We start from the raw sequence: 144,179 nt of genomic DNA, 5'->3' as shown, positions 1-144,179 counted from the left end.
TCATGCATGTGTTTTAAAAGGTTCAGGCGTAGAAATTCAAGTAGCGTGTGGTCTTGAGTGTGTACGCTACTTCACAGTCTCCGTGACAACTTAGGGGAAACTTGCACAAAACAACCTGCTGTCTCAGCACAAATTGATGTTCTGCGACTTTATTGTCATTTATCCCCTTATCTTGAATAAATGTGCCTTGTTTTACAACTGCTAGAAGCCGAGGGGAAATCTATTAAAGGACTCTGCCACCTTTCACATTCAAAAGGTCACTTGCATTTTGTAAATACAAGTGGCCGGATCTATCATCCCGTCAGAAAGCTGCTTCACCTGTCAGCCCAGGGCCTCCGTCCAGGGAAATGCGACACCTCCTAAGTGCTCTGGGCTCTTTCGAGCGAGAGAAAGCAGAAGCCGCTGGCACTGGCTGCGAGTGGAATCAGTGAGTAACCCTCGTCAGATCCCAATCCTATCTGCCCCGCCTCAATTTTCTAGAGGAAAAAAAGTCCGCCACATCTGGGAGTCGCTTCAGGTGGTTTTCGTGGATGCGGTTTGTGTGAAAAGAGTCTGTCTGAAATCTGAGGTGGTCTCACTCCTGGAAGTGGAAGGTCTTGTTCGTTAGAGGGCAGCTGTAGGAGGTGGGCCACCCCGGGACAGTGGGGACGGGAGTCCCAGGGACCGCGTCCTTTACGTCAGAGACTCTCAGCCACTAGTGCTGGGAAAATTATATAAATAAACACCAGCCCTGCAGGGAAAGCCGTGTCTTCCGGGTTGCGGCCCCTTGATGCACTGAGGCTGGAGGGCTCCAGGACATGCTTGCCCGGCTGTGTTCTGCTGCTTCTTCGGGGTCCAGCCCAGCCCCAGGCCTCCCGCAGCCACGCTGGGCGCTCTCAGGAGGTCGCGCAGGCCGACTGTCGTCCCGAGGGCCCCAGGGCACCCGCTGGCTGGGGTCACGTAGCCCCAGAGACACAGCGAGTGTCACTTGTTGGCACAGGGCAGTGGATTCAAGTGGCCTTGTCACGTCTCCTGCTGGCAGGTTGACTTCTCTGTCTGAGCCTGGTAGCCCCTCTGTGAACTGTGGCTGTGGCTGTGGCTGTGGCTGCGACGTCGAGCTGCTGAGGGTGAAAGACACAGACTGTACGAAGTCCCGCGAGGATGGGAGAGCGATTAGCTCCTGGGCGTCACTAAGCCCAAAGGAGTGACCAGCGACCTTTCTGTGCCAGGATCCTTTAGTTCAGGTACAGCCTCGTAAGGCTTGCGTCCGGAAGCCAGCCCAGGGGACAGAATGTGATCCTGGTGAGAGGAAAGGGCTCCGAAGGGAAGATCTCGATTCCGGCAGACGTGGAACGAGGAGGGGGGAAGCCACAGCAGGGCGGGGGCTGCCGGATGCCCCCAGCCTGGCCGCCTGCGGGGTGAGTTTCCCCTCCGGCCCGGGCGTGGATGCGGCAGCGAGGGCAGATGCGAGGCGGAGCCGGAGAGGGGCTGGTGAGCCCGGAGCCCTGGAGAAGGGTCGGGAAGACAGGTGGGCTGGGACCTGGGGGAAGAGGACCACGCGGAGCCCCGGGTGACACTCTGACGCCCGTCGCAGAGACCGGGCGTGGCGGGCGGGTCTGAGTCACAGATCTGAGAGGCAGCATCACCCAGAAAAAGAAAGCAGGAATTTAAGCTAAAGAGACCGCGCCCTGAAGGCAGAAATGCTGTGGGACTGGGAAAGGACTGTGTCCCCCGCAGGGGAGAGGAGGGACTGCGCCGGCCGAAGGGCCTTTGGGGAGGGTGGCCAGCCAGGCTGTCGCCTTGCTGTTGCCCTTGCCCAGGGTTGAGACGTGTCCCCAGGAATGGGGCCGGGTCGAGCCTGCGTGCGGGTGGGAGTCGGACGCAGGGAGGCTGTGAGCTGAGCAGGGTGAGCGCTCCCAGGGGCGAGCTTTCTGAACGCGCAGACAGGACAGGCGCGGCTCCCCAGGAGCGGTCTGCAGCGTGGAGGCAAAACCGCTCACGCAGGGATAGAGGCCTGCAGGGACCCGGCTCCCACACCCTTCCCGGGTTCGGCCTTGCCCTCCGGCCCGCCGTGCGTTGCAGCCGCACGAACCACTCCTCATTTCCCCGAAGGGCCCGACGCCCGCTCCCCGCCGGAGGAGCTCCGTCTCTAAGCACCCTGCTTTCCACAGGGAGCAAGCTTACAAGGGAGGCAAATGACAAGAAAATTAAAGCAGTGGAAATGCCACTCATGTTCCAAGTTTGTTCCCCTAATATTAGATCTGTGAGTGCATGTACTTAAAGCCCATTTGGACGTCTTGGCAACATCTTTTCTTGTTGTTGTTGGGATTACTTTATGAAAGTAAATGTGAACCCCAAGTTATGGTAGAATGATGGACTTGGGAGTAGCAAAAAAGGAAACTACATCTTTTCTGTAAGTTGGCACTGAGGCGGTGGGAGGGTAAAGCGCATGCTGAGCACGTACAGGGTTCTGGGTTCAATCCCCAGCACCTCCACGAACAACAACAACAAGAAGTCAGTGAAGAGAAAAAACTCTTAAAAAAATTAGAAGCCATTTGTCCCATGTTAGAGCAATGGGTAAAAGGTCGTGATATATTAACTGGATAAAAACAGAAGTTGGCACTGAGGGCTTGGAGCGTTTGCTGGACAGGGAGGGACGAATTTGGTGACGTCTTAATGCGTCTCCCCTCCTCCGAGCCAGGCGCACGTCCGTGTCCCTCGGGCATCCTCCGCGCGGCCCTGCAGTGCGCTCGTGTCTCTTCTCCGCCGTCTTCGTGGTGACGCTCGTGCTGAGCGGAGCGTCCGACAGCCGGGGCTCCTCAGGCTGCTGGGAAAGCTGTGGGCCTGCCTTCCTGCACGAGTGACTGCGCGTTGAACGTGCACGCACGGGAACCCTTATCCAGTATGCACAGACCACCGACTCCCATGTCTGTGTCATCTCTCGACCGTAAGCTCCGTGAGGCCAGGGCCTGTCATCTTTCTTTCTGTATATCCTGCACCCGGCACCTAGCAGATGCTAAAAAAATATTTTGCTGATTGAATGAATGCATGAGTGGTTGCGGTCGGACACTGCGAATAACAACTCAAGTAAACTTTCGAAAGATAAATGACCTCCGTACGGACCCTGTAGAGATTGTGTTTCAAAACTGTTACTGTCCATTAAAGCAAGCAGTCCCAGAAGATTTTTAGCTGCATAAAAGTTTTCCCATTATTCTTTAATTGGTGCCCGGCAGCTAAAACTCCTGGTGTTTTGTCTATTTCCCTGAACAATAGATATGGATTCTCTCCTAGGTCTCCCTGAAGTGAACAGCGGTCTGTAAACATCCTGTAGCTTCAATATATTGATTGAAAAACTGGATTTTTCACATAACGTTTGCCTTTTTGCTACTCATATTATCTTAAAAGTTGTATTTATCTGCAGGATCTATTTGTAAAAGTTTTAAATAGCGCTATTCTTGGATGGGGATGGGAGAGAAATTTCTTAACCCTCCAGGAATTAACTCCAAAGAAACTGCATTCTAGTGCCATAATTATGCCTGAGTCAATATCTTGACTCTGGGGGAAAAAAATCTTTATGTTGCAAGTTAAAAACATTCTAAACATGAAAATATTGAGAAAAAAACCTCAAAAGGTCGCATTCAGAAAATTTACATGGAATATTTGGAATTTTCTTCTTTCATTAATACATACATTTTTAAATGAAAATTTTTAATGAAAAAGTATTAATGAATTATGTGTCAGGTGCAGGCTATATAGAAAGAAAAAAGACAGCCCCTGGCCTCACCGAGCTCATGGTTAAGAGATGGCAATTATTAAACATCCATATGGAGACTATTTCTCTTCAACTCAAGGGGAAAAAATCCAGCTTTGAGTTAGAAAATCTGTCTTTATGTTGAGGTGCTCTTAGTCATTTTAGAAAATGAAATTTCTTAAACTAGATTTAAAAGTACATTTTTACAAAGGAGACTGATAAGGTAATCAGAACAGTGGAAATTCAAGGACTGTTTTAGGTTTGTTCCCCTAATATTAAACCAGAAAAGGCAAGTACTTTAAATACACTTGAATTTTTAACAGATTTATAGTAAAACAGAATGGTTCCCTTCAAGAGATGGAAAAAATGAAAAGATAAATGAAAGTAAATAGCTTTTTTTTTATCTTGTCTAAAATTTAAAAACCTCTGTATTACAGTGTCATGGTTTTATAAGCATGTTCTTGAGATGTGGATCAAAGAGAGCAAGATTATAGGGTTAATTCATGTATTTTACACTATTTGTACTTTTGTGTCTCAAGAAGCTTAAGTGTCCACCGGAATGCGGGCAGCGACCAGGGGCCGGGTGTCTTGAGCGGGTGGATAACGCTGCTGGTGGGCGTCAGTGACAGATGAGTTTCAGATCAGGGTGGACCAGCCGGAAGCGGCAGGGTGGCCTCTTTGATGGAATCCCAAGGGCAGAGCGGGGAGGGTGGACCCCTCACTCAACGTTTGTGGTGTTGATTGGCCAATAAGGAAACCGCGTAATCCAATACATCTTTGAGAAAACCTCTGAGTAACGTTAGATGTGAATGCAGGCGTTATCTTCATATTGAGGGAGATAAGCGAGGCAAACCACTGCTTATCTGGACGATCATTTCTTATGACACATCTAGTTCGCTGGTCCACGCTTTCCTTTTCAACTTTTCCTCCAGCTCTATTCTGGGTCCCTACAGGGAGAAGAGGAGGAGGAATTAAAATGCTTGCTTCGTGCCTAGAAGATGCCGTGCCGTTGGTTTAACGGTGGCAAGATCAGCTCCTTAACTGCTTGTTTTGTCTGTATCCAAGGACCTCAAAGAGCTGTCTGTCCACAGGTGGCCCACAAAAAAGCCCCAGGGAGGGAGGAGGCTGAGGAATGCCACGTGGTCCTGGCGGTCGCAAAGGCAGGGAGTAGACCGTGTATTCAGGGTGAATTTCCTGGTCTCAGAGGAGAAGCTAACAAGGTGTGGGGTTGCATATTCTGCATTCACTAGGGTGGGGCTGACTCCCTTGACCCTCACTCCCTTCTTTTGTCCCTTTAAATTCCTCTCACTGATATTAATTAAAGAAATTAAAAAGAGATTATTTGCAGACTATTCTATCTCACATATATAAATTCTACACTCAGAAGAGAAATAGGAAAAGGAGAAGGGAAAATATTGGTTGACATGACTCCAGAAAAGTTATCTGATATTTGCCACAATTGTGTCCACTGGTAACTTCAGACAGACAGAAAAATAAGATCTTCAATCCTCATTTTGAATTAAAAAAAAATCTTCAACAACGATTATCAAACACGGCTTCTCCTAACCCTCCTGCACTGCTGGTAGGAATGCAGTTTGGTACAGCCACTGTGGAAAAAAGTATGGAGGTTCCTCAAAAGACTAGGAATAGACTTACCATATGACCCAGGAATCCCGCTCCTGGGCATATATCCAGAAGGAACCCTACTTCAGGATGACACCTGCACCCCAGTGTTCATAGAAGCACTATTTACAACAGCCAAGACATGGAAACAGCCTAAATGTCCATCAACAGCTGACTGGATGAAGAAGCTGTGGTATATTTATGCAATGGAATACTATTCAGCCATAAAACGACAACATAACGCCATTTGCAGCAACATGGATGCTCCTGGAGAATGTCATTCTAAGTGAAGTAAGCCAGAAAGAGAAAGAAAAATACCATATGAGATCACTTAAATGAGGAATCTAAAACAAAACAAACAAAACATAAATACAAAATAGAAACAGACTCATAGACATAGAATACAAACTTGTGGTTGCCAGGGGGGAGGGGGTGGGAAGGGACAGACTGGGATTTCAAAATGTAGAATAGATAAATAAGATTATACTGTATAGCACAGGGAAATATATGCAAGATCTTGTGGTAGCTCACAGCGAAAAAAAGAATGTGACAATGAATATGTATATGTTCATGTATAACTGAAAAATTGTGCTCTACACTGGAATTTGACACAACATTGTAAAATGACTATAACTCAATAAAAAATGTTTAAAAAAGTGGGGGGCTTCTCCTAAATACTGTTTTGGGTCTGGAAGAAAATACTGTTTGTGGAGGCTGGTTTCCAGAATTATCAATCTGTTTTATCACAAATGAGACAGGTGTTTTTGGAAGGTCTCCTTACTCTGGTGTTTACTTTCTTCATTTTCAACATCAGGTGGTGTACTAAATGATTTCCAAGTTCTCTTCAACATCTTGGCAGTCTCTGGATGTAACGACTTCTACCTAAATTGAATCTTCTTCCTTTTCCCTGTTGGCCCCATCCATGTGCAAAGGAAAAGATTTTAGTATCTTCTCGATAGTGAAACAAGACGTCTGAAGACAAAACATCTCACAAAACTGGAAACTCTGGAATAACCGAGACTGTCTACACAGAATTCTTTTCATTGTTTTGAACAACTGGGTCTGTCAATGAGTTAATAGCCTTCTAATTCAGGAGGAGGAGGGGTGGGAGACAAAGCCCCTGCTACGCATCTCAGTTGGTCAGCCACGGTGCGCGGAGGGTGTCTGATGAGACCCCACGGAGCAGGATCTCAGTGAATGCCACGCTCGGTTTTTATTCACACGTCTCTGTCTGGCGGTGGCTCTCTGGGCTGGAAGCCATCAAACACAGTCTCTGCAGGGAGCAGGGAGGAGATTCCCCCCGACGGCATCTCTCTGTGGCTTAACCTCCGCCAGTCAAAGCACCGATCGATGCTCCTGTGACAGATATTTTTCCTACCGTGAGAGCGTCTGTAAATCAAACCCCATCAGGGCACACCAGAAGCCATCACGATCATGACACTCCATCATCCTTTGCAATTCCCCCCGTGTCAAAGAACAATGAGCATTACTTTAAAGGAAAATATTTTCTGAAAATAAATTGAGGCAGTATTTCAAAAAGTTGAATTTCGTTGGGCAAAATATGGTTGGAAATATAGTTCCTGGTTCTTTGCTGGGAGGCAAACCCTCTTCTTTTTCTTCAGGGCTGTTACTGAGAAGGGGAGAGAAGGGAACGGAACCAAGGCCCAGGAGGAAGGCGGAGCGGGAAAGACAAAGCAGGGAAAAGGTGTTTCTCCGCTGCTTCCCCGCTGGCAGGGCCTGGACCTCAATAATCCTCACAGGACACTCGCAGTGGTGTCTGCGGGACCACAGAGGGATGGAGGAGGCGGGGCCGGGCCGGGGAGGGGGACACCCAGGAGGGGCACGGGGTGGGAAGTGCTGCTTGGAAACAGAGTTTAACATAAAAGACTCCTGGAAAGAGCACGAGTGAGCAGGACAGCCTGAGGAAGGAAAGGACGGGAGCCCGGAGTCCACTCGTCTCCCTGGATGTGAGGAGCAGCTGGGAGTTCACTGTGGGGACCTGAACTTAGGGGGCAGGGTATGCGGGCGGCAGGTGCAGCTCAGGGGTGTTGGGCCACTGTTCAGAGGTGACAGATAAAGAATTGGAATCTTAAAAAAAAAAAAAAGAAAAGAAAAAGGAAAAAAGATGCTAATGAACTTTTCTACAAAACAGAAGCAGACTCACAGGCGTAGTCAACAGTCCTGTGGTTACTGGGGGGAAAGGCGGTGGAAGGGATAAATTGGGAGTTTCAGAATTGCTAATATTAACCACTATATATAAAATAGACAAAGAATTTCTTCTGTCTGGCACAGAGAACTGTATTCAATATCTTGTAATAACCTATAATAATCTTTATATTTTCATATAAAGAATATGAAAATGAATATACATATGTATGTGTATGACTGAAACATGATGCTGGACACCAGAAATCGACACATTGTAACTGACTGTACTTCAATTTAAAAAATTTACATTAAAAAATAAAAAAAAGGAGTCATAGTGAGCAGATGTGAGGGGCTTACCCTGAGGTTCTAGCGGGATGGGGCACTTCCCTCGTTCCCTGGCTCTCAGCCACGGCCAGCACTACATAGAATGTGCTGGAGGGCTTTGGTTCTGCAACCTGACTGCCTGGGTTCAAGTCCCAGCTCTACCACTTACTAGTTATGTGACCTGTCGGCAAGTTTCTTAAGGACTCCATGCCTCAGTTTTACCATCTCTAAAATGGGTATAATGACTTGTACCTACCTCCCAAGGCTATCTTGAGGGCTGAGCATGTTAATGCTTACAAAGTTGAGCTTCCAGAATCCCCCCAGCCCCCTGCATCTAACTGTGAGGTCTGCGTTCCGTCCAGTTTTGGGTGTGACTCTCAACTCTGACCTGGCTTCAATTAGCAGCAGCAGAGGAGAGGTGCAGAGAGCAAAATTTGAACTTCGCATTCATATGGGATCTGGGTAAGCGCTCAAAATACTTTGATGTTCATAGAAACACATCTTGCCTGGAGTCACTCCTGCTGTTGGGACAGTGAAGTCTCTAGGGCACAGCCAGGAAAACCCCTTCTGTGGACTGCAGAAGGGCCTGGGTTATTTAAATATCCCCGAAAGTGAGGAAGCACAGAGCCTTACATTAAACAAGAAGAATCAGTTAGAATTTGAAGGAAAGCTGATTCCAGATGGATGCAGAGAAGAGGATGTTAAGGAGATTAAGAGGGCTGTGCCCAAGCCCCCTTTCCCACAGGGACATTCTAAAACCGACGCCGTCCCAATCAGTGGTACCCAAAGGCAACCCTCACCTCCCGGGGTCTCTCCTGCTCGAGAGTGAACGCGGGCTTTGGCCAAAGGTGACAATAAATATTAAAACCTTTATTATCAATGTTTGATAACGGCATGAAACATTTATACTTATGTGTTACTTCATTTGCTGGAGAGATGCAGGTGGCTTTAAAGCTGCTATTGTAGGTCAGTTTTAAAAAGAAGATCTAATTATCTTCCAACCAATTTCCCTTTGTCAGAGCCGAGCAGAGAGCATGAAACAAAGGCAGGCCGGGCTGGAAGCGGGGCTGGGAGAGCGCCTGCTCACAGCGAAATAATCTGTTCTGAGTCAAGGTCGATGGTGTAGCGCTGTTGTGTTTTGCTTCTTTCTTAATTTTCTATTTAACTCCCTTCACAATCTTCCTGTGATTTAGAAACAAATGCGTGCAGACATCTTGGCAATCACAAAAGCCATGTTCAAATGATAGAAAGCATTCACATGAGCCGAGACATTAAGAATTCCTTTGGCGTGGATGTGGCGAGGCCTCGTTCCGTCTGGAGACGTCTTTGTATGACATACAAATGGAGGGGACCCAGAGCCCCCACCTGCCACCCTTGTCTACATGGACATAATTATGCCACTCATTTCACATCTTTTGTTATCATCGACTTTGGACATACATGGATATGTTTTAAAGGTGTACTGCAGTGGGTTTAGGGGAAAAAGTCCTACTTGTATTTGTCATCCTAAATCCCTAACTGGCCGGAAGAGGTGGTCAGACCTTAGAAAGAACGCTGGGTCAGAGGACAGCACGGCTGGATGTGAATCCCCACGCTACTGCTCACCGCCTGGGCGATCCTGGGTGTAACATGCTCCGAGACATGTCCCTGCCTGCAGGACAGAGCTCACGACACCTGCCTATAGGCGAAAGGGCGTCTATAGAGATTCCTCACAGGCCGTCTGGCGTAGAGCAATCTGCTCATTCGGGGGGAGGTGTTTTGCCACTGCTGACAATGCTTCTTTTCCTTCCTGGTTTTAGAGGTGAAAATAATTAATCACATTCTTCTTTTATATGTAGTCATTCTGACAAGTCATTGTTTTCACATTGTATGATCACTTTTATTAACTATAATATGAAATTTTATACAGTTTATTTACAACATTGGCAAAGTAAGCCAACACCTGATTTTGTTGGATTTATCCCTTTTCTTTTTTTTCTTTAAAAAAATTAATTGAAGTGTAGCTGATTTACAACGTTAGTTTCAGGTGTACAGCAAAGTGGTTCAGTTACACATACACATACATATATATTTTTTCTTTTCAGATTCTTTTCCATGATATGTTATTACAAGAAATTGAATATAGTTCCCTGTGCTGTACAGTAGGTCCTCCCTGCCATTTCTCCTTTAGTAACCATAGTTTGTTTTCTATGTCTGTGAGTCTGTTTTGGGTTTGTAAATAGAATTTGCATCATTTTTTTTAAGATTCCATGTATAAGGGATATCAAATGATATTATCAAGTCATTTAAAGGTTGCATTTTTGGTACATTAAAGGGTGTCTAGCTTCTTGAAGGTGTTCAACTATTTCTAAAAAGTGAAGAATTTCCTCCAGCCTCTAAAAAATTCCAGTTTCCTTCTTTTTTAATGGAGGTACTTGGGATTGAAGCCAAGACCTCATGCATGCTAAGCACGTGCTCTACCGCTGAGCTCTACCCCTCCCTCCACTGTTCTTGAAGAGCTACGTGAAGATGCATTATTAGAGTACACTTTGTAGGGGAAGGTGTCGCTCAAGAGGTAGAGCGTGTGCTTAGCATGCGAGGTCCTGGGTTCAATCCCTGGTACCTCCACTAAGAATAAATAAATAAGATAAATAAATTACCTCTCCCCATAAAAACCCAAACAAACAGAGTGTACTTGTGTGTGCATGTGGATGCGTGTGTGTGCATGTGTGTGTGTGTGTGCACCTTCTAACCAACTCTTCTTGTATATGGTTTCATATTTCTATTTTTACCTGAGTATGATTTAGTTGAAGTGACCATGGAAAAATTTTAGATAGCTGTTCCAATCTGCTGAATAAGCTCTCCCACTGGGTGTCTGGGGGGTCTGACACGGTGTAAACCATGCACTTAATGAATAACTAAGTCCACGTCTTTAAAGGAGCTGACAATAGCACCCCGATAACGCCTTCACCAAGTACTAATGGCCGTTCGACCATCCAGTTAAGGCACATGTGAATTAAAACCTGGAAGTCATAACTAACGGAATACGGATTTAGAGTTCATGCCCTGCAGGGCACGCTGTGGACACTGGCAAATCTGCATCGGAGAGGACCCTCCTGCAAGCATTCCAGGGGAGGACCGTGTCTGTAGAAAGCCCTTGCTGAGCTGAATTTGGTTGGTGGTCTTGAGGCTCCAAGCACTTGTCCTGACCAACAGTTCTTATTCTTAGACCTTCCATCTCCACACAGCCTTGGTCTTGTCCTTGTGCGGAGGGCTCAGCCAGGTGGACCCCATGTTCACCCGAGGACCTGGAGGCCAGCCTGAGGATCCACAATGGTTGGGGACCAGATGTCAGCAGAGTGCGATGGTGAATGAAGGCTAACAGTATTTCTGTTGCATGAGGAACTTTGTTATTATGCTCAGTGAAGCAGGAGGAATATAATTTAAATGCTTCAGAACAATTCCTTTTGCCTGTGAAACTAAGATGCATTTGTTGTTTCAAATTTGGAAAGATCAAGAAAAGCATAAAAATTACTCAGAGCCTTATTATCCATAGCAATGTCTGTTAATGTCTGGGTGAACTTCCTTCCAGTCTCCGCCCTCACCCCACCCCGCCTTAGCTAACTATTATTTTAGATCACTTTTAGAGAAGAGAACATGAAAAGGAGAAATGAGAAGGAAATTAATTAATAGAGCCAGATATTGACTGATTCTTATATTCAACAAAATAAACCTAAGGATATGGAAATTAGTATACTGTTCTCTGTTTATTGTGATGCCATTCATCTCAAACCAAACAAATATATCCATGAGTTATTTTTTTGTTTTTTCACATGTGTGAGCAAAGGGTATGTATTATCTGCTTTTTTTTTTTTTTGCAGTGGCAGGTGTTCCAGAAACAGAAATTTTGTCTCATGACTCACACCTCACATTCTGTATTGCTTTCTATATTATTTTTTGGGAGGGAAGGGAGAGAAATTAGACCAGAAAAAAGAGTAACTCCAGCTTTGAAACAATTGAACATTAGGGATGAAATACAGAACAGGGGTTAAACAGCGTCATGAAAGTTCTGCTGCTTTGGATGCCTGGAAGCTTGTCTGTCAGAATTTTGTACAGCTTAATGCCCAGGGGATCTCAGATAAGTGTGTTTATTAATTACTTGTTTGTAAAGGCAGCTCTGCAGCCGAGGAGGAGGGTGTTGAGATGGCATCACACATTTGCTCTCTTCTCTAATTTGTTCTGCTAGATATTGAGTTCAGTGGGAAAAAAGAAAAAGTCCATTCTGATGACTCATATGCTGGCCCAATGGAGGAAAACCGCCTCTTTTATAAAAAAAAAAAAAGCTGTTGTGGGTGAAAATGAAAACTCGGTAGAAGATGGGAGATTAGGTCTCCTGAGTCTTGAGTGAATTTCTTTCAAGATTCAGGTTAATAGGGACTTTCTAGTTGCTCATAACCTGATCTGTTAAATCTGTAACACCCCACATCGGTATGTTCTACAGGCTTACGCAGAATTTAGAACACATCCACCCGTATCTTCTTTTGAAGGAAATAAGCTTTCTCAGCTTAGGTAAACTTCTGGTTAAACCAATCGTTGGAACTCATCAGTTTAATCTGAATCACAAAGGGGAATTCGTTTTCAGAACTGGAATTTTTCCAAACCCTTGACATACAGGAACAAGATGTAGTGCAATTTTCCTACACTGCAATTGTAGTGAAATTTTCTCCTAATTTGAACGAGTTTAATTATAGAATTACTAAATGTCCTATGATAAAAAATGTATAAACAATGCAAGGGAAAAAGAAAATCTCTGGGGTCCATATTACTGTGATCTGCAACCACATCAGTGCTGTAAGATCATAATGAAATAATTACCTCTTGTTGAAAATTTTGATGTGACGCACTGCAATCTAATACGGCACAGCGCAGCATAATATGATATAAATGCAGCTGATATGTGGTTTACTAGTAGGGGTATTTAGACTCTTGTCTAGGTGTGTTTAAAAAGAATCACATTTCTAAATAAATAAACAAGTAATTTTTTAAAAGAAGCACATTTCTGAAATTATCTAATTTTAATTTTGTTGTAGTTATAGGTGCGAGTAGTTAACTCTGTAAGGGATCTTCCTTAATTTTGTCTATTTTATTTTAAACTAACAACTAAATGACAAATATTTGTCAGCTACTTGCTATGTGCAAGGCATTGGGTAAGAACGAGAGAGAACACAAAATAAATAATCTGTCTACTTGGGGAGCCTAGGGACAGAAGATATTCAAATAGGAAACTATTAGAGATTAAGCAGTTTATAGTAAAATATTTATCAAATAAATTTTTAGATAAGAACAATAATTGCAAATCATTGACAGAATATGAAATTTATTTATCTCACTGATAATTTTTTTTATTAAAAATAAATAATTATGACGTAGCTTATTCCTATTGGTAGCAAAACCTTTATATGTGTGTGTATGTGTTGTGTGTGTGCATGCATGTATATGTCCCTGGCATTGGGAAGGGATATGCAAATATATTCATACATGTGTGTACATGTATCTACATCCATGTATAAAATATCAGTAAATAAAAGCAAGAGTGAGTCAGAAGAAAAGAATTTTGTATCCTTTGGTATCTTCACTAAAATTCAATTAGATGTGAACTCTGAAACTATAGCCAAAAACTTTAAGAAAGAAGAAGCTGAAATGAAAGAGCAATTGCATAAAGTATAAAGAAGTTAGGAGAGGAAAAAGCTTGTATGAATCTAAAATCTTTCTTTTTTTAATTGAAGTGTACTCAATTTACAGCGTTGTGTTAGTTTTCTGGTGCACGGCACAGCGATTCAGTTACACACCCATGTATCTACTCCTTTTCAGATTCTCTTTCATTATAGGCTATTACAAAATATTGCCTGTAGTTCCCTGGGCTCTGCAGTAGGACCTTGCTGTTTATTTTATATTTGGGAGTCAGTGTCTACAAATTCTGAACTCCCAATGTATCCCTCCCCACCCTGTTTCCTCACTGGTAACCATGAGTTTATTTTCTATATCTGTGAATCTATTTCCAATTTGTAATTAAGTTCATTTTTTTCTTTTCAGATGCCACATGTGAGTGATATCATATGTTATTTTTCTCTTTCTGTCTCACTGCACTTAGTATGATGACCTCCAGTCCATGCATGTTGCTGTAAATGGCATTGTTTCACTCATTTTACAGCTGAGCAGTGTTCCATTGTGTATGTACACACTCACCACACCTTCATCCAGTCGTCTGTTGGTGGACACCCTGTAGTCTCTTCTGCTTGATCATGAGACAAAATTTGTTTCTGGAACACCTGTTGCTATAAAAAAAAAAGCTCAGCTTAGGAGTGAGTTGCAAAATTTGGACTGATCTTTCCTAAAAGGGCTTTGAAAAACCAAGTACTCCGTGACACACACTTAAGTTGACATCTACAATTTTGTTTTGCATTAATGCCAAAAGTAGAATTGTAGTAATCTTCTGTGAATTATAAATGTTAAAACTGGGGGGTTAACAGGCTTGCTTTTTTATTTATTTATGTATGTATTTATTTATTTTTTAACATTTTTTATTGATTTATGATCATTTTACAATGTTGTGTCAAATTCCAGTGTACAGCACAATTTTTCAGTTATACATGAACATGTATATATTCATTGTCACATATTTTTCTCTGTGAGCTACCATAAGATCTTGTATATATTTCCCTGTGCTATACAGCATAATCTTATCTATTCTACAATTTTGAAATCCCGTCTATCCCTTCCCACCCCCCAACCCCTTGGCAACCATAGATTTGTATTCTATGTCTATGAGTCTGTTTCTGTTTTGTATTTGTGCTTTGTTTTTTTTGTTGTTGTTGTTGTTTTTTTAGATTCCACATATGAGCGATCTCATATGGTATTTTTCTTTCTCTTTCTGGCTTACTTCACTTAGAATGACACTTAGAAGGAGCATCCATGTTGCTGCAAATGGCATTATGTTGTCGGTTTTTATGGCTGAATAGTATTCCATTGCATAAATATACCACAGCTTCTTTATCCAGTCATCTGTTGATGGACATTTAGGCTGACTCCATGTCTTGGCTATTGTAAATAGTGCTGCTATGAACATTGGGGTGCAGGTGTCATCCTGAAGTAGGGTTCCTTCTGGATACATGCCCAGGAGCAGGATTCCTGGGTCATATGGTAAGTCTATTCCTAGTCTTTTGAGGAATCTCCATAGTATTTTCCACAGTGGCTGCACCAAACTGCATTCCCACCAGCAGTGTAGGAGGGTTCCCCTTTCTCCACAGCCTCTCCAGCATTTGTCATTTGTGGATTTTTGAATGATGGCCATTCTGACTGGTGTGAGGTGATACCTCATTGTAGTTTTGATTTGCATTTGTCTGATAATTAGTGATATTGAACATTTTTTCATGTGCCTATTGATCATTTGTATTTCTTCCTTGGAGAATTGCTTGTTTCAGTCTTTTGCCCATTTTTGGATTGGGTTGTTTGGTTGTTTCTTACTAAGTCATATGAGCTGCTTATATATTCTGGAGATCAAGCCTTTGTCAGTTTCATTTGCAAAAATTTTCTCCCATTCCGTAGGTTGTCTTTTTGTCTTACTTATAGTTTCCTTTGCTGTGCAGAAGCTTGTAAGTTTCATTAGGTCCCATTTGTTTATTCTTGCTTTTATTTCTATTGCTTGAGTAGACTGTTCTAGGAGAACATTTTTGAGATGTTTGTCAGATAATGTTTTGTCTATATTTTCTTCTAGGAGGTTTATTGTTTCTTGTCTTATGTTTAAGTCTTTGATCCATTTATAGTTGATTTTTGTGTATGGTGTAAGGGAGTGTTCTAGCTTCATTGCTTTACATGCTGCTGTCTAGTTTTCCCAACACCATTTGCTGAAGAGACTGTCTTTATTCCATTGTATATTCTTGCCTCCTTTGTTGAAGATTAGTTGACCAAAAGTTTGTGGGTTCATTTCTGGGCTCTCTGTTCTGTTCCATTGGTCTATATGTCTGTTTTTGTACCAATACCATGCTGTCTTGATGACTGTAGCTCTATAGTATTGTCTGAATTTTAATGGCAGTAGCGGGCACTGAACCCAGGATCTCGTGCATGCTAAGCACCCACTCTACCACTGAGCTATAGCCTCCCCCACAAATGTTAAAATTTTAATGTGAATTTATTAGATCATTTAAAAAATGTATCCAATGGAATCAAAATAGCTTAGCCCCGCAGTTCTACAATGTGGTCCTTGGGCCCCTGGGAGTTTTGGGGACTCTTTCTGGTCTTTTCATGATGGTGATTAGTAGTTATGAGCCGCTCGTCACCGGGTGGGCATTAATACTGACGATGCAAAAAGCAGTGGATAAACTGCTGGCGCCTGAGTGTGACTCCAGCCAGGCGCACCCAGCAGTGCTTGTGGTCAGTCAGCGTTTCCTCCGCTGCCACACAGTTGTGGCAAAAAGATGCCAGCTGCACTTGAGAATGCCTTTGACTGTATTAAGTCTTTGTATTAAGTCTTGACCCTGAGTTTACATCTTTTCCATACTCCTCAGGACAACCGGGAAGCACACACAGTTATTTCAAGGAAATGCACGTGTACGATGTTGACAACTGAACTGGCTACTTTTTTCCCACGGGACCCGTTTTCACTGAAAGAGCTATTGACAGACAACCTGTGGTTACAGAGACGTGGATGCTTAGTAGACATTAAAAAAAAAAAATGAACCAAGTGAGTCTGTCCTGTCAAGAAAAACAAGTGACAGTGTTTGTTGCCAGTGATACAATTCAAGTTTTTAAGAAAAACATAAATGTTGGAATATTTGTATTTGCCACTAGGAATAGCAGCTTCCCAGGACTTCAAGACTTTTCTGATGAGATTAGGGGTGATGACTGATGCGAAAATGTCTCTTTTATGGGCTTGAACACATGGCCAGAGAAGTATAACCCCCAGTTACCTCTGACATGTCTTCCTTCTACCCACGATGTCACGCTGAGCTGTCCAAGGGCAATGAGGAACTTTTCATCACCTTGAAAACATGAGACACGCACAGCTCGGGAGCAGCCCCCATCTTGATTAACATGGGCTCAGTCCACACGGAGCCTGTCGTGTTGTCCCTCCACGTCACAGAATTTGTACCCGGGGGGCCAGGCACCAGAATAAGATCTGGGGGCCGGGGCATGCCCGGCTTTTGTCAAGAGGGCAAAGGGCAATTGTGCAGGCAAGGCGGGAAAAGAGAACAGGAGTCATCACCTGGACCACGACTTGCTCTGGCGCAGAGCAGTTCAGGGGAGGGTATATGAGTAAGAGGGTCCAAGAACTGAAACGAATTGCTGCATCACTCTTTCTAAATTTTTTTGTTGGTGTTTGTTTTGGAGGGAGGGTAATTAGGTTTACTCATTTACTTATTTATTTTAATTTTTAAGTGTATTTTTATTGAAGCATAGTTGATTTCCAACGCTGTGTTAACTTCAGGTGCGCAGCACAGTGATTCAGCCTTGCGGCATCATGATTTCCTACTCTTTTTCATTATAGGTTATTGCAAGGAATTGAGTACAGTTCCCTGTGTGCCACAGTAGGACCTTGCTGCTTATCTATTTCATATGCAGTGGTTTGTATCTGTAAATCCTGAACTCCCGATTTATCCCTCCACCATCCTCCCCTTTCCCTGGGGATTGAACTCAGGACCCAGTGCACGCTAAGCATGCACTCTACCACCGAGCTATACCCTCCCTCCACCCCATAATTCTTGAGAAGTATCCTATGGAATCCAAATATCAGAGCAATCTGTTACTCATTACCATCCATTTAAAAAATACACAGAAAAGATCTTCTTTTATAGTTGAAATGTATCATTTATTTTCTCACTTAAATTCATATTTTACACTTAAAATATGACGTATCCTTTACACTTAAAAGCTTTTTACTAAACACTCTGCAGTTAAAGTGCCTTCCGCTGCGGATTACCTGGACTCCTGTTTGAGGATCTCTGTCTTAGATGTTCATGGGTGGACAGTGAGCTACCCCTGGTGAGACGCCTGATCCTCTCAACACCTTTCAGGCTCACAGACACTGCAGTGGGGCTCGTTAATTTTGCTTTAGTTTTGGTAGGTCTCTTACTTTAGAATGAAGGCCAACAAAGGACCACTTATCCTGCAAATTCCCTTGACTTTGATTTCTAGTTGAAATATTACAGGCAAAGTTTTTTTTCTCTCTTCCCCAACTTTGAGGAAAAGAGGTAGCTATCGACTGGAGCTCTTTATCGGATCCCAGCGGGGGTCAGAGAAGAGATGGGCAGAGACCATTTTGATCTGAGACTCTTAATCCTAAATGCCTCCTTGTTCAGAGCCTTCGTGTGTACAGTTCTCCCACAAAGGGTGCGTTTCCTGACCAGCAGTCCTGGCGTTGCTTTTCTCAACCCATGAAGTGATAGGGTGAAAGGACCCGGATGGCTGCTTGGGAAAGAAGTGCTGAAGGAAGACAGAAGCTCAGAGAAGAGGTCACTGGAGGGCTGAGTGGTATCCGCTGTATGTACTATCAGCCATAAGAAAGGATTAAATAACGCCATTTGCAGCAACATGGATGGAGCTGGAGGTTGTCATTCTAAGTGAAGTAAGCCTGAAAGAGAAAGAAAAATATTGTATGATGTCACTCATATGTGGAGTCTAAAAAAAAAAAATAAGACACTAATGAACTCATCTACAAAACAGAAACAGACTCACAGACATAATAATCTTATGGTTACTGGGGGGAAAAGGGGTGGGAAGGGATAAATTGGGGAGTTTGAGATTTGCAATCATTAACCACTATATATAAAAACAGATAAAAAACAAATTTCTTCTGTATAGCACAGGGAGCTCTATTCAACATCGTATAATAACTTTTAATAAAAAGAATGTGAAGAGGAATGTATGTACACATACGTATGACTGGAACACTATGCTGTACACCAGAAACTGACACATTGTTACTGACTGGACTCCAATTTAAAAAAAAAAAGAATGGAGGGGATACTGTTTTGGCATCCTGAGACTAATTCCAACATAGTGTGTGTGTGTGTGTGTGTGTGTGTGTGTGTGTGTGTGTGTGAGGGGGCTCCCTGCACAACACCACACACTTTTTAGAGGGTGTCCAAGAATTCAGCTCAATCCTGACACTGTCTCAGCCAAATATAAGGTCAGATTCCACATGCCAAGTGCTCAGTCCTGTAAGACTGCGTCCCCCCTCCCGCCCCCCATTCGGATGCTCGCGCAAGCCCAGGTTGCTATGTGCTTTGACTATAAATCAGAGGCTCCCGTGACCCCCTTCCTGGGTTGCACCATTTGCTAGAGTGGCTCACAGAACTCAGAGAAGCATTTTACTTCCTAGATGACTGGTTTATTGTAAAAGGATAGGACTCAGGAACAGCCAGACGAAAGAGATGCCCAGGGCAAGGTGCAGGGAGAGGGCGCGGGGCCCCATGCCCTCTCCGAGTGCGCCACTCTCCCCAGACCCCCACGTGTTTTACCAATTGGGAAGCGCTCTGAACTCTGCCCTTTAGGGTTTTTATGGAGGTTTCATTACACAGGCACGATTGATCATACTGTTGGCCACTGGCGACTGATTCAACCTCTAGCCCCTCACGTCTCCCTGGAGGTCAGAGAGGTGGGACTAAAAGTTGGTTCCCCTGGCAACCAGTCCCCATCCCTAGATGGGGTCCAAAAGTCACCTTGTTTACATGACAGAAGACACCTTTATGGCTTTCCTCTCTTACAAAATTCCAAGGTGTGAGCCAGGCCTGTGACCAAAGCCCTAGTACATACCAGAATGAGCAAACACACATTTCTTATAAATCACAGCGTCGCAGAGGCCACACACACTTCACGATTTTGCCCGAGACTAACTGTGAAACTATTTATTATAAATGAGAAAGCCTAATGTTAGAGTCCATTTTCTGTCAAGGAGGGCAGTGCAGATGGGAGAGTTTGGATGTGATTTCAAATGGCTGAAAACTGATTTCAGTTAAGCTCTACATCGAGACATTTGAGCAAATTCATATTTTTAATTTCTTGTGTCTTTTAATGAAACCTGTGAAGAGGACTGTGTGGATTGTGTTGAGAGACAAACTCAATTGGACCATTTAAACTGAATTGAAGTTTTCCATCTCCACTGACCTGCCTTCTTTTAGAAGGTAGAAACGTTCAGTGCAGGGCGACAGTGGTTAGTAATGACTTTCCTTGGAAGGGCACATTTTCCTGTGTCCCAATCATTTTTATTGTTTCTATAAAAAAGCAATGCCACATGGCATATGCGCATGCAAGCGCAGTCCTCAGCTGCTAAGCCTTGGCTGGAATTTATTTTATTATTATTATTTTTTAATGAAGGGACTGGGGATTGAACCCATGACGTCATGCTTGCTAAGCATGTGCTCTACCACTGAGCTATTTCCCTCCCCCTGGAATTTATTTTATTTTTATTTTTTCAAAACTGGAATTTACTTTAATTTGTGGTACAGTGAGCAGTGGCCAGAGATTCACACATCTTTAGAGATTCTTTTACGTGAACTGGGTCATGCATAAATTAATTTTTAGCTAGAGTATTAAAATCATAGGATTTTAGAGCTGTAAGGAAAGTTAGATATCTTTTAGCATTATCAGTATTTCTTATTTATATACAATAGAAATAAATATGCAGTTGTAAAATTACATCATCTATTAGCCAAATTAAAACCTGACTATATTATAATGACTATAATTGAATATATACATATATATATATTATATATCTGAAAATATGTATAATTAACACATGATCCAGTGCCTCATGGGCTTTGGAGTCCTGGGTATGAATCCCGACTACACCATGTGCTTTGGACTTTGGACAAGTTATTGAATTTCACTAGGACTCAGTTTCCTTATCTGTAGAGTGGGCATAATGGAAGTACCTCACAGAGACATTGTAAAGGTTAAAGAGCATAAAGCAAATGGATTACACAGCACAGTGTCCGACATATGACGCATTCAGTACACATTAGCTACATTGTTTTTATTTATAAATTTAGAACTTGAAAGAATTGCTTATTTTTTGCAGAAGTGGACACTCCAGTCACGTGGGGGTGGTCATACACAAACGTCTTATCTTTTCAGTTGATGCTCAGGGTAGAAGAACACGTATATATTATATTATGTCTGAATAAATGGGTCAGCAGACACTGGAGGCTTGGTTCTGTTCAGGGGACTGACAATGTGTCACCTGACTGTGACGCTGTAGTGTCTGTGTGGGGACAGGGCCAGAACTCACCGGGACAAAATGAAGTCTTCAGGTACCAGGCTTTCAACTCGTATTATATACAATGAGAAAGCCTTTCTGTCACATTAGCACCTACAATGTTGTTTTTTTTTTTAAATTTAATACAAATCCATTTCCTTCTTTCGGTTTTTAAAACATATGAGTGAGAGCGAGCACTCTAATCGCTCCTCATAGCGCCCTGCACTGTGGAGACTGCCTGTAACGTCCACAGGCGCCCTCGGACGAGAATGAATCTGTCTGAATAAAACCGGTAATCTGAGGCAATTAAAGTAGTTTTGTGAGGGGCGATAAGCAGCCGCTGTTGGGTCTACGGAGCGATCGTTGGTGCTATTGTGCAGAAGATGTCTTTTTAGGCCGTGAGCTGTTTTGAAAAATTTCAGAGACCTCAAGTCTGAAAAACACAAGGACAAGATACAGGCTGGAGACACAATTAATTCTGGAGCCTCCGCCTGGTACAGACCGTTCCAACCGGCAAAGCAAAAGCTGCACAGAGGTTACAGGAGAAGTTAATGCGCAGTCTTCAAAACAACAGAAAAAGCTGGAAGACTAGCTAAGAAATTAGTATAGAATGAGACAGTGCATTTATTTTAATGTGTATGTATTTATTGAAGTAGAGTCAGTTTACTAGGCTGTCAGTTTCTGGTGTACAGCACGGTGCTTCAGTCATACAGGAACACACATATATTCCTTTTCATGTTCTTTTTCACCGTAAGTTACTACAAGATATTGAATATAGTTCCCTGTGCTCTGCAGTATGAACTTCTTGTTTCAGTGTGTTTTAAAGAAAGGGGAAAGGAAGTTAAAATGTTTGTAGAAAATACAAAATAAAATTCATGTTGATGTGTATGGGGAGACAAGACTGCACTTAGGGAAACACTTTTATTTCTTGAGGCAAGATTTCAAAAGCCCGGGAGACATGTCACACACTCTGGACAGAAAATTCTCACCCACCACGTACAGGGGAGAGGAGCCTGGAGAACCTCTGATGATGGTCAGCTTCTATCTGCAAGCAACTTCTATGTTACTGTCAACGCTTTGCAAACTTCTTTCACGAGGACCTACATTTATGAGAATAAACAAGAATAAATGAGACACTTCTGGGTCTGCCTCCTACGATAGAGGCCTCTGAATTCCATACCTGATTTTGGAAATTCAGTTTCAACTTTTAAATATGAAGACCTCGCTAAAAAAAAATACTTCAATGAAAAAACAAAAATAATACTGCAGTTAAACAACAAAAATAAAAATCATACTTCAATTTAAATTTTTTTCAATTAAAAATAAATATGAAACAGCTAGCTTCCCCACTGCGGCCGAGCGCTCAGGCAGGGAGATTTCCGCTGTCTCTGCCTCCTGCCCCTTCCCCACGAAACAGATTCCGTCAGCATTTTAGAAAAAGCTCATTTTTCATCCGTGACCATTTCACGTGGGGTTTTAACCCAGGACAGCGGAGCTGTGGGCCGGCCCGTGACCTGGTGCCGGTTCCGGGCGGCGCTGGAGCCCCGCGCGCAACCTCTCCGAGCCGCGGGGCCGGGAGAGGGGCGGGCGCCTGCGCGCGGAGACCGCAGCCCGCGTCCAAGCTGCGCGGCAGGCGCGCTGGCTCCAGGCAAGCGCTGCCCCTCCTCCCGCCGGCTGTGCCCCGACTTCCAGCCGTGGGGACACCTGCAGGGACTCCCACCTCCGGGCACATCCCTTCCGGCCGCTGCAGAGGCACGTGGTGCCCCCGCTGCTCCTCCGCCGGGCGCAGGGAGGCCCCCGGTGCCTCCAGGACAACCGGGGTGCCTCGTGGGAACCACCCGAGGCTGGAAACACCATCTGCACACGTAATAATCACATTTTTCAAAATGGGTCTCCGGCTCCTCAGTCAAAAGACGTTTTTCATCAGAGCGCTGGTGATTCTGGGCCAAAGCTCTGATGTTCGCATCCGCTCATAAGAGGTTGCCGGACGTGGCAGAAGACAAACCACAACAACGGAACAGGATGCCCAGCTAAACCTGAACACCAGGTAGAGCCTGACTGCCTTGTTTTAAGTGTATGTACCATGTACTAGTAGGGACATAATTATACTAAAATATTCACTGTTTATGGAAAACCCAAATTTAGTCAAGCACCCGTACTCCACCTGGGAGCCGCATCTTGGAACCAGGACGGGTAACGGTGAGGGAAGGCGGTCCCTCTCCCACGCGGAAGACGCGGAGGCCCGGACGGCGTAGGAGTCCGGTGAGTTGGGTGCTCGGGTTTCGCAGTGACGGCACCTTTCAGGAACAGCTGGGAGGCGCTCTGATCCGCCTTGACTTTTCCGCTCTCGGTCTGCCGTACTTATCTCGAAGATACACCTTCAGATATGGTGACGTTATTCTGCCATAGTGGGTGAATGACTGGCTTGCTGGCTTCTTCACGTTTCCCTCATGGAGTGAATCAACGCTGGTGAAATTTCAGGCGCCAATTTGTGATGGGAGAAAAAAAGGTAGGTTGCCATGTGGGTTCCCAAAGTGCTATGAGATGGGCCAGTTTTCAGTGGGGCCTGCACGCTCATCCACTACCCCCATAGCTGATGGCCGCGTGGGACACTCCTGGGCAAACCAAACAAGGTGCAGGGAAGTGACCGGTTTGCCCCTCAGTCCCCCATCTCCACCCGTCTCTCTGGGATGGGAGGCCCAGAGCAGATACTTTACCTCCAATATTGAATTATAAAAAATCTGGAAGACGGCAAAGTTGAAAGAATGATCGCATGATCTCATCTACCTGCAACCCAGAGTCTCGACTGAGCGTTTTGCTGTGTTTACCTTCCCACGTATCTGTTTGTCTTTTCATCCTTCTATCAGTTCATCAACCCACCTTCTCTCTGATGCATGTCAAAGTAGGGTGAACAGCATTAGCACATGTCGCTCCTAAACATTTCAGCAGATATGCAGTGAACCTGAGCTCCTTTATTTACGACTTTTAGGTTCAAATTGTGTATGGTGAAGTGCACAGCTCATAAATGTACCATTTGGCACATTTTGACAAATACATACACCTGTGTCACCCAGAGGTGACACAGATGATACTGGTGTGAGATACAGAGCATTACCATCACTTTAGAATGTCTCCTCGTGGCCCTTTCCAGAGGAGGCAGCTATTGTTCTGATTTTCTTGGTCACATAGGTTAATTAGGTTAAAATAGGTCAAAAGTCGTATGCTTTTGGACAAGGCTTCCTTCACGCAGCATCACGGTTTTCAATTTGTCCCTGCTGTTGGGTGTATCGGCAGATGGTTCCTTTTTATTGCTGATAGCATTTCGTGCCATGAAGAGACCACAGAAGGGTGAGCCGTTCTGCTCTTGGGGAGCACGTGGGATGTCTCCAGGTCCCCACTCTTGTAAATAAGGTTGCCGTAAACGTTCTAGTACACGTCTTATCGTGGACATAGCTTCTGGCCCTCCCCACCCTCTGCCCATCCCCCATCTCTGGAGTCAACACCCAGGAGTGGAAGCGACCAGGTTTGGGAAGCATCTTACTGGCTCATGTCATTTTGGAAAATATTGGTGGTCCTATTGATTACCTTCCAGCTTTGTTCTAGGCTGAGGATCTCGACTGATCTTAATTTTTCTCGTAGTTCTTTCTCACTTTGCTTTTAGAACTCGCAAGGACCCGGATCCTCTCTAAAGGGCTGGGATGACCAGTCCAGGACCCTCCGGATCCCTGAAACTTGCTTAGAATCAATTGGCACTGTATTCGGGATGTGGGTGCCTCTGGCAGCATCTTTCTCAACTTCTGTCATGAGGATGAATGTGTCCTTGGCTGATTTTCCCCTTCTGTGCTGTACCCTGGGGATGTGAAGATGAATGAAGGCTTGGCCCCCTGCTTCAAAGAGTTCATAGGTTTGTGGACGGACGGATGACACAAATGGCACGTCCCTGCCATGTGGTAAGTCCGTGCAGGGTGCTGTGTCCTAGGACCCTGCACATGCACGTGCCCCACAGGAGGGCATGCAGACTGCCTTGTGTTGTGAGGAGCCCAGGAGCAGCTGAACAGCGAGTCCTGGAGGGAAGTGTGTTGTAGGCAGAGGGGCTGCTGTGGGGCGCTGGGCGGGAGGCTGTCAGTAGCTCTGAAACCTAGAGGATCTTTCTCTCGCGGCTAGAGAGATGGGAGGAGGCAGATCATGGCGGGTTTTTAGATTAACTTTGGAGTTATATATTCGGCAAAGCTTCTGCTTACTCATATATCTACACGTGAGGAATAGGTCACAGACCACCAGTTATTTCCGTTCTAATCCTGAAAACTGAAAAGGGCCCCATTTTGGTGCCTTAAGCATGTGTTCCCTTTTCAAAATGGGGTTCACAATAAATATAAGATGTCCAATTGGTGAGGCTGCATGAGATTTTCTTAAAGAAAAAAAGCAAACAAACTCAACAACTTAGTTGTCGGGCCATATTTGAAGGGAAATTTCAGAATCTTGGCTGGAACTGGAAAACTGCTGACCCCAGCATCCTTAAATTAACCTCTCAGGAAATGCAAGATTTATAAGTTGTGGGCTTTTTTTTTTTCTTTCGAAAAAAGGTCTTAATAATTCAAAGAACTTTTTAATGATTTGAAAAGTGCATGTTAAGTACTTGATGGACTGGATCAATTCGGTCTTTGTAGTTGAAGTAGCGCTGCGTTGACATCCTCTCTACATATGGAAATTCGACAGATGTACAGAAATGCTCTGCAGAACGGGATGTTTCTTTATGACATTTCCTTGTGCGTTTCACTGGAGAAAAGAAATGTGTATGTGCCCTTTATAGTTAGTCATTAACTATAAAAACAAGCTTATTCACAAACCTGCTTTGATCTGAATTTCCTGTGATTTATCTTTGGCATCTCAGCATGTGCTGAATTCCTGATTGTTATTAACTCCCCAAATATTTACATCACTCCAGATAATCAATGCTTATCACAGTCAATACAGATGTTACAGGATCTGAGAAGAATGATGGTGTCAGCATAATAACATTTTAATTATTATAGCATGTGTTTTCAACCGTATCCTTTGTTCACAGCATCAGCTAACGCAGCTACTGTAGATCTCTGATTCATAGAAAGTATTAAAATGATGGAACGTGTAAATTGCAGCTTTTTCCCACCGAAGACTGAAGCAACAGTGTGCGACTGCTTGAAGGTGTTAACGTTCCTTTAATTAATTTAAATCATGCTGCTAAGACTGTATTTTCATTTTCTGTTCCCCTGGGCTTGCACTCTCTGCAGGGTTACTCAACTGTTTAGTGAAACAAATTTGCTCGTGGATGTTTTAATGATACAAAATATCTGACTTGAGCTAGCATATCACTTTTGTTAATGAAATCGCAAGGTGGCGAGGAAAAATGAATTTAAATTGTTTGGCAAAATTCTGGTTGATTTGTAAATTTCATTTTTTTTTTTTGAGCATCTTCTACTCCATGTTTGACTCTGCTTAGAGTGAAAGACTGCAGGGTTCTGTGAGGTCTGGGGTCCGTGCTTACCTAAGCCCCCCCACATACCTCACAGCCGCTATTCCTGCAAAGCCGAGAACTGCGTCCCAGGGGATGAAGGAACAGAATCAGGCTGCTCATGCAATCTTGTCTAGTGGTGATATTTGACTTAATACTTCCCTTGTGAATGGCATAGCTCTGCCAAGATACGGCCACATTCACTCTTATTGGAGGAACTATGGTTTTATAGCAAGCTGCTGTGCTAAGGACAACAGCACGAAATTCATGCTGGGCAGAGTGTGCAAGATAGATCAGCCTCGTCCACCTCCATCAGTGCATCTTCACCCGGGAGCTAGAAGGACCAGCCTCGTCCCCTTCCATCAGTGCATCTTCACCCGGGAGCTAGAAGGACCAGTTTCATTCACCCTCATCAGTGCATCTTCACCTGGAAGTCAGGTGCAGATAGAGGGTGAGAACTTGCTGATGGTTGAAAGCTGAAGCTCCGGCTTCTTCCACCTGCTTTCTACAAAGCATGTTTGCTCGGAGCTGCGGGGCTGGACAAACTGCAAACCTCATCTTGTATAAGTACGAGATACCACAGGGACTCAGTATTTTTATGAAACACCAGAGGAAATTTCTGGCAAGATCAACGCTCTAATTTTAATAGGAGGCCTTTGGTGATTGATGATAGCTAAGAATACCCTTTTTTCCTTTGGCATCCCCTGAAATTAGGGCTTATGGGAAGATACCATGGCTGAGTCTGTAAACCTGGGTTCTGCACTCAGTACTGCTTCTGCGGAGGCATCAGGAAGGGGCTGCCTCTGGAAAGGAAGGAACTCGGTCACAGAGACAGATGGTAAGGTGTGTCCTGCTCCCTCGGACTCCATCATCTCCAGGGGCCTAACTGGGTTAGTCTCCCAACCCTCAAGTTCATGGATGACTTTCTTTTTCAAAAAGAGACAGGAGGGGAGGGGGCAGGGGGCAGCCATTAAGAGAATGACACAGCCATTGGCACCAAGCTGGCGGGAGAGTCAACTCCCGGTAGACCCTGAGCTGCAGTATACGCGCGCTGTAATGTGCGAACGTGGTAAGCGGCACTCCTGCAGGTGCCATGACAGCAGAAGGAGTTAATCAAGAAAGGCTTCCTGGAGGAGTGGTGGTTTTGCTGGAGGACAGACAAGGTCAGGAGGGACAGGAGATGAGGGTTCCTTTGTGGACTGGGGCATCTCACAGTGGGTGGGTTTTTCCAATGACATTCATTCATAGTAATTTTTCTAGATATAGAGCTAAAATTTGAATACATTTTAAAGGTTATATACACAGTAGAATGGAAGGAAAAGTTACACTGGCTTGACTCGATTTAATTTCAAGTACGTTAGGAAACTGAAAGATTTTTGGGGGGACCAACGTTCATTTCCCAGAACTACATTACTGAGCACCATTTAAAGTCTCATTTGTTGCCTTTGTTTATGTTAAAAAATAAAAAGTGATTCCTCCATGACTGAAGGAATCCAAAAATCCAAAAAAAAAAAAGTGAATCCAATTATTTATAAATGTCCTGTTTTTCTTTAACGTACATTTTGACCCGAGATGTCAAAACTGACAAGATTTTTATTATTTTGCATTGTGCTAACTTGGAATTAATACTCCATCAGGACTTGAGGTAATTTTTAAAAGATGAATAAATAATAGTGGTTAATAATAAGTTGATTGGAAAGAGTTTATGTACTCATTAAAATAATTACTGTTTCATTTGTGTAAGTTGCGTCCTCCGGGGCGTGGATCCCAAAGATACACTCTAATCTTTCAAATAGTAAATTTGCATTTCTTTGAAATATTTCATAATTTAAACTTTCCTCCAAGTGTCAAGTTTACCTTTCAGTCTATTAGTACTGTATTCCTCTAGGGCAATACTTGAGTGAACTGACTTCTGCACTGCGTGTAGAACAGATGTCGTCTGAGCGCCACAGACCCCAAGGTTTAGAAAAATCAAACACAGGGTTGCGGGCACAATGGCCCCTGAGGCCGTGTGTGGGGCGACTCCGGGGACGCCATTCACGCAAAGACAACCTGAGAGGGACCCCTCCGTGGAGTTGTGCGCAGTGGATGGACAGCACGTCCTAAGCTGACCCCAGCAGGGAAATGGGAGAGAATTCTGAGTAAGGAACAGGGGGAAAGCACTCAAGTTCTCTAAAGTAGAACATGAAAATGGGCAGCGGACTGTTTTATTTTCAAACCTTCTCAGTCCTGTTTCCTTAATGATTCTACTCTGTCCGATAACCATGTACTCACTGGCATCTCTTAAAAGGATAATAATAAATGCTTCTTTTTTTGATTGTGGTAAGAACATGAGAGATCTTCTCTTTTACCAGACTCTTTTTTTCCCCACACGTTTTGCTTTTTTGTTTGTTTTATGAGGAGGAAGCAGTTAGGTTTATTTTTTATATTTGGAGGAGGTGCTGGGGATTGAACCCAGGACCTCGTGCATGCTAAGCACCCGCTCTACCACTTGAGCTATACCCTCCCTGCAGTAAAGGCTTAATAAATGATAGATCCAGTGTGCTGTCATCTAAAATGGAAGCTTTACATTAAGAGATATGTACATATATGTATATACTATGAATCATAATTAATTTGGAGTAATAGAACATCTTTGTAGTACTGAGATCAAAGACCTTTCTCCCTCTCTGCCTGCCTGGTAACAGGGTGGCAGTAAGTATCCTTAGCTATTTAGAAAAAGGACTGGGAAATGATTGAGGAAACATGAGAATTCAGTTGTCAAGCTTCAGTTTGTTAAGTGGGAAAAAAAAGTTGAATCAGTCGGTCACTATGTCACACGGGCCATCCCAGATCAGACCGTGACGGTAGCTCTCGTGGAGAGCCGTCCCAGGCTGGGGGTTAACTACTGCAGCCGCGACTTAAAACTCCGTCTCCTGTCAGATCCTAACTTTCTTTCCTGAGCGGCTCAGAGTTTTGCTTTGAACAGTCAGTACATACTTCAGTCCCCAGATGCTGTGATTTCCTTATGGGAAGAAATAATTATTTTATGACTGCATACTTTCATGATTTTTGTATGCTCAGTCTCTACGGTTAGTTAAGGATAAAACCGTTCATCACTTGAAGTGCTACGTGTATTTAACAGGTTTCCGAATGGTTGTCCTTTGGCAGTGTGAAATGAAATACCCACTTTTTTTTTTTGAAATTACACACCAAACTATTGTAAAGACGAAGTGTTAGAAATCAATTCAAATGTTAAATACAAAGGACAGCCTTGGCTCATCAAGTAAAAATATCTCATTTAATGAGCAGGAGAGCGCTGGTGCACACTGAACCCTGACACAAAGCAAATTATTTAAGTGATAAATTATATTTTATGGGGACTGTAAAAGTTAACAATACTCAGGGGCACGGTAATAAACGCAGAGGTGTAGCCAACGTCATCCATTGCTTTACTCACAAACACGCCATACGCACTTAGTTCCTTGAGATGATCATAAAAAGACCGGCTAGAACGCACACGACGATTCATAAAGGGCCCTCAGCAGGATGCCTGTTCAGCGCCTCCTCTATAGCATATTACTTTAAGAGATCATTTCTCTCTCTTTTTTTTCTTTTTCTGTCATTTGCAACATTCTGCTAGCTTCATTTCTGTTTCCACTTTTGGTCAAGAATTGGACCTTGTGGCCGTTGAAGCTGCAGCTCGCTCCTTATCTCTCGGCAGTCCTCGTGAAGTCAGCCCCGCCTTCCCTCTCTGGTGGCCCACAGGTGACCCCAGACCGCACTCAAGGGGACCAATGTGTCACATGAAGAAATCGGTGGGTGGCTGAGCTGGTGTGAGGGCCCCACCCTGGCTCTTCCCCGAGCAAACATGTCTCAGGTGTGTTGAATAGATCTATAAACAGGTGTGGTCCACGACCTCCATCCAGGCTTTGCTGAGATGCTTGGAGATCTGCTCGCTCCTGTCTCTACCAGACAGGAGAGCAGGGAAGAGCTGGGGCCGCTGTCTGGACAACTGGGGTATGGACTGATGGTGAAGTGGAAAGAAGGAATTGCTCCCCCCCCCCAATTTAAAGGACACTTTTTTTTCCTTCTGCTTTGACTCTGCTGTGGAATGAAATTTGTTCCTTTTTTGCTTGACCTCTGCCTGATTTTAGATTCTGAGAAAATTCTAATGCCGTGGCATTTTGCCCCTATTGAGGCAGATTCTAGATGAAAACGTAGCTCACTGATGCTACAGTAGTGATGGTCTTCCTGGACCGTGGGCCCACCTGGAGGCCAGGTGCTGAGAGGGACATGGAGGATTCCTTAAAGCCAGAGCAAAAGGGACTTCCGGGGGCAGCCCCACCTCTCGTCCCTGAGTGTCCTGTTTCCTATTCCTGGTTGGTCTTCTGTTCAGCAGACTCCAGCTGACGTGGGAAACCCAGCTCAGACCCGGGTTCTTCTGCCTACACTCCTCTCCTCTCTCTTCAGGTTGGTCTAATGGTTCTATGTTACTTTATATTTAAATTGCTGCATTTCCTCCTGGTATTATCTATTTATATTTCCTGCTATGCTATAAGATTCATGTGTGTAGGAACCCTGCCTTGGTCACCACTGCACATCTGACACCTAGACAGACAGTGGTCCATCATGATGGGAGCAAAGATGGAGGATGGAGGACGGAGGGAGGGAGGGAAGAGGGAGGAAGACATCCCTTATCACACCGGCATCCTTGTGCAGAGCTGCTCCAGTGGGAAAGACCCTACCTCCCCCGGGCCGGTGATGCCCCGGCTGGGCGCTGGGTTTGGCTCCTGGAGGAGGGGTGGGATTCAGCTCTTGCTCTTTTCCTCCTGAGACCAAGGAAGAAAGGAAGAAAGAGGGAGGAGGGGGGGATGGAGGGGAGGATGAGAGACAGGGGATATGTCTCTCTGCCCTCAACTGTGGGCTCCCTAAGGGCAAGGGCTGTGTCTCTTGGAGTTCCTAGAGCCAGGCACATAGCCGGGTACTTTGAACATATTTATCAGATTGAGTGGAATTACTGATACTTGAGGTTGCGCTGCCTGCTTTATATGTAGCAGGGACCGGAAAGGGGCGGGATCACAGAGGCGGCCGGGGGGAAACGGAGAAAGTTTAGCGTGGCGCTGGGAGGAGGGACTGGCAGCCAGGAGACCTCGTGGTCAGAACGCGAAGGCTGAGTTCGGTGGCCGAACAGCACTGCACTAAATGCCAAGAATAGCTGTAGTTTATAGAATAAGATCATTAATTTTTTTCAGGTTGTTTTTCTAGAGGTAAGAAATTATTATTTATATATATTTTTTAAATCAAAGAAGACATCTAGAAACAAATGGGAGAACCTATGGCTGAAAAAACCACCCCATGCAAGGAAAAATATGTAAGGTGTGAATTAGGTATCCTAAAACAATGACACTCATTGACTGTGTTCACACTTTGGGGACGTATTAACGGGAACTGGATTTATTATTTAAGCATTTAAAAAGTATCTTTCTCGGCCAGGGTTATAATCATCTTAAAAGCAAATACGCACAGAATTCATTCGGAATAATCTGATCTTTGAAAGTCATGACTAAGCTACCCCTTGGGGTTGCCAGTCCCATTTCTACTGCTTACTGGGCGCGACTTCGGACAGTGCAACTTCCTCAGGACTGGACTGACCGCGCTCTGAGGGGCGTGCTGACCTCAGGCCGTGAGTGGTCGAGGGTCAGGTTGCAGGCTTAGCACAGAGTCTATACCTGTTAGTGGTGTTATTGCCAGAGCTTGGTGACAACATGCGGCGTAAGGAATATGCTTTCACACACGTGTTCGGCTTCGCCCGCACCGTCGGTTTTCCTCTGAAGAACGTCCTCTTCCGGCCTCGCCCGCAGGCTTCCGCGGGCGCCGCACCCGAGCCGGCGGCGGCGGTGGTGCCCGTGCAGGACGCGTCCCCTTCTGCGGGGGCCGCGGCCTGGAGCGGCCCGTGGCCACTGTCTGACTTCACATGGAGAAACTGAGGAGTTTGCGGCAGAACCAAGTGTTTGCAGAAGGAGAACTATTTTTCTGTGCCATGCCTATTCTCCCGGCTCGGAACCTTTTCTTTTTTGATTGAAGTGTGGTCAGTTACGTGGCCCCAGGCCCCAGGCCTCAGCTGCTGGTGCTTCCCATCAGAGGGCCGGCAGGGGCGTGCCCCTCCGCTGGTTTCCCCGGTGACCGCGGGCGCGCCTGACGTCACTTCCGCTGGCGCTGCCCGGCCCCGCCCCCCGCCTCCCCGCCCCCCCCGTACGGCCGGCCCCCCGCACTGCTGCCTCCCGGTCCCGCCCGCAGTCCCCGCACAGGCGGCCAGGCGCTCGGGGACCTTGTGTGAGCTTCCGTCCACTGAACCGCCGGCGTCTCTGTCGCCGACTCCCGGTTCTCTCTTGGGTCTGGAAGCTGGGTGAGTACAGGCCGCGCAGGTCTGGGGGCGCAGCCCGACGATAACGCGCTGGCAATTAGGGGAATTTTTGAAAAATGTTTTAAAAACATACGTGCTTACCAGGCTTCTCCAGGGAAGCCTCTCCAGGGGACAGACTGTATCTGACTGACTTGGGTACATCCGGCCCCAGCGCAGTGCCTGCCACATCCCAGGTGCTAACCGAACAATTGTTTTTTTCTTTTTTCCTTTTTTCTTTGGTTGAAGTATTGTTGGTTTACAGTGTTTCAGGTGTACAGCAAACTGATTCAGTGATTCTGTGCTTTTCCACTGTATGTTATTACAAGATACTGAATATAGTTCCCTGTGCTCTACAGTAGGCTCTTGTTGTTTACTTTATATATGGTAATGTGTGTCTGTTAATCCCAAACTCCTAATTTATTCCCTCCTCCCAATTTCCCCTTGGTAACCATAGTTTGTTTTCTATGTCTGTGAGTCTGTTTCTGGTTTATAAATGTGTTCATTGGTATCATTATTTTTAGGTTCCACATGTAAATGATATCATATTGTATTTGTCTTTGTCTGACTTACTTCACTTGCTATGACAATCTCTCCGTCCATCCATGTTGCTGCAAACGGCATTATTTCATTCTTTTTTATGGCTGAGTAGTATTCATTGTATACACACCACATTTGCTTTATCCAGTCATCTGTTGATGGACACTTGGGTTGCTTCCATCTCTTGTCTATTGTAAATAGTGCTGTATGTTGGGGTGCATGTGTCTTTTAGAATTAGAGTGTTTTGTTTTTCCATTACTGTGTCCCCCATGTCTAGGACAGTGGATGGTATATAATAATGCTCAGTAGTGTGTTGAATGAGGGAATTAAGGGTAGAAATTATGAAAACTACAGAAAGTATAGTACAGAACAAAGAAGATCACTCCTAAGCCTGCTCTTAGAAGTCATATTTTGTTATATTGACTTTTAAAGTTTTTAGATGTATGTTTTTTTACTTAGTTGAAGTAATATAGCATATAGGATTTTTGAGAAAGGTATCATTCTATCTTTTTAGTTGAGAATTAGAATATAAGCAATTCTCAAGTATTGAAACTTTTATTTATTTTTATTTTTACTTATTTTTAAAAAGTTACTTTTTTTTAACTTTATTTTAGCGGGAGGTAATTAAGTATTTATTTATTGTAATGGAGGTACAGGGGATTGAACCCAGGACGTTGTGCGTGCTAGGCACACACTCTACCACTGAGTGACATGCTCCCCCCGAACCTTTTAAATTATTATATTCCCTCGTATGGATACAGCATTTGGTTTACTGCCCATCTCCTGTTGATTGGGATTTAGGTCTTTCTTTTAATTTGAAGTATAGTTGACTTACAATGTTGTGTTAATTTCTGGTGTACAGCATAGTGATTCAGTTATATATATTCTTTTTCATTATGGGTCATTACAAGCTATTGAATAGGTCATTTTTCATTTTGGATTTTGTAACTGACACTGTGAGGGGTGTTTTGCACAAACCTTCCTCTGTGCTTTGTAGTTTTAAAAATAATACATTCACAGAAGTAGGATGACTGCATTTGAGAGAATGGTGCACGTTCCAGGTTCTTTCCCCCAAAGAGACTGTATCCAGGCACCTGCCTACCCATGCTGTGGAAAAATGTTCATTTCACCTCATTCTCATCACCAGTATTTCCAAAGAAAACTAAACTTCAGTTTTGGTAGGGCAAAAGTAGTTGTCTTAATTTGCATTTCTCTGGCATACAAGAAGAGGGGGAGAAACCTGTCCCATCCCGTTTAAACTATGGGAGGAGGATGGCTACCGAGATTGGAGAGTCTAGGGGCCAGACGCGTCTGTCCTGACATTCCCTCACGTTATGTCAGGAGAAAGGAGAGGGTTTGACAGGGCTAGAGGAACTCTGAGGGACTTGAAGAAGAGGCTGCTTTGTAGGACGTCTTAGCACCAAACTGCGGGTGAGCATATCAGAGGAAAAGTGAAGATTAAGCCAAGGGGAAGCTGACTGTCACTCAGCTGCTAAAATGGCTCTGTAGTTAGGGGTGCACGGAGGGCCGCCTCGGCTTGGAACTGAGTTAGTGTCACAGGCAGGTGTCAGGGCCACTGTAGCACCAGCAAGAGTGACTGGATTGTATTTTGTTGTTGCGTTTTAGTATTTGTTTATATATTAATGTCAATCTCTTATCAGATGTATGATTTACAAACATTTTCTCCCTTTCAGTAGGTTGTTTCTTGATATTATCTGTTGATACATAAAATTTTAATCTTGATGAAGTTCAGCTTACCTGTTTTATCTTTTGTTGCCTGTGCTTTTGGTGTCGTATTCATGAAATCATTACCAAATTCAGTGTCACAAAGATTTTCCCATATTCTTTATTTTTGAAGAGCATGTTTTTCTGGATGTAGAATACAAGGTTAATTTTTTTTTAAATCCCAGTACTTTAAATATGTTGTTTCATTTCCCTCTAGCTTGTATTATTTCTGATGATAAAAGTGAGATTATTATTATGTGTTCTCCTGTATTTAATGTCTTTTTTTTCTGTCTCTGCTTTTAAGATATTTTCTAATCACTGGTTTTTAGTAATTTGATTATGTTGTGACTTGGTTTGTTTTTATTTTTGTTTATTATGTTTGGGGTTCTTTGAAATTCTTGGATTTATGGATTTATAGAGTTACTGAAATTTGACAAAAATTATACCATGATTTCATCATTTTTGGGTCCCTCCTCCTGTCTCTGTAATTCCAATTATATGTGTATTAGACCACTTAATGTTATTCCACAGGTTGTTGAGACTTTGGTTTTGTTTTAAGGTCTTTTTTCTTTCTGTGCTTCAGTTGGGATCAGATCTACTGCTGTGTTTTCAAGTTCTAATCTTTTCTTCTGCGATATCTAATTTGCTATTTGGTTTAGCTAGTGTATCTTTCAATTCACATATTGTAGTTTTCAGCATTTTAAGGTCCATTTGGTTCTCTCTTACGCCTTCCACTTCTCTCCTACTTGTGTTCATGTTTTCTTTTAAATCTTCAAGCATATTTATAATAGCCCTCTTAATGTCCTTATCTGCTGATTCCAGCATCTCTGGCATCTTAAGGTCTGTTTTCATTTATTGACTTTTCTCCTGATTATGGATTCCCTCCTCCTGCATTGTTGCCTGTGTAATAGTTTTTTACAGGGTGCAGAATTGTGAATAGTAGTTTATTGAGTATTTGATGTTGTGTCTTCCTTTAAAGAATGCTGAGTGTTGTTTTGGTAGGTTGTTATAGTTCAGCTTGAACTTTTTGCTCTCTGGTTCTGTGCCCCTGAAACCTCAGGCACCTCATCCTCCCTGAACTCCCTTTTCTATCTCTTCAACTCAGCAACTACTATAATCTGCTTGAGATCCCCCTCTCTGCCAGACAGTATGAAAAAAAAAAAAACCCTCTAGAGAGACAGCTGGGACAACTGTAGGCATTACCTTGTCTGTTTTCCTTCTCTCAGAGACACAGTTCTGTGCTTTCCAAGTCCAGTGACTGAAAACAGTTGTTTTGTGTACCCTACCCAGCTGCCTAGTTCCTTACAGCGTGGGAGGGCAAGTCTTGTTCCAATTACTCCATCAAGGCTCGAAGCAGAAATGAGTTCTTCAGTTTTGAAACTATGGATTCCTTGAGAAGATCCTCAAACTGCTGTGGGTGATCTGCATATGTAAGAGATGTTTTGGGCGTGTGAATAATTGCTGTTGTTTTTATTCATCTCGATAGCCACTTACTAGGGATGACGCTGTCTTTACACGAGCATCTGGAATCAGGTGCTCATTCCAAGTCCATATCTTCCTCTATTTCTCCTTATTAGATTTTTTCAGGTTCTGTGTTGATCCTCTTTTTTACCTACAATGAAAGGTCCCCCCTGCACTTGATCAGCATCTGAGTATTATGTAAACCTTATAACCTTTGTTATGAAAGCTTCTTTGCTCCCCAAGTGTCCAGCACCGTTTCTGCACACTAGGTTTGACTGCCCTTAAATTTTTACCTTATGGTATATCTTGTTCTTGGTCAACTGCCTCCGAGGAAAGTATTAGGTCTTGATTTTACCCAGATTAGAAGGCAGGAATTCCAGATTTTTGATATATTATTCTCTTTAGAGGTCTTTAAAGTGTTATGGAAAAAAATTAGAGCCCTGAAGCTAAACAGAAATATATTGAAATGATACGTCATCAAACAGCTGCATGATTTTAGGAAAATTACACTCCAAGCATTCGTTTCCTCTTCTGCTAAGTGGGACTTTGAGACCCGTTCATGGAGCCCCTGTGAGCACGCACTCAGTGTTCAGTTAGTGCTCGTTCTCTCCTGCTCCCACCTAAATTGTTCACCCTGGTTATGCCAACAGCCATGCCTCCGTGGGTCTCACTGGCTGGTAGATTCTTTAATGAGCCTGTCCTCTCAGCCACTTGGATGGGTGACTTTTTTTGTTAAACACCTTTATTGTGGTACGGTTCCTGTACAGTAACCTACACATATTTCAGAAGTACAGTTTGATGAATTTTGATAGATGTACACACCTATGGAATCTTTACGTAAGTTTTACAGTTTCTCTGTAATGCTACTGAGTCAGTCAGTGGACAGGACAATTCACCCACTCAGTAAAGTCTGTTTAATGTTCAAAAAATCCACTAAGTTTTAGGCCCCCATTTAAAAGGTGCGATGACTTAAAAGACCCCCTACAGCAGAGCTGTCCACTGGAACTTTCTGTGAGGATGGGTGTGTTACAGCTGCTCCCTTCAGCACTGTGGCCACCCGCCAGCCACACCTGGCTGAGGACGTGAAATACGGCTCAGGTGACTGAGAAACTGAATTTTTAATGATATCAGTTTAACTAATACACATTTAAATATACACGTGTGGTTCGTGGCTGTCGTATTGGGCAATGTATTTCTATAGCAATCCTATTTTTATTACAGGAAGAACTTGTAAGGGATCAACATAATCACCAGCTGATGGTCCTATCGGTCTTCTATTGTAGATTTGAAAATGCTACATGTAGAAAAGGTATTTTGGATAGGCCAGGTACAGAACAAGAGAAAAACAGTTTGGAAATTTCATGTGATGGCGCCCTTTAAGATATACAGAGGCCCTTGAATTAAGGAAAGGACTCAGATCGTGTTAATTTGACCCATGGGATAATAGGCATCCACATTTTTAAGTAATTCATTTTGCAGCTTTGTTGCTCTGCCTCTGTTACGTACACACACCTCCATCCCGTCCTCCTTTGTCTACCTAAAACTCAGCCTTTTGAGGCTAAATTATCATAAACCACTTAGAAAAAAATGGAGAGAATTTTTGGTATATTAGAAAGCTGTGTTTAGAATATTTCACCTTAAAAAAAAGTCCTTGTCATTGTATTGTCTTTCACAATCAACTTTCAAATAAAAGAATTTCAGTAACGCATGTAAACACGAGGGAGGAATGTTTTTCCATCCCTTTACCCCTGACGTTAGGCCCCCTGGGTCACGTAGAGTGGGTGCTATTTTTGCTTTATTTGATGCAACTCTTGTGGCTTCAGAGAAGTTCAGTGACTTGCCCTTGGTCACCAAGGAGCTGAACCCCAATAATGTTACTCATTGTCTGTCTTTTCTTTTTCCTCCAATATGCTAGTTCTCCTCGTTAATGAAGCCGTTTAACGTTTAAAGTTGAAACTGGGTCTCTTCAAACCATCACGGCTTCAAGCTCGCGTGGCCTTACCTTCCTAATTCCTCCACTTCAAAAGGAAGAGAGCTTTGATTTATGTCAGTCGTTTAAAATTAATGTTCCCCTCATATTTTATTTAATAAATATTAATGGTCGGCTTGGGCAGAGGGCAGGGCGCTATTTTAGACCTTTACTGTAAAGATCATTATCACATCTCCAAATTTGATGTCTAGAGTGCTTATTTATCAATATGTGTTAGACACGCCGGTTGGCTGATGGCTCTCCCCGATTCACCCCGCAGAACCCCTCGCGGGCAGGGCCGCTCCCGCTGAGTGCCGTCCAGAGGGCACTTACTCGGAGCTTTGTCCTTCAGCGAAGACTCGCTGCGTCTGTGAGAGGTAACTCGGTGGTGGTGGTTTCTGTCAGCAGATGATACAACAGAAATCCTCAATCAGTAACACTTTTTATTCCTACACATTTGATGCATAACAGCCTTATTCTCATCGAGGTTTAATGTGTTGTAAATTAATTACCTGGAATGAGCACAGGGCCGATGGACCTTGGTATGACCAGGATGTAACATTAAAGTGTTCCATTTCCTCCTCCGCTTCTCAGCGTCCTCACTCCGTCTGTGGGGCACGTCTGTTGTGCCATCTTCTGTAATAAGCTCCCTTAAGAGTAGTTAATGCCCCTCCAGGGATCGATCGATAGAAAAAAATTTGCTTTCCCATAAATCTGCTGAACTATTTTCTGCCTTCCCGACAAAAACAGGGGCATTTTTATTTGTAACCCAGAGAGTGGCACTTTTTTTTTTAAGACGTTTAATTGAAATTTGAAATTGCCCGAGTGACTATAACAGGTTTTCTCTTAATTTGGAGCGAAAGCTGAAAGATTTGTGCAAATACAGGTGGGTTTTATTATCTGCCACTTCCTACTGGAAATGAGGATAATTGTTTATTCTCCAGAATTCAGTTCAAGAAAAGATAACTCTATCTGCCCCATCATCTAAATGCGCACATGCTGGCCACCCCGTTTCAAATGATATAAAATCAGGCATGGTAAAGCAGATTTTCCATCAGAGGCAGAGCAATTAAAAAGCAGGAATTCACTAAGTTTTAAAGGACTCAATTTTCTATTTTCTTTAAAATAAGAATGAGAGAGGCAAACTCCATTACGGCCCGAGGTAGCTCTGCTATTAGTAGCTATAGAAACAAGGTAACCAGGTCGTGAATGGGAGGGAGGTGGGGGTGAGAGGGAGAGAAACAGGAGGAGCAGGGGCAAGAAAACCACAAGCCGGCTTGCAACGCTGAAATGCTAACCCTGTGATAGAGGAACTAATGGACTGGGAAGTAGGCTGGCCAACATCTTGGCTAGTTTGTCAGTTTGAACACTTGTGCTTAGTGCCTGGTTTCTCTGGGACGCAGGCACACCGCGCAGCACCCAAACGCAACGAATACAGCCCTCTCCAGGGAAGAGGTGGTGGAGACCAGAGCTCTAGACACACGGTGCTGACCTGCAAGAGGATCGCTGGGGTCGGCTCCCTGGTTTTTTGCAGAAGCCTTTTCCCTTCCGTCAGGTGAAGGGATGGCGGGGAGTAGAGGGGAGGGTGGTGCCACCAAATCTGCTTTTGACAATGAGGTCACCACCACGTGTAAATGCGAACTCCCGCCCCTGCAGCTGTAAGTGTCGAAGGTGGGGCTCAGTGGGACACGGAAACCTTCTGAGACGGAGCACATTTTCCAAACTCCGACCTGCTGCATGCCTGGTGGAAGCGCCTCTGGTCGTCGTTTCAGTTCCCCGGAGTATTTTCAGTGTAGACTTTATCCCCACATCTATCCTGGACCATCAGACGGTATTACATGGCTCTTGGTCTTTGGAAGCAAACGCCCTACTGACCAAGCTGAATGTTCTACGTGGGGCAGTCTCTTGAGCCAGCAGGGAGTTTTCTGGCTCCTCAGGCAGCCTGGAGGTCAGGGGATGGCGGACAGAGGATGGAGGTCGGGGGATGGAGGATGGAGGACAGGGGACGGGGGACAGAGGATGGAGAACAGGGGACGGGGGCCAGGGGGCAGAGGGCGGCTCAGGTAGACGGTACAGCCTCTGTGCTTCTCTTTCAGGCAGGCGAGCAGTGGGATGTCTCAGCAGCTCTGTCAAATAGCAGTCACGTCTTCCACCCCTTTTATAAAAGCGATCTGCACATTTTCAGTGCATCTCGGGCTCCTTAACAGAGTAACAAGGAAGTCAGGGCGTGCCAGATAGCAACTAGGGTATGGAAGCTCCAGATCTTTTCAGTTTTCCTGCATGAAATGAAATATACTAAGAGGCAGCACCTGGCAATAATGGGTCGGGGCGGGGTGGGCATTCCAGAGTCACCTAGACCAAATCTGGTCCTCCACCTGCCTGTTTTTGTAAATAAAGTTTTATTGACATTGTCGCCCTGTTTGTTACCGTGGCATCTGTGGCTGCTTTCCCACTGCCGGGGAAGATCTGAAGCGTTGCGAGGGAGGCTGTGTGTCCCGCAGTGCTGGAAATACTTACTGTGGAGCCCTTTATGGGAAGAATTTGCCAGCCTCTGCTTAAGAGCCCCCCGTCTGGATCTGAATTCTGCCTTCAGCATTCACTGGCTGCGCTGCCTGGAACAGGTGTGCTTCACGCTTCAGATCCCGAATCTGAACAACGGCTGCACCTGCAGCGGTTGCCCGGGCCGCTGTGGCGACCGCCCGAGATGGTGGGTGCCAGCTCCCCCGCCTGCCTGGCCGGGGGAGTCAGTCCTGTTCTATGGCTCCCTGTTCTTAGGCCTCCGAGAAAGGTTCCTGATCGCTGCTAAAATCATCTTGCACTGTACCCTGCAGAGGACAGCTTACTTTTTCTGAGAACATTAAGTTTCTAGGCATTGCGACACTCATTTCTTAAAAATGTTCTCATAAGCAGCTTTCTCTTATTAAACGTAAGAGGTTACGGGAACCTCAGTCACCTGTGGGATTTCCGTGCGTCGTTGGCAGCGTCTAGCATTGTGCCGGTTCCGGTCACAGATCTGGCTCACAAGGAAATTGCATCATTTGTTCTCAAAATGCCCCAGTCTGAGTGAGGCAGGCACGTCCGAATCGCGCCCCCTGGCAGAGGCGTAGGGTGAGGCAGACGGAAGAAAGGTGGCGGCTCCTTCTTGAGTCCAGCCTCCTCTCTGGGCTCTTCGCCCACGCCCTTTCAGAGAGCCCAGGAGGCAGCCTCCTCCCGCACTGCAGACCAGAAAATCACAGGGACCGGCTCTGGGCTCCCGGGCTCCCGGCCGGTCGCACTGGAAAATACTGCCGGGTTGGTAAGGTGCGTCTCCTGTGGCCGGACACCCCCTTCTGCTGCCTGGTGCCCCCTCTGCACGCAGTCCTGGGCTGCTCACAGCCCCGTGCCTTACAGCCCTCAGGGCTCACTGCCTCCCACATGCCTCACCTTCCAAATGTCTTTCTCTCCCCACCTCACCTGTCCTTGAGCCAAACTCTCAGTCTGAGATCCATCTGTCTAAGCAGAAATCGAGCTGATCAAAGGAACTTCTTCTCAAGGAATACTTTTTTAATTTTATTTATTTTAGGAGCGGAAGTAATTAGGTTTATTTATCTATTTAGAGAAAGTACTAGGGATTGAACACAATTCTTTACCCATTGATACATAAGATAAGGACGTTAGCATCTGTTTTAGAGATGAACACAAAGTGCCCATATTAAGACTCTCTTTTTTTCCTAAACCAAAGTGATTATCTTTTCAGATATCTATTTTTTTAATTGAAATATAGTTGATGTACAATATTATAAAAATTACAAGTGTACAACAGTGTGCGTCACAATTTCTAAAGATCATAGTCCATTTATAGTTATTATGAAATATCAGTCAGACACTCTTCGGTGTGGAGGTGGGCATCCATTACTCAGACAGTAAGGTGTACACACCAGATTTTTGAAACTGCATCGAAAAGTCAGTTTTCTTTGATGGAGAACGAGTGACAGGGAAGGAGCCGCAGTGGGAGTGGTGAGAGAAGGCGGTGTCTGGAGACCTTTGGGGCTCTTTCCTGACCACAGCCTGCACCATCCACAAAGATCCTCCATTTCAAAGAGAGTTCATTGTAGATCTTTGGGAGAAGTCCCTGACCCTTTGTTTAACGCGTGCTCTTTATCTCACACCCCACTGTGCGCTGTCTCTCAGTGATGCTGGTGAACAAGGTTGCTTCCAGAGTCAGGTCGCTGTGTGGCGGCTTGTTGCTTTGATGTGAATCTGGCTTTTCCACCTACAGCGAATGGAGTGTAACATCTTGCTAGGTCCTCCAGTCCCAACCTGTGGGAGTAGATCCTCTTGGGTACACTTGGCAACTATATAACTACAAAGTGAAAATAAAAATGCTTAAATGGTCCGATTTGCAGCAATATGGATGGACCTAGAGACACACTCAGTGAAGTAACCCAGAAAGAGAAAGACAAATATTATACTTAGATGTGGAATCTAAAAAAATGGCACAAATGAACTTATTTACAAAACAGACAGACTCACAGATGTAGAAAACAGACTTATGGTTACCAGTAAGGAGAGGAGGTGGGGGGATAAATTAGGGGTTTGGGATTAGCAGATACTAACTACTATGTATAAAACAGATAAGCAAGTTCCTATACCGCAGAGCACAGGGAACTGTATTCAATGTCTCGTAATGGCCTGTAACGAAAACGAGTATGAAATGTGTGTGTAACTGAGTCACTGTGCTGTGCTCCAGAAACTAACACAGCATTGTGAATCGGCTGTCCTTCAATTAAAAAAATTTTCAGCAAATGCTTAAAGGGTCCAGAGAGAAGAGAAGAGCGTTTATGGATGGCCCGGATCAGCTCTTTTTGTGTGTTTCCCTTTTTCATTACATGCTAACGTCATCCTTACATTTGAAATGATGACTTGATGATGACACGTGTTACAACAGATCACAAGCAAGTTGTTTCAAATAAACGAGGGATTTAGTAAACGGGGGGTCCACTCTGAGCCAGGAACCAACGGCAGACTCTTGCAGGGTGCGGCTGTTGTAAGCCGGGAAGACGGGGTCTGAGATGGTGAAGAAGAGAACTGTCGACGTTCGATGAAGAACAGCGACTGGCCTCGAGAGGCGCGTGCCTGTGAGACACACACGGCCGTTTGGCTCCCGTTCGCAGGATTTCCCTGCTTTGAGTGCAGTTGGTGGTTTCCCTTGCTCTGACTCCGCACCTGACGGTGACTCAGCCCAGCGGTCCGGACGAGCCAAGCAAGTGGAAGAAGTTACAAATTTAAAACAGTCTGTAAGTGGGATGGCCAACTCTTGAATAACTGAAAGATGATATATTGAACAAAACCCTTGGGGATTTTGGAAAGTACATTTAAAGTAAAATTTCCATAAAAGAGAAAGGGAAGGACTCAGTTTTTCAGAAATGGTATTTTTTAAATATTTCTATGAGTCATATTTTGTGGGTGAAGAAACTGAAAATTTGAGGACTAGGAAGCTTAACTAAGGTCACAGAGCTACCTAGTGGTGGAGCTGGGGTTCAGGAAGGAGTCTGTTTCACTCTGATACCTCTCTTTTTTTATGGTACCTTCAGGAAGTGTAGGGGAGAGGGGACACTTAACATAGAACAGGCTATATTACAGGGTGGGATGGGGCGGAAATAAGGCACTTCAGGGGACCACGGGGAGGTGGGCTTCCGGAGGGCACAAGCCTGAGGTCCTTTGGACTTTTCGCATCTCTTCCCCAGTGCCCGCCTCCCCCGTAAGATTGTAAGTTACTTACAACTGCAGCAGAAATACTTCAGCTATTTAAGGAGAAAACTAATTTTATTTATTTTATTTTTTAACATTTTTTATTGATTTATAATCATTTTACAATGTTGTGTCAAATTCCAGTGTAGAGCACAATTTTTCAGTTATACATGAACATGTATATATTCATTGTCACATTTTTTCTCTGTGAGTTACCACAAGATCTTGTATATATTTCCCTGTGCTATACAGTATAATCTTGATTATCTATTTACATTTTGAAATCCCAGTCTGTCCCTTCCCACCCCCTGCCCCCTTGGCAACCACAAGTTTGTATTCTATGTCTGTGAGTCTGTTTCTGTTTTGTATTTATGCTTTGTTTTGTTTTTTTTTAATATTCCACATATGAGTGATCTTGCATGGTATTTTTCTTTCTCTTTCTGGCTTACTTCACTTAGAATGACATTCTCCGGGAGCATCCATGTTGCTGCAAATGGCATTATGTTGTCAGTTTTTATGGCTGAGTAGTATTCCATTGTATAAATATACCACATCTTCTTTATCCAGTCATCCATTGATGGACACTTAGGCTGTCTCCGTGTCTTGGCTGTTGTAAATAGTGCTGCTGTGAACACTGGGGTGCAGGTGTCATCCTGAAGCAGGGCTCCTTCTGGGTACACGCCCAGAAGCGGGGTTCCTGGGTCACACGGTGAGTCTGTTCAGGAGAAACTAGTTTTAAGAACGCCTGCTGCAGCAGCGCAACCAGCAGTGCTCATTCCCTCTGCTTTGCGCAACGACTCAAGTGGCACGACGACATCACGTGGGACTTTCACACCTCGTTTCCTCTCTCTTTCTGTCCTTCAATTACGTAGTGTCCCAGGATGCAGGGTATTGAACACACCAGCACAACTCCTTCAGGTGCTTTGCGCAGTTGACTTACATCACAGGAAGTAAGGAGCACAGCGTACTCAGCCCTTCGGGTAGCTGGTCTGCGTTTCCTGTCACGTGAGGAGGAAGAATCAGTAATTTCCTTCCTCTGCGCCTTCTCAGATGAAGGAAGTCTAGTGAAAATACGTGTGTGAACTAATGGATTCATACTTGATCACAACTGGCATCACATGGTACATGTAACCGTGAACTGTCTTTTAAAAAAGAATCTGCTTTCCCAGACTCTGTCCTAATACTAATAGTAAATAAAATAATTTTGTAGCTGGGTCTGTGTGTCTTCAGTTTCGTGAACTGTCTCAATAAGTTGGTTTAATGGTTAATACATTTGCGTTCAAATTATCCTATCAGAATACTTCATTAGTCGAGGCAGAAATTTTATTTTACAATATTTTTTCCACGAACCATTCAACATCCAAGTTGTGTCATGAACCATTTAGTATCCAGATCATCATAGAAGAGCAACTGTAAACAAGCGGCAGCTTGGACTTACTTCTGTCTTATCCAGGGATGCCTGAAAACTGGTGACACTGGTAGGTGATGGTTACTGTTTATTGTATTCAGTACCAAAAAGGCAGTCTGCTTGTGCTAGCTCTGGAGGAGAAGTGGTTAAAGGAATAAAGTTGTAGGCAGGCTGAACATCAGAATAGTTTTCAGGAACAGAAAGTACACTGCTTATAAATTATGGGGGATGCTTGATACATAACCTCAGATTGGACTAGAGGAAAGAGGAAAACATAATGTTTTATCAGAGGATAAAGGCCAATTTTCTGTTCTGTTTTCCATTTCTTCCATCATTTTGGTAAATTATGCAGAACCATATTTTGACCCAAACAAATGGATTAAATGTTACTTAATTTACTTTTGGCTCATTATGCACATTTGTTGTCTGGATTTACTCACTGCATGCACATTTCATACAGTGTTTAAAATTTATTTTAGAGAAAACATGTTAGTAATTTGATTTCTCGTGAATGTATACTAGTGAATATTTGTCAATGAAGTAAACCATTTAATTATTAATTTCCGTGAAAAATAGCATTGGGGATGAGTCTGTAGAACTAAGAAACATGATCCTTGTTGTTCTTTGACTTCCAGAGACAAAATCGCTATATTAAAAAGTTGCGACAAATTTCAGAAACAGCACAGTATGGGGGACAGACCACAGACTCCGGGACATCCTGCCTGGGGCTGAACCCCGGCTTTGTTTCTTACTCGTTGTTTAAATGGGCGAGTCGCCGAAACTATGGGAGGTTCATCTTATTGGGAGGAAAAGGGGAGAAAAAGAAAATAAAAATACATACCTCGTGGAGCTGTTAGGAAGGTTGAGTGAGCTAATATATATGAAGTGCTTAAAAAAGGTCCGGACTCTCCTGCACTGCTGGTGGGAATGTAACTTGGTGCAGCCGCTATGGAGGACAGTGTGGAGGTTCCCTAAAAAACTAAAACTAGACTTACCTATGATCCAGCAGTCCGTCTCCTGGGCACACACCCAGAGAAGAGTATAACTCAGAAAGACACATGCACCCCAGTGTTCACAGCAGCACTATTTACAGCAGCCAAGACATGGAAGCAACCTGAGTGTCCACTGACAGATGACTGGATAAAGAAGATGTGGTGTACACACACACACACACGCACACACGCACACACACACACAGACAATGGAATATTGCTCAGCCATAAAAAAGAATGAAATAATACCATTTGCAGCAACATGGATGGACCTAGAGATTATCGTACTAAGTAAGTCAGACAGAGAAAGACAAATACCATATGATACCACTTGTATGTGGAATCTAAAAAATATAATACAAATGAACTTACTTACAAATCAGAAATGGACTCACAGGCATAGAAAACAAACTATAGTTACCAAAGGGGAAAGGGCGGGGAGGGATAAATTAGGGGTTGGGTATTAACAGACACACACTGCTGTATATAAAATAAACATGGACCTACTGTAGAGCACAGGGAACTATATTCAATTTCTTGTAATAACATGTAATGGAAAAGAATCTGAAAAGAAAATATGTATGTACGTATATGTGTAATTGAATCACTTTGCTGTACACCTGAAACTAACATTGTAAATCAGCTACACTTCAATAAAAATTTTTTTAAAAATTAAAAAATAAAAATAAATAAAAGGGGAAAAAAAAAAGACACACACACACAAAAGCTCTGGGTACCCAGTAACACTGGAGGGCAGTTAGCTATGGCTGTGACTGTCTCTCAGCCCCTGGCACGGCAGTCGGCTCCTTGCCGTGGCCCTCGGGTCGCCATGTGCACAGGAGCTGGGCCAGGGCTCCTGGGGCTTGGCAGCAGGAAACCCTAGAATCCGGTCTTCATAACATGACTCAGCAGAAATCATGACTCAGCCTGAAGCGTGTGGTCTTGCCGGACGCTTTGTGAAAGGATGCTCAAGAAATCTCTTTGAATTAGATTTTCGTTTCCAAATATTCTTTGTCCGTATCTATGAGTATGTCTGACTTTCACTGCATGTACCAATTTACCAGTTAAGCTGCTCACATAGCTCTGCTGGACTTAGCATTTTAGCTGCTCTGAGGATCCATTTTTAGAGCGGTTTGCAGCACCACAGCTGGTGCTGATCATTTGCCTTTTATCAGCTTTCTGAATCCCAAAGCACAGGTTAAATTCCAGGACACAGAAATTTGCGGCTGAATGCTTTTTCCTCTGCGCTGGGTGGGTAGTGCCGCATATTTGTTTAATAAAAAAGGCTGCCTTCTGGCTCTGGAACCTCTCCTGGCCTCTCTGACCCGCGCCCGTCAGGTGCTCTCTGCCTTTTCCATCGTTTGGATGGCGCACCTTTGAGCCAGGCTGGCGTGTCCCTGAGCGCCGACTGGCCGCGTGGCTCCCGCCCTCCGCGGGGGCTCTCGGGCTAAACGGACTTGTTTTCTCCACGCGTCCCTCCTGGGAAGGGCTGGGGTTAAAACAGAAAGAAAGGGCGCTGAGCGTTCAGAAAGAGCCCAGAAATGGAAAGGCGCTGAACATCGTGTTCCTCAAATGTAGAACTGCCTGCCTCCGGTGTTTCTCTTCTGACAGACACGTCGAGGTGTTTAAATGATAATTTACGTATTTTCTAGAATCCCCGTTGAGCTGTATCTGCTGGTGTTTTTTTTTTGTTGTTGTTGTTGTTAAACTGAAGTAGAGTTGATTTACGTTTTGCTAGTTTCTGGGGTACAGTATTTTGATTGTTACACATACGTATTTTTTTCGTATTCTTTACTAAGTGAAGTAAGTCAGACAGAGACAAATACCGTATGATATCATTTATACGTGGAATCTAAAAAAATGGCACAATGAACTTAACAAAGCAGAAACAGACTCTCGGACGTAGAGAACAAACCGACGGCCACCAAAGGGGAAAGGGGTGTGGGAGGGTAAAGTAGGGGCCCGGGGTCAGCGGTGCCCGCACCTGCTATCTTACGCGTCCTGCTGAATAGTGATACGCTTGTGGCGGATCGAAGCCCTTGAAAGCCTTTCAGGCTGTACCCTGAATTGCAGTCACGCTCCACCCATGAGATACGCGTCGATTCTGAGGCCCAGATTAAGGAAGCAACGCTCAAAGCTGGTGTTACCAGGCACTCGTTCCTTGGGTCAGTTAGAACAATCATTGAAGCACCCACTACTCAAACAGTTTTCTGCTGGTAGATTATTTTAAAAGATGGCTGAGGAACCAGCTGGAAAAGACCTTCACTAGCTGGAGCGGGGGCACCGCCTGGCCTTCAGTTGCTTTTAGCCACAGCCGGGAGGAAGCTCAGCTGTGTTAGCGTTTCCACAAGGCACCTGCAAGACTCAGGAACATTGTGGGAGGGAGGCCCGAGGGGGACCTGGTTCCAGAGGCCGGAGGATGCTCAGAGCGGTTGATTGCCCCAGAGCAGGGGAAGAAGGAGCCGGTGGTGTCGTTTCACGGGGCACATGTTTGTCTTGCATGTGCGTCGGAAGGAGGGGAGCAGGTGTTGGCTCCCGGCCACCAGAGGCAGCCAGTGGTTCTGCCGTGGCCACGCGCCACCTTCGATGTTGTGAGTGAATGATGACCCCAGACTGCGAGAACATTGCTGTCTGTTCTCTTCCACTGTGTACTGCTGTTTTCAAAGTCCACGGGGTGCAGATCTCCTGAGCACCTGGAGGGGCTGATCTCGGTCTTGTCAGACAAAGACGAACAGCCCAATAAACTAGAATTTGTGCCCCACTGTAGGATTAACACAAGGAAAACGGCCAAGTTCACCTCAGATCTCCTTCGGAGAAAAAGATATGCACCTCTCCACCATTTTTTTTTCAAAGAGTAAGAATATGAATTTGTCAATAATAAATTAGTAACCGTCATGTTAGAATTGTCAGTGGGAGAGACTCTATTTCCTGTGTCCGGTAGTAAAGCTGCCTATTATTTTGGTAAGAAATGCCTAAATTGAAATTCCAAAGGGTATTATGAAATTGAATTAAAAAGGTAATGGATTTTTTAATAAGTTCTGGGTCAAGATGTAGTATCCAACTCTTTTCCATAGGGCATAGAATATATCGTCTATCCTTTTAATAATACCAGCCCTGGCCGTCCTTCCAGCGGCCAGCTGAGGCTGCTTGTCTGCCTCGGCCTCGCCCACCGTCCCTAACAATGAGCAGATAACTAGGCGGCCCCTGAAACGTTCTAAATAGAACCGTCTCCCAGAGAGACTGTTACTGGCAGAGACAGGTTCGATCCGGATCTGGATTACCTGCTTTGGGAAAGAGCAGATCAGTAGTGCTGGGGCGTAAGCAGCAGAGGGAGGTACTACGTTGAATTAAGTAAATCGTAAAACAGATGATCCACGCGCTGACACGCAGCCCGAGTCTGCCCGACGGCTCTGATCAGGGCCAGGCGGGGGATGATGCTGTGTGCTCACAAATTCAGAGGGCTTTCAGAGAAATAGTTTTCATTATTCAAACCATTTAAGAGTAATGAAAATTCTACGTCGGAAAATCCTTTTAAGGCGTCAAGGAGCTTAAGCAAGCACTTGAAAAGTGGTCTGCATGCATAGTTTAAGTTGTAGATGAGATTTCTTTCTTTCTGTCCTTCTTTCTTTCTTTCTGTCTCTCTCCCTTCCCTTCCCTTCCCTTCCTTCCTTCCTTCCTTCCCTCCTTCCCTCCTTCCCTCCTTCCTTCCTTCCCTCTCTTATTATGGTTTGGGTCCAAAGCCAAAGTTACGTCTTTAAGCTGTTCTTTCTGATGCTCCTGTCTGACTCTGTTCTGCTTTGTCACCCGCCTCTTCTGTGTGCCCTGTTAGGTAACTTGCTTTGCGGGTGTCCCAGAGCCTCTCCCACATCTCTGCTGGGGACAAAGAGATTTATACATGGAGCAATGGGGGGAAAGAGGGGCGGAAACCTTAATGATTACGAGAGAGGGGAACTCACCAGAGTTAGTGGTTCTTACATTCTCAGTGAGAAAGTCAGTTATTAGGAGCTAATAAAGAGGAAAAAACCGCTTCTTTCATATGTAGAGACTCTGCCGTCAGGGGGAACTGAATACTGTATCTTCGTGGCCACGTTCGTTTTAGGTCATCTGAGGTTCGCGGACTTGTAATTTAATATCGGAAGCATTAAATTCATTGTTACAGATCGTCTTCTGTTTTCTGTATCTTCTCTAAAACAAAGCTCTCAGTGAGATAAAAGAGCACCTGCCTCTTTCATCACGGACACGTGTAGAGAGGGAGTGGGTCTGGAAAACGAATTTATACTTTTTCTGGAAATGAGAGCGCTCATAAAACACTCAGTGAGCCCAAGGTCCCTTGCTGTCACCCTGCGTCCTGGTCGCAGGGGCTGCGGGCAACCCAGAGGTCGTCAGGGTAGGGGCACGTTATTGGATGAATCTGCTTGAAATTAAAAGAATTTATACAAACTCTGAATGACAGACAAAGAGACATTTTCCCCTTTAAAAGGGGGCAAGACGAATATTCAGCCGTCACAAGATGTAATTGAAGAGAAAAATGAGACAAGCTGTTCACGCAGGCGCTGGGGGTTGGTCTACGATCACCGCAGAGCTGCGGGTCTGTGGCAGAACGTTCTGATCTTGCTCGGGGCGTGAAGGCCTCCCGGTCTCCTCGCAGGTGGCCCCCGTGGCCGTTCTTGTGCATGTTGTGAACTTGTTTACCAGCTGTGTTCAGATGCCTCCCTCTGGGCACCTGTGTGTTCTGCGTGCCCTCGTTAGTTCTGGGAAGAATTTAAAGAGCGCTTGAATTACACTTCCAATTAGTAACTGTTACTTATTTTTTTTAAGGTGTTGAAGAGCAAAGCTCATTGAAGCAACCCCCAGATGGTTGAATTTTATTCTAAAAACAGTCCTCGGAAGAAAAAGGCTAACTGATGTCTAGAGGTCTTGTTTTTCTGAATTTTTATTTTTTTGTTTGGGGAGGTGTCCTTATTTTATTATTATTACTATTTTTAATTTTTAATGGAGGAGCTGGGGATTGAACCCAGGACCTTGTGCACGCTGAGCACGCGCTCTCCCTCTGAGCTCTGCCCTCCCCATTAGTGGTCCTGTCGAACCTTCCAATCCAGTTAGCACTTGGTTCCTGCTGCCTCCCGCCTAGTTCCGGTCCCAGTTTCTAAGTCCTGCTCGAATTCATCTGTAAACTTCAGACCTTGGGCGAACGCACTGGCCTCGCTCTCTGTAAGAGGTCGTCCGCTTGCGTTTTGTTACAGCAGAAGCCTGGCTGATTTGCCGTGACGTTCCCGCACCGATGCCCCCAGCCCCACGCCGTGAAGTCCGTGGTGGTGGTGCGAGGTGGGGTGGGGAGGCTCTGCGGTTCGGAGGCTGCGTATCAGGCGTTACTGAGAAGGGAGGATGGAAAAGCCCAGGTGTAACAAAGGGCTGGTTACTAGTGATCTGTAGGTCCGGAAGCCTTCCTGGAATTTCGTGGGGAAGTGTGAGCTGGGGTTTCCTGATCCACGTGGGCAGTGAAGGAGAGAAAAACTTTACCTCCATCACTTACAGATCAACACAGAACTTAGCGTGGAGCCAACCTCTCGGTTTTTCCTTGAGAGAACTTCATAGTGCATCACATATCTCCTTTTTCTCTCCTGAAATCCCACAAAAGTCCTTTGGTTAAAATGCAGGTCTTGCTCTAGAAGGAAGTTTACAGGGATGTTAAATGCTGGGACAACCAGGATTCCCACATGTGGGATATCAGGGCATTCAGTCCACTCTGGTTAAGCCTTTGGGATCGAAAAGTCCTGGCTGATTGAATGTGTAACCTTATAACTTTAAATGCCCTTTACTCTGAAGGTCTACAGTTCTCCTTTTTAAAAATATTTCTTAAAGATTAAGAATTCTCTGAGTTTCTCGACCCTGGGTAAAGTCCACGGGGCAGTCCGAGTTCTAGCCTCTGCTCTGTGAATGTTAAACTTACAACAGCTTTATGTCGTGGGTGAGTCTCTGAATGATACAGTCTGGGGATTCTGAATTTATGAATGAACAGGCCGCTTTGAATTCCTCATGGGAGCAGGTGCCCTGTGCCGTTCAAAGGTAACTCCCCTTAGGTTTGCATCTTGTGTGTCTGTCTCGGGCCCCTGATGCTGAGTGCTGCGTCAGGCCTTGAAAGGAAAAGGCACAGCAAAAGGAGAGAGTCCAGGAAAGGGGTGTAACGCCAGCAGACAGTCGCTTCCTCGGAGTCCGGGGAGAGTCCGGGCTCTCTTGTGCTCCATGATTCTCCTTATTTTAAGTGTCTGATTTTGTGAAGCTAAATTCATAAGAAATAAGGTTGCTGAACAGTTTTGAAAAAAAAAATCGGGAATGAAAATTATTACGTATAATGATAAGAAGAGACCAAGCCAGGCTAGGTTTAAAAGACGTCCAGTCAGGTGTCCTCAGACATGGTGGATCTGAGGTAGAAAGATGAACAGGTTGTGGCTGCGGAGGGGAGGGGCAAGCAGGGGGGTACGTGCCGGAGCTGAGCTCAGGGGGTGACCTTTTGTCCTTCCCTTTGGTCTCAGGACAGTTCTCACCCCATCCAGGCAGTGAGGGGTTTGAAGTTCAAAAGCTTGAGGGCAGCTTTCCGTAAACTCAAACTCAAAAGTGTTTGTGAAAGTGAGCCAGAACATTAACGGGGGAGGCTAGGGTTAGTGGCCAGTCGAGCAAGTTAGGGTTAGGGTCAGTGACGCGTGGAGCAAGTCCCCCGATCCGGCTGCGGCAGAACAAAAGCAACCCCAACCCCAGTTCCTCCAGAAAGCACGCAGCCAAGTTCCCGCGTCTTCAGCCGGCTCTGCGCCCGGCCCGGCCCGGCCCGGCCTTAATGAATGTGAAACCACAGGCCCTGCAAGATCAGTCACAGGAAAGCAGGAGACAGGCGCAAGTAAGTCTTTGCAGGAAGGAGGAGGAAAGGGGTAAGAGGGGAGAGAGGGTCCGATCCCGAGGACAAACTGGGATGTTCCGAACGGCCATCAGTCTCCCGTTTGACTAATGTGAGTGCGTCTCAGGCTAGGGGCTTAAAAATAACTTACACGGAGAAAACTCTTGGAGTCAAAGAGAGACTTGTTTTTCAGCAAATATTGGAAGCTGCTTAAAATTCACTATTTCATTCAATTAAATAATTTCACAACTTTTAAAATCATTTAGAGAAAGAATTGCTCTTTAAAAAGGAAAGTTAAAAAAAGGTAGTTTCTTTAATGTTTTTCCTACGTTGCAGAAGTCATCACCTGTAAACTGCTGGTAGACCAGAACTCTGCTGGACCGTGTGGCGTACACTAGTTGCTTCCCTGATGCAAATTGGCTTTGACATCCTTTATGTGTTACATCACTCGCTTGTAATTTCTTAAAAGGAACTACATGATATAGGTTCTAATGGGGGCCGCCTTTAAATGTGAGCATTTAACTGCATGACTTCAGCATGGCGTTCGGGGCTTCTTGTACAGACTGTATACACCGTTCCGTGATAACTCGCTCCAGCGATAGCACAGCCACGATTTATTAGCATTTTCATGCTGCACATGCTTCATCTTGTTTTTTCCTCTCTACATCCTATTTTTTCAATTGAGAAGAAGCAGATGTTCGGGAACGTTAAGCAGTTTGCCCAGGCTTTGAAGTCAGTTTTGTCTGATAAAAACCCCTCAACTGGGTTGTTTTCAACTCTGCCTTGACACATTTAAGCAAACCCTTGAAAGTCCGTGTATCTGTCCTACATATATTCAAGAATGTGTTACTTAGAAAACCCTAAGTATACAAGTAAATTTGAAAAGCTTTATTAAATTATCATTCAAGTTTTTTCATCATTGAATGGAGGTGACACACTGCAGTTATTAGCTCAAATATGTATTTAGTTTGCAAGGGTCACCAAGAAGCAATTACAATTGGATAAAAAAGAAACATTTACTTCAGATCATTTAGTGAGTAATAGGATTTCATACCTGTTTAAGTTAACAATTAGGGGTGCTGAAGTATGTAGATGTATAATATACATACCCAAAGATGTAAGTCTGGTGACATATTTTGTGTCTGAGAAATACAAATCGATGAAATGCTAGTTGAATGTTTCCTTCTAGACAGACAGGTTTCTAGTGCTTTACCATCTGCCTCTCATCGCCCAGGAAGGGACATCTGACGCTCCTGTTGTGACAACCTGGAGAGTAAGTTAGGAAGGTGTTCTTCTGCTCAAGTTACTGGCTTTGCCCTGGGATGTCTTTCCAGCCTGACCCGCCTAGGAAACGCCTTTCAAGAATCTGATGCTGGTAACTTACAAATCTTCATCTCAAGCCCAAACCCGTCCTCAGCTCCTGTTCCAGGTCTTACACTGCTCGCTAGTCCCTCTACTCGGATTCTTCTGGGTCGTCTCAACCCCCCACGAGACCCTTTCCCGTGGCCTCCTCTCTGTGACCCCATACGGGGAGTGGGTTATTCTCTTTTTGGCACCTCTGCTGTACATTGTACCAGCTTCTGAGATAGCGTCTGAAATGCTTTATTCGAGGTCTGAAAATAGTTGACCCACAGTTCACCATCTTTTTCATTTATGGACCCTGATGATTACAATAACAGCTATCATCATTGCTAACATATGCTGAGTTCATATGAACGTGGTAGGCACTTGATGCCAAGAGAGTAGAAGTGATTGGCCAGATAAAACCCCTTTGCCATTTCTGCAAATAAATTTTTTTATTCGTCCTTACAGACATGCTAGTTCCTGATGGCACTTGTAGGCAGATTAACAAGTCAGCGAGTGAATAGGTGTATGAATGTTATATGCGTGAGTAGACAAGTCACTCTCTTCTTTGATGGGGTTTTGGTGGAACAGTCACTTGAGGGAACTCAGAGTGTGTCTTCGTGGACAGTCTGCTCCGTGGGAGAGGGCGTGTCTGATGACGGCCGTCGAGCAGTCCAGCTGCTGCTTGAGCAGTGAGTCATGTTAACCCACCGAAGTTTAAAAACAAGAAGCTTCTCTTCTGTGAGTTGAGGGAAAAGCGCCACAGCAACTACCTGTGACAAGTATGCAATATTCATCGTGCAGCTAATTCATTTTTAATATGTGCCTGTTTAATTAGCAACCAAAGAGGGCCGGCTGCCTCACACAGCCAAAGCACGTATCTCATGCCGGTGTGAAAGCGTAGACCAGGACCCGGCTTGCAACTTCACATGCACTTCAAGATTTATGACCCCTCCATGACACTTAAAAAGTCCTCTCGAGCCAAATTATAATTATTAAGTAGTTAGAATGTTAATTACACGATGCGTTTCCTCTTTATGGAGAGAGATGTTATCCGAGAGAGCTTTGACTGCAGGAGGCTTGTGGGATCGGGGCCTTGGTGGAATTTTGTTTTTCCGTGGACTAGAAGCATATTAAAAAATTATGTCTCTAAAAGAGAAAAAAAAAATAATTCATCACGAATCAGTGAATTGCTTTGGTCTCCATACCCAGAGAACAGTCTCGGTTCTATCCTGGGAAGTCCTGAGTTCATTTTATTTATTTGTCTAAATGTTTCAGAACGATGGAGTCGGTCACTCCTCTGTCTCTCTTGTTTCCTGTTTCCTACGGGATGCGGCCTCTATATCATTCTGCAGAGTCAGGTGGAAGGAAGAGGAAGCCCTGCGAAATGGATTTTAGAAAAACAGGAGAAAATGACTCTTACTCTTAAATGTTTAAAAGAGGAATCAGCGAACAGACTTCAGACTTAGAACTTTGTGCAGCATTTTTGTAATTACGCCCTTAGAATATATGATGTGTTTTTATTTTCATAATTAACGGGAAATACATGTTATGTATTAGACGTGACACCAGAGAGATGAATTATGCAGTCAGCTCAGTGTGTGCCGATGAGCACAAAGCCCAAGGCACGCTCAGCCCAGTTCCCGGGAAGGCCTGTAATGAGTCTCAAGTACACAGCTTCCTGACAGAGGGGAAAGAAACATCCATCAATGCAAATTTCTGCACATCTTTTCAGCTTTTATGAATACTTTACAACTTCTAAAAACAACGAATTTCCAAAGTGCAACTCGAGCAGATTCTGTGAGCAATTTTGTATCAGGCCGTTTAGGCTCAGTGGGATCCTCAAAGCTACGCCAGGCCCTGCGCCCGTGTGCGCCGGCTCTGCCCGGAGTGTGCGGGGCACCAGTGCCCAGGCCCACCCGGGCCGGTGCTGTGCAGCTGAGCACCTGGTTAGTGTCCAGCCTGTGGTGTCAGTGCGTCGGCAGACAGATTCTCCCGTGGACCACAGAGCAAACGTGTTTGCAGATGAAACAGGCTTCTTAAGTTTACTTTCATATACGTACACAGAGTGAACATGCGTATTTTATTCATTTCATTCTTTTGAAGAGTGGAGCTTGCTGGGAATATCTGAAGATACATGTTGGATTGAACTTTCATTTTCTATTAGAGCAGCATGTAAACATACGCTAATGAGGAGTGAAGGAAAACGCTGGTGGAGCAAAATTGTGTCGAACATTAAATAAACATTAAAAGTTACAGGACGCCGAGGTCCTTAGAGATTCTTTATAGAATAACGTATAGTTATTGTGTAAGGAAGTCCGATAAGCAACAGCCTCCTAATTGGTTCCTAACACGTCTTCCCTCCCCCTCCTCCCAGTCTGTTTTCCACAATAAAGAGTTGTCCTGAAAAGCTGGTTTGGTCGCGGGGCTTCCCTGCTGAAAGTGTGAGGGCTGATCGCCCCGTCCTGACCCCAGCTGGTCCCGCCAGCACCCCCCAACCTCGGTCCCTGAACTGCAGGTGTAGGGCGCGGGGCGGGGGTGGGGGAGGGTCTCCCCAGATGTCCCCCGAGCAGTGCTTCTCCCCTGGAGTCCACTGCCCTCTTTTTTATACCCAAATCACAGGCAGTATGTCACGCCCTGTTTTTACACTGCTTCTTCATCTTGCCTGTTCTCTGTTCTCTGACAGAGATGTTACAGAGCAACAGCCAGCGCCTCTCCCAACACCGTATGAAATGTACAGAGAAGCTATCACCTGGCTCCCCTCCCTGGGTGTACGTCATGTTGTGCGTGTGGAAAGGGACGGGTGCCCTTCCCGCCATCTCACAGAGAGCGGACACGTGGCCAGCCTCGATCCGCTGAGTCAGGATGGCCCCGTCCCGAGCACACGCCCAGCTCCCCGCACGGAGTGGTCCCTGAGTGTTCAGTGGATGCTTGTTAACAAAGGGAACTTGCCTGATTGATGCGTCTTAGGAGTTAGCAGGTGGAAGGAAGTGGAATCATTTTAACGATACTGTACGTCAACTTATTTTAAATACCATGTAACTTTTCTTTTTCTGCAAGTACATCAACACCTGCTGCAATAAAGACTCTTACTCTTGGTCTCAGCAAAAAAAAGAACACAGAATGAGTGCCCGGTGATCATGAAGAACTGCAGCTTCCTGAGAACCGGGTGTGCAGGTGGTTTTTATTTTCTTCTCACTTCCGTGCGGCTCTGAGAGTTGGCATTAGGACTCTCGTTTTTCTCACTGGAGGACGGAACCACGCAGCCCCGAGCGCTCTGGTGGCCAATGGTGGCGTGGGGACTTGAGGCAGATTTGTTTGATCCAAAGGAAACCATCTTCCCACTGTGCCACTCGGGCTATTTCCACAGACCACAGGCTTAAAAGGTTCCTCTCAGCCCAGGAAGTCACTGCTCTGAGGCTCCTTACCAAGAACGCATTCTTCTCCATTCCCCAAAGCTGAACAGGGGGGCCAGCGTGTCAGTCGTGACGAAGGCGAGAGGGGGACAGAAGATCTCCTGCGTAACCTGAGCCCCTTCCTTCTCCATCTTCATGGATTCAGATTCAGGAATGAGAATAACATTCCTGATCTCTTATGCTATTTTCTGATTCTTGTGGGAAGAGGGAGTATCACAAAAATGCGCTCAGAATTGGGTGACACACGGATGGACTCATGGACAGACCGGGTGCCCGTCTCACTTTCACTGTCTACGCAAGGAATAGCACTTCAGCAACTACGAAGCCCAAACCGTGGCAGAGCATGGAAGAGCCTGGAGGCCACACAGTCCGTCGGAGGTTCTGTTACGCTAACTGGCTGAAGAGCTTGTCAGTGTCTCCTGGGTACGAACGCCTCCTCTGTGATCACCCGAAAAGGTTTCCAGCACTGTAGCTGGTCCTAATTCACGAAGAACGGTGATCTCCTTTCTCCACTGGGTTTCACACGTCAGGCAATAAGCCACACTTAAGGCGTACTAATGCTGTCCTGTTCGAGTCCCAGTGTCTCCCCGCATACACGACCGATGATGACCGGATGTCCTGTTTCAATGGTGTCTTTCAAGAGAAAGTTTGACACTCCTTGTCTCAGTGTCCGCAGGGTTCCTGTGGTCACTGTATTTCCTCACCGTGGATTAGGGACGCCCCGTGTTCAGGATAAACTCTGTCTCTGAATAATCCACGTATAAACTGATTCAATGGACGTGGTTTTCCTGGGGCAGGAGGAGGAGGGGTGAGGATGGGTGTGTGTGCGCGCGCGCAGGGGGTTGGTGGAACTGGTTTCATCTGCATTAAATCCTTCTATTTTAATGGACACAGGGGAGGATGCTGGTGGCGCTAAATACGTCGACCTCTTTCCATAGTCAAGCCAGCTCCACGAGATGCTTATTCTGATGTTTGTTTTAGAGATTAAGAAACCAAAACACCTTTTGTGGAAAGGTGGCAGATTGTATAGATGCATCTGACTTTATTTCTTCTGAAACCTCAGTGAAAATACAGCAAAGAGATTTTTATAAATTAAAACCAGTGGGATGGAGAAAATGGGAGAAGGCAGCACGTAAGAAAGCTGGAAAGCAGACAGGGGAGAGAGAGTGGACTTGGCAGGCCCCAGAAGAGCCAAATCCCGCTCGAAACACGGAAAGCTGGGTCCAGTCGGGTGTGGAATCCTCAAAAGGCCCAGAAACGCCCGGCACCAGGTACTTCGGAGGTGGGAGCAGCGGGCGTAGGGAGCCAAGAAAGAAAAAGTTCTGGAAACTGTCGGGTCCTCAGGTACCCTCTCCCTCTCTCTGCTGCTGGCGGGCTGTTCATTCCAACCTGCCGGAGTGCTTCAAGGCTCGGCCCCTGGAGAGGGCGGAGCCAGGCCTGACACGGGGAGGCCTGACACCGTCCCGGGGACCCCAGGAATCTCTGTGTTTGAAACTGGCTGAAACTGACATCCCTCGGCCCTCCTTGGGCTGCTCCGCACCCGCAGACCTTGTCCTGCAGGCGGGAGATCGGGGGGCCTAGTCTGGGGAGGCAGAGCAGAAGCCCGAGAGGGAAGAGCTGGGGATTCCGCGTCACAGGGCGCCCCCCGCGTGGGCCCGACAGTCACCCGCGTGCCGCTGCGTGCGAGGTGGCGCCCACTGCACAGGGCTTACCAGTCCTCCCAACTCTGTTTTAAGCCTTACTCCACTCTGAAAATGGACACAAGTATGGTAGGGTAATACAGTGTATGCACAGCCGAAGTGATTGTTATACCCCCCCCCCCCCGCCCCGACTCTGCTCGCGTCCGGGCCCCCGCGGCTCCTCCGCAGCCCCGGGACGGCCCCGCCCTGCCCGCCCGGCGCGCGCCTGCTCGCTCTCCTGCTTCGGCAGCTGCGTGCGGCTCCTTGGCCGCTGCCTGCTTGGACCTTCACGTGAAAGGAACACGAGGAGTGCGCGTTGCTGCGTGGCTTTAGCGGTGAGGCCGAAGTGTGTCCCTTGTTGCCACTGGTGTCCGCGCACACCCCGCTCATCTCACCGACGCCGGGGCCGCCTCTCGTTCGGGCCCGCTGGGGACGACGTCGCCGCGGTGCGGGGGTGCCGTCCTCGGCTCCTTCAGGGCGGGGGCTGCTGGGTGTCTCCGGTAAAGGGCCAGCCAGCGACCGCTGTGGGTCCCCCGGGCCGTGCAGCCTCTCAAGTCCGTGCGAAGGCGCCCCGGGCGCCGCGGGCGGCACAGCAGCGCGCGCTCTCAGCCGCGGGCGGCAGCTGGGTTTGACCTGGGGCTTCGCCGGCTGGCCCTCCGTCTAGGGCGCGTACCGGGGGTGAACCGCTGGCTGTGAGGTAAGCCTGTCTCTCACGTAAATAACGTCAAAGTGGTTTTCAAAGTAGCTGCGCCCGTTTATAGTCCCCCGTCGTCCCCCAGGCCAAGTATGAGGGCGAGCATCTCCCAGTGCCTTCCACACCAGCTGCTGGCGCCGCCAGACGCGTCGTCTTAGCCGCTCCGGTGACGCGGGCTGGTGCCTCCTGTGGCCGTCGGTCTCAAGTCCCTGACGCGTTATAAACATTCCCTGCCAATTAGATGGTTGAGTTTTTCTTTTTCTTTTTTTCTTTTGAGAAGTGCCCGACAGGTTACTGTGCTTGGAATGTTTGTGTCCCCCTGAAATTCATGTTGGCCCCCAAAGGTGATAGCATTCGGAGGAGTGGTCTCTGGACGGCGATGAGGTGGTGAGGGTGGAGCCCTCTGAGGGGATTAGAGTTCTGAGAAAAGACGCCCCGCACCCGGCGAGGAGGTGCCAGCCCTGAGCGAGGGGCCCGGCTCTCCCCAGAGCGGCCCCTCCCTGGCGCCTTGAGCTTGGACCGTCGCATCCAGCGCCGGGAGCAGTGCATGTGTGTTCTCTGTAAGCGGCGCAGCCTCTGGTGTTTGCTGTAGCGTCCCAAACGGACGGAGACACCAGGGACCCGCCCGTCTCCCGCCCCGACTTTTCTGTTAGGTTTTCTGTTATTTTCTTACTGATTTGTAAAATGTGCTTAAATATATTGGATGTGAGACTTTTTAAAGTTGTTTGGGTATAAATACTTTCTCCAGTTTCATGGTGTGTTTTTAATACTCTATTAATAGAACTTTTAAATGAACATATATTCTTTGTTTAATTGGTGTCATAATTCAAATTCCCTTTAACACTGTATTTTTGATATACAGGCTTTTAAAAATATTGAAGTAGAGTTGATTTAAAGTAGTGTGTTAGTTTCAGGTACACAGCAGAGCGGTTCAGTTATATATGTATAATTTTTTTAGGTCATTTTCCGTAACAGGTTGTTACAAGATGTTGATTGTAGTTCCTTGTATTATGCAGTAAATCCTTTTTACTTACCTATTTTATACATAGTAATTATGTTAATCCCAAACTCCTAATTTATCCCTCCTCCGCCCATTTCCCCTTTGATAACCATGTCTGTTTTATATGTCTGTGAAGTCTGTTTCTGTTTTGTATATAGATTCATTTGCATTATTTTTTAGATTCCACATATAAGTGACATTATATGATATTTGTCTCTCTCTGTCTGACTTACTTCACGTAGTATGATCATCTCTGGGTCCATTCATGTTGCTGCAAATGACATTATTTCATTCTTTTTTATGGCTGAGTAGTATTCCATTGCATAAATATACCACATCTTTTTTATCCAGTTGCTTCCATGTCTTGGCTACTGTAAATAGTGCTGCTGTGAACATTGGGGTGCATGTGTCTTTTTGAATTAGGGTTTTTGTCTTTTGTGGATACACGCCTGGGAGCAGGGTTGCTGGGTGGTATGCTCTTATTTTGAGTTTTTTGAGGAACCTCCATACTGTTTTCTATAGTGGTTGCACCAATTTACATTCCAACTGACAGTAGCACTGGTGTTTTTGTGTTCTATTTAAAAACAACTTTTCCTACCCTGAACACTTGAAAATATTCTACAGTTTGTTTTGATCACTTGTTTTGCCCTAGATGTTTATGTCTACCATCCATTTGAAATTTCATTTAAAAAATATATTCTTAGCTCTTAAGTTAGCCATCAAGTTTTAATTGTTTTCTGTGTGGATAGCTGGCTGGCCCAGCACTGCTGGCTGAAGACACCGCTGTCCTCTGCAGTGCTGTGTTTGTGACACATCAGTGCTCCATCTGGCTCCTCCTGGCTGCTCCTCTGGCCTTTTTGATGCTTCTTGCCCCAGTGCACGCTGCCTTTCATGCTACTGCTTTGCAAGTCTTGGTATCGGGTGGGACAGGCTATCTTCACTTGTGTTTCATTCCTGCAACCCGTATAAACCGAGGGTATGCATTTCACTGCCGGTCACGTTAGGATCTGCCCTGCTGAGAACCAAAGGCTGGCCACAGACAGCATCTGTCTCCATCTCCCATCCATATTCTTGCTGGATGTCCCACGCCAGGACCACACCTCATCCTTGCTGGATCCCCTGGTTGTGATGAGTCCTTTTCTCCAGGACTTACTCACAGCCTTGCCCACAGATCTTCCCAGGAAGGTTCTGGGAAACTCTCAGAGGAAATAAAGACAGGCCAAGACCTAGAGCTTCCTTGCTTTTCCTCTTTGGGGAACCTTTAGTCACTAGTTTCCTGTCCTGGGGTATCCAGGCTTATGCTTGCTACTCTATTTGTATATTTGTTACCTTTCACTTAATTTTCTAGTTTTTTAAATTTTTATTGAGATATAACTGACACACAACATTATATAAGTTTGTAAGTGTATAACATAGTGATTGAATATTTGTATATCTTGCAAAACAATCACCACAATAAATCTAGTTAACACGTGTCACCACACATAGTTACAAAATATTTTCTTTCTTGTGATGAGAACTTTTAAGTTACTCCCTTAGGAACTTTCAAATATGCATCACAGCATCATAAACTGTAGACACCATGTTGTACATCGCATCCCCAGGCTTACCTATAACTGGAAGTTTGTACCTGTGGACCCACCACCACCCGTTTCTCCCACCCCTTGCCCCTCCACTCTGGCAACCACCACCCATCTGTTCTCTGTATCTATGAGTTTGTTTTTGCTTTTATTTTATTAAGATTCCACATATAAGTGAGATCATACAGTGTCTGTCTTCCCCTGTCTGACCTATTTCACTTAGCATAATGCCCTCTGGGTCCATTCATGTTGCTGCAAATGGTAGGATTTCCTTCTTTTTTATGGCCAAATGGTGTTTCATTGTGTGTGTGTGTGTGTGTGTGTGTGTGTGTGTGGTGTGTGTGTGTACATCACATTTTCTTTAGCCAGTCATCTATCAGGGGACACTTAGATTGCTTCTGTATCTTGGCGACTGTAGACGATACTGCAGTGAACATGGGCTGCAGAAATCTTTCGAGTTAGTGTTTTCTTTTTCTTCAGATAAATAAATACCCAGAGGTGAAATTGCTGAATCACATGGTGATTCTAGTTTTAAGTTTTTGAGAAACCTCCATAATATTTTCTATCGTGACTGCACCAATTTACATCCCCACGAACCTTTCACTTTAATTATGATATAAATATTAATCAGGACAATAATAAAATCTTATGTTAATAATTAATATTAATCCTCTGGCACTTTCGACCCGCCTTGTGCATGGGCAGAGAAGCCTTCCGCTGCTGGCCGAAGGGATGCCCTCAGGCGTGGAGATACCGGTGCGAGTAGTTAGAAGTCAGTGTGGGCGCCCCGAGAGGACCAAGGACTGCGAGGGGCGGTGGCAGTATCTGCTTCGCTGTGCACGCTTCGAAGTTCACTTCATACCCTCCTTTTTATCAATAAAATAATGCTGTCTCTCCAGTAACAATTCTTCCTGAGTGTAGGAATGTTTTCTTGAATTATGTGTTTTTTGTATTTTTCTATTTGTGTCGTTCCCTACTGGTGGCACCAATTATGTATAACTTACCTTTATTGTCTGTCTTTCATATTTACTGTTTGCTCTCCGTTCCTTTAAAACTACTTGCTCATTTCCATGTATTTGGTCAGCTCTTTGTGAAGTCTCTGTCCTTCTGGCCCCTGCCATGCCGTGTGTAGTGAGTACCTTTCTGGTTTTGTTTCCATCATGGTTTTTATTTACGTGATGGCTGTTTTTCCTTCTGACTTTTTCTGAACTCTAATTGCGCATCTTTTATTTTCTTGCTGTGTCTTCCCCGAACTCTGCTTTAGCTCTTGTTTTAAAGAATTATTATTATTATTATGTTTATTTTATAGCAGTACATTGGGTCCAGATTTTGTCAGTGACATGGCAACATTTTTCTGGTGAATGTTCTTTTTCCAGCATTTGTTTGTTTTTTCCTGTTCCTACTTTTTTCTCCTTATGTTATCTACATATAGATTGTCTACTTTTATTATTATTATTACTATTACTACTACTACTACTACTACTACTATTATTATTAATCTTGAACCGGGCTGCGCTCTCTGGGACCAGCTGCCCGCGGGCCGCGGGACAGGCCGAGGGGGTGCCCTCCCCGAGCGCTGCTCCCCCTGGTTCCCGGGGGACTTCCTCGCGCACAGGTTGCTGCAGCCGAGTGAACGCCCTCGCACGTTCTGTCCCCTGGGAGCAGCTGTGCGGGTCCGCGACGGCCCCCACCTGGCGCCCTGTCCCCACGCCGTGCCTCGTGGCAGGTGGCCCCCGGCGGGGCCCGTGCACCTCGGGGCTCCCTGTTCAGCCCACGCCCTGCTGCTCAGCTTCGCCAGACGTGACTGCAGGGTGTTGCCCAGCCGGGTCCCCGGCCTCGCGCAGGGAGGCGCCCCGTCCACGTCCGCGCCCAGCCTCGCTCGCCGCGGGGACAGCCGGCCCTGCGGGCCCTCCGACGCCGCCGGCGCGGGCGTCCTGCCCGGGTGTCGTCCCGCGGGCCGGCGGGGCCCTCGCCGACTCTCCTCCAGCGGCGTTTCTGGGCCACCTGCTCGTTTTGTCGTTTCAGGGTGGCTTCCGAGGGAGGAAGGGAGCGCGGTGTCTCTCTCCTGCTGCCTTAAGGACGGGAGCGGCTGGTGTGCTGGGGGGCCGCGCGCCGCTTCGGGTGGGCTGGGCGGCTGCGCTGCTGAAATTCTCATCTCATTTAACTTATTGAAACTTCCATTGAACCAGCCAGCCTCTATTTAGGTTCCCCTAAAGGAATGTGCTTTAAAAATTTTTTTTTGAAATTACAACTTTATTTGAAAGTATATAATAGCAACTCCCTTAAAATGTCCTTTTGTGTAATAAAAATCATCCAACAAAGTCCAAAAAAATTTTTTTAAAAACCAAACAAAAGGAACATTTCATATTTCTCTAAAGATAAAATAACAGATTCTTATTACTTACATAAAATATGCATGATGTAAAATTTACCACTCTAACCATTTTTCAGTGAACAGTTCAGCGTCAGTGAGCACATTCACGGGGCTGTGTGAGCATCACCGCTGTTTTCAGAACTTTTCATCGTCCCAAACAGTGGCTGTGCCCATTAATCAGTAGCTCCCCATTTCCCTCTCCCTCAGCCCCTGGTAGCACCTCTGAAACTTCCCGTCTCTGTGAATCTGCCTGTTGCAGGGACCTCCCGTTTGTCCTTTGTGTCTGGTTTATGTCACTAAGGAATGTGCTTTCAGAAGGCATTTATCTTCGCGTGTTTTATTTTTGTCTTCCGCCTGCCACCTCCCTTTCCTGCGACAGAGAACACAGTTGGGGAAGTGCTTGAAGGAAAGAGGGAAAATGCCGGAAAGGAAGAAGGGGCTCATCTCTCAGCAGTCCTACCCTTCATTAACTGGAGTCCCACTTTCCCCCGTAGCTGGAGCCGGAGGCCCAGGCCTCACTGGAGACCTCCCACAGCTGGAGCGATGCCCAGCTCCTTGTGGCCTCAGCTGCCACTTTCAGAACCTAAGGCAAATGCTGGCGCAGCATTTCGTAGGATTTCTAATCAGCTGTGAAGAAAAAAGTTTCTGTGGGATGCTAAGGGGAGACAGGACGCGAGGTGGAGTGCGCTCCTGCTCCTAGGAAGTGGTGGCCACGAAGCCTCTGTGCTCCGGCCTCTGCTACATCCCTGGGGGCTTCTTGCAACTCTCCCTGGGTCCCTTGTGGTCTGGCCTTCTCTGTGATGCCAAGGGTGTGCCGTGTCCTTGCTCCGCTCCCTGCAGGACTTTTGCACGTTTTGTCCCCACGTCTAGAGGGGGACCACCCTTGGCCATCTTTTACTTTTCACTTCTACCCATTCTTCAGATTGTGAGTATTCTCCCCCAGAAAGCCTGCAGCAGTCGTGCCTTGATAAATAATGTGGGTTAGGCAGCTGCCTCAGGAAGCCCACCATGTTTTAGAAGCAGAGCCACAGCTGGGAGCACATCTGGATCTCCCCCAGGAACTCAGGACACTGTTACCAAGTCCACGCTCACGCTCCTTGTGGCATGACAGGCCAGTAAGTCAGGAGATGAGTTCTTTGGGGCAAGGAATAATGACTTTACTCAGAAAGCCAGCAGACTGAGAAGATGGTGGACTCGTGTCCCAAAGAACCATCTCCCTGAGTTAGAATTCAGGCTGCTTTTATCCTGAAAGGGGAGAGAGTAAAGTCAAACATTTCCTGGTTCCGGTCAGCCTCCGCAGGGGATGTGTTAATCTCTTCCTTCCTGCAGTCATTCACAGGGGGGCCTGGTCAGGATGTTTCCTGTGAGCTAAATGAAGGTATTTTAGCTTAATATCATTACCTGGGGGACAGGATTCCCAGAGAGGGGCCCTTTTATGTAGTTTAAACTTACAGGCAGCATCCCTTTGGTGATTAACTTGTAATAGAATACAAAGGTTCTTCCCTGTTACCATGTTCCTGGGATGTGGTGTTCCCATCCTCCCACTCTGAGATGCATGGCGGTTTGGTGTTTTTCATTTTGGAGGGTGCTTGAAGGAACAGATTCTGGCTTCAGTGGGGCCATCCAGAAGCAAAGGATAAAACTGTAAATTGTTACCCTGCTTTAAACGTATCATGCAAACCCTCCTTCCACGTGTCAGTGAGACACTCAGCTCTCCAGGTGGTTTGCAGCTGTGCCAGACCCTTCAGTCATAATTAAACAAAATAAATGAATCCTCCCTTCATGGAGTTCACAAGGCTGGGATGCTCTTTGTAGACTTAGGTTTAGATTTAGTATTTTCTGGAAATGAAGGGTGTAATAATAAATAACATTTCCTAGAAATGCAGGTGCAGTAATAAAATGTGCCGTTTTATCGAAGGGGAGCAGATGATGCCTTTACCTGGTGAGGAGGGTCCCTGCTGGTTTGCTGACCTGCGAGGTGCATTCGTTGTTCTCTGCTGGCGTCGCCCTTCGCTGCTCGCGGAGCCGGGGCTCGAGAGCGGATGAAAAGGAAGAAGGGCAGTGAAGAAAAGAGAAAGTGAGAGTCTGATTGGGTTAGGGCAGAGTGAAGGGAGTCCCAGGAACAGTGTGCTCAGTGCAAGAGAGCTTATAAAAGCAATTTCCCCCTTTCAGAAACGCCTCTGGTCCTGCCGAGTCAGGCCATCACTGGGTTAATATCTGAGCCATTGTGTTCTGTTGTCGGGGAGGCTCCCAGAATTATTCCCCAGCAGACGTAACTTACGGACCAAATAACCTGGCTCCTTTGAGTTTCCCAGTCCACCTGGAGTGAGCCGTTCACTAGCAGTTACCAGCGCGGAAGGCCGCTGACTGATTCTTCCTACCTGGACGTGGCTCAGGCGCGACCACGAGGAGGTGGCTGGGACACCAGGCTGGTTCCCAAGGATGAGCGTCCAAGTCGGTTTTATTTAATTTGTTTTATACTCAGTGTAACTTTAAATCTATACATAAACTAAAATTTCTGAAACTTTGGTTATGCAATAATTTATGTTAACTTATCAGGGACAGATCCACAAAAAGAGCCACAAGGCCAGTGACATTGAGCCATGATGCTGGAACTTTCGACACCTTCATGCCAGTGGGGACACAGGGGGACCAGGCTGAGCAGGGGTCCCCGTGGGGACTGGGTCTGAGGTTTCTCCGAGATGACTCATATAATTTGGTCACGTACTTGTTCCAAAGTAGCCTGAAAAAAGGGAAATTCAGATGAAGTCATTATGCCGCTTAGCAGCCTTTGGAGAGTCTAGGCCTGAGGCTAAGAAGAGAAAAATGGACCTTATTTCTGTTTAACCAACAAATGAATTAATTCGCTCCTTGAAGAGCTTTAAAATTGTTGTGTTTAAGTGGCCGTGCTCAGCTCGAGCTGGCGAGGCCGTCTTGTGAGCAAGCCATGGTCAGCATCCACTGCGAGTGCAGGTCCGGGGCCTCCTGCGTGGGGCTCCTTCTGGTTTTTTCCCTTCACCCGCTGAACACTTGCTGCCATGCTTTCTTCCGGAAAAGACACATTTTCTATAACTAAATGTGGTGGTTTAGTTTTCATTTTTCGGCTGATCAGTGGCGCCTCCTGCTCTGACAGCTTTGGCAGAAGGGAGGTGGAAGAGGAGAGACCTGGCAGAGATGAGATCAGGGAGCCGGCTGAGAAGTCAGGGACCCAGGCAGGGGCCTCCGGAGCCGCGTCTCACCCAGAAATGTGAACTTAGTCACTCGTTGTCACGGTACAATGTCATCAGTGTGTCAGTAAGATAGCATTACTCACAATAGAGGATTTTTTTTTTGATTGTGCATTTTGCTACAGGAGCGGACAATAATACTTTAAGTAATAAACCTTCAGCTGTGAATATTTTGTCTTTATTTTGAACCAAATTTACATTAAGTCTAACACATATTTAACAGAATTTATGAACACCACTGTAACACCTCATACATCAGCATAGACTGAAGGCTACATACATCCTACCATCAAATCCTAGAGGCTGGCTTCAGATGAGCCTAACTTTCTCTTAGGCCCAGAGAAGATGAACTCTTGCCTGAGAACACACAGCTAGTAAAGAGTCATCCTTTTTAACCTGCTGAGTTTGGAAATAAATGCTTTTAATTAGAATATAAGATTTTCCTCCTTTCGATAGGAAATTAAGTGAGATTACTTCTATAATTCTTTCAAAATCTAATAAGAAAATCATAAACTTTTTTATTTTTATTTTTTAAATTGAAATGTAGTTAATTTACAATGTTGAGTTGGTATCAGGTGGACAGCAAGGTGATTCAGTTATACATACATATACATATATATTCTTTTTCAGATTCTTTTCCATTATAGATTATTGCAAGATATTGAATACAGCTTCCTGTGCTACACAGTAGGTCCTTGTTGTTTATTTTATATATAGTGATGTGTATCTGTAAACCCCAAATTCCTAATTTATCCCTACCCCCACCTTTTCCCCTTTGGTAACCATAGTATGTTTTCTACGTCTGTGAGTCTTTCTGGTTTGTAAATAAGTTCATTTTTTTTTTTAGATTCCACATTTAAGTGATCTCATATGATACTTGTCCTTCTCTGTCTGACTTACTTCACTTAGTATGATAATCTCTAGGTCTATCCATGTTGCTGCAAATGGCATTATTGTTAATTCTTTTTTAATGGCTGAGTAGTATTCCATTGTATAAATATACCACATCTTCTTTATCCAGTCATCTGTTATTGGACATTTAGGTTGTTTCCACATCTTGGCTGTTGTAAATGGTGCTGCTATGAACACTGGGGTGCATCTGTCTTTTCAAATTAGAGTTTTCTCCAGATACATGCCCAGAAGTGGAATTGCTGGATCATATGGTAACTCTGTTTTTAGTTTTATTAAGGAAACTCCGTATTGTTTTCCATAGTGGCTGCACTAATTTACATTCCCACAAAATCATGAAAATTTTTCAAAGGTTTCATTGTGTAACTTTATTTTTATAATCAACAAAGTTCTTCCAAATAACTTGTTTCATCCTCACTTCTACAAATTACTATCACTCAGGGATATCCAAATGTATTTTTTTTTCAGTGAAACTTTTGTATTACTCTTTTATAACAGGGGTTACTTTGACATCAACCACTTTAAAAAAATAATTTAAGGTGTGAGTTCTTTTTTTCCATCCAGCATTAAAGGGGTGGATTCTTTCTGTCATCTTACACGTCCTGTCCTGAGAACGTCTGCTTCAGAGCAGCCCTCATGAGCCCCCGTTCTTCCCTCCCACCTGATCTGCAGATTTTCTGGGTGCCGGGGCGTGTGGAGCTGAGGGAGAGCGGTGTGATAAGATGTGAAGACGAGGGTGAGACATCACAACGTGAAGACTCTGCTGTTGGGAGAGAAGAAAGAGCCCAGCCAGCGGTGGACTGAGAGGAGGGTGAGTTGACAGGAAAGGGGAGCTGGAGTCTGAGGGGCGGGGAGGAGCTGGGGCTCTTCCAGGAAGGGGTTTAGGGACAGAAACGTGATGATTCAACATCTCTGGCTCCTCTAAAGAAGCGAAGTGTGTAACCTCTGCGTTCTGGAGTCAGGAAAGAATGCGTTGCATCTCAGCATTTTTAGTCCCTGCCTCCCCCTCCCCTCCCCTCCCCCCTGTCCTTTTAAAAGAAAAGGAAGCTTCCTATTCCACAGAATTAAAAGTCTTAACACGCTTGGGAGAGTTCACACCTTGGTACAATGGGATACAGGCAGGAAGGTAAGTACAGGTGTCAGATCCTATTTGGCTTTGATGGGGGCAGGCTCTCTGGGAACAGAAAAGAAAATGTACAGATCTCCTGGCGGGGGAGGGGGACAGGGCAGAAGAGCTACGACAGTCAGTAAAGGCAGATTCCCTGGTTTTTGTCATTTGCTTGCGGCCGTCCTAGTTATTCACACCTGCGCAGACTGGCAAAGCCGTGTGCAAAGGTTTCAGCTCGTGCCCTTCCTGCACACGCACACCTGCGTGAGGAGCGTGGACCACGTCGTCACCAGCACACCCGGCATGCTGCCGTCTTCCTAAATGCACCTTTGCGTTCTTTACTTTCCTTCTGCAAAACGTAATCTTCCCCAGCTCTACTCAACGCATTTAAATCACAGTGCGACAGAGGGTCGAACAGGTAATTTATGTTTGCTGAGGTTGCGCTCGGAAGACTCGTCTTTGTCTGAGATTGACCGTTAGATAGCCCATTGTCAGGACAGAAATTTGCGGCATCGGTTGGGTCCAAACAGCACAATGAGGACCCACAGTTTAAGAGGCCGTATTTCTTCATCTTGTTAACAGATAGCCTCTTGTTCTTTATAAGACGTGACATTACCCAAGAGTTCCTGGCCAGCGTTAGGATCAGACAGTGGGTTATAACATTTGGACCTGATGAAGTGAGACCAACACCTGCACCTTCCAAGCCAGTCGGGGGTCGGTGTGGGGGTGGTGGGGAGGCACAGTTGTTCCTTTCAGACCACCACTTACTTATCTCCCCAAGGGAAAAAATTACACGTAAAAACTTTTTCTGCTGTGAATGGTGTACAGACGTTCTAGCGGTTTGATTGCTGGCTTATAGGATAGAGTTGACAGAATGGCATGAGGTTCAGGGAGTCTGACTGTGTTGCCTGAGGTCGAGGGGCGACGAACACCCTGGTTCTTAGTGTGAATTTCCTACCCAGAAATGGCAGGGCTGGCACTCCACCTGCTTGTGTGTTTCTGCTGTAACACTCCCCACTTGAGTTCTGCTGAAGAATGACATTTTGACATTCCTCAGGAAATTTCACATCCCTCTGTGTGTGTGTTTTAAATTTGTAATTGCTTAGAATGTGTACACATTAGAGGGGGCGGGGCCCCCATTTCCCGAAAGCAGCACATCCCTGGCAGCCAGTCAGAGCAGCAAGGCTGCTGTGGTACCACAGTCACGTCCCACTTCAGACAGCTTCCTCTTCGCCGTCACAGAACTGGAAACGAATTCAGCTCGAGTGCTTCAGCCACAGTGGCCGGGAAGTGGTAAATTAAGGGAAACACCATGATGGTAATGAGTTTATTCCGCTGTGGTTAGCCTCGCCCAGGTGAATGGCTCTGGGGAGCGCTAACGTATGGAGTGCCTAATGTCACGGCTTAAAATGCCTGAGACTTTGTGACTTCATTTAAAAATTTAAAATTTTTATTTTGAAACAATTTTAGCCTTACAAGAATGTTGCAGAAATGAAACAGAGTTCCCGCACGCCCTTCCCGCAGCTTCTCCCACGGGGGCCTCCCTACCGGAGCCTGAAAACGCTGAGGAGCGCTGGGGAGTCCCCGCGGACTCCGTGCCCCGCGGTCATCTGGGGGTCGTAGTTAAATCTGCTGGTTGTGTCCTTTTTCAGGCCCAGGAGCCAGTCCAGGGTCACACTTTACGTTTAGTGGCTGGATAGTGAATTTAGAGATTGCTGTACCGCCTACATACTTAATTTTAACCTTATCCTTTTAAGCAGGTAGGAACCTTGAGTGTCACGATGTCATAATTACAAGACCAGCTTGGTAAAAACACTCAAGCCTGTTGACTGAATTCATGTAACTGCCCTGATGTGCTTATTCGCGGTAGAACGGAAAGCCAGACGTCAGCGTTTCCCCAGGCACGTTTACTTCTCACCCACTTTAAATGGGAAGTGTTATTCTCATGTGAGGAATGCCTTGCCAGGCCAGCACTTCCCATGGTCAACAGGGTCAGAAGTCAAGTGAGAACAGCCTCCTATTTTTAAATCATGACTTTGAAGACCAGTCTGGTGGTGGTACTGGCATTTGAGGTGGAGTGGATGGAGGGATGGAAACTACAATAGTGATTCAGGACAAAAGGGTATCTTAGACGGGAAGAAAATGATTAACGAAAAGAGGACAAATCCAAGAAAAATCACTGCCATTAGGTGGCTGATGGAATAACGGAAATGAAGGAAAAAAGAAGGGTAAAGAATATTACAGGTTTTTTACTCCATGGTTAAAATGCCTTTTTAAGGGTTTAACAAAGCTAATCACTTCCGGTGTGATGAATGTGATGAATCAAATTTCTCAAGTAATCTCTCTGCATATTTTATTTTCCAAGTAACACCTGGGTGCATACGTTAACTCAAAGAAGGAAGGCAGTGGGAGGGCAGGAAGAGGGCAGAAATGTTAGCAGACACAGACTCGGCTTTCTGGGCAGCGGTGTAGCTGTCTTCTAAATGGCACGTGTCTTCAGAGCATCCGTGTTACCGAATGCAAGTTCGTGTGTCGAAGCCCAGTGAGGCCAAAAAATACAGAAATGTCAGTTTGGAGCAGAGAAAGGTTTATTGCTGGGCCAGGCAAGAATAAGTGGCTCATGCCCCCAAAATCTCCAAACTCCCTGAAAGGCTTCAGCTGAGCATTTTAAAAGGCCAGCTGAGGGAGGGACGTCCCAGGGTCTGCAATCAGTTGTGCACAATTCTCTGATTGGTTGATGGTGATCAATCCTTAGGCGCCGGAAGTTCTGGGGGGGGCCACATGCTCATGATTATCAAGTAGTTAATTTCTTCCATTTGGTGGTGGGTTTAGCATCTGAAAAACTCAGGAAACGTGCGTGAGATAACTATTCTCTGGGTCCTTCAGACAGAAGCTGCAGCAGAGGGTATGGGGGAGGGGTCTGGCCCCCAGAAGGCCCCCAGGTTTCTGCTCATCCCACTTGCTGGACGCCAGAGCTGCTGGGAGTGGGTGCCCCGCCTCCCCCCTCCCCGCCCGGGAGCCTCCGTCCCTCCACGGAGCTGGTGCAGGTTCTGGTTCTGGCACTCAGTGGCTGGCTGCCTTTGTTCCCACAGCAGAGGGGACACCCACCATTGCTACCCATACACTGCGTTCACTGCAGCCACTCCTGTGGTCCCTGCTGCTTGCCAGTCCCGGAAGGTTTGTGAAAAATGACCGAAAAAAAAAAAAGTTCTGGGAGTCGGGGTGGTGATGTGGCTATGGGAGAGTCACCTAGTGGCTCTGGGTTTTCTGAAAAACGAGGGGTTGGAGGAGGTGAATCTCCAGATCTCTCCTGGTTTTCTAATTCTACAGTTCTTCCCCTGTTTCTTCTTGCCTCTTCTGCGTTTTGTCTAAGGGCTCACTTGCTTTGCGTTCCCCTGGGAAGGTGTCTTCCTGATAGACCCTGCGTGTTGGGGAAGCTCCTCCTCCTTCCCCAGAGCAAGCTGGCCAATCAGCGTAGCGCCTCCTCCCCCCAGAGAGAGCCGGACAATCAGTGTAGCTCCTCCTCCTTCCACATAGTGAGCTGACCAATCAGCGTAGCTCTTTCTTCCCCCCCAGAGAGAGCCGGCCAATCAGCGTGTTGGGGGAAGACACACCCCCCTGCCCCACCCTCCCTGCCCGGTGCTCCCTGCTGGCATCAGCTTTGCTTTTTACGTATCTGCCTGTTGGAAGGTGTGTAGGGTTTGATTAATCACAAAAGAGCTTCTTTTCAGAGGGAAGGATTTTTCTGAAGTTTTTGTGGTGCTTAGGGGTTTTATAAGTTGCATCTCTAGAAATAATTGTCTTTACTATCATGACAACAACACAAAATACTTTTCAAAGCTTTTTTTTTCTCATGCAAAAAAACTGTAATTGTATTCCATATTACAAAAGGGAAAGTTATCTGTAGGAAGAAGAAAGGAGGGATGCACGTGGTAAATTTCGTATACGATTACCAGGTAGTGTTCTGCATTCTTGTCAAACTTTCACGGAGGAATTTTAAAGCTATTAGTGTGATCCTTTCACCCCGAAAGTGCTTAACTTGGCCCACAAACTGGACTTAATTGAATTTTTAGATGTCTATAAAATTTACAATGACCATCTATAGCATTTTCAGGTATGATCTTACTTACGGTTTATGATCTATTTTTTTTTCCATCACGTGAGCACAATTTAAATTTTTAAGACTAGCTTGCTAAATGCATCCAAAGAGAAAAGCCTTGATTAATAAAAGCCAGAGAGTTTGTCTTCTGTGGTCAGCACATAGGACTTGACAAAAGGATCTGAACTGTCAAGGATCATTTAAAACCAATGAATTAAAAATCAGGCAGCCAGGGAGAAGCCGCCCAGAGGTGATAAGGCTCTCTGTATTTGTCTTAACAAAGGAGGCGTTAAACCAGAGCGATTTCCCCCTTCGTTCTTTCCCCCCACCAGGGAGAACCGTGAAACTCAATTTTACCCTTGGGTGAGAAGGTGCTAATTTGTCTGACAAGTGGTTGGAATTTGAGGATGCTCAAGGTATCCTTGATGTCTCAAACCTTCACGCTGAGTGAAGCATGCTTTAAATGTGTCAATGTTTGCGAGGCTCTCTAAGTCTCATTAGGTAAGAACAATATAAACCGCGTGAATGCAAATAGGATTGCAGGAACTGGTCCCCTCTCCAAGGGAAAACCTTCAGCATGTTCCAACCAAGGCAATTTTTGAGTCATTCTCATTCGACTAAATATTTTATCAGAAATTAACTTTATTCTTTTATATCCTAGGAGACTTGAACAAACTTTTCTCCATTTGCTTCCTATTTCTTGAGGAGGTGGGATCTTCAAATCCTTCCCTTTATTGATTGCAGTATCAGTGAGTATTTATCAAGAAGGCTCCTAAGAGGGAGATTCATGTACATATGAAAACTTTAATTCCTTTTCTTTTTAATTGTGTATTTATTGATTTTTCCCCTATGCTTTCTAAAGCCAAGAATTAGCTGTGTGAATGACCTTTGCATGTTAACTAAATCCTAGTTGGTAATGATTAGAAGAAAGTCCTGCTGGAGAAAAAAAGACTTTTTTTTTTAAGCACACAACTCACCCAAAGTTGCATGGTTGATTCTGATAGCTAACACTTAACTCTCACAATGGGCAAGGCATTTTTTTAAGTGCTTTTACTCATTTTAACTCAGGTAATCCTCACAATAACCCTGTGAGGTAAGAATTATTATTTCAACTTTACAGAATCAGAAAAGTGATGACAAAAATAGGGCAGCTAAAAAGTAATAGAGCCGAATTCGACCTTGGGCTGTCTGGCTTCAGGGTCCAGCCCCTGCCTCCTGTGCTGTGTTGCTGTTCCTCATCCGTGGCCCTCACGTGGGGGGAGAAAGTACGTCGGGTAGGACTGCCGTCCTGTGCTGCAGGGAAGATGCCACTGCCGTCGAGAAAACCTCCCGTGGGATCTGCATGTAGCTGACTTTTCTAAAAGACAAAACTGTAAGGCAAATTTTAATATTTGAAGTAACATTTACCATTTGCTTGTGATATTTTTGACCAGCATTATGTATTATAGGAAGACTGAGCTCTTGAAACATTCCAAGACAATAAGAACCATGACTCATTGAGTGCCTACCATGTGTGGGACATTTTACACTCATTTCACTTCATCTGCATAGTAACTGACGCGTGCGTATTGTTATTCACACTTTGCGTGGAGGAATTTGAGGTTCAGGGAGGTTAAGTATTGTGCCCAAGGCTCCACGTTCCATGAAATGCTGGTTGTTTCCCAGTATTCACTCTTTTCAACTTCATCAGCAACAAACTCTCCTGATTACTAACTGGCTGTAAGAATACCTGGAATAAAGACTACTTTTAAAGCATTCCTCGCAATTAGGCATTATCTTGGGATTAAGTTCTGGCTAAGTTCAGATATTAGCAAATATGTGTAACTTCACAGAAGTGTTCTTAAAAGTGAGAGTGTATCTCTGACTCCTCCCCCCACCCACACTTTCTTCTTTTGGCTGGCAGGAACATAGATATGATGGCTGGTGCTCCAACAGCCTTCTTAGATTGTGAGGAAAAAACCATTACTAAGACTTGAAAAGCCCTGACAGTAGAGATTTTACAGTAGAGACCAATATCAGCTCTGGGAGGGTTCTTTTGAATGAAAGAGAAATACAAACTTTCATAGTTAAAGCCACTATTGTTTGCCCATTTCCACCTGTAGTTGAACCTAACCCTCATGAATATATTCTATGTTCAGTACCATCCATGCATCTCAGACTGTCATGTGCATTCAGATCATCTGGAGGTCTTATTAAAGTGTAGATTCTGATGCAGTGGGTCTCAGGTGGGATCTGAGAATTGTATAAGCTCCCAGGTGACGCTGAAGTTGCTGACTGGGCCATAGATCACACTTGGAAGAGCAAAGTAGAAAGAGCTGGTGCCAGAATTAGCACCTAGGGTGTTCAGACATCGAAGTCCATGCTTTTCCCTTTATGTCCGGCTTCCCCCGTAGTGTTGTCACTTTTGTAACTTCCCCTTACACCCAAAGTATCATCATCGTAGTTTTAAACCAGTTAATGCTTTAATAACTTGTTTCCTTGGCAACTTTAGAATAAAATGTAGGCTCTTCATGTAAAATATAATTGTTTGGTTCAGGAGAGGTTGACGTGGAGTGAAACTAAAGGGATGGTGGCAGGAGTCATGCGCTAATTTCAGTTAATGTAATGATTTAGTTGATATGCAGTTCATTGTCTTATGATTGATTCTGAAGAGCACTAAGTATCGTATGAGCTAACGGGAATAATACAATTACATTGTGAAAGTCTGATGAATAATACAGTTATGTTACGTGAATCATCTTTGTGGGCTAAATTGATGGTAAATTCTTTGTAAATTAGGCTCTTTGGGGAAATATCTAGAACTTCTGTTGCCCAGGCTGGAACCCAGCCCAGTGGACCTGAATCTCTAGGGGTGGGTCCCAGACATCAGAACTTTTCAGAGCTCCCCTGGGATTTCAATGTGCAACCAAGGTAACCACCCCCTGACCGAAATAGATGTTTTCACTGCAAACCCCATACCTATTTCAAAAACCCTTCAACCGTTATAGTAAATATGAAATATCAAATGATTTTTCTTGGAGTTTCTTTTGTCTGAATCAAGCATTACAACACAATTACTTGAATATCTTAGCATCTGGAGTGTATGTTTACTACGGAAGTATGAGATGTCATTTGTTAAGGTACTCGTGGAGTTCAAGTGATCCTGTGTAATAATCGAAAAGAGTCTGTATAAATCAGGGGCACCGCCTCGTGTATTAATGATTATTCAAACCACATATTCCTGAAAAATCGACAGTCATTATTATATGCAGAACACATTTTTATGTCCATGTGCTCCTTTTGCCCCTCCAGGGACCGCCCCCCCCACCTCCTCCCCGCTGCGGAGTTATATGGGCAATGACTGTGGTGCCCACACCCTCCAGCTTCTGGCTGGCTTAGGCTGGTGGGGGCCCTGTCCACCCACCCCCGGATCTAAAGGGTAGGAGAGAAATAAAGCATTTATTTCCTTGGTTCCTTTCAAGGTTTCCTCAGACTGGCTGTCTCCCTCCCCTGAAGGTCACTGCTGCCTTCAAGGTCACCTTCCGTCCTGGCGCGCTCCCATTTTGGGTCCTTACTTCTCCCTCCCGTGACTGCAAGCCTCGGGGAGCGGAGACCCTGTGAGGCTGGGCCTGTTGCCTGCACTGTCCGTGGTGCTGACTCAGCGCTCCACTCACAACTTTGTAGTTGTCTCCGTGGAAGCAAACCCTCCACAGATCGTCCCATTTTGACTGTGCCTTTTGTTTCCTGTTGGGACCCTAGCTGATCCAGTGCCTAATAAAAACTGAGGTGAGGAAATCTGCCCTGAGATGGCACCAGTGATGAGACAACAGCTGGGAGGCCCTGGGCTGCCACTCCACTGTGACGCATCCCAGCGTCCACCCTGAGCATGAGAATAACTGGTTTCTAAAAGTATGTTTGCCTGTGTTTTCACACAAGTTAAACTCTGCAGTCTGTTCACCGCTGTGTTATCTGACAGCAACAGCTTGAGGATGCCATGAGTGCGGAAGTCTACCCAGCTGCCCTCAGCATGTTCCCTCTGCAGTGTTTGCTGTTCCCAATATTTGCCCTGTATTTTCCTTTTCCATCTGTGTCTCACCTCATCCTTTTACTTCCTCCTAGAATTCGAGGTCTGGATTAAACACCCTCTCTGCCCTGAGGTTCTCTCTGATTTTTCCTCAGTTGAAGGGAAAGCTGTTCTCCTATGAAACCTACTTTGTTATCTACATGTCTTGTGCCTCTTTTTTTCTTTTCTAAATGGAGGGACTGGGGATGGAACTCAGGACCTCGTGCATGCTAAGCAGGCGCTCCACCACTGAGCTGTACCCTCGCCCGTCTCACTGTTCTTCCTACTCTGAGTCTCACATCCACCCCTGACAGCTGGCCGTCCGGGACAGGCAGCAGTGCTCGCCTGGGCATTGTTTTTCGTGCTGTAAAGTGGGGATGGATGATGAGTTGTGAGGCTTGTATCATGTAAGGGAGGTGAAGTGTTTCCCTCAGTGGCTGGCACGTGGCAGGCGACCCCTGTTAGCCACTGTGATGTCATTGTGCCATTGGGGTAGATCCGCGTGGGCACATCACCCTGCAACACGCGTCAGGGACGATGCCGAGTTCACCTTTGCACTCTCAGCACCGAGCAGAGAGACCCGGCTCGGAGTTGGTGGGAGGGAAGCCGGCTGGTTCGGTCAGCGTTCATTTAATAAAAAGGAGGCAGTCTGGTGCTGTGGTTGCACTTAGACCGAGACACTTACCTCCTGGGTTGAAAGTCTGGGTTCCGGTACTTGCTGTTCGTGTGCCCATGAGCAGACGGAGCCCTCTCGCCGCGCCTCAGCCTTCTCATCCGTGATGTGGAGACGACAGTGTGGCGCCCCCTGGTAGGGCTGTTGAGGTCTAGGTGACATAATTGTGTAAGGCACTTGGCACCATGCCTCGAGGGTGGTCAGCGTTCAGTGAGTCAGGGGCGCATCACAGGAATCACAGGATTAGGAAGCAGCCCGCCGGGGGCGAAGACTGCCCGGAGGCAGAGTGCTCTGCTTCAGGGGTTATTGCCGGAGAGCTTCCACGCGCCGAAAGCCTTGCAGTGCAAATGGCGTTCTCCCGATGGGCAATGAAAGCATTCTGAGGCTGAGGTGACGCCAGGACAGGGCATCCTCGTCTAAAACCGCTCTAGTGACGTGAAAAAGATTCATACAGTCTGTCTCTCGCCAAAGGTTATGTCGGACATGAGATTTACACGTCCTAAGTGTTGTGCCGTGTGATCCGTGCCATTTGTCTGCGTGTCAGTAGCTCTGTGATCACTCCTGGGGAGGACCCATCCACTTCCCGCTGACCTCCCCCGTCCTCGCCGTCCATCCCTCATCACGCCCCGATGTGCGCTCTGACGTATGGCCCCAAGCCCAGGTGAAGCTGGGCGGCCGGCTGAGATAGACGGGAGCCGCGTCCTGCCGTGATTCATTCTAATTCCGCCCAAATCCCACTAATGGAGAAGTCAGTGCGGTCGGGGAGGAAGAGGGATGTGGCTCCTCCTGCTGCCGTTCTTTCTCCAGACACTGCCCCCCGTGAGCTGTTGGCGCTGGAGAGCTGGAATCAATAGCTTGTAGAACAGTAAGATCAGCGTGGAAAAGATTCAGATTTCCTGCCTGTAAACGCAGTGGGAACAGGACTGCTGTGCTAAGCCGCCGAGGTGAGTCTGACCTTCGCTGGCTGACGGATGGAAGGCGCCAGCAGAGGAAGAGATAAAAGAGGAGCACGGGGACGATGCGGCTGTGAACATGAGATCAGCGCCATCATCGCTTTAACTCTGGGAACAGACTGACATGTTACTTCACTGTTGAATTAAGAGCAGATCTCAGCTCGAGTGAAACAGTACATTTCTTCCTCTTCTTCCTTCTTCCATTGCTAAGCTATAATATATTCAGTAACCTTTTCTTTAAAAATTAAAAAAAGTATGTAATTTTAAAAGGTTACTTTCCATTTGCAGTTATTACAATATGTTGGCCATTTTCCCCACGTTGTAAACACATCCTCGAGCCTGTCTTCCGTGCCGTAGTTTGTACCTCCCTCTTCCCCACAGTGGCAGATTCTTGAAGAAGGCTCGGAAACGGAGAGCCCAGAGGGGTGACTCTCACTAAGACTATGTCTGGGTTCATTCCACCGAGCCACGCACATTTCCTAAACACTAAGTTCACCTACCATTATTTTTTAAAGACCAAGGATTGGTATTGTTTATCTCAAAATTCTAACTGGGGCTGGTAGTTCGGAGGTCAGATTTTTCTACGTTTAAAATACACACTGAAGGAGATTTGTGGTTCTGCGTTCTCCCAATATGGGCTGCTCTCGAAATAGTAGACATTTCCACTGTATTTCTGCAAAGCGTTTTAGAATCTTATTAGAAAACATGGAGGAAAGAAATTGCCTTGCAGGTTAGATCAATGCTTGTCTCTGCGTAGAGGTTGTTTCAGTCACAGGTAGATGCGTGTGAGCTGAGATTTGAAATTCCACGTTAGCTACAGTCAGAAGAAACCCAATTTCCTGTATTAAAAATGTCATTAAAAGTTTTCTGAAAATTTATCAATAGCTTATAAAGCTTTCCGTGTGATCAAATCACCCCCACAAAATTTCCTCCTGGTGATTTAAGGGTAAAGAATCAGACGTATCTAAACTTCTTCAAATAAACGTGGAGTTGAAAACTAGGAGGAAAAAATCCGTTCTTAGCATGTGTTATGAATTTGAAGATACATCATTCAAGAAAGAGTTCAAGGTGCTCACTGAAGCAGAGGGTCCAGAGAGGCATTTTGAGATGTAAGACCGCTGAGTTTACAACACCCCAGGAAACGGAGACTCTTAACTTAGGTGAAAAACAAACACTTGGAAAATGAAGCCAATTTGAATACAATGAAGAGTTGAATTTATGGAAAAGTCCTGCTCAGCATCACATGGGGAGAGTTCCTTTTCTGAATATAAGTAAACACCAGTCTACTTATCCACTAATTCACCTTTACAAAGCCAGACTTTCCCCGTCTTGCTGGACGATTTCTGGGTTTGAATTTAGGTAAATATTCAGGGAGACCTGACAGCATGGGGTGCAACCTGCAGTGACAAAGTCAGTGCCTGTCGCTTCCTCCAGCGTTCTTACTGTCTCTGGAATGGCTGGTACACAGGTTGGAACCAGTGATGCTGTTGGTGAATTGTTCCTCTGAGTTGCTACCATTTTAGACTTGAAGTTTTTAGGGTGTGATTAGCCTTGATGTGTTTTTCATCTAAACAAGTACAGGTATCTTATGTTTGTTCCTCAAAATCTATCTTTTTCGAAGGCATTAATGAACTCATCTACAAGACAGAAACAGACTCACAGACATAGGAAACAAACTTAAGGTTACTGGGGGGAGGGGGGGTGGGGAGGGGTAAATTGGGACTGCGAGATCTGCAGATACTCACTACTATGTATAAAATAGATAAACAACAGATTTCTTCTGTATGGCACAGGGAACTATATTCAATACCTGCTCGTAACCTATGGTGAAAAATAATACGAAAACGAATATATGTATGTGTGTGCATGACGGGGACATCGTGCTGCACACCAGAAACTGACATGTTGTAACTGACTGTACTTCAGTTGAAAAAAATCTACCTTTATCTATCCCAGTGGGTATTCTGGCGTAAGAATGGGATCCTGATCAGAAGAAATCTCAAGAAAATGTAAAGTATAAATTCTTTAATAAAAATGTAACCAACCGTTGAATAAAATCTCTGCTGGGAAACCGCTGAGACCGTGCTGAACGTGTTTGGGTGTTTGGGTTGCGTAGACGTTCTCTCTCCAGACGAGGTAAAGCAGTAGTCACTGAGAAGCGCTGACGCGGAAGCCTTAGAGCAAGGGTTCACAACTATGATGTAATTGAAATGGTAAATACTGTAATGATGATATTTTATAAATTTATAATTAGAGAATATAAATAGTACCAGCTTCACCTCTCACTGCAGATGTCTCGTAATCGCTGTCGAGAGACTTAAGAGAGTGCCGCTGCTTCCGGGAGACTTTTCTAGTTTTGAGATTGTGAAAAATGCTGCTTTGCCTGATCCTTCTAATGCGAACACGAGATGGATGTTTTCCAGCCATCTCTCTCCGCTGAACCAGGTATAACATTTTGAAGAGCCAGAGAAAGGTTGAGTTAGTGGCCCTCGCCAGTACCTGCGAAGGTAATTAAGGGAGTAACTTAGTAGAAATACTGGTTGTTTCACACGTTAGTTACGTAACGTGGTGTAACAGGGTCAGCTCAAGACCAGAAAGGCGCGCTGCAGAGTACACGCACGTCGGCTCGGAGATGCCGGTTCCTGAGCTGGTTTTTGTAGAATTATAGCAGCAACTGATTTAAACACTTAAGAAAGTGAGTTGAAGATTCTACAAGAATAAGGATCAAAAAGACCACCGAGAGACGCCGTGCCCTACAAAGCCATCAGCATAATTTTCATTAACTGTCTGTCATAGCAGTTCATGCATATCATTGCTGCTAGATGATCCTGAACGTTCACTGGAAATTGAAGCCTGGGAATCAGGGACTATTCAGAGCATTTCACTAAAGACGCCCAGGGCACCAAAATATTTGCAGTAGACCTCGTACGTGCCCGTAGCTCAAGATAGACACTGATTGTAACATGTTAATAATTCCTTTATACTGTCCCGTAGGGGCCTTTATCAAGCATATTGAGACGTCCATGCATTTCTCAAGATTATAAAAACCTCCCCAATGATGTTGTTTACAACTACTTTGTCCGTGTGCAGTGTGACTTCTCCAGAAGGAGCTTGCCCTCAATTCCCTGATGTAATAAAGAAAAAACTCTTTGAGGAGAAACGCAAAGAATCCACATCCGAAGCATGTATGCCATTCGGAGAGTCTGATTTTAGGAAACTCTTAAGGGTTTCCCAAGGTTTTGTACTCTCCTGCAGTGCTGGAGGCGTCTAGGGGAGAATCTGCATTCTTCTCTCTGAATTTGGCTGTTGTACCAATTCCCTTGAAATGGAAGTATTTCCCTTATGTTTCAGGAAAAACTGTAGAAAAACTTGGTCACCAAATCAAATGAGTTTTTGTCAGAACAACAGTTTCTGTATCTCTGCACCAGTTGTGCTGGAGCGGAGACCTGGTGAATATTAAAGTAACACGAAGTGCAGATGCTGAATGGATTTTCCAACGTTTTTTAAATTGAAGTATAGTCGATTTACAATGTTGCGTTAATCTCTGGTGTACAGCATAGTGATTCATACACATACACACATACATATTCCTTTTTATATTCTTTTCCATTGTAGGTCATTACAAGGCTTTGAATATAGTTCCCTGTCCTATAGGGTAGGACCTTGTTTTTGAAATATCAAGATTTTTTTTAATGGAGGCACTGGGGATGGAACCCAGGACCTCGTGCGTGCTCAGCACACGCTGTCCCACTGAGCTCTACCCTCCCCCCTTAACTTTTTAATTTCAAAATAATTTTAGTCTTCCAGGAAGGTTGTAATAATAGGACAGAGTTCCTGTATCTTTCTCACCCAGATTCCTCTACTGTCAGTATCTTCTGAAAGCCTGGTAAAGTTATCAAAACTAAGAAGTTACCCCTAGTACGATGCTATCAACTGAACTATGGATTTTGTTTGGGTTTTGCCAGTTTTCCCATTTTCATCTGTTCCAGCACCCAAGCCGGGCTCTCACGCTGCATTTAGTTACAACCTGTAACATCTTCTCTGTCTTTTCTTGTGCTTCGCAGCTTAATTTACAGGGAAATGCCCTGGTCAGTTATTATGTAAGCTACGTCTCAGTTTGGGTTTATCTGATGTGTCCCGGTGGGACACTGAGGTCGTGCGGTTTTGCTGAAAGCACCACAGGTGTGCTGTGCCTGTCTCAGTGGTGACATCAGGAGGCACGTGATGTCATGTGTCTCATTACTGGTGGCATTTATTTGTTATAATGTGTATTCCATTTTGAGTGCCTCCCATCTCCTGGTTGATTATTTTCTAATTTACACACATGAAAGAAAGAAAGAAGGAAAGAAGGTAAGAAAGAAACCTCACTGTTTGTGGTAACAGTTCCACAGGTTTTGATGAATGTAGTCGTGCTTTCATCACCAGTCATGGTGCAGCACATTTTTATTCCCCTCTCTCTCATTTTGCACCTTTGCAGTGAATCCCCCTCCACATCCCACCTTTTCAACTGCTGATTTGTTTCAGTTCCTGTAGTTTCCCCTGAGTAAAATGCATTTAAGATTTCTCTTCTGTCTTTTTTTTTTTTTTTTGGTGTGTGTAAGCCAGGTTTGCCCCACTTCACTGCTGAATGGTGTTCCGTTGTAAGATGTAGCACAGCTTCCTGACACATTCAGTTGAGCATCTGTTTTTGATGATTGTAGGTAAAGCTGCTATAAGCATCTGCATGCAGATGCAGGTCCGGGCTCAGTTCTTTCCCATAAGGGCGTCCAGTTTCTCCAGCATCACAAAATTGCCTTTGCACTTTTCTAAAGATTCAGTTGACTAGATCTGTCTGGGTCCACCTCTGGACTTCTGTTCTATTAGTCGTTGACTCTGTCTTTTCATTGTTACCATGTCATCTTTATTACTGTCACTTTTGTTAAAGAAAAGTTAACCAAGTACATTTGAAGCTGTAATTGGCTTTATTCAGGGATTCACGAATCAGGCAGCACCCTGTGCAGCAAGTACAAAGCAGCTCCGAGGAGCTGTGCAGAATGAAAGAGGCAGAAAGAGGCAGGGCGAGGAAGCTGCTCCAGCAAAGGTGGATTGTTTCAGCTGAGGCGCCTTCCTGCGGGGAAGGATGGGGTCTGTCGCCCAGGTGACCTCCTAGGGCTGAAGGTCATTCCAGACTGGCTACGGGGCGCGTTCCTGGGAGGGGCCGAAACTGCTGTCAGGGACGGTCCTAAGTGGTGGTTTGCTGGTATGGGGCTTCGCACAAGTGGCTCGGTCTTGGGCCTGTTGTTCCTTTTTCAACACTTTGTAGTAAGTCTTGAAATCGGGAGTATGAGTATCAGCTTTGTTCTTTTCAAAATTATTGGGACTCTTCTGGTTCCTTTCTCTTTCCATGTACATTTTAAAATCAGCTTGTCAGTCTCTTCCTCCCCTAGAAAAACCCCATCTTGCCTGGATTGTGATTGAAATTATAATGAATCTATAGATAATTATTAAGCCTCCACAATACTGTCTTTATAATATTGTCCAACATTATGATATAATATTGTACAATGTTATAATATTTCACAATTATCATAAAATTACAACACACTTGCAGTATAACATAATGCATTTTGATATATTATACAATATTACAATATTATAATATTGTAATACAGTATTATAATTTTGAGTCTTCCAGTACATAAGCAAATACATTTTTCCATTTTTTTAGTTCTCCTTTGATTTATTTTATCAGTATTTTATAGTCTTCAGCATATGGATTCTGAACCTATTTTGTAAGATTTATACCTTACTTTTTTTGTTTGTTTTTTGTGTTTTGTGTTTGTGGGGTTTTTTTGTTTGTTTTAGCTTTTCTGCTTTTGGTGATGCTGCATATGACACTTCAAAAATAAATCTGAATTCTAATTATTCATTGCTATTTTATAGAAATGCAATTTCTTCTTGTATATTGACCTTATGTTTTGTGATTTAGATAAACTCTCTTGTTAGTTCTTGTGAGTTTTGTAGATTATTTGGAATTCTTTTTTATAGACTGTCATGTTGTCTGTTAATAGAAACACTTTTATTTCTTCCCTTGCTGTCCCAGTGCCTTCCTCCCCCTTTTCCTTCCTTACCGCATGGCTAGCGCTCAGTAGGAGTTGAGAGAAAGGGCGCCCTTGTCTTGTTCCCTGTCTTGGGTGGCATTCAGTGTTTTGTGACCAAGTATAATGTTAACTGTAGATTCCCTTTATCAAGTTTGGGAAATTCTCTTCTATTCCCAGTTTGCTGAGGGTTTTTATAATGGATGGGTACTGAATTTTCTCAAATGCTTTTTCTGCATTTACTGAGATGATCACATGCCTTTTTTCTTTACTAATATGAACTACAGATTAATTTTTGAATATGGAATAAGCCTTATATTTCTGGGAAAAACTTGCTTAGTTGGTGTTTATTATTCTTTTTATATATTGCTTGTTTTGACTGATATTTTGTTGACTATTTTGCATGTATGTTCATGAGGAACATTAGTCTTTACTTGTTTTTAATACAATGTTTTGGTTTGGTTTTGGCATTAGGGTAATGCTGGCTTCATAAACTGAGTTGCAGAGTCTTCCTTTTTCTGGAAGATGTTATGCAGAATTGTTACTATTTTTTCCTTAAATATTTGGTACAATTCACCAGTGAAATTATCTCAACTTGGAAATTTCTTTTTTTTGTTTTTTTGGGGGAAGTTTTAAACTACAACTTCAACTTCTTAGATTTAAGAATATTCAGATTATCTATTCCTCCTTGAGTGATGTTTTTAGTTTTTAAAGAATTGATCCTTTTCATCTGACTTGTTAAATTTATGGGCATAAAGTTTTTGGTAGTATCCCCTTAGTCACCTTTGAATGTCTCAGGTCTGTGGTCCCCTCTTTCGCTCTTGATTTGGTAACGTAGGTCTTCTCTGGTTTTTCTTTGTCAATTTGTCTAGCGACTTAGCAACTTTATTAATCTTTTCAAATAATCAACTTTTGCTTTCCTTGACTTTCTCTATTGTTTTTCTCTTTTCAATTTTATTGATTTCTTTATTATTTCCTTTTTATAATTTCCTTGCAATTAATATGCTTTCCTTTTTCTAGTTTCTTAAAGGAGATTACTGATTTGAGACTTTCTTTTTTTTTAACATACATTTTTGATACTATAAAATTCTCTCTCATCTCTGCTTTAGCTTCATGGTACACATTTTGATGTACTGCATTTTTATTATCTTTCAGTTTAAAATATTTTTGTTTCTTTTGAGATATTCTTTTTGACAGATGGGTTATTTAGAAGTCTGTTCTTTATTTTCCAAAAATTTGGTTTTTTCCCCAATACCTGTTACAGATTTCTAGTTTAATCAATGTTATGTATATGAATATAAACATGATACATATATCCTGTCCAGACACACGTGCATATATCTTTAGCACGATGGGACGGGTCATAACATACTTCCCTTACCGCCTACTTCGCTTTACTCGGACCGTGTTGTCACTCAGATGTGCGTAGATCCGTATCAGTCTTTAAGTAACTACATTGTATTCCATTGTATAGATGAAACCTCATTTAAACAATGACTCCACTGTTGATGGACATTTACATGATTCCATTTTTAACTATTAAAGACAATTCTACAACAGTGATGAATTGTAACATGTATTTGTATTCTTCAGGAATTTTTCCCACAAGATAAATTTTAAAAGTAACCTTGCTATGGAATAGAGCATTCATATTTTGAATGTTGATAGGTGTTTACGGATTTCTCCCCAGAAAGGCCGTACCGGTCTCCACGAGCAGCAGCCGTGTGCGGGAGTGCCTGCTCCTGCCCCAGAGCATTTCCAGACACTGCTCTCCCCTGGAGCTTGCTCTCAGGGCAGAAAGACGCTGTTGAAACCTTTTGTATTGTTAAGGATTATGGCAGACGCGGTGTTTGCCGGACGTCAGTTTGGCATTACCATTAAGAGAGTGGATGGAGATGAGTGAATTTCGACGCATGCAGACAAATGTCTCATTCAGGCTGAGGGTCTGAGAGCCGGCAGCGATGCAGTTGTCCGGCAGGAGGAGCTCAGAGGAGGGATGGCGTTTCAGAGAAAATGAAATGGCCCTTGTTAGTACCTGAATTTGGAGTCAGAAGACCAGGATTTGAATCTCAGATATGCCATCATTACTAACTTGGTGACCTTGGTCAGTTTTTCCAATTTTCGTGTTGCTTACCTATAACAGGCTTATTGTAAGGACTAAATGAGGCAATTTATATGACAGTTTTTAAGACTGGAATGCCTCATGCAAATGCAAGATAAAAGTGATAGTGTGTGAGATGAGTGTGAAAGAGAAGAGAAAATTAACAGTGATCCCAGTATTTGAGCAAAGTGGTCCAGGAAGTGGAGGTTATTGGTGGAAGGAGATGATTAAATGAGACAGTGATGGGTTCGAGTTTGGAACAGTTGGGTTTGAAGTTAACTACAGAGCTTCCACATGGAAATACCCAATAGCTAGTGGATACTAGTGAATTAGAATTAAGGCAATAAAGACTTGAAATGAATTTCCTCTTGGAAAACCTAGGAGTTGGCTCTCTGACCTCACAGCCCCTCCTCCAGTCTCTGGAGGATTAAGTAACTGACAGGCTGAACATTCTTTGCTTTACTCCCATTTTTCCAGAAAGGGCTGAGGAGGCCCACGGTGACCTCCTGTTAGCTGGAATCCGGCATCTTTCCAGACACAGCTTGCTTAGGGTCCTGTCTGGAGGTTAAAGCTCAGTTTGTAGGCTTGAAAAGAAGGCATCCTCTGTTTTTGCTTGAATTCCTTACTGATCGAAGAATTATCTAAAAGATACGGGTTAAGGTCATGGGGATTAAGACGGATGATAACCAAATCGTCGGTCGCTCGGTTGGTAACTCTTGGTCGTCTGTAGTGAGGAGAACGACGCTACTCCTGCCCTCAAGGAACCTTCCTTCTGGTGGTGAGAGAGTCGCGTCTGAGTTTAACCAGATGAAACTGGTGCTTTGTTAGGACTGTGCCCGGAACAGGGGAGAGAGGAGAGGGAACGGAGCGTGTGGTTGTTTCCACATTTCGGGGGAGGGAGGCAAATGATGGGAAGTTCTAGGGGGTTGTTGACTGAGCTGCATCTTAAGGGATAGTGTTTGTGGGTGCACAACAGGGACGACGTTTAAGGAAGAAAAAGCAGGAAGACTGACTACATGGATGTGAGGGATGTTTCCAAGTACTCAGGTGTGATGGCATCGACAGGTGGGTCCTCCTGGCTGGAGGCGGGGGAGCAGGCTGCACCGGCCGGCCGTGTTGGAGTCCTGCTCTGCTGTGATGGTGGTCTCTACTCTCCCGACCCCAAAGCCCGCCGTCTCCAGTCTTGATTTCTCCTGCATTCGAACGCTGGCCTGTCCTTTCACTCTGGCTGCAACATTCCTCCACCGCCACTCAGTCCCGCACTCGCGATGCCTGGGAGCCAGATCGCCACCTGAGGGATTAGACCATCGGTTCATACTGGCCTTGCTGAGACACGATACGGTTCTGCCCGAGGTTTACTGCGATACGCTGGATGAAGTGAAGACTTCTGAGTTTTGATGTTTACATGTTTAAAAGAAATGGGGGAAAACCCCATACCTTAACTCCTAGAAAAGGAATCAATATGCGCCACCCCCCCCCAGCACAGTGTAATATGACTTACGTGATACTGTAGCCCAGGAAGCCTGAACTTACTGAAAATACTGCGTAACTGCTTAATAACTCAGATGGAGCACTTGCTCCTGGTGACGCCTGAAGACTGACGGGCACCCGGCGAAAAGGGAACAGTTCCGTCTCAGCATCTCCAGTCATGCGCCGGCTTCGGGCTGCCTGCAGTTGCTCCGGACCCTCTCTTTCAGGTTCTCCCCTCCACCCCTGTCTAAATGCTCCACTCTTTCTCATTGCTTGCTTTCCTTTAACGCGTCATCTTAAGTCTCAGTGACTTGCTTATTACCCTGTGCACACTCCGATTTGCTGTGCTTTGTTTTTTCATCCCAAGGAAATGCCACTTGCTGATTATGCACGTTATTTTGACTTCCTGGCATCATTTGGACTGTAGTCTTCTCTCCTACAAATAGAGGCAGCCTTTCTTTTAATGTATGTTTTTTAAATAAAACAAGAGCACAAAGTGTATTTGCTCTTTAGGTCATCAGTCGGCGTGAGCCGTTCCCAGCTGCCTGCTCAGACAAGGTCCTACAACAGGGTGGCTTCTGACCTAATTCCCTCCTGGACACCAAATCCAGTCACGCTGGGGTTACAGCCTCAACGTGTGAGTGGGGTTGGGGGTTGGAAATTCAGTCTCTGGCAGGTGTTTTATTCATCTGTGTGTCTTGGGCACCCAGCACAGTTCCCAGGAGCAGACCCCATGGTTTGCATTGACTATGCATTGTTTAATGGGTTTAGGTCTTTTGATGACATTGGGGAAAATGGTAAAAATCAGAAACTTTGGTAATTGGATAATGATGAAGTGAGAGAAAAATATGTCCGAGCATTTTTGGGTAAAAAAAAAATGGAGGGGGCTAGGATTTGATTAGGAGAGAGCAAGCCTGGATTAAAATGCACAGATATACTCAGGGAGCCAACGGCCCTGATGCCCCTCTAGGCAAGGGCGTGACTTGAGGACAGTAGCTCGCCCGCTGTCCCTTGCTGTTTGACAATGTTAACGGGCAGGAAGCCAGTAACGATTTATAAACCGCTGTCGGAGCTGAAGCTGACGTGGCCCCGACCCCACCGGACGTGCAGAGTGGGCAGGAGGTCTCGGTGGGGAGGGGCTTTCCTTCGTGCCTGTTCCCACCTCACACATTGTTCCGCTTCCAAGCTCCCCAGCTCCCTTATTTCTGACAACACAGAGCCTGAGGTTGACCTGTGGGGGGAGCCTTTGCGGCCGGTTGCAGATGAAACACAGGCTGCTCCGTGAAACTGAAGTTCAGATGGAGAAAGGAGGGTCTTGCAGGATGAGTACGTTTCACGTGACGCTTGGGGTCAACGCGTATTTTGGAATTTCTCTTTATTTACCGAAGTCCAAATGTCACTGGGGTGTCTCTGCCGCTCCACTTACCACCCACGTTGCTTTCAGAAGACGTCGTTAACTAGCTCGGATGCACAAAGCTCCTGGGTTGCCTCTCAGCACCGCGCGGGAAGCCTGTAGGCTTAAAGCCAAGCACAGGTGGGGACAGTTCTGTTGTTATTAGATGCTCTGAGTTGATGTGTGATCGTTTCAAAGGTGACACTCTTTATGTTGCTGTTTTGAGAACGGATGGACTTTTTAAAAAAGAGATGTCACCGTAGATTTGAAAGAGGGAACCCGGTAAATCACAGAACGAACCAGCCGGAAGGAAGCGGAGCCCTGGGTCAGGCCCCGTCGTTTCAGGGCAAAGGCGCTGAACCGGCAGAGCGGACTGAAACCGCGGGGTCAGACGTGGGAGGCCGGTTACCTCGCTCAACAGCGCGGGCGCGCGCAGGTGGCTTCGGCCTCTGCGCTTCGGTTTCCTGCTTCGGCCACGGGGACTCCGAGTCTGGAAAGGCCCCGAGCTGCTCCCCGCTCGCCCGCAGCAGCTGGGCCGCCGCCAGGCCTGCCCGCCCGGCCCGGGCCACCGCGGCCGCCCTGCGTCGCTGAGGCGACCGTCGCGTCTGTTCCTCCCCGCGGGCGGGCACCGAGCGCCCCACCTCGGTGCGGTGAACCAGCAGCTGGAACTCGGCCCCGCCGGCCAGAATGCGTGGGCAAGAGCAAGTGACCACTGCTCATAAAAACAGGCAGACAGAAGCCTAGGGCGTCCGTGTCGGGGGCCGGAGTGCGCTCCCCTCGGGAGCCCTGCCCGGGTCGTCCGGGCACCTCGTGACCAGGGAAGCCCCTTGGGTGCTGCTGCCGCCTCAAAACTCCAAAACGCCGATTCTTCTCAGCACGAGATGCTCGCTCATCCGCCGTGTCCCTCGTGCTCCCGGCCCTGCTGCCGTCGCGTCCTGGGAGGCGGCGCTTCTCACGGCGCGGCCCGAGCCGGTGGCCCTGCGCCGGGCACGCGATGCGGACGCGCGGGCCCCGTGCGCCGGAGGCTGGAGGCGGAGCCCGGCGGCCGTGCTGGTGACGCGGGAGGGTGTGGGGGCGCCTGGCCGACGTCCGGGGACCCCGGCCCGGGGCTTCGCCCCGCGAGCCCTCAGGTCCGCCTGCTTCTCGCTGGTCTGATCACGGTGCAGTTCATCTGTCTGTCTTTGCCTCCTCTAGACGATTGCAATTTGAGGACGCTCAGAAATTGTTTTTTTAAAAAACTGCGTATGTTTTATTTATTCTGTCTAGTGTTTATAGCCATGTGTTTTTAATCTCATTCTAATAGTTAATTAAATTTTTTTTTTGTTTGAGTGTAGTTGATTTACAGTGTTAGTTTCAGGTGGACAGCAAAGTGGTTCAGTTACACGTACACATAACGTGTATACATAGCTTCTTTTCAGATTCTTTTCCGTTATATGTTATTACAAGATATTGAATATAGTTCCCTGTGCTATAGGTCCTTGTTGTTCACCTAGTTTAGATATAGTAGTGTGTATCTTTTCATCCGTAACCTCTAATTTATCCCTCCCCAGAAGTTAAGTCACAATACGGGAAGGAGGGACACCCCAACCTTTCAGTGCAGAGGAAGGGCGGCTATTGTGCTAGACAGCCTTACACACGTTAGCCCATTAAATGTTCACAGCAACCCTGTGTGGTTGGTATCATCCCACTTTGATAATGAAACTGAAATTCAGAGATGTCAAGTCATTTGTCTAAGCTCACACAGCTCCAAAGTAGTAGAGCAGAGATTTAAGGCCAGTTTGACGTCCAATCTTATCAAGATACAGAGAGTCCAGCTTTTCTACTAGGAACTCCATGAAATGGGACAGACCTCAAGATTCGCAGGGACTGGGGAGAAGTGAGCTGAGAAGTTTCTCAAGCTTGATGGAGGTGAAGGAACTGCAGGTGGGGAGGGGCAGCTGCCAGGGGAGCCCCAGGTGCAGGGGATTCTGCACCCGCATCTCCAGGTGGGGGAGGAGTAGGCTACACACACACACATTGCTCACAGCCAAGTTTAAAACAATTTAAATGAAGCAGAGCATTCACTTAGAGATGCTTGAGGAAACCAGGCACGTATCATCTGTGTCTGCAGCGAAAGGGAAGAAAATATTTATCCTTTGCAGGCTGTGAGCACTTGGGCACCGTGCGATGCTGTTGCCTCGCGGAAGAGCTAAAGAATACATCGAATACCTTAGAGAGATTAATTTCCCCAGGAAAAAAAAAAAACAAAAAACAAAGGAAGATCCTCTGATTACATTTAAATATTTCCTTGCCAGTGCTTGGGGGAATTCAAGCGTTCTTGCAGAGGAAAGCTTTTGTGCCCGGGAGGATGGAGACCGGGAGGGGCGGGCGAGAGGAAGGGGTGTTTCAATAGCTGCACAGGTGCAACAGTTTGGAGTGAGTGATGACCTTACAAATGACCCTGGCACAGAGCAGAGGAAGCCCAAGGAGAAGATGAATTGAATTACAGCTACAGTGTGTGTGCGTCTTATTTCTGCTGTGGAGTCTAAATGGATTGTGGGGCTGGCTCGCCAGCTGGGGTAAGGTCACAGCGTTGAGGAAACGGGAGGGGATGTGGATGAACAGTTTTCTGGGTGGGGAACAGGCTTCAGGTTGTGGGCTCTTGCTTGGGGTCTGGATGGGCTCAGTGTGTAACCTCCCTTGTCTAAGAGCAGCCTCACTGTTTTTCATACTAGGCTAAGACTGGCACTGGAAGCGGTCACTTTAAGACAATAGAAGGTAAATTGGGACATTGGGATAAGGCAGAGAATGTGAGCTTTGTAACACGATTTCTTACTAAGATAATTGCCAACAGGATTTTTTTCCTGCAGGGCACTGAGAAAATAATTGAGGTTTTAAGTGAAATGACTATCCAGATAGCTTTTATACAGCAATGAATATTGCTAAAAATATTTCTTTGTGGATAAATTTTATGATACAGGCAAAATTTTCTAATATCATCCATGTGATTTCATATTTCCTTGGAATGTTAATCAAATTAGTAAGAGACATGAACAAGCTGATATCCAAACATTTGCCTCATCTCTTAAAAGCATGAGTTAATTTAGGTCATTACAACTTTGCGTTACCCAAGTTGCTCAGTCTCTTAGGTATTTATTCAATTACCTATTTGATCCTATTATGTAATAGCTTGTGTCCACGTATCCCTTTGCCTTTTGAATTAAATATTTTAATGTTTTCTGCAATGTCCCTTTGGATAATTTGGCAGGAAGCAGCCTCCTATATCTCAAGGCCTAGCAAACACGGTTCTAGTTCTGACAATGTATGCTAAACTTCTAAAAAAAAAAGTAGGGAGAGGTGCTGTGGGATAAAACCAAAAAGTAAACATAGGATGGGCAATAACACTAACAGTTTAAAAACCTGTGAACGTTTTTTCCTTTTTATTTATTTTTTATAAAACTTTTTAAAGGTTACACTCCATGTATAGACATTACAGAGTATTTCGCGTGCTCCCTGTGTTGTGTGAGGCATCCCTGGGCCCATGTGATACCCAGTGGTCTGGGCCTCCCACTCCCCAGCCTTGCTTTGCGCCTCCCGCCCCCTCCCCGCTGTGACCGCGAGCTTGCTCTCTGGATCTGGGAGTCTGCTGCTTTCTTGTTACATTCCCTGGTTTGCTGTGGGTTTAGATGCTGCCTGTGAGTGATGTCACACAGGAGCTGTCTTCCTCGGGCTTCTTTCACTTAGTATAATGTCCTCCAAGTCCATCTGCCTTGCTGCAGATGAGACTATTTTACTGTTTGTTATGGCTGAGTGCCATCCCATTGTGTGAATACACCACGTCTTCTTTACCCAGCCATCTGTTGACGGACACCTCCCTCGCCAATTGTAGGCAGTGCTGCTGTGAGCACTGGGTACATGTATCTTTTTGAATTAATAGTTGTATCTTTCTGAGGCATAGATCTAGGAGTGGAGTTGCTGAGTCATACGATTGTTCTTAGTGTTTGAGAACCCCCCGCACCGCTCTCCACAGTGGCTGCACAGTTTACTTCCCCACCAGCAGTGCAGGAAGGTTCCCTTTCTCCACACCCTCTCCAGCGTTTGTTATTTGTAGACTTTTGAATGATGGCCATTCTGACTGGCGTGAGGGGTACCTCATTGTAGTTTTGATCTGCATTTCTCTCATAATTAGTGATGCTGAGCATCTTTTCATGGGCCTGCTGACCATCTCAGTGTCTTCTTTGGAGAAATGTCTATTTAGGTGTTTTGCCCATTTTTTGAATGGGATGTTGTTTTTTTGATACTGAGCTGTATAAGGTCAAACTAACACTTCTTCCAAGAGGCTCCTGTGTGGTGTGGGCATTTGGGAGTGGGGCTAGGGGATGAGAAGTGTGAGTAGAGGCAACACAAGGAGAAATCTGGGGTCACATCCTTGAGTGGCATCGGCTGTGTGAGGAGGGAAAATTATAAACTTTAGATCACAAAAGCCAGGGGTCAGGGTTTTCAGAGACTGACACAATTGACAACATGTATTTACCTCTTTCTAGCTTCAAGAACAACTGACATGTTACAGCTAGTCATCTGGAAGCATTTCCATTATTTTAAGGAAAAGAACGTGTTTTCATCTTAGAATCACAAAATGGCAGAGCTAGAGGAAAATGTGAGGTTGCCTGAATGAATTCAGTTTCTTAATTTGACTGCCAATGAAATCAAGGCTTTCCCAAAGATCTTTAAGGGCCTGATTATAATTGTGCCCCCCTTTTATTTAGGGTTGTGTGGAATGCTTGGTCTTACGGCGAGATTGCAGAGCCGACCCATGGTGACAACTACCATGTTGAACTGGGCGGGGGTGACCTGAGAGCTGGGTGAACGGTTGTTTTACTGCCTTTCCAGCAACAGTAAGAGCCGTACATGGTGTTTTCCTGTGAGAACCCTAGAAAACTTTTCCTACAAACCTCACTCACACTGTTTTGCTGAGATGAGGACTCCAGGCATCTGAGAGAAAAGAACTAATTGTGGTTTTGGTGGCAGCAGCCCAGGATGCTTTGTCACGTTAAGCTGATTTCACCAGGAACGTGCTACTTCCACTGTAACCATCACTTCTGAGGGGGAAGGAAGGGTGCTCTTAGGAATATTCTAAGTGTTATGTATGTAAGAAGCTTCCTGCTTTCTGCTTCCCTGGCTCCACAAGATAAGTCTTTCAAAACATTTCTCTCTGCAATTATTAGCCTATCCCTCTTTCTTTTTTTAAAATCATTACTTATTCATTTATTTTATTTATTAAATTTTTTTCCTAAAATTGAAGTCCCTCTTTCTTGTAAACTGATTAAAAATGCCCCCAACCCAGTTGTCCTCAGCTAACAACGACGCTTGGAAAAAGCCCACATTCCATGGACGGCTGGAGTCCTTGCTAGAGCAGAGCAGTGGCTTTTCTAGGCACAGGGCTTCGGTCACATCGTGTCCGGCCCCGGGTGCCTCTGTGGTGTATCCGTGCTGATCCGGGAGAGGCGCGGCAGGCCTTCCGTCCGCGTCGGCCCGGGGTGGGCGTGTGGGCCGAAGCTAGCTGCAGGACTGACATCTAGTGGGGGCCAGCCAGCGGTGCTGCTCCCGGCGGTGGAGGTTTCTTTCTTCCCCTCTTTAGAAGATTATTTATATGGAAGAAAATCACATTTGAGGAAACCATTGTCTTAAATACACAGTTATAACACTAGACAGTAGTAAAATGATAGAAATGGGAAACTTCTGCAAATGTGGAAAATGCACTTTATGGACCTTTTGAAAGAGTGCCGAGTAGCCTGGAGTGGAAAAAAGACCACATACCAGAAGTTAGTTTTACTGAGTTTGTTGGAAAGGACTGAAATACAGCGACACGGTAGTGAAAGCTGATGAGATACGTAAACAGCCACACGGAGCTGGAAGTCTTGTTGTTCTCATTTTACCTGCAATTTCTTTTTCGATATTCACTTACTGGCTTGAGAGATACATTGAAAAAGTCCTCGTCTGCTATCCTGACATGAAACAGCACTTGCGATTGTGCCACAGTGTGGAAACCCTGCTACTGTTCTGAGACTCAAATACTGAGAATTGACCAGCAGAATGAATTTTAAATTATTTGTTTTTATTTTGACTGCCAGAAAAATTTCATTTATTACTATAAAAATATGCAAAAGAATTGACCATGTCAATAGGAAATTTTAAGCACAGAATGTTTTGTGAACAAGTGCCTGTTTTATTACCATTAAGGTATCGGAATCCAGATAATTATGGGAATATAATGCAGATTATAAAGTTGTACGCTGATCTTTAGGAAAAAGTCCTGGCCATCCTTATTTAAGGAGTTAATGGACATACAGAAACAACAGACTGAACAAGGCAGTCAATTTGCAGGATGCCATTCCTGGTCAAAGTAGTTTAAAAATTCCTTTTATTGAAGTATAGTCGATTTACAATGTTGTGTTAATTTCTGAGGTACAGCATAGTGTTTCAGTTGTGCGTTTATATTCCTTTTTGCATTCTTTTTCATTATAGATTATTACTGGTCAAAGTAGTCTTTAACTGTAAATAATAAAAGATTCAAAAGAAGTTTTTTTGATGTATAATCTGGTAGATTGAAGAAATTTTTTTGAAGGAAATTATTTCCCTCCTCACCCCCTCTCCTCTCCTAGGCTGTGTGACATTTCCAGCAGAGAGAGAGCATTGTTTTAAAGGACATTTTGTCAGTGAGAGCTGCCCAGCTGTGAAAATTGCGTTGTGTGGGACAGGCAGACACCATACAATAGTATTCATAATAAGAAAATAAAATGTTATATGTCCATGAATGACTGAAAAATTGTGCTGAACACTGGAATTTGACACAACACTGTAAAATGATTATGAATCAATAAAAAATGTAAAAAAAAAATAAAAAAAAAAAGAAAAGAAAATGTTGCTGAAAACTCAGGGCAGATAACCCCTGTTTCTCTTTATGACTATCAGCGGGTCGGATAGACCTCATTCCTGACCCTCGGGAGCATCATTTTCTCTAGAATGGCCAGGTGGAGCTGCCCACGGTCGAAATTCTTAGCAGGGGTAAAGAAGTGGCGAAAGTTGAAAGAATTTTTACAAGCTGTTTCCCACTGGCTGGGAAGGAAGGGGCTGCAAGTTTGCTAGCTGTGTCTTTTATATTCATTCATGCATTGATCCTGAGAAAGGCCTCCTTGGTGACGCTGTGGCCAGGCTGATGGTTTATATTGCAATTATAAATCCGGGCCATTATTCGTCCTCCTGTTTCTAAAAATGGAGCTATAGTTTACACACAGCTGAAATGCAGTGTTTCAGTTGAATGAGTTTTCAGCAGTGTGGGCGCCTGTGTAATCCACATCCTGGATCAAGGCTCAGGGTACTTTCATCCCCCCAGAAGGTTTCCTCGAACCTCTTCCCAGGCAGCCTCCGCACCCCGACGCCCGCCTCCCACCCTGCTCCTCCAAGCAACCGCTCTTCTGATCGCCTTCATTATCGTTACCTGTTCTAGAATTTAATATAAATGCACTCATAAGGATTATTTTCTTAAGTGTGATTATGTTATCCGTGTCGCATATGAAATACATGCAGTTTAGTTGAATCTAGTTGTTTCTGTTTCAGTTTAGTTTTAGATTTCTCCCTTTCGATGCTTGCTTCGAATGCGTAGAGCCTTGCTCAGCACCACATGTCCACATGCATCCGGAAGCACCGGCTCTTCCTGTGTTCCCAGCTCTTCCCCGCCACCCGCTGGACCTTGTAAGTAACAACTTCAGTGTTTCTGGCTAATTCTTCTGTGTTTCGACTTCGCCGTTTTTTCCTGTCAGTTGTTTTTTTCAGATGGGGGGATTTTAATTTGTATCCTAGAAAAAGTCTATTTCTCTGCTGAGAAACTGCTTGACTTCACTCAGTGTGTTTGTATTTTCCCTGAAGTATTTAAATAAATTCACAGTAACTTAAACAGATTTCCTTCCGCCGGTTCTAACAGCCCTGCCACCTGTGGGTCAGCTTCCGCTGGATGTTTTTTTTTTTCCTTTTCTGGTGCTGGTTACTGTTTTCTTCTTCTTTAGGTGTCCAGTTATTTTTCAGTGGTGCTGGAGAGCATGGTTCCTACGTTGCGGAGGGTTTACCCTTAAGCAGTGTTGCGTTCTGCTCCAGCAGGTGGTTAACTTACTGGTGGGTTGACACCGTCCTTTTCAGACTTGTTTTTAACAGTTGTTAAAGTGAATCCAGTGTAGTCTCTACCCTGGGGCCAGAATAGCCCTACTCCTAATGTCTGGGGTTTGGGAGTTTTATTTGAATGCCTGGGGTCAGTTCTTGCCAGTCTGGCTGGTCAGAAATCCTGTGTCTCCCAACTGTGCAATCTTCAGAAATACCATTCAGATCCCTGCTCCCCTAGTGTTTGGCCTCCCTGACCTTGCAGGTTTCTGAAATTCCTTCTTTGCACAGATCCTTCCCCTCTGGTTCTGTGCTCTGCAAATTCCGCCTGCTGCCCCAGCCCTTACTCTGGTTCCCACCTTAGTTTAGCAAGACCCCCGTGTTCTGGTTGGTCTCCACCTCTCTGTGCCACAGTCTGGAAAGTTTCTTTAGGCAAAAAAAAAAAAAAAAAAGTGGGCTTTATCTTGTGTGTGTGTTTTCCTTCTTTCCAAGATCACAGTCTGGGGCTGCTGGTCCAGCATCTGCACAGCGTGGCTCCAGGTGCTGGCCGTTCACGGCAGAAGGCTGGTGTGCTCCGCTCGCTCCATCATGGCTGGAAGCAGAAACTCCCAGCCAGTGCTTCTAATGAAGACTTTTCCGTGTCACTAGGAATTTGAGTAGCAGTCTGCCTCCCTTTGGACATTGCCTAGTACAGCCTTGGGTGGCTGGCTTTAGCTGATGCAGAAGTAAGCAAGCACTGGGGGCAGAAATTTTTCAGATTTCCAAATAGCTAAACACTTGGCATGTATGTGCATAATCCCAGGAAGTGACAAAAATGGGACTTAAAACACTTCTTAAAGAAAATGACAGAGACGTATTTCATGATGACGTACAGTGAACGCAGGACTTCCTTTTCATACGTTTCTTGTATTTTTACAATTTCAAGATTTTAAAATTTAGTATATTAGAAAACCTTTAAAATAGTCACCCTTTAAAGATAAAAGAATAAAGGTAGGATGGGTTAATATGATGTAAACCTTGTAGAGAGAGCTGTACCTTGATGCTTCTTAACCACGTGCCGTTTCGGCAGGATTGTGGTGTCGCGAACGTGTTTTCCTCCTGAAACGTGTGGCCAACTAGTCACAGCTCATCGTGTTTTCTAGAAGATACATATTTGATTGTATTTGTAGAAGCGAACGAGAGTGTTTTGCTGGAGTTAAGATTTAAACACTTAGGGAATAGTTTTCTTTCGTCACTTGTGTCCTGAGCGTTAACACGCGCACTATACCCGTAGTGTCGCTGTGGTTGGTTGTGTGACTCTGCGGCGTGTTGCGTTCACACTGAAGGGTGGACAGCAGCAGAGGTGAGGCTCAGAGGTGGGGGGTCGGCGGAAGTGACTGTCCAGGTGAGCTCAGCAGCATGAGCAGGAAGAACGAGGAGACCGCAGAGTGTGTGAGGGTCAGCAGGAGGCCCACGTGACAAAGCACAGGGCTGAGCGGACTGGCGCGGGACCAGGGAGCAGTCCTTTTGTGACCATTTACGAGTGTCAGTTACACCAGGCGATGTGGAGTTTTCTAGTTTCAGTTCTGGTCTCCAAGGAGCCTACAGTCTATTGGGGAGACAGACATATAATAAATCTTCATAATATAATTATCAAAGTAAGTTTTATTGTGCCAGAGGTTAGCTTTTGTGTGCAGAGAGAAATATTTAAGGAATATTACTGAAATTATGTTAAATTTGTATTGAAGTTAAAATGACTTTTCTTGAAATTTAATTTTAACTTACAAAGCTTGAGCCTCTGTTTTATTTTCTTCACTGTTTCTTTGTCTCTATCTGATTATCTTAGTTAAACAGATTAACTCCCCTTAAAATTTTTATCTCTTTTAGGAATTTAGCTAACGGAATTCCCTTAAGTATTTAAAAATAATTTTAAAGTTAATATATCATATTTTCTTTTTAAGCACTTCAAATATATAATTAGGAAACTATATAATTCTAGTAATAAAAATTCTCAAGCACTTAATTTTTTTTTATTGAAGTAGAGTCAGTTACAGTGTGTCAATTTCTGGTGTGCAGCACAGTGTCCCAGTCATGCATACACATACATGTATTCGTTTTCATATTCTTCTCAAGCACCTTAAATAACTCTTGAAAATGTAATCAATTAAACCTGGACGTCAATGTTGTGTTTGTTTCCACGTCTTCCCAGACACTTACCTGCTAAAAGAGACAGGACATCACAGGTGGGCTGGGGTTGCTTGGCCGGCATTTCGTAGCCGTCACATGGCTGTCACCTTGGGCAGGCTGGCTCTCTCGCTCTGGGATTCGAGTTTGGGAGTAAGGCTTGTCCTGAGCGCAAACAGACACAAGGAACAAGCTTGCGGTCACCACAACAAAAGAAAACTCCGAGTCCTTCTAGCCTCCGGAGTGAGACTCCTCCTGCAGCCTGCCTGCCCCGGGCGCTGTCCTCTCACTCAGCATTTCCTAACCTGTTACAACTGCAATCACCTGCGTGGACGAGCTCTGCTGCCCGTGCGCAGTGTCTGTCACCACTCGATTGGATTCTCCTGGTCTGTTTATTGTCTGGTTCTTTGCACTTCTGATTTTTGGCTGCAGCTCCAAGCTCTTCTGACAGTGACCTTGCTGAACCAACCGAAACAGACACGTGTGCCGAGTGGGGAACGTAAGAAGGAAAGCCTGCTTCCTGTGTTGGTCAAATGCCTTCTCTCTCTGAGCCTCTTGAAACCTATGCTTACTTCTATTTTGCTGCTTCTGAAAAGATACTCTCTTATTTTGTTATTTTTTCCCCAGTAGAACGTATGAGCTTTTTGAGAGATGGGGCTGTGCCCGCCTTTATATTACACCTTAGGACCCGGCAAATATTTGTTGGATAAAATCTTTAATACTTAAATAAATGCCATAGCATTAAAATAGCTTGATTGGAGTGAAGTGAGGTCAGAAGCAGGAACAACACTTTAAAAAGTATTTAGATAACCTCAGTGATACATCATGGAGTCAGTGGGAAAAAACAAGAAGGTGCGTTTAGGGGATGCTCGTTTAGGAAGCAGGATTGGGAGGGCGGATGCCTGGGTGATGGGACGTGGGAAGGGGTAAGTCTGGGAGATCAAGATTTGCAAATATTAACTACTATATAAAAATAGATAAAAGAGTTTCTTCTGTCGAGCACAGAGAACTATATTCAATACCTTGTAACAGCCTTTAATGAAAAAGAACATGAAAACTAATATAGGCATGTTTGTGCCTGACTGGGACGCTGTGCTGCACACATTGTAACTGAGTGCACTTCAGTTGAAAAAAAAGAATTAATCTAATTAGTTTCTTAGAAGACTGGATAGACGATCATAATTGAAATTGTTGCTCAGGAAGCACAGATGTATGCAGTGCATGGGGCTGGTAAAGCCAGTTTCAGAAATGTGTCTGAGGTGATTGTGAGCTACCCAGGCGGACACTTCCAGGAGGTTGTTTGGAGGAAAGTTCTAAAACTGATAAATCTAGGTGAGAGGGAAGATGCACAGTAATCAGCCCTGGATGGTAACTGAGATGGGAGAGTGGTTAAGACTCTCCACGGGGAGGAGGTCGAGTGAGAAGAGAATATGGTTAATTTAACTTTAGGGAAAATCAAAACTTGATGACTTCCGTCCTGACAGTAGAGGGGTCAGCAGACTCAGGAGAAAGATGGGGAAAATTGGGAGGGATGCAGCAAGCCTAGTTATCACCGAGCCAAGAAGGACGGGTTGTACAGTTAACAAGAGCCTCAGATAAGGACCAGAGGGAGGCCTTTGGGTGTGGGAGTCAGGAAGCTCGGAGGCGGGGCGAGGGAAGAGCTGCATTCACACGCGAGTGCGCAGAAGTCCCAGTCGGTCCCTCCGGTTGGCTGGGACGCAGACCTGCGTGAACGTGGGTCCCTGCACTGCTGGTCCTGCCGGTCCTGTCCCAGGCCAGCTGCTCGGGGTTTCTGATCCGCAGTGTGAAACGGAAACAAACCCTCACAGCGCTGCTGTGAGGGCGAGCGCTGGCAACCTGTGCTTCCTAGGCGAAGCGCTCACTGAGGCGCAGTGCATTTTGACGGGGGTGGGGGTGGGGGGACTTTGGAACTTGGAGAGGACGAGGCCAACTCCTCCTTCCTTTTCCTCACATAGCCCTTGACATCACTGAGGACCAGCCAAGTCCACGCTAGGGGCGAGTGCCTATAAATAAAGCACAGGTCTCAATGACTTCTTGTTGTGGTTGACAGGCCTCAAATGATGACCACTATTATGTTATTTCCAGAGCAAAATGTTTTTCAAGTTACAACCGCATTGCACATGGACCTTGAGGAGAGCTAGTGTGTAAGTAAGTGGAGCATTACCTCCGTTGCCTTGTCGGGTAGCAACCATATCTCCCCCTGGTGTGCAAAAGGCAGCCTCGTTCCAGCAAACTGTGTGTGTCGGTGGGGGTGTGTGTGTGTGTGTGTGTGTGTGTGTAACAGAGTATGGAAACTCCCAGTGGAGAAACTGACGTTTGAGAATCACAATTCGCATGTCACACAGGAAGAAGCACACGGATTTCAGGAGACAGGAGTGTTCTCCTGAAGGTAAAACTTGAATCATGTGCAAATTAAACATGACGCTGAAGCCTTTGTAATTATAACAGTGATAAAGTTTAAAGCTCTTTTAGAAACACTGTTTAAAAATGTCCTTTTCAGAACTTTAGAATGCCTCTTTGTGTTTGTGAAGGTGTAAGTCACCTCCGCTGAGCTTAAGTAAAATGGTTTCTTTTCTACTTCTCTTCCACGTCTCCCACCTTCTGTGCTGACTTCCAGGTTTCTGGGAAATAATGGAGAGGTCTAAGCTGCCTGCAGCTACTTCAAAGTCGGGTACTGTAGAAGCCAGGAATTTTAATCTTTGCAGGTGCTGACAATTTTATAAATTTGAATTTTTGCCTTAAATTATGTATTTTGTTTTTCTGGACTCAAATGTGGCATCAGCCTGTGAGTCACAGGCTCTGCTGGTGTTTCGGGAGAAGCCAGCCCTGCCTATGGACCAGCTAAGTTGAAAGTACAACGAGAACTCAGGGTCGGCAAACCAGTTAGAACCTTGTGTTCGCTCAGTGGCATCAGAGTTTCAACAATTCTTTATTAAACTGACTTTGTGACATCGATGAAAAATAGTGCTTTGAGGAATGGGAAAACGGGAAGAAAAAGGACCTGCGCAAAATACTTTATTTTGGGTTTGGCATTCAGGTTTCCCACAGCGGGGGGGGTGTGAAAGTGGACTTGGGCCCCCTCCCCCGCCCACTTCCGGTCCCTCGGGGAGAAGTGCCCGGGGAGCGTGGCTGCGCCGGGGCCCCCGGCGGCGGGCTTTCCTGCTGACTTGGTTGCTGCTGGCGAGAGGCCCGCTGGCCCCCGCGGCCCTGCGACGCGCAGCGCGCTGAACGTTCTGAGTGCTTTCTCATCCGAACCCAGAGTCCTCTCAGTTTTATCTAAAACCCCTGCCCCTCTTGGTGCGAAGAGTTCTTCCCCTGGTTCTCGTCCCCAGCTTACCTGTTTGCACCTTCTGGGGGAGCTTTTAATGGCCCCATGCCCAGGCTGCGCCCAGCCGGTGAGACCCGGCCTCTAGGCGTGAGGTCTGGGACCAGGGTGGTGGTTCTCAGCGTCCCGAGTGTCTCCGTAGTGCAGTCACGGTTCTAGACTCTCTTCATGCAGCTGGCCTTGTCGTTTCCCACGCAGTCAGAGGCGGGAGTGGGGCTGTGGCTGCAGGCCGTAAGTCAGTTGATACCAGGAGGATGCAGGGCAGAGACTGGTGCTTGCTGGGCCGTGTCCCCGCGACACCCACCCCTGTGTGGAGTCCCCAGCTCTCAGGACCTCGGATGTGAGTGTGTTTGGAGACAGGGCTTTAGCGAGGTTAAGTTAAAGTGAGGTCATCAGGTTGGGTCCTAACCCAAAACGACCTGTGTCCTTGTGCCAGGAGGAGGTGAGGGCACAGACATTTGCACACAAGGAAGAAGGTGTGAAGACACAGAGAGACGGCCATCTACGGGCCAAGGAGCGAGGCCTCCTGCTGACACCTCGACCTCAGTCCTGAGCCTCCAGAACTGTGCAAAGTCTGTCCCCAGCCTGTGGTACCTTCCTAGGGTAACCCTAGCAAACACACACAGGGGTCAAAGGGGTTTAGGGATGGGAAAGGAAGGGAGAAAAGAAGAAAAGGAGGAAGGAAAGAAAAAGAATTCTTTGTGAAGCACCTTGTGAAAACGAAGGTCGCTGGTACCAGCGCTGCCTTGCTGTGTGGACCGCTCTCCTGGGAAGGTCCTCGGTGCTGAGATGGTTTAACTGAGAGCCAGTGGCTGAGACCTTGGCCTGATGAGCACTGCGGAAGCGGGAGGTGGCCGCAGGTGCCACACGGATTTCCGTGCTGTCCAGACACACACCCGGCCCAGTGGTTTATAAGCATTTCGCCACCAGACTTCTCTTCCAGATTCGTGCTGTGGTGTTGCCTATGAGTGCTTCATATGAAGTTACAGTGCCATGTGCTATTCAAGGAAGAAGCACGTCCTGTTCAGTTTTTGACTTACCAAATGACAAATAGGAGGGACTCAAAAGTGCTTGTTGAATGAATGATCACACTGATTACTTAGTGAGTGATAAGCCGCTGTATTAAGTCTGAGTGATCGGAATTGGTTTTCAAAAGACTTTACTATCTATGTTCTTTAAAATACGTCTTGTCTTCCACTTGGCCCACTGATGCTGGGTAATTTCCTGCAGATTGCGTCTGTGTGGCTCATTTTACGTCTGTGTGGTTTAATGCATCTCCCCGCCGGAGTTGCATTTCATTTGTGGAATTCGTTGTCTTCCAGTCAAAGTTGGTTTCTCATGTCTGCGTGGCTATAAACCGTGGATCCCAGCCCATGCTCAGCAGACACGTGTGGAGCCTCTGGCCTGTGCCAGGCGCTGTGTTAGGGGTTCACAGAGACGTCCAGCAAGATTCTCTGTTTGCCAGGGTCTTGCACTTAGACTGGGGAGCGAGGTGGGTGACTAGGTAAGGTGTAATGTGCGAGTGTAACAGAGGCAGGGAGCAGATGCCAGTGGGAACTAGGGGTGAGAACTTTTAGATCCGCCTGGGGGCTCGGAGGAGCCTTCATAGAGAAAGGGTCATGTGGGAATTTACGCGGGCAGAGAGGGCGGGTGAGGGTGAACCAAGGAGGGGAATGCTGGAGCTCAGAGCCTGCAGCTGCTGGGCAGCCTTAGCCCTTGAGTGCTTTCATCCCGTGCAGCCTTGACGCCTTCAGGAACGGGTACCACTAGCATTCAGCCAGCTTGCCTTGTTACAGAAAATGCCTCCCCGGGAAGAGACGAAGTGGCAGAGAAGAAGCCTGGGGTCACGCCATTTCTCGATCTGATCTCCAGGTGACGCCGCCAGCCCAAGCCGCCTTCTTGTCTGGGGCTGCGTCTTGTATTTCGCTGTTGGCAAGGGACTGGTCCATACCCTGCACGGGAACAGCATGTAAAGATATACATTAGGGTGTAATTTTTAGAGATGAATATTATGTGGTGATAGAAATGGGTTTAATCTTACACACTTTTCTGTTGGACTACGTGCAAGTTAAATATATGCCTTGAAACAGTAATTGTCGTCTTAAAAAATGCCGTCTTTATAAATTGATGCCCCCCAAAAAACTTTCATTAAGAACACAATCAGTACTTTTTTGCTTTGCCAGTCTTGTCATCTAGAAAACATGTGATGTTTATACAGTTTTCAAAGCTCCGTCTGATTCAGTTAGGCGCCCAGAGACCTGCGTGAATCATTAATTCCGCACTGCCCAGCACGGTCCCGCCAAGCTTTGCGGAGTTTATAGGGGATCAGTTACAAATGTGATTATACCGGCCATTCCTCAGACCTGACACCAGTTTCAAATTAAAAACTGACAGGCCTCACCTGCTCCTGGGTTCACCCACAGGTCACCTTGTCACTTCAGCTCTCCACCCATTAAAAAGACATCTGTGTTCATAAAGGGACCAAGGGGGCTGTGAGCTGTTAGAACTGTTGCGGAATAAGAATCAGGTGTCCCCTGCCTGGATAATGTAGTGCTCAGCTTTGGCCTTTTGGGGACAGGAGGCCAGTGACACGCGCCTGTGTTTCCAGGTACAAGAACAGTGGCCCGAGAGGTCACCCGTTGTGGCCCACGGATTAGAACAAATGTGCTGTTACAAAGAGCAGGTGTGCACGTCAGTAAGAAGAGAGAGGCAAGTAGAAATAGCAATTTAAAAATATTCCTCCCAGGTATCTAAAATAATACAGCACCTGCATGAACCATTACAACATATGGGCTCCTTTCCGAAAAGTATAAAACACTTTGTAGAAGTGACTGTAATTGACCAGTTAAAGAATCAAGGCAAACGCGTTAATTTTTAAAAGAGAAAACTAGATGCTAACCAATTGCAATAATACCTTATTTCTGTGTCTCTGGTAGTTTGGAGAGTACAAAGCGTTTCACAAACGTGTTGATGATGATAATAAAAAAGCTGACGTACAGAGGAGATACCTGGTAATTGAAAAGGCTACAGATCTAGAAAATTGTCATCATTAAATACTGAATATGGAAGCAGATTATTCTCACTGTGATCTAAATGTCTTAGGTTTTTTAAATGGAGACTTATTTGCTCAAGTCTTTTAAAAACCAAACAAATGTGTAAGTGCTTTTTGCATATACCTGCTGCCAGGGCACCAGGAGCCCAGGGTGCCTGCTCTGTGTGCCTGGCGCAGCCGTGTGCACAAGCCCGGCTCACTGGCACACCAGGCTCGCCCGGGGAGGGGACAGGTGAGCTGGGGCTAAGGCAGACGAGGAAGACCGGGTCCCTCCCCCGACACAGACACCTGCGCAGGTCAGCAGGGATGGCAGCGCTGAGCAGAAGGACACGGTGGTGATGGGTGGGTTTAAATGACGTCCAAAGGGAACAAAACCTGACAGAAACGGTGCTTGCTCGGTGGAGAGGAGGGAGGTGGTAGTGATGGAGAGGGACCAGAGGGCGTGTTTTGGAACGCTGGTGATGCTGTGTGTCTTGATTAGGGGATGTTCATAGGTGTGTTCACTGTTATTCACTAAGCTGTACACTTTAATATTAATACATTTTATTAAATTATATTAATAAATCTTATATATTAATTTTATAAATATATATATCAATGTTGATTATATCTTTAATTCTACATATTAATATTGTATTTAATATTTTAATATATTTTATATAATCAATATTTATATTTTAATATATTTGATATTAATACAATATAATTGATATATAAATATATTTTAAGATGAGTATCTTTTCTGGATGTAGGTTATATTTCAATTCAAAATTTACAAAAATTACATGTTTGACATCCAGGTTTGTTAAAGAATTCCACTAATATAAGTTAAGGAGCAAAATAAATTCAGAACCCCCAAATATACATCCAAGCTTGGCCACCATGAGTGCCTCCCCATGTCTTCCCAGCCTTCTCTACACCTGCCCGCCTCCAGAGACCTCACCATGAGGTCCTGGGATAAAAATGTAGAAATGAGACATAGTATAAAAAGGCTCATGTCCAGGTAGAAAGATGGATCAGAAGTTGAAAGCAGCTATATCAATATCATGCTGACTGTCTGGGTAAACAGTGTGGGACTCTATCAAACGTGCGGCTAGTCGGTTGCTACCAGGTTATCTGAAAAAAATTTAACCAATTGCTTGATCCCTGATTTTTAGGCAGGTGTATGACAAGTTACGTAAAAGCAATTGATTCACAGAAGTCTGGACATTTAGAAGAAAATGACTCTGTTTTGTGAATCACATCACTGGGGAGCAAAATATTGTCATGGGAACACTCTGTCCGGATACCACTGGACCCTATAGAGGAAGTGACGGTAAGATAAGCGAATTGCCACCCTACATGTAGTGGAATTAAACCAAAGTAAGTAGTTTTATCTGGTCAATAGGAAGGCATAAGTCCCCACAAATTATAAATGAATACTGCAGCCTTTCTGGAGGAATGCAGTGGGGTCAATGAGGGGAGCAGTGGGACATCCAGAAACTCCTTTATTCCTGAGCTAAAGTTTTCTCATTATTTTGACCTTTGACGTCATCATGTATCACAGTGTTATCAATAAGAAATTTGAAGAGAATCCATTTTTCCCTTAAAAATTTGTTTTTATTGAAGTATGCTGTAAATCAAAAGGAACAAAACACTCAAGGTCCTATAATCTCAAGAAATGGCTCTTTTTTATAATTTTATTTTTGGGGATAGGTAATCAGGTTTATTTATTTTTATTGATTTATATATTAAAAAACTTTTTTAAAATGGAGGTACTGGGTATTGAACCCAGGACCTTGTGCGTGCTAAGCACACACTCTACCACTGAACTCTACCCTCCCCCTAAGAGATGGCTCTTGGTGGCTTGATGTACTGGCCTCCAGGAGAGCTCGGTACCTCTGTGTCCCAAGTGAAGATATGTTTCATTGACATGTACAGTATTATTATTGAGTTTCGATAATTCTGGATTCTCTGATTTAAGCTCGTAGCTTCTCTGCAAGAATGAAACCCCTTGAGCTGCCTCCCTTCTGATACTTGGGGGCTGTGTGCCATTTCAGGCACTGTTTAAGGAGGAGTAGCGATTCACGGTTCTGTTCTTTAATATTTCTAATGGTCTCCTGAGGTATTGCTTGAATATTTTATTTTTTTTAGCTTAGTTTTTGTTACAGGTGAGGATGATGTTTGTTTGTTTTTGAATTACTGTGTAGAGAGAAGGTGATTGATTTAGTAACAAAGTGTCAGAACCAGTAATTCTTTCTTTGTAAAGGAAATTAGAATCGCTGTAGGGAGATGTCCCCTCTGCTGGGCTTCAAGAGAGGACGCTGTTGCTTCTCTGTCTGTCAAATAATACAATGTACTTATTAAGTACTGAATGTTTGCACAACAGTGATTGACCATTGACTAGTAAATAAGGATTTGCTTTTATCTGCACAGCCCATCTGCTTGGTTAATTTCCTAATATTTAATTGCATCAAAATGCAGGGTGAGGTAACCTGGACTTCAGATCCGAAGAAATGAAACAGCAGATTCAGTGGTTCTGGAATTTGGAGGCAGGAGCTCTAGCTTTACATTTTATTTTTACTGTTTATTATGTTAATTTAGGTGAGTCACTTCATCTCTTCAGACTTTAAAAAATGGAAATGATATAACATCTCCTCCGCAGGATTACAGTGAGGATAGAATGGGATCAGATGAACTAGAGTTGAAGTGCATGTCTTAGCCTGCATCCCATAAAAGCTCTTCCCTAAAGGTCCCAGCAGTGGGGCCTCAGGTGCCTGCAGGATGAGCCTTCATGCTAGGAAGTGCTTTCAAATTCCATTTTAATATGTATCCTTTGTGCTTTGTCTCATTCTGTGCTTCCAGTCAACTCCTCAGCATATTAAACATGCATCAGCTTTGACCCATATGTTGTTGCTAAAAAAAATTCAGAAAAATATTGGTTGTCATCTGGAAGGGTGTTGGAGCATAAAACCCAAACAAAAATTGGAGGCTTCCCTTAAAAAAACCGATGGGCTGTAATATGCCCTGTGCTGTGCACGCTGCTTAACTCGTTCTAGGAAGATCAGAGAAGAGCTGGAATGTTTCAGAAAAGAGCAACTACGAACGTGCACAGGGGTGGAGGGAGTTTCTCCTTTTCTTTGGGTGTGCTGGGAAGGTGATTTGGGGAAGTGAGGTGTGAGGAAGATGTGACAGGCAGAAAATTACAAAGAAATGTGTGTCTGGGGCGAGAGCCTGAGGCTTTGAAGGTTAACAGGGGCCGCCAACCTGCAGCCTCTGGGCCACACCGAGTCTGCCATCTGTATTTTTTGTAGGCTGGAAACTAAGAATGGCTTTTACACTTTTAAATAGTTGAAAAAAGGAAAAAGAATAGTATTTTGTTTCATGTGAAATTTATATGAAATCCAGATTTCGGTGCTGGTGAGTGAAGTTTTATTAGAACCGGGCCGTGTTGCTTCGCTTACCCGCTGTCCGGGCTGGAGTGAGCGGTCACCGCGGAGAGCGTCTGTGGGCCACCCAGCATCAGACAGTCACCGACTGGCTCTTTGCAGAAAAGTCTCCTGGCCCTTAATTTAAGGCTCCGTGTTTAAGTGACAGAAAGACAGTATTGTTATGCACATGTTGCAGCTCACTTCTGGAGATCACTATCTCTGTCATATGCCTTGTTTCTGAGAAAGCTTGGCTCTTCCCAGTTGTTTCAGCTGCGCGTTGCGTTGGGACTCAGCTTACATACAGCCACCTCCGGGAAGCTTCCTTTGCTTAGCCAGGGAGTGACATCCTCCCAACCCTGACACCCAGGGCACCTTGTAGCTCTAGCGGCTCCAGCGGTGGCCTGGCCCGACATTCGCTCCAGTGCTTGTCTGACCTTCTCAGCTACGTTACAGCCCCTCAAGGAGCGGAGGCGGCGTCCTTCCCTCCACGCTTCCCCCTTCTCGCCCCGCGCGGCGTGTGGTCAGGAGCATGGCTCAGTGTTTGTTGAGTGAATGTCAGGGAACTGATTAACTCCATCGTTACAGAAAATTGATTCTTAGGAGGTTACTTTTTGATGCTATACCTTCAAGATGACACAGAAGCACCTTGTACGCGGCCGTTTCCCGGAACACTGAGTTGGATGGCGTCCTTCAAGATGAAGCTCTGTACCCAGTGAGATGTAGTTTAAGCCATTATTGTTCAGACCCCAGCTTTTCTCTCGATCCAGACAGCAACTCATCAGAGTATTCCTTCCTTAGTTAACTGCTGGTTTCCTTTCCTGTTTCTTCCTTTTCTCTCCACGTGAATCTCCCCTGAAGGTATGTGTTGCTGCTTTTGATGGCCACAAGAGACAAGTGTTAGGATTTCATTTTCATTGAAAACCACAAAAATATTGTTTTCTTTATTCTTTAGTGCTTATCCTGTTACTTAGTTAATTTAGCATTATTTTATGCCCTGGCCATGACTTTTTCTTTTTCTTATATAGCGTGTGAATTAGGGAAAAAACTCAACCTGGAAAACAGTGATTTTTTTAATAATCTGATTTTTGTCTATTTTTGGTACTTTATCTGAGCCTCCTTTTCTTTCTTTCTTTCTCTTTTGTTTGCCCAAAGTATTTCCTTCCACATTTCATCCCTCTTCAATAACCTTTTTTCTTACTGCAAATAGAAACTTCAGGGTAAACTCAAGGAATGAGAAACTCACTATCTAAATCCAAAGAAATTTTGTGCAGCCCAAGTAATCAATGTACTGAACAGTTGAGGCTAAATTAAGTCAAAATGAACTGAGGACAGAGCTGTGCATGCAATTCTGTGTTGGGAGAAAAGGCTCTTTCCAAGGTTTATAAAACCAGGCTTGGCAGGGGGAGACAGATGACAAAAATAGATTTACTGAGAGCGACGTTTAAAAAAAATGATTTGGGTATTGATCACTTTTAATCTCTCGCCTTGAACGCCGGGGAGATGTACGAGCCCTCGGGCCACGTGGAAAGGAAGCCGGGCTGTTCTTTCAGCTGCTCCTGTTCACATGGACATATTTTCCGTCTCTGGGGATCCGGCCGCAAAGCTGTGTGCGTGTGTGTAACTGAATCAGTCACTTTGCTGTTCACCTGAAACGTTGTAAATTGACTTTTCTTAATCTAAAAAAAAAAGAAATTATACTGTAAGTGATATGACATCACTTTTCTTTTTGCTTCAACAGAGTTGTCTCTGTTGTGAGCAGTCTTCAGTCAGGTTGTTAAACATGCTTATTGGTCTAGAGGGACGTGGACTGAATTCAGTTCACCCAGATTAAAACAGCCCCCCCCCCTTCGTGTGCTGTTGATTAGCCTCTGGATTATCGCCAGCCTCGTAGCATCACAGCCGCGTGGCTCTTCGCGAGCGCCTCGGTCAGCAGTTGTGCCAGTCTGTTCCATCCAGGAGAGCCTCTGTGTCCCCTTGCTAACCTCTGGCATGCAAGTTTAGCTCAAACTGACCTCCGTTAGTGCAGCAGAAGGAAAGCAGGGGTTGCTGACAGGTGCTTCCTACTGAGCAGGGCACATCCGGGCATTTGGAAGGAACTGCAGGGCGCCCTGTCCTCTGAAGCAGGAAGAGGCTCTGGGAGTAGCGGGGTCCCCATCATTTCAGTGAGTGGCGGAGGGCAGCTCATCAGACTTTGACTTCACATTGAACCTTTCTCTCCTGGACACAGCTGTATTGATTTTCAGGGGCTGTTATTCTTGGGGTGGGGAGCCCGAGGAGGGGAGGTGCAGGTGAGGGCTCATGAGGTCATAAGGACCAGACGCCTCAGTGCTGTGTCCCTGGGGCTGGTGAGCTGCAGGGGACACAGATCTTTGTTCTCAGTCAATTCTAATGGAGATGACACTGAGAACAAATGAAGTCGTCTAAAGGAAGAGGATGTCTCAAGAGTCTTGCTACTGGTTTGGCTGCAAGTTAGTAATGTGGCCGGCACTTCATGGGAACTACAGGACAATAACTTTTAACAGATGCCATTCACGTGTACTCTAAACAGGTCGATTGCTAGCAAGCCTCTGGTGTGGTCTCAGGACACCAAGGAGGAGCCAGGGAAAAGGCCCAGATGGGCAGACACAGGAGAACTAAAACTGGGCACAAACCAATTTGCAGAAATGGCATTGACCCTTAGAGGAATGAAGCAGCCTGCTGCATGTTCACTTCTATCTTATTAATTATTTATGCAGGATGTGAGCTTGTCACTTAAAGCAAAATTTTACAATTGCATAAGAGCACATATTTAAAAATTCCCTGTTCCTCCAGGAAATGGTATATCCTTAAAGGGGGAGTGTAAATATTAGAGAAAATTTCGCCTTCTCTTTCTATTCATTATTATTGGCAACTCTAGTTCAGCTCCAAACTACAGGTTTCTGGACGAGCCCAGCAGTCCTGCAGTGAACACAGTAAGAGTCCATCCATCTCTCATACGTGTGTACATCTGCCTCTCATTAATATTAATGCAGTTCATACAAGCATTGAGGTGATAATAGACCCCCATTAAAATCCATTTGTATTCATGAGTTTTTTTAAAGGTTACTCTTCAATCATTTCTTCTAAAAATGTGAGTCAGTGATCTTCTTCAGTTCAAAGATACTTCAAACACAGCTGACTAAATACAGTAAGAATCCAATTAAAGTTTATTTGCAGCAAATTTCCATGGAAAACTTAACAGTAAATTGACCCATTTTCCCCCCTAGAATCACCCTTATTTGCTCTATTAAATTGTGTACAGTACATTAACCAGAAAGCGTACGATGATCCTTGTTTTCTGCTTCTGTTGGTCTTTGGAATCTGGACTTGCTAGATTGACAGCTGACAGTCTGAACATAACCACGTCCAGAAACTGAGCTTCTCCCCCTAGAAGAGACTCAGCGTTGCCAGCAGGAGAATCATACATCTCAGTATTCTTAACATCATCCAGGAGCTGTAGAATGTTGAAGGCTAGGAACCTTCGATAAAATTCGTGTTTAGAAAATTAACATTCTATTTGTTAAAGAATTCCTCTTTGCACGATTCACCGCTGATTCTACGGAAACAGTAGTGAGGAAGGAGAGGATTATAGGAAGGGCAAGTCCTGGAGCAGACAGTTCGCATTTTCATGCAACCAAGTGTTTATAAGGAGGAACCAGACAGCAGGATGCTGAGGGGAGGGGTATCGGCTAAGCTCACGTTTATAGCCGCAGTGATAAATCTCTCTGGGATTTTCTGATTAAAGTAACACTTTATGCTTTTAGAGGAAAACCTACCAGACTCTCAGAACCAAGATTAAAAGGCAATTCAAACATTCTCGAAAGCAAAACACATTACGTAAAAGAGGCAGCCCATTTTGTCAATAATCCCTTCTCATCCAAAGGACTAAACTGAACTAAATGTAGTGAATTTAGTTGATTCCCTAAAACATGAATGTGTGTTTCCCTTGGGCAAGCATGTGGCTGAGGCTCAATGGGAAAAACTGTTAGGAGACAGTCTGGGTCCCCAGAGATTTATAATCTATGTGAACCGTGGTCACCAGGGGCACACCCTCACTGCACCCTAACTGTGAGTCAGGTGTGTTCCCTGGGACTACGGTTTCTAGCTGAAGATGGCTAAACCCCTTGGAGGAAGAGCGCAGCAGGATTAAATACACGTCATCCGTCACTTCCGGAGCAGGGAGCAGGGGTCCAGTGCACACAGTTCTAGGAGTGAGTCTGTGTTGTGTAATAATGCAGATTTTTACACATTACCAGTTATAATTCTATTATCAGAATATACTTAGTGACAAATATTTTTGGATCGATTTGCATTAAACAAACATTCTAAGTATGTTGTTCATTGCATTCAGTGTTAAATATTTAAATACATACATAGAAATTCACTGTAATACACAGAATACTTAGTGACACTAGATTTGAGTATCAGTAATATTAGAGGCTGAATGTATTACAGTAAATGGAACAAATATGAAGAAGCAAACTCAGAATGTAGTCTTTTTATTTTAATTAAAGATTCTTTTTTAATGAAGTATAGTTGGTTTTCAGTGTTGTTAGTTTCAGGTGTAGAGCAGAATGAGTCAGTTATATATGTATATTCCTTTTCATAGTCTTTTTCATTACAGGTTATTATAAGGTATTGAATAGAGTGCCCTGTGCTCTACGGTAGAACTTGGTTGTTTATCTGTTTTGTATATAGTGGTTAGTATCTGCAAATCCCAATCTCCCAGTTTATCCCTGCCCCCTTTCTCCCTGGTAACCATAAATTTGTTCTCTGTGTCTGTTAGTCTGTTTCTGTTTTGTAAATAAGTTCATTTGTCTCATTTTTCAGATTCCACATATGAGTGATGCCATATGATATTTGTCTTTCTCTAACTTACTCAGTATGGTAGGGTCTAGGTCCATCCTTGTTACTGCAAATGGCATTATTTCATTCTTTTTTATGGCTGAGTAATATTCCATTGTAAATATATTTACCACATCTCCTTTATCCAGTTATCTGTGGAGGGACATTTAGGTGCTTCCACATCTTGGCGACTGTAACTAGTGCTGCTGTGAACATTGAGGTGCACGTATCTTTTCAAATTACAGGTTTCATCTTTTGTGGATATGTGCCCAGGAGTGGGATTGCTGTGGTTAAGAATAGTCTTAACCTCTGTTATTTTTTTGATTTTACATGACTTCTGTTGAGCCACCTGTCAGGACAGAGCACGTGGCAATGAGTGGGAAGACCAGCTCTTTCCTGAGCCTTTACTCGTGCACTTCCACTGAGTGGCCCATTTGCTGGCACTGGAGTAGATGATCAGATAAAAGAATGGAAGACACGTCTGGTCCTAGGTCATTTTACCGATGAGAGGGGAGACCTCTAAGTGCAGATGAATGTAACAGGGAAATGCTGACATAGGAGTGTGCACAGGGTGCTCTGGGAGCATGCTGGGAGGGAGGGGTAACGTGATTTTAAGGAGAGATTTCCAGAGATGTGACGTCTGAGCTACGTCTCTTCTACCACTATACATAAAGTAGATGGCATCTATTTATCTATTTCATATATAGTAGTAGAAGGCCAGGGGCCTTAGGACCACATTTTAAGAACAGCTGCTTCAGTCTGTTTATAGATTTTCGGTTCCCTTCCCTCCATCCATCAGCCCCGGCACCGATACTTTGCTGTTTTAATTTAGTGCATGTTTACAATATGTTTAACGCTCTATACTGTGCTTTCCTTACCCTTTATCATTAGCGTTGTAGGTATTTTCATACATTATTTATTCAGTTAAAATTAAAAGTAGTTTTTATTATTTAAAAGACATCCTGTCAGACTTTTAATTGGAATGATACTGTTTATAAAGAAATTTGGAAGGAACAGACTTTGTTACATTGTAGATTTTTCTCTTTGATGTTACCCCAATATCTGAGAAAGTGGGATAGAAAATTTTGGCCCATTGGACACCGTAGTGGAGTAGGGTCAGTGCAGTGTTGCACACTTTCAATAAAAAGTAGCTGAAGCCCAAATCTGTGCGTTACAGCCCTGTGAGGGTGCTGGGAGGCACTAGTGTGACACTGACTGGGAGCCAGTTCCTCCAGCCTATTGAATTTGGTAACTTGATGGTGCTTCTTTCTAAGCTTCTGTAAAGTCTTGTCTTCATTCTTGGGGCCAAAATTTGAGGGGCTGATTTGAACCTTGCAAAAATACAAAGCATGAAAACCTACGATACCACGCAGTATCAAAAAAGCTCATAGTGGGAAACAGAACACTGGGAGATTTCTGACTCTAACCCAGCTTTAGCCCTTATTCACTGTGGAGTAGAGAGCACCTTCATCTCTCTTGAGGTTCAACTTCCTTGTCTCTGAAACAGGAATAATGATACCCAGACTCCTTATTTCAGAGGATTGAGAGGAACAGAAACTGTAAGTGATTTACTTTGTCAAGTGTTTTACAAAATGCTTGTGCTTGAGTGATGTTAGAGAAATGGAGTTGCAGAGCTGGACCAGGGCCTCAGAGACCAGCGAGTCCACTGGTCCTTGGAGCCCTGCGTGTTCCCTGTGTGTGTCCCAGAGCCAGGCGTGGGGTTGGCGGCGGAGCAAGAGGACATGTGAAGATCAGGTTTATGCCTTATGCTTGCTCGCTTGCTTTTCTTTTTCTTTTTGGCTTGAAGAAGGGAAGATACTGCTTTCAAACTTTGAAAACCTCTATTTCTAGTCCAGACCCTCATTTTTATAGCTGAAGAAACCAATTAAGAGCAAAGACGTTATTTTCCCATTTGTTCAGCTAGGTAATACTGGTGTTAGACCAGAAGCGTGGTCTAATGTCTTACGTGTGATGCACATTCAGTCTGCTTAGCCTTTAATTCAAAAATCTATACAAAATTTAATTATCTTTGGCTTTCAGTCCAGAAAGCTGACTTTCTGTTGTCACCAGAAAGAGACATACTCTTTATGGATAAAGCCAAATAGAGAAACAGTGTGGATGGTGCTCAGTCTGTCAAAACGATATCCCGTCATCTCAGCACTACAGTCTATGAAGGTGTCATTTAGATGTGGTAAGTCATGAGTGTTGGCTGCGTGAGGGCCTTATGGACTTAGAGAAAACTAACATACGAAAGAGAGGGATCTCTTTCTATGGAGCATGAAGGAAAATCCAGTTGAAAGGAGAAAATCCAATGCTCGTTACTGAGGTTTCACCCAACCCCCAGGGAAGGGTCCTTCAGTCTCCGTGTGTCGTGTCTACACGAGGTCAAGTGCCCAGTGCTCCTGGGTGTCAAGACGTTTGTACAGAGGCAAGTTCAGATGACTGTTTTTGGTTTGCTTTGGTTTTTCTTCAGATTGTCTGCTATGAGGGCTCAGGTAAGTGGCGTACTATCATTGGATCAAATTGTGTTCAAATAAAATAACTGCGTAATACGTTCCTTTTCTTTTTTTAAAAAAATGGAAGTATCGTCTGTTTACAATGTTGTGTTAATTTCTGGTGTACAGCTTCATGATTCAGTCATACATATAAATGTGTATCTGTTCCTTTTCATACTCTCTTTCGTTATAGGCCATTACAAGGTATTGAATATAGTTCCCTGTGCTGTACACAGCCTTGTTGTTTATCCATTTTATACAAGGTCATGTATATGTGTAAATCTCAACCTCCCAATTTATCTCTTCCAACTCTTTCCTCTCTGGTAACCATAAGTTTGTTTTCTATGTCTGTGAGTCTGTTTCTGTTTTGTAAATAAGTTTATTTGTGTCATTTTTTAAGATTCCACATATAAGTGATATCATACAATATCTGCCTTTCTCTTTCTGGTTTACTTCATTTAGTATGATCATCTCTAGGTCCATCCATCTTGCTGCGAATGGCATGATTTCATTCTTTTTTATGGCCAAGTAGTATTCCATTGTGTATATATATCGCATCATCTTCATCCAGTCACCTGTTGATGGACTCAGGTGCTTCCGTGTCTTGGCTGTTGTATATGGTGCTGCTGGGCACGTTGGGGTGCAGGTGTCTATTCCAATTGGAATTTTCTCTGGATATATTCCCAGGAGTGGGATTGCTGGGTCATAGGGTAACTCTATTTTTAGGTTTTTAAGGAATCTTCATACTGTTTTCTGTAGTGGCTGCACCAAACTGCATTCCCACCAGCAGTGTAGGAAGGTTCCCTTTTCTTCCCACCCTCTCCAGCGTTTATCATTCGAGGGCTTTTTGGATGATGGCCATTCTGACCGTGTGAGGGGATAAAAGGTTCCTTTTCTAGCAAGTCTTGATTTTAGTGGGATAACACTCAAACCAGAATAGTAAATTTACTCTGGCCTGCAGGAAGACAGTGGTGGCCTCTTCTCGGGCACAAAGGTGCATGTGGCCACTGTCTGGTTTGTTCCTTCTGGGATGGTGTTGCGCGCACAAGAGCAACTAGCCGAGCAGCTCATGGGCCTGTCCTGCAGAAGCATCTTTCACCAGTGAGAGCTTTCAGAGGCGTGGTCAGCTGCGTGAGTCCCTCATTGCTTCATCGCACCGTGGGGAGGTGCCCCCTCTCCCTGGGGCTGGACATTATAGGAGAGGAGCCCTGACTCTTGGGCTGAGAGTCTTTCCAGCTTCCTGACAATGGAAGCCCTGGTCTTTCCTGTGCTGTCGTCAGGGACCAGGATGTTGTGGTGCAGAGGTCATGTTTTTTAGCAGATGATTCAAGTAAAAAATATCAAAGAATTTCTTCATATTCTAGAAAATAGTAGATAACAGTGTCCCCATTTCCTGACAAGTGTTTGGCATGGCCTGAAATTCACACGCTTGAATTACAGAAAGGTGGAGACGCCACGAGCTTAGGCAGCAGTGCTTACCCTGCAGGCTTGCAAGGTAAACTTCGCAGAGAGCGATGAAACTCTAGACGAGGTGTTGCACACTTATGCGGACAACATGCTTCCTTCCTTGTGGGTCTTTGTTAGGAAAACAATTTGTACTGGAGGTTGAGCCCTTTTTAAAACAGGAAAAAAGTACGTCTCCTTTTACACAGACTCTGTTTTTAATTATAATTTGACAAAAGAAATAACCACATTACCTGTTTGATTTGCCAGAACCTTCTTGAGCACCACCTGTTAGGCCCAAGGCACTCAAATACTGACATACTGCAGAGAACAAAATTATTGAGCTGGCATGCCGACTAGCATTGGTGCCAACAAAAGCATAATATAGCCTTTGTACTCAGAAGAAAACAAAAATACATTAAGCTACCAACTGTTAAGGTTTAAGAAAGCCACATCTAATTACATACAAACAGAGCCTTCTAACAAAGAAATGTAATGAAAAAAATGGTCTTGGAGCTAAAAGGCCAGAGTTTGCATGGTGCACACTGGTAACTCTCATGAGCTGTAACAGAACAGAACGTCACGGTACGGCTGAGTTCTATTAAACCCGACAAGGGGTGCCGGACTTGTTTTCATGAACTGATGGGTTCAATTCCGTAACATGTGCTGTGAGGAAATAGTTCAGTGCGTTACCATACCGACAAAACAGAGAGCTATAATCTGTTATGTGAGTGTGTATTCATGGCCCTCAAGTTTGTGATTTCTGACTCTGGAGGGGCGTGTTGCCTTTGAAGGTTCACCTGCCTTTGCCTTCATACCACACGGACTTACGTTAGTGCTGAAATGTGCAGTCAGGACACGAGGGCTTGTCTAGGTGCCTCCCCTATTTTGGACAAAGGAATAAGAAAAGGCCACGTTGGAGGAGTGGCGGTAGTAGGCGCACAGTGCAAAGAGCCGAAAGTTCTGACGACCACATGCACCGTCGGTCCTGACTGGGCTCTGCGCGTCCTTCATAAACATCCCTTCGACAAACGTGAAGAGTAGGGGTTTTTATTTTATTTTACACATGAGGATTTTGAGACTTGGGTTAATTAACTTGCCTTAATTTACTCATAAATTACCCGAAATGATCCCAAAGCAAGTGCTCCGAGTCTGTACGGTAGACAGCTATGAAGCTGCTCTTTCCCTAAAAGGTGATCTGTAGGTTTGTGGACTTGGGGGCTCAGGTCCGCCAGTGGGGCTAGAGTATGGTTTCGTGGCTGAGATGTAACTGAAGAAGTGGCTTAATCAAACGTGCCGAGTGTGGCTGTGTGAGGAAGGGACGCGTCAGTGGAAAGGCCTCAGTGTACGCGGAGGTGAGAAGAGAAGTCCTGCTCAGGTTAGTGCAGGAGAGGCGTCTGTCCCCCTAGTTCAGGGGGCCAATACTGCTTCCCGGGCCAGAAGGACCCCCAGGCCAGTTCACATAGCTCTCCTTCTTCGATGACAGTTTAGCTGCTCCATTCTGATTCTGGGCTCTTCAAGCAAACTTCTGGCCTGTAATTCAGTCGCTGAAGTGAATCGATCCACCAGGGGGACACACCCTAAGCTGATGACCGAAGGCGGTGCTGGTGTCGCCTCTGTTGTGAATTGACAGTGGGCACTTCGGTTTGTAAGACAGATTCTTGAAATTTTAGTTTGCCTGAATAAATCTCTCTGAGCTTACCTAATTCAAGATAGTTTCTGAATCTGAAAAGGTGAGGACCAGGACTGGGAACCCACTCCCTTCACCAAGGGAGCCCCGGCTTGGGACACCCTGCCTGCGTCTGCTCCCCTTGGACGTGGCTCCTTCAGTGGAAACAAGGCTTTAAGACTTTCAGCTCAGTCCTCTCACTTTTGTAGGTGAAGAGAATGAGGCAGGAAGGTTCCATAGTGTGTCTAATTAAATCCGTTAGAGCAGTGGAACTCCACGCTTCGCCCCATGTGGCCCAAGTGTTAGCTGCTGTAGTTACAAATATTTGGGACATATGGTTCAGCTGTCTTTCACTCTGATCAAGTGCTACAGTTTCACAGACAGATGCTTCTGCTGCACATGTCACAGTGTCATTTCCAGTGAGTAGGACCTAAGCTGGAATGTTGGAAATTGTGTTAAGTTGTAACAGTGTGATGACACAGCTATTGTGATGGGTGATTTTGGAAAATATATGCTAGAAACTTTTAAAACCTTTATGTCCTAAACTTTCACAAGTTTTATAAATGACAAAGCCAATTGTCAAATAGTTTATCTAATTTTTCTGTGTTGCAGGGCCTGATGCTTGGCCTAAGGCCCTGCTATCATGTCTTAAAAATCTTTAATAAGTTTTGAACAAATTATAATAATTTGAACTTAACTTATAATTATTGCCACCCAGCTAATAATTGGCAAAACCTCAGATTGCCTGTCTTCAAAGCTCATATTTTTGCATTTGAGTAAAAATCACAGTTTTTGAAAGGATGTGTTTTATAAGTACTCAGTGGCACTCAAAAACCATGTAAAGTCTAGGTCAAATGTTTTCAAAATAAAAACCCCCACAGGTCAAAATGTTGCTAACTAGACAGGAGAGAACCCCTAGAGCTGGGTGGCTGTAAGTGAGCAGCCGGGAGGATTCTAGGGTTTTTAGTACTAGCGTCTTAAAAAGATGGAGTTGCCATCGATGCAAACGGGGAACCTGTAGGTGGCATGAGTCTGACAACTGATGAGTTGATGTGTTTATTGAACAAACAAATGGAGATTTCAGGTGGGCAGCTGGATAGCAAATCTGGCATCTGGAAGGTCAGGGCTGGAGATAAAAATTTGGAAGTTATTGGCACATAGATAGTATTTAAGATCGTGAGTGAGTGGGATCCCCAAGGGAGTTTTGTAAAGAAGAGCAGACAATGACAGGTAAGGGAGGAGAGGAAGGAGGAACGAGCGAAGGAGACTGAGGAAGAACAGGCACTGAGGTAGAAAAGGTCCAGGGAGCGCTGATGCCCTAGACACCACGTGCCGAGGGGAGGGGCGCTCCGCAGGGTCAAGGGTTGCTGCTGTCTGTAAATGAAGACTGAGAAGCTGGCCGCTGGATATGAACACGTGCAGGTGACGGGTGGCTTTAACAGGAGGGATGGGACTGACGGACACAGTCTCTCTCAAGTGGGCTGAGTGGCGGGGATGTAAGGGGGTGGAGGAGAGAGGCTAGAGATGGCATACAGGGGCCACTTCTTCGAGGAGTTTTGCTGTAAGGGGAAGAAGAAAAAGAGGTAGCAGCTAGTTGGGGAAATGGAGGATAAAGAAGGGTTTTTTTTTTTTCCAATGAGATAAATAAAAAAGGGTGTTTTGCTCCTGATGAGAAAGGTCCTGTAGGGAGCAAGGAATGATGGCACAGAAGAGGGCGTGGAGAGCTGATGCAGGACGCCCTTGAGTGGGTGGAGGGGTGGGGTTTGGGTACCAGCGGAGACGTCAGCTCTAGAGGAATTAGCAGATGGATTTGACAGATGAAGAAACAGTCCGGAGTCGTTGAGCTTTGAGAAAGAAGAGTAGATTGTGTGTTAGAAAATACAGTATATCATGATATTTTATATTGGTAAGAGGCTGTTTCTAAATAATATTCTAGACATTCGTGGTATTGACTGCTTTGTGCTGAAATGCATCAGTGTAGGCATATTATATTCACACTTTCTTCTGTCTTACTGTGAATAATGATACGAATGGACAACGGACTATGCGATGCTGTATTGGCTAAAGCATCCGATTTTATAAAGTCATCCCCATTTTAATTAGTTATTTGGGGATGCTATGGATGAAATATTCTTTGAGAATATAATAATATTTCTGTTAAGACTTTGCTTTGGAGAATAATGGAACTCAATAAAAGGTATTTTTACCTCAGTTTATTACAATGGAAGTTTACCAAGTAGTCTGCTTATTCAGTAAGCATTCTTTTTTTTTTTCACGGCAAGGTACTCTTTTATCTGCTAAATGCTTTGTGTAGTAGAATAGTTTTTAAATTTTCAAAGCATCAGGGTCCTTTTTTTCAAGGAAAACTCTGAAACCTGCTCTACGGAATAGATGATAATGCTATTTCTTTTGGATAAATGTCTTTTCAGTAGTTGAAATGGATAATGTTTATTTGTAAAATCAAATAATGAATCTGTGCGCATGCACACATTAAATTTAGACGCTAAGGATGGCAGACGTCTCCTAACATGGGTGTCACTGTCCTGTCGATTTCTGGGTTTCATTTGGTTAAACTGTAGCAAGTAAACCCTGAGTCTTACAGAGAAGTAGTTGCAAAAGCTAGCAAGTATTTAAACAGCTCACTTTGTAATCTCAGGATGTTTAAAAGAATACAGAACACTTTTAGTATTAAAGATGAATCAACCTTCTAAAAAACAATCACAAGAAATTTCTAACTGATTGAATTCCTTGTAGTAAAGTAGACATTCAGAATTAAAAGCTTGTAATAGGCTATTGACAGTCTATTAACTGCAAGGGTGTGGAGTCACCAGCAGACGTGTTCTATGTTAACTCGTGATTTCACCGCAGACTCTGTACCGTGATCGGCTGACGGGTTTGGGAGCTCCTCCTCGGCTTCGTGCAGTGTTTAATTGACTACACAGCACACGTGGAATTTATGAAGGTGTGAGCGTGTCTGAATTCAACACAAGATCAGTACAGAAAAAACATCGTCCTGATCATCAGCACGTTTATAAGAAGTTTAAAGGTCTGCGTGGACGTGATAGGAGAGAATTTGTTTAATGTTTTTTTAAGGAAGGCACAAAAACAAGAAAACTCACTGTCCAGTCGGTTGATGGTGGTCCTCACCGAGTGAAAGTTGGATTTTTAAGACTTAAAAATGAAATTTGTACCTAACATTTACAAAACTCTTAAAAAGCGCATCTTCGAAACACTGAAGTTCCAGAGAATGCAATTTGAAAAACACTTATGTTGTAGAAAGAGCAAGACATAACATCCCAGTACCTGCCTGGGAACCCTCCTCTTCTCACCTACGAGCAGCGTGAGCTGGGGCGCGGGATGCACTTTTGCTGAACCTTAGTTTCTCTTCTGTAACATAGGGGTTATGACCACACCCAGGTTTTGCTAAGACTGAATCCTTTGTGATCAGTCAAGTAATACGTATCTAATGCAGTGTCTGGCGTAGAGACAGGTGTGTCAAATGCTATTCCATCTAAACCTAATGCCTCGAAGAACAGAAAGTACTTTCTAAATCCTTAGGAAAACAGAAGGAAAAGATTGTAGTTTGAGGGAAGGAGGGGGACTATGCTTGGATTTAAGGGGAAAAAAAGCGATTCCATCACAAAGAGAGATTTCCTCAAGAGAAGAAGAATGAAAGTGTGGAATAAAACCCTCGCCTTTGGACCCAAATGGAATGTCTCACACTGGACTGGATGCTCTGGTGTTAAGTAATGTGTATTTAATTTTATAAACCACATATTCCAGTTTTAGGGTAAAAAAGCTATTTAACGTTCTCTTCAGCTTCCCAGGAAGCGTTCTGCTCTATAAAGTGGTCAACAGAGGATGAAACCGCGGAGGCGCAGGACTGCAGCGCGGTGGCTCTGACCTGGGGGCGCACGGGTCCCAGCAGCGCCGTCTTCTCAGGGCCTCGGGCCAGCTCAGTTCTCAAGCTCGGGCTCCGCCCCCAACCTCCGCACTGCGGATAAAATCACCTCTTGTCACAGGTCCAAGTGAATCAATATCCCCTGAATGAACTTCTCTTCAAAGGCAAGAAAGAGCCAGAAGTATCCATGGCTTAGTGACTTTTAATTCTTTAAATCCGTGGGCCAAGTCGGTGATACAGCAGATGGCGTAGTTAGTAGTTCCAGAACTTGGCCTTCTACCAGCGCCACCGAGGGGGCTGGCTTGGAGAGCGCGTTCCCGGGTTCAGCCCCAGGAATGCTGACGCGGGCGCGGCTCCTGCCTCTGCGCCGGGAGCGTGGCGTCCGCCGTGAGCGAGCTTCGGTGAGCTCAGCACCCGCGCGAGCCCTGGCCCGCGGGCGCGCGGGGCTGGGGTGTGCGCTCGCTCGCCCAGCCCTCGCCTTGCTTCCGCTGGGCCTCGGCTCCTTCGGCGGCTCCTTCGGCAGCTCACCGGCCAGTGGGTTTACCTGCGTGCGCCGCCCCCCAGCTGTGGGCCCTTTTCCTTTATTTCCCTGCAAGAGCTCTTCACCCTTTGTTTCTTCATGGCTCCTAGAAGTTCTCTGATTTTTCTCCTAGACTCCCTGCAAGAGCTTCTGGGCGTTGGGGGAAAGGCGGGATGCGGAGGGGTTGACTCTGGTAGCTTCTGCCGAGAGAGAACCTGCGAGAGAACTCGCCTCTACCCTCTGTCAGAACTGAGGTCCGTTCACTTAGCCCCCGAGTCTTACTACGTGAGACAGCCCTGGGGCGCAGTCGTCCACGTCTGTTTCTGTTCCTCTAACATCTGCTTGTCTACTGTCCAGGACGAGGGGGCAAGAATAAAAGCATCTTGCCCCATTTTGTTGAACATTCTTCCTCAAATTGCTTTTAATTTTTATATTTTCGAAGTTGTGAAGTCTTTCAAACGTAGGGAAAGTATTGGACAGTAACTTAATAAACATCTGTGTATCTGCCGTGCAGAATTAGCACATACCAACATTTGCTACAGTTGATCTCTTGTGTGTAGTTGGTGGGAGTGTAAGTGTATAACCGCTTTGGTAAATTGTTTGACGGTATCTACTAAAGCAGCCCCATGCACGTCCTGCAGCCCAGCGCTTCCCCTCCTAGAAGCGCACGCTCACGTACATTGATGTCCGTGAACCAAAACGCAGCTGAGTCCCACACGGGCCGCATTTATTATCTTCAGAACAGCGTGTTAGCCTCTGTAGGTGTTTAAAACTCCTAAAATCATTGCTTTCATACTCCTAGAAGTTTTCCAAGTCTACATAATCCAAAATTCTCAAAACTTATTTTCATTTATTCCAAACAGATCTTTTTTTTTCTTTCACTTACTGACAATCCTCAACCTCCCAGGCCCTGGTACATTTTATTTTCCTCTATTAATCACTTTTGCAGCATCATGAAGTGAGTGCCATCTCAGAACGTAATCTGTCAGTGTTTACTCCTCCTTCCAAGTCGTTAACAGGCGGCATAAAACAAGTCCGCCCCTGGCCTTTTGTCATCCCCTGAACCGCCGTCTTCTCCGTTCAGGGCACTGACCTTTTTCATGACTTGCTGCTTCAATGCCAGTGACAGGATGTTTAACCAAATCATTTTTTAAGCATTTTCTCAGAGTGCTTTATACTGCAATGCATCAGACGTCCTAGAACACTGGTACCCTCTCTGTTGAGTTTGTTATTTACTGATACTGCTTGTCCCTGAATGGTTAGTTTCGTATTTTAAAATTTCATGGCACTTTCTAGTTTCTCATCCATCTTCCTTATTCAAGGTTTTACCTTTTTTTAAAAAAAACTGGAGTAACACTATATACCCCTGGGCTATACCCGCACGCCCTTACTGTATTTTTCAACAATGAACCAGTTCCTTTTGGAGAATCTGAAAAGTGACACGGGCAGGCGAATTGTGTCTATGAAAGCTAACGAGAGCTCTCCAAAAGCAGCACGCAAATGTTTAGCAAGGTTCTGTGGCCGCTGTAAAAGTGAAGTCCCTCAACCAAGGGCCTTTGTGCAAATCATCTGCGCCCACTAGACGTGGCGCGGGCAGAGACATCAGGGCGGTGCAGGTGTCGAGACGCTGAGCGCTAGGAACGCACCAGGTGCCAGCGGCGATGGGTCTCGCCTGCCACTTCCCCACCTCCGCTCCACTCCACATTGCTTCCTGTCTTCTGTGAGCCCGTGCTCTCATGCGCACACAGGAGAAGGAGCTGCCGACTGCTCACCAGGTCCTGTGCTGGGGCTTCAGAGATAAACGAGACCTGAATACAAGATGGTCCGACAAGTAATTCTCAGTCCCCATCTTTCCTGGCCACTTAGCACCCTTCCACTGTTGACCACCCCTTCTGCCTCAGTATGCTGAGACGTGGCTTCTGCTCCCCACACTTTGTTTTTTTGTTTGTTTTTTTAACTTTAATCAAAGTATAGTTGATGAACAATATTATATAAGTTACATGTGTACACGGACATAGAAAACAAACTGTGGTTACCAGAGTGGAAAGGGCAGGGAGGGATAGATCAGAAGTTCGGGATTAGCAGATACACATCACAGTATATAAAATAGATAAACACCAAGGACCTGCTGTACAGCACAGGGAACTGTATTCAATATCTTATAATGAACCACAGTGGAAAAGAAACTGAAAACGTATATATGTGTACGCATGTGTGTGACTGAATCACTTTGCTGTACATCTGAAACTAACATTGTAAATCAGCTGCAGTTCGATAAAAAATAAGAATTAAAAAATTAGTTCCGTGTGTACAATATAGTGATTCGCAGGTTTTAAAGGTTAACTCCATGTATAGTTGCTATACAGTGTCAGCCCTCGTCCCTGTGTTGTTCGGTACATCCTTGTAGCTTATTTCATACGTAACAGTTTGTACCTCTTGCCGCCCTGCCCCTCTGCTGCCCCCCACCCCCCCGCTTCCTCCTCGCCACAGGTGGCCACTAGTTTATTCTCTGTACCTGTGAGCCTGCTTCTCTGTTGTTACAGTCCCGCGTTTGTTGTAGCTTTTAGATTCCATACATGTGATACCGTGTGGTCCTGTCTTTCTCTGTCTGACTTCTTCCACTTAGCGCAGTGCCCTCCAGGTCCGTCCGTCCGGCTGCGAATGGCAGTATTTCGCTTTTCTCATGGCTGAGGACTATTCCATTGTGTATACACATCACGTCTTCTCTATCCAGTCATCTGTCGATGGACAACACGCTGTGCGTTCTTGCTTCTGCTCATGTCCTCGAGGCGACTCTCGGGCTCTTCCGCCAGCTCCTCGTCCCCCTGCCGCTCTGTGCTGGATGCTGCGGGGCTCAGCCTTCACCTTCCTCCTCACCCTGTCTGCGTGTTCTCTCCTGGCGACCTCATCTCACCAGATGCCAGCTTCAGCGTGCTCAGCTGCTCAAGCCCAGAGCCTCGCGGCTGGCCTTGACCCCGTCTCCCCTCACGGTGTGTGTCCATGCGTCAGGAAGCCCTCTGCGTCCCCCTCAGGTGCGGCCCGCCCACTTCCCCCTGCTGCCGCCGCCGCCTCGGTTTGAGTCGCGCTCACCGCCACGGCTGAGGGGGCTTCTCGCTCTTTCTCGTCCAGGCTTCCCTTCTCTGCCTTGTCAGTGCAGCCTCCAGTAAGATGCCAGAGAACGTTTTTAATGGCTGTAAGTTACTGTGTCGCTCCTTTGCTCAAAGTGCTGCAAAGAGGAGAACGAGGCATATGCAAGGAGAGGCTACTGGCCTATAATTCTTTCAATCTGAGGTCAGTCGGCGATGCTCCCAGGGCTCTGAGTTGATCGTGGTCCTAGTGGCCGGACCTGGCCTTGCTCCATGACCAAGACCCCTCTGCCTTCTGCCCTGGGTCAGGGACTGAGTTTGTTTCGTTGTTTTGTTTTTATTGTGGTAAGACCACGTAACACAAAATCTATCCTCTTGACAAATGTCCAGGCACATCACAGGTCCAAGGACGGCACGCACAAGGTTGTGCAGCAGGTCTGGGACGTGTTCATCGTGTACAGCTGAAGCTCCTTGGCCACTGAGCAGAAACGTCAGGGTGAACTTGGTTGCCCCCCTCCTGGTTCCCCGCTGTAATGATCTGCCCAGGTCCCCAGGACGTCCTACACCCAGGCCCAGTTCTGTTCTTGCTGCCCCCCCGAGAGGCTGCCATGCGCCATTGAAAGCCTCGACTGACGTTCAGGGCCAGCCTCGTGTTTGTCTTCCTATCAGCACATTACCCAACATGCTTTGCTTTACTAACTCTTTGGAAGACTTGAATGTCCCCTTTCCAGTCTCCCCGGATGCTGACCAACCGCATCCTTGCCTGCCTGGATCACCCCCAGTTTCCTGGTCCTGGACGCCATCTCCCCACAGTCCTGGCAGCTGGATTTCCTCTGCTGTTTGCTTCCGAACACACCCAGGCTCCTGCCCATTCAGTGGGCACGTCCAGCCCGTAGCCCTGGCCCCGCTCATTCCAACCCTTCCTGCTGCTCACCCAGCATGACAACAGCGTGTGTTTGAAACTTGATTCTAGGAAGAATGTCCAATACCAGCCCACGGGAGAACTCAGATTGAGGGGGGACTGAGAGATACTGTCATCCAGAGGGGATTAAAAACACAATCTAACAAAATGCTCAGGTTTGGCCATGGAGCCAAGAAGTCTCCAAACACTCTCTCTCCTTATACTGTTATCGCCATTTTTATTGTCATTTCCCAGTTACCACTCCGTTAGATCTTAGCACATTTTTTCTTTCCTTTAGCTAGAACAGGAATGCACTTGGGTAAAGATTTAAAAGGCAGATTCATAAACTGCAATCTTCTTTTTCTTTCTGTATTTTGAAATACAGTTGTTTATTTTTACTTACCAAGTTTATTCTTTCAGTGCCTCAAGTCACAGCTGGCTTAAGCCGTCTAGGAGTTTCACTGTAATGAAAAAAATTTAGATTATTTTTATGAAAAAGGTTTTATGTGCTTAACACTGAGCTGGAATTCAAAGTTCAAGATCACGCTTCTATTCTGCTTTTTATTAATGCTGCGCTTTACAATGTATTTTTACCTTATTTTTATATAGAAAAGTGGGAAAAAAAATCAACTAACCAGGACACTACAAGGATAATTTAGTGAGGTCTCGGAAACACAGTTTGCTACATACAATTAACGTTGAAAGCGTTTTTAAATTAAAAAATGGGCATTTTTTCTAACAAATCTGTTTTTCACTTGGTCTGTCAAAAATTGTCACGTCATACCCACAAATAACCTCGTTTAAACAATCACCGTGGAGCGTCTGCGAGTCACTGAGGAGCAGTGAGTGACAGAACCGAGTAGAAAGCATGAACGTGTTTTCAATTTGAGATTGGCCTGGAAAACGACATCAGTGACACTTCCAGTGGCCTGAGGTACTTCGTCAACTTCAGGTAGAGCTAAATTTCGCAAAGTCTTCAGATTCTGCCAAGAAATACAAGGGAAGAGCAATTAATAGAATTGCAAATCCAACATAACTTGCTAATTTTAGTGTCTAAGTAAATTTCTCAGTTTCTTAATGTGAAAAGCTATTTTAAAGGAGCTGTAATAAGCTCACCTGGGGATTATACATTGTGTGGAAAAGTAGTTTATGGGACAGTGGTTGTCTGAGAAGCTCCCTGCTTTGGAGCATGACTGTGGGGTCTGGTTAATGCGAAGCTCGTTGCACAGTGGACATCACAGGGAGGTTGTGGTGTCTCAGCACCGTCCTAACCCAGCTCTCAGTGAGGGTGGCCATGCTTCACCCTTCTGTGGACGTTTTCTGTGTCTTTCATAAATACGTGCCTGGGGTTAGGGAGCTCTGTGAGGTTAGGGAGTGCGAAGGGGTGGTTTCAGGGTAGACGTCGTAGGTCTGTTGTGACGTTTTGCAGTGTGATGGAGAAGTCGCCATCCAGGGAGAAACATCTCTGGAACTATGTGGTTCACTCATCTAGAGAGCACCAGTCTTTGAGGGACTGACCCATGCTGTACCAGGAGAGAAAAGATGGCTAGAAAGGCTGCCATACTAACGTCCTCTCTGTTTCCCTGACGTGGAATCATGTCGTAATTTGGAAACTGATGTAAGGGGAAACTTCCTCGGCAGCGAGAGTTGCTAAGTGTTGGAAGGCGCCGTCTGGGTGTCCTTCCTGACGTCCTTGCACCGTAGGCGCAAGACTGATCACCCAGGGTGATTGTGGACAAGCCGCTGCCAGCGGGAGGAGGAATCGTCACGGCTCCGTGGGGAGTTTCATGATTGGCATCTGCCAGTAATTGTCACTGTTTCCGCTCTTGCTCCTTCAGTCATCGCTCTGCAGACCTTCATGTAGTTTTTTTCTTGCCCTGAGATAGAGCAGAAATTCATCCGAGTGAAGATTGAAAAGGAAAATCTATAACATAAAACCCGATTTTTCTATATTCATTTTTAAGTACTTTTTACGTAGTTACTGATTTTTACCTAGCAAGTTTGCTCTTTCAGCGGCCCAAGCTGTAGCCCTATACGAGGAAGGACTCTTGTAGATTTTGTGAATCCGTGAAAGTTCAGTATTGTGTTTATTTAGTTCTCTCACCACAAATCAGCACTGAGTCCCCCACTGTCAATACATTTTGATTAAATTAAAATAAATTAATAATTTGCTCTGTTGAGCACGTCACGGTAAAATAAAAAGGAGTTTCAGCGGCTTTCATACAAGTTTTTTTTTGTAGAAATATGAAATTCACAATCCCCATTAATTGAATTTGTTATCCTTTCAAGAGCCATATGACTGTCTTGGCATTTTTATCCTCTGCTCTGTGAATCCTCTTTTATCTATGACTTGATTTATAATGAGATTACAGACTCTCCAGATGCCTTTATAAATATCTGTTCTTCCAAGACAAGTTCGAGTTTTTAGTTTAGCTGTTGGGAGATCTAATTTATTTTGTGTGCATTTTAAAGGCAGCATGAGTCAAGTAAGTTTTGCCTGGAATGGTAAATACGATGCTTATTAACGAGAATATCATAGGTTTTTTTTTTTAAAAATACACATCTTATTTTTTAAATAATTTCAGGTTTACAAAAAAAGTTTCAGAGGAAGTGTAGAGAGTTCCCAGACAACCTTCACCCGGCGTTCCTTGTTACTATCTCATAATACCCTCCTCGCACACTTGGAAAAATCAAGAACATTTGTACATTACCGTTAACTGACTTCCAGAGTCTTCAGATTTTTCCATTTTTCCCACTAATATCCTTTTTCCGTGCGTGATTTGGTCTAGGAAACCACATTGCGTTTAGACAAAGTTTCCATTAAAAGAAAATGTTAGAATTAGGAACAAATGCCCGCCTGCCCTGAGGAGCCCCTCGCGGGTACGTGACCCCAGATGCCAGGCAGAGTGCGGGGAGGACGCTGGCCCCGTGAGGGCGGCCGTGGAGGAAAGCGCGGTCTGCGAGGTCGCGTCAGGCCCTCCGCTAACCGTCCTCATTCCGTTCGGGCGAGAGAGCAGAGCGGACTGCACGCACGAGCGACTCTCTGAAGCCCTGAACTCTGTCCCGCGTCACCTCTGACAACCCGGTAAGCCTCCTAACGTTTTAAATTCCTTTTTCAATCACCTGTCCTCTGCAATCTGTAGTCTTCAAGAAGGTTCTTGCGGGAACATCAGCAGATTGCTCTAAATGGGCATTAAACCAGCTCCCCACGGAGCACAGCGCGAGGTACGCCTGTCAGCCCTTCCTGTGCCGGAATACTTTTATTGGGGAATGCAGTTTGGTAACTGCTTCTGGAAACTTCTTAAAAAAAAATTCTGACTTTTTCTTCTTCATCATTCAGAGGTTTTTGATAAACAACTTCATTAGAAAACCTTTTTTTGGAACCTGTAATTCTGTAAAACATTGAAAAGTCGACTTTAACAAAGACAGGCCCTGTGTGTTTCCTAATGGCATGTACACCTTACAGCTAAAAACCTCGTTCTATATAAAGCCAGAAATAACTCCAGGAGGTGATTCAGTGTGTTTGCACAGTGCTAGAAGCTTTCTGTTGTGTATTTCTCTCTCTTTAAACAATCCGGTTATTACAACAGAGCAGCCCCAGAGCCTTGCCTGTTGTGGGGGGGGTGGTGAGGAGAAGTGGGGTTTCTGGGGGTTAGTGCCGAATGTCGAGACGTGGAGAGGTGCATTATGGGAAAGTCAGCTAGGGAAGTCGTTCTACATCCAGAGGAGCTGAACTGGAACAGTTCTTCCAAACCCTCCCCAGGGGCCCTAGATTGTCACGGTGAATCCTTCCCTCGTCCAGTCAGGAAGTCACAGCCAATTCAGACTCACAACCAGAAACAGATTCACAGGCATAGAAAAAAACTCAGTTACCAAAGAGGAAAGGGGGGATAAATTAGGATTTGGGGATTGACATATACACACTGCTATATATAAAATGAGTAAGCCATGGGGACCTACAGTACAGCACGGAGAACTATATTCAGTATCTTGTAATAGCCTAAAATGGAAAAGAATCTGTACGTATACACATGTGTAACTGAATCACTTTGCTGTGCACTTGAAACTAACATGACATGGTAAATCGATACGTCAATAAAATTTTTTTTTAATTCTGAAAAATTTCCAAATGACTTTTTTTTTTCATTGTTACCACATTGTACACTGAGATAGAGATTATTTTCTTCCCCCAAAATATCTTCTGGAAAGGCTAACCCGGCATTCTGGAGAGGTGTCAAGGCTGTCTGATGGTGTGTGAGAAACTTCCTGGTGCTCGGCTTTGGAAAGAGAACTGATCTATCAGCCAAGTTTTAAACTGACCTGACAGTGGAAAAAGACAACGTTGCAAAAAAAAAAGGTTACTTTGCAAGCTATTAGAGAACAGCCTCCCAGGCTGTCTTTTTCACTTTGGGCGTGATTTTCTGATAAGTAAATCCGTAGATTTAAATCAAAAAATTTAAAGGCATTTTTTTAAATGTATAAAAATAAAGACAGAATTAGAAAGCTTAAGTTAATATTATTGAGTAAGCAGTTTTATCATATAAGCATTACAATGGTATGCTCCAAGACCATAGCAGGAAGGCTCTGTCATGTATAAACCACTTCTGAACGACGTAACCACGCCCCTCTGCAGCTCCTAAGTATAAATGTTTCGGGACAGCAGCATTATTTTAACGTATCAGAATACGCAGCGAAATAAAACCGGGAGATTTTATGAGGCTGACTCTGCGTATGTTGTGTTTCTATGAGTGCTTCCCTCTCACACATTTTTGATGGAGACTTGAGGACGTGGTCTGCTCTTACTGAATTCACGTGGAGCTGTGTGTAAGCGCTCTCACAGCCGGTTTGTTCTTGGTCTCTTTGGTGTCCACACTAGCAACTTACTTTGACTTGCTGCCAGCTTGGATTTTGTGTTGGCCAGTTTTCTGAAACCAGCCCCAGTCCTTGGCTCCCAGTTTACAGACCACCCTCAGCTCAGAGCCACGGGCACTGATTCCAGGTCCGACTCCCTGGTCCCTGAGCCTTCACTGTCCAGCTTTCTGCCGAGCTCTCTGACATTCTGCTGGTGAGGCACGTTGCCTGAGTAGCTGCTCCTCTTGCTTAAAACCTACCGTCAACCGTTGTGAGATTCTGACCTGGGAGACCAGCCTACCCTTGGTCCCTACACAGAGCTGCTCCCTCTGCCTGCCCGAACCTCAGGTCCTCCTCTGTCCTGGGCGCTGGAATCTCTGCGTTAATACACCTGGAAAACACTAACCGGGCCCCCGATCCTGCCTCTCAGCTTTCTGCATCCACCGTGCTCAACTGCTGAACCCCTCCTGTGAGCCAGGGATTGGGCAGGTACCACAGGGATAAGGAAGAAGACTTGGTTCCTGCAGCCTTGTGGCTCTGCAGGTGGGGATAAAAGACCTCAGAGAGTGAACAGGTTATTTTTTGGATGTGTAGTGAGGGCTCGGAGTTCCCCTGGACTCGAGTTGAGTCTTGAAGGATGACTAAAAGTTGACCGGTACTTGGGACCTGGCAGGGTGCCGTGAACCAGTAGGGAGTGCAGGAGAACGAAAAGCGCTGTTACTGGAGTGCGTGTAAAAGCTTTGCTTGCTTCCTCCCATGCCACGGTGTGATGTGGCTGCTGCAGAGAAATCAATATGGCAGGACCCCAGGGAGGTTAATTCAATATTAGATCAAGGGGTTTAGCAAATGGAATGCACCGAACTCTGTCTTGAGTCATAGACTAATTAGTTTGCTGTGTTCCTGGTGAGAACTGTGGTGGCACAAAAATCAGCTTAGAGAGACAACTTTGTTCCTCATCATGATAGCAACTCACTGATTCAATCAAGATTCAACTGCTGCTCATAAGGGTCTGCCGTGGCCCCAGCTCTCATCATGACCAGGAGGCCACACGTGCGGAATGGAAGTGGGGGGTCCTTACAGTTACGGCACCTGTCAGCTTGCCAGGAGCAGGGCAGGCCGGTCAGTGTTTTGGAGTGAACTTCTGTTCACTGATGTAAATTCTTCCTGAGTTAGATCCAATGAGGCCGGCAAATGAGACCCTGCCACTGCCCTCAGAAATGATACAAGGTCTTGTTGCTTCGTGCTACATTGTGTAGTTGAAGTGTGCAGTGGGAAATCTCCTGGCTGGAGTTAAGGGCTGTGCGTTCTCTTTCTGGGTCGCTTGTCATCTTGATGCGTTCCAGCTCCCTCATCTGTAGAATGTGAAGTTTGACTGACATTTCAGTTCTTTTCCAGCTTTGAAGTGCAGTGATTTCTAGGAACTCGACACAAGGGTTCTGGGTGTGGACCTGGACAGCTCGGCGTGTGGAGGGACCCCCGTGGGTCTGCAGAGGATCCACCTGGTCTGCCCCTCTCCTGCCTAATGTCTGTTGTGAGCGTGTGACTTTGCATCACATAAGACTTGACACAGAGGAGGAGGTAACAAAGGAGAAACACTGTCTGTGCCAGACTGTGCAGACGGGATGTTGTTTGGGCTCAGATACGGATGATTGCGTTAAAGGTATTTCCCAGTTCTGGTGAATCATCATAATTCCATGGAAGGCTCCTCCCTTTGTTTCCTCCCTCCTCCTCCTATACCCACTTCCTGCTTTTATCCTCCTCCCCTCCCCGACAGGCAACTTTCTGTCATGTTCAATGTGGATGTTTTTGTTTGCAATCATTGTTCCCAAATGGATACTATGGTTGTGGGTGCCTGGTTTCTAAGTTATGCAGATGGAGTTGCATTATTTATTTCATTCTGTTTATTCCCCCCATGTATGTGTATAAGATCCTTTTCTATTAATTCATGTACTTCTAATTTATTGATTAAATCAGTGAGTGCACCCACCATGTTGTTCCTGTGCACGCTCCCAGTAACAGGTACTCAAATTGCCGTCAATTTCCTGACTCCCAGTTTGGAGACAATGATCACTGAAAGATGTGTATGGGATATATATGTATTTGTATGTGTGTGTATGTATGTGTGCGTGTCTGTGTCTGTGTCTTTGTGTGTGTGTGTATGTGTCTGTGTCTGTATCTGTGTGTGTCTGTCAGTGTATCTGTGTGTGCATATGTGTGTCTTGTCTGTGTGCATGTGTGTGTATGTGTGTGTGTGTGTGTGCATGTGTCTGTGTCTGTGTGTCTGTGTGTGTGTGTGTGTGTGTGGCATGTTTATATAATGGAAACCGATGAGGAATGTGTGTAATCTGATTAAGTGCTCCCAGACTGTTCTCTAGGAGAGTCCTACCTTTCTGCGCTCTCCCCTGGCCTCCAAGTCCCTGTCTTCACCTCGCGTCATCAGCTCCCCATTTCTGCTAGTCTAACAGGTGTAAAGTGTTCTCTCCTTGATTTCACTGACCTGGCCCGCAAGGGTGCTGGCAGAGGAGTGACAGTGTCCGACCTCTCTGCCCCTGGTTCTAACTCCTGCGAGGACGTCTGTCTTCTGATTCTCTGTGGCCTTTAGGGAGGGGTGTGGCGGGGGAGGACTCTCCTCTGGCCCCTGTCCCTTCAAGACTTCTCTCCGGGGTGGCGGGTTGCAGGGCGTGGCTAGAGACTCCACAGCTGGGCCGCCACAGGCCACTCTGCCAGGCTGGTGATGCTCTGGTGACACCTCCATAAAACCTCCGTGGCTGGTGAACTCTCTTCTGGGGACTTACTAATCAGAGCGAGAAATTTCGAGGAGTCCTGGTGCTTGAGTTGAGACCGGTTTGCAGCAGACCTCGGTGTTCTGTTTCTCTGGCCTCCGCTTCATTGCTGTCAGCAATGCCTCTGCCTCCAGGCTATTTTCTGTGCTCAAAGCATCCTCAGGTGACGAATGTTGACTGTTCGGGGATTCAGAGTGGAAACTTCTGGGTATTTTTCTCTCTGAAATCAGGGCTAACACCCGGTTTCCTTCTAGCTCATCGTGGAAAAAATAAAAAAGAAGGAGCCAACAGAAGCGAGGATGGAGCAGTGGTCTGGGAAACGGTGACCAAATCTGGAGTAATAGGATTCGGTGCTTGGAGCTGTGTCAAGGGGTCAAGCTTTATGTGTGTAAGTTTGAACCATCATAAAATGACGGCAGAAAATGACTTCAGATTTCCATGGAGGAAGTAGCGTTTGTCTCTTCTCCGTCTGAAGGTTGGATCTTCTTCCTGTTGAGCCAGAGGTTTTAAAAGAGTTTCTGTGACCATCGCAGACACTTGAGAGTGGAGAACTGGTCCTTAACTACCACTGTGGTCAACTTTCAGAAGTGGAGATGCTTTGTAATCGCTCCCTGACGACTGCAGACACTGTGGCTGGATACAGCTCACCATCCACCAGCTGGAGCTGCAGGGTCCGCCCCCATCAGCGTCCTCCACGCATCGCTGCGTAAATGGACTCTGAATCATTCAGTTCATTCTTCTGATATTTGGAACTTACTCTGGGTCATTCTGTCCCCCCAGTATAGAACAGGGCTTCTCCCGGGGGAAACGCTGATGTCCCCAGGCACGCTGGGGGGTGACCTGCTCCCCCAGCCTCCTCCTTTCCTGACAAGAGCCCATCCCGCTCAGCTCCTGCCCTGCTGTGCTCAGGTGGCAAAAGCTTTTCTCCCAAAGACCCACCTGCGTGTCAGTTCAGAAGTGAGGGATGGATGTTATGGTTATGAGGGGGCAGGATGCTTTGGGGGCAAAATTTGCTTGTGCTGCCAGATACAGTTAAACCTGTTTATATAGCTACTTCCCTTTCTCTTTATCCTCTAAAGCCCATCGCCCTTGTTTTCTCTATAAAATAAAACCGAGAACATCTGTTTCCGACTTGAGCTGATATGAACCATTTCACATGCAATATCTCATCTAATTTCGACCATTCCTGACAAGTCCACGCACATATCTAAACAATGAAAATGCTTCGGCCTTAAGGATGAAGAGTTCCGTCCCCCCGCCTTTCGCCAGATGACGCACACCTGGCACTAGGACTAAGCCTTGGAAAAACTACAAGTGAGCCAGGCTTGTATTCTGCACGCTCCCACCTCGTCCAGCGTTGCTTTTCCTGATGCAGCCAGATCTCCCCTCTGGTCTGCGAAGGGCTTTCATTCGGCCTCTGATCACCTGGGGTTGTCTCTCCGGAGGGACAGCCTCCCTAAGGCAAACCATTTCTCCTGGACTTTCTTTGTCTCTTATTCATCAGAATGTACGTGCCTAACATTTTCTCCCCTCAGTCTCCTCTTGGCTTGTGGTTTATTGCAGTAAACTCTCTAAGGATTTGCATCTTGGATGAGAAATCCCAGAGATAATGTCTTAACATGAAGACATAAACCAGTGAAGGTAGAATTGCAGATATAGTGACAGATAGAACTTATCAACAAAGAGAGTCCTCAAACCACAGCAGGTCAGTGACTCTCAGCGCGCCCAACGGGAGGAGGCCCCTCCTGGAAGGTGCGGTGCTGAGAAGGTACCCCGTTGTCAATCTTATCTTTTACTTTTCAAATACATGTTTCAGTATAATGTAGACAGATATTATACAGTTATTTATCATTTTTGCCTGAATAATAAGCTCCCGAGATTCACTGTCCACCACACAGCTCACTGCCACTGGCCAAGAAGTGTTCAAAATGTGCTTTGACTAAAAATAGACTTACCATATGATCCAGCAATCCCACTCCTGGGCATCTACAGAGTGAACCTTAATTCAGAAAGATACATGCACCCCTGTGTTCACAGCAGCACTACTTACAACAGCCAAGACATGGAAACAACCTAAATGTCCATCAACAGATGGCTGGATAAAGAAGCTGTGGTATATTTATACAATGGAATACTACTCAGCCATAAAAGAGAATGAAATAATGCCATTTGCAGCAACATGGATGGTCCTGGAGAATGTCATTCTAAGTGAAGTAAGCCAGAAAGAGAAAGAAAAATACCATATGAGAGCACTCATATGTGGAATCTAAAAATAAAGATAAATAAACTTATTCACAAAACCGAAACAGACTCACAGACATAGAAAAAAATCTTATGGTTACCAGTGGGGAAGGGGGTGGGAAGGAATAAACTGGGAGTTTGAGATTTGCAGGTACTACTACATGTAAAATAGATAAAACAAGTTCCTACTGTAGAGCACAGGGAACTGCATTCAATATCCTGTAGTAACTGACAGTGAAAAAGAACATGAAAATGAATACGTGTGTTCCTCCCACAGCACTGTGCTGTGCACCAGGAATTGACTCAACATTGTGAACTGACTAGACTTAAGTGAAAATATATTTTAAAAAAAAGAGGTGCTTTGGAAGATGATCATGGTATGTTTGGAAGTAAGTCTTTCCACTGAGGAAAGTTCAGTTGCTGAATTTAGAGATCAAAACGTATTTACATTGATAATCCCGTCTCTGAATAAAATGAGAAAATAAAGGTTCACACTGCTGAAATTAATTCATGGGAACACACAGACCACCTGGTCCACATTCTCTCACTTTAAGACCAGGAGGCGGGGACAGGAAGCGGCCTGGCCACTGACAGGTGAGCCCTGGAGCCAGACGTCCTTCTGGGTGGTACAATTTTCTGCCCATCATGAACCACGAGAGTGGCTGGATGAAGAGTGGACAGGCTTCCCCAGGCCCACTCCCCTCCGTCCTGGCTCTGGGCTGGTCGTGGTCTCTATCTGTCCCACCAGTGCCCTCTCATCCGGAACCACTGCAATCTGATTTCCTTCCTTCTGCCCGGCACATATGGTCTGAAGTGGATGCCTGCGTGCTCCCCCTTCTCATTCTAAGGGTAAAACAGAGCACTTTGCACATAGAACAACTTGGTGAACACTTTTTATATAAGCGTTTAAGTAACACCCCTTAGACGTCCCTGGGGCGGTGACCAGGCCTTCGGCTGCAACGTCCACTGCTTACCCCTGGGTGCTTGTGTTCAGTAACGGTTTGGGGATGAATGAATAAATAAGTAGATGAATCAAACAAGGTATATATCCCTGCCTTCCGAATAACCTGGACCCCCTCCGAAGTGGCATTTACAGAATGCTGCTCATCCTTCATCCCGTGGGGTTTGGCAGAAACTAATTTTGTATTGATTGAAAACACATACTCATTGAAAAGTACTGTTACATGCACCGAAGGCTACAGTTTATTTTATTTCAGATTGTCTTTTATACCTGTTTTTCCCCTGTTCTGGTAATTGGACAGCAGAAGTCACTAAAGACAGAGGCGATTTTCTTAGGTAGAAATGAAAATTATTTTTCAAAGTGGATTTAAATGTTCTCTCCCTGGTCTTCATGTCAACACAACATTTCACACTTTTCTCTTGTTACTATTCTCTCTCTAGACTTCGTTCAGACCCAGGCAACTTCTGGGAGGCACGTTAACGGGTGCCAAGGAGAGATGACAATACGAGGCACTCGTTCTCCGGGGGAAGCACCGTCCCACCGTGTTGTTTTGCTCGGGACTCAGCTGACCGCGCCGCCTTGAGGAGCCTGTGGTCTGGCCGATGGCGGATGAGTTAGCGTTGCCGATCTTCTTAGGCGCTGGGCGCGGGGGCGGGCGTCTCTTGCCGTGACTTTGGAAAGCACCTTCAGCTCCTTGGGCTTTTGCTTATTTCACCTGCGAAGCTGGGAGAAGAACTCCAGCCCTGTCGTGTTGTCTGAGAGGAAGTGCCTGCCGCGGTGCTTCCATCACTAGGGGTTAGCGTTGCGTCATCCTCGCCATCGCTGCTCCAGCTCAAGGGAAGCAGGCTCCTGATTCGCTCGCTAGTCATGGTGGAGTCTGACGAAGAGGCTTGTTTTCCTGACTCAGACTCCCGCCGTGCCATGGGCTTCCAGGGCGTGTCCTGTCTCGGGGACAGTTCCTCCTGGCAGGGTGCCATTTTTGCCGTTTTTACAAGAGGGCAGCCAGCCAGGAAGCCAGATCAGGGCAGATTCCGGGCACGGACGGTATAGGAAACATGCATAAAATTATGACCACAAACTGCCTTCAAAGAATTGTTCTGACGGTCTGAAAATACACAAATCGAACTTACTCTGATGATTTCATCCTTTTGAGGATTTCCTCCCTATTTCTGCCCGCGTTTAAAAAAACACCGACAATGAAGTGAAAACTGTTGCCAAAACCCTTTATAATGTGTGGATTTAGCTGGTCAGATGTGGTGGAAAATTACATCTAGGATGTTGAGAGTCAACCCATCAATCATGTGCACAGGGTTAGCCTGGCCCGAGTTCACATCTAGGGAAATCCACTGCTTTCTCTTTGATCGACGTCTGTAAATTTTAAAATATAGCAGATTATATAAATACTCTGGAAACCCTGTTTCGCTTTAGGCTCCCACGAAAGCTCCTTTTCAGTCCCAGGCACTAAAGGCTGGTACTCAGGTGGTTTCTGTCCTGCTTTTCTCAGATGCTGTTACCTGGGAGCTACCTGTCACCTTCAAGGGCAGTTGTTTCTCACATGCTGCTGACACAGATCCTCTCAGGCTGGGGCAGAGCTGACCTGTGTTATGCTGGAGGCTTCTGGTCTCGTGGCACACATCCTGCCACTCGTCCTCTCAAACTACCAACTTCATTAAATATCGTCGTGGTAGGTAGTTCAGTGAGAGCAACAGCATGTCCACTTGGACTTCTTACTGAGTGGGAGCAAGAAATTATGTGCAGTGGCCACTTTCCCCCTCCCCCGAGAGAGAGTTTTATCGGAGCAGTAGATGAAACAAGTGGCCTCAACATCGTTCCCTAAAATTCATCTCACTGCTTTAAAAAAAAGTGCTGTTAGAAACATTTGCAAATTGCTCCTCCATACAACTTCTGCTTTAAAGACAACAACTACATGTTACTGTATATAAAATGGATAAGCAACAAGGACCTGCTGTACAGCACAGGGAACTATATATGATACCTTGTAAGAACTTATAATGGAAGAGAATCTGAAAAAGAATGCATATAATAATGTATGCTGTGCACCTGAAACTAACACAACATTGTAAAAAACTGAACTTCCATAAAAAAAGAAAGTGACTAACAGAATAGATGAATGGTTTTGAAGCTGCTTTTCATGAGGAATACTGCTTAATGTTAAAAAATCAGAAAAAGAGGGATGAAAAAGATGCAATGTAGGAGGTTGAAAATGAAAAATCTAGAGAATAAGCTAAGGTTTTCCAGCCCTCATCACAACGCCTGAGGCGGCAAAGAGCTGTATTTGTTTTTTCTCATCCATTTCCAGAACTCTGTCCATCTTGGGACGCGTGGTGTAAAGAAATAATCTCTTGGAAACAGAAGACAAGGGATAGAAACTCAACTGCTAGCAGGATCTTAAACAAGTTAAGTCTCCTTTGACTATCAGCTTCCTTCATAAAACTTATATGACACATTCCTTATATTGTCTTTAGGAAAAATCATCAACGTTGGCTTAAAAATACAGGGTGGATATGATAGGAAGGCTTAAAAGCACAGGATGATTACACAATGAATGACTTTGTTTT

General features: G+C 45.2%; 3 long non-coding RNA genes across 3 annotated transcripts; 1 reads left to right on the top strand and 2 right to left on the bottom strand.

The window, feature by feature from the left end:
• Positions 1 to 29,816: 29,816 nt before the first annotated feature.
• On the bottom strand, positions 29,817 to 32,701 carry LOC140688811 (uncharacterized). The gene is made up of 2 exons (XR_012063645.1): positions 32,262 to 32,701; positions 29,817 to 31,361 (listed from the first exon to the last, which is right to left on the bottom strand). It is a non-coding gene; the product is annotated as an uncharacterized lncRNA (long non-coding RNA).
• Positions 32,702 to 32,796: 95 nt separating this feature from the next.
• Positions 32,797 to 76,279, top strand: LOC140688809 (uncharacterized). Its single transcript, XR_012063644.1, has 4 exons — positions 32,797 to 32,938; positions 70,542 to 70,680; positions 75,738 to 75,825; positions 76,197 to 76,279. It is a non-coding gene; the product is annotated as an uncharacterized lncRNA (long non-coding RNA).
• Positions 76,280 to 82,779: 6,500 nt separating this feature from the next.
• LOC140688808 (uncharacterized) lies at positions 82,780 to 92,286 on the bottom strand. The gene is made up of 3 exons (XR_012063643.1): positions 90,456 to 92,286; positions 83,024 to 83,243; positions 82,780 to 82,938 (listed from the first exon to the last, which is right to left on the bottom strand). It is a non-coding gene; the product is annotated as an uncharacterized lncRNA (long non-coding RNA).
• Between the last annotated feature and the right edge of the window lie 51,893 nt (positions 92,287 to 144,179).

This window comes from Vicugna pacos, chromosome 23 (assembly GCF_048564905.1).
Source record: "Vicugna pacos chromosome 23, VicPac4, whole genome shotgun sequence".
Classification (NCBI taxonomy): domain Eukaryota; kingdom Metazoa; phylum Chordata; class Mammalia; order Artiodactyla; family Camelidae; genus Vicugna; species Vicugna pacos.
Note: the sequence above shows the minus strand (reverse complement) of the source record. Positions and strands in the feature narration are given on the sequence as shown.